Raw genomic sequence first — 144179 nt, forward strand, 5'->3', positions numbered from 1 at the left:
CTCTTCTTCTTTATCCTCAGAAATGACTGATGCTAAGATATGACCTTTTTTCCCTGAGGCTGGGGTTAAGAGACTTGCCCAGGGTCACACAGCTAGGAAGTGTTAAGTGTCTGAGACCAGACCAGAACTCTGGTCCTCCTGAATTCAAGGTTGGTGCCCTATCCACTGCGCCACCTAGCTGCCCCTAGGACATCACCTTCTTAATTGAGAAAGCATCAAGATATGATTTAAGGGACAAAGTTATTTGCTTACTTGAGTATTTTGGAATGTTAATCCCAAATTATATTTTAATATATATTTTCCTTATTCAAGATTTCTATAAATTTTCTCTAAAATTGTCAGGGAAAAAAGTTACATAAAAGGACATGAGAGATTATGCCAATTTTGACATCTCCAAGCTAGAAATTCTTTGATATTAGATTAATGTTCAATTAAGTAAAATTGTTCTTGGTAGATTTGTACTTAAAATATGGATACAGTGCAGTATTATTTTTTGAAATATCTATTTTATTAGTTTCTTCTGAGTAATACAATGGTCTAAGTCACTTCCAAAAGACTTATGGTAGAAAATGGTATTCACATCCAGAGAAAGAACTATGGAGTGTGAATGCAGATTGAAACACACTATTTTCACTTTTTTTTCCTCATGATTTTTTTCCTTTCGTTCTGATTCTTCTTTCACAATATGACTAAAATGGAAATATGTTTATGTGACTGCATCTGTATAACTTATATCAGATTGGTTGCTGTACCGGGGAGGGGGGAGGGAAGGGAGGGGGAAAAATTTGGAGCTCAAACTCTTATAAAAATGAACGATGAAAAGTATCTTTACATATATACACATGAGAATGCTGATTTTATTTGGTGTTTATGAAGTTCAGGATAAAAAGAAAATGTTCAAGTCCAGTTTGTTCAAGCATCCTCCAATGGATGGCCATTCATTTTGTTTCCAGTGTTTTCCTGCCACAAAAGGGCTTTATGGAAGATTTTGCTGTACATGGGGTCTTTCTAGCTTTGACTTCTTTGGTTTATGTACCTGACAGTGAAGTTGCTGGGTCAAAAAGTTTTGAACGCCTTAGTTACTTTTTTCACATTGTTCCAAATTATTTTCTAGAATTACTGTGCCAACTCAAAGGCCCCCCAGTGATGCATTGGTGATAAAGAAAAGAAAAAAAAGAAAAGGCCCTGAGCTGGGAGTCAGGAGACCCAGGCCCGCCATTCACTCGCTGTGTTCACACTGGCTAAATCAAGGAGCTTCTCAGGCCTCGGCCTACTCACCTGCAGCTCGGAGGTCCGAATTAACGGCTTCCCAGGAGCCTTTCCCGCCCCACAATTCCCGAGTTCTGGATTCTTCCAGGAGCAGCCGAGGCAAGTTCTTCCGGCGCCAGCAGGTGGCGCTCTGACTTTGCCCTTGGGGCGCCCGGCAGGCCTCAGCCCTCGAAAGTCCAAGAAAAGCAATGGCGTCGAGGCTGACGGGCTTCCGTGACGAAAGGGGAAAGGACAGAGTAGGGGAGGGGGAAGTAAAAGGCCTCTGGGAGGGGGCCTTGGCCCCTCAAACTGGCCCGAGTGGTTCGGGGGCGGGCTTGTTCCAGAGCACGTGGAAGAGGGAAGGAAAAGGCAGCTTCTTTCCTCGAGGGGGCGGAGCTGCACGAGAAATCCTAGGCTCTTCTCTGAGTGCCAGGCCAGCCACTCTGCTCTTGCTTTGTGATCTTGGCCGAATAATTTCCCTCTTGTGGGGTCTCAGTTTTCTCCTCTCTAAAGACGAAAGGACTAAACGAGGTAATCCCTAAAGTGTCCTCCATGGCTAGCCCCTATATGCAATAAGATCTCTTGCTCCCTCACCTTCTGCCCTCTCATTCTCTCTGCACCCTTCTCCCTCTTTCTCCCCTCCCCTTTCTGCCCCTATTGTCCCCCACCTTTTCGCTGCCCTCTCTTTCCCCTTCCTTCTTTTCCTTTCTCTTCACCCCTTTCTCCCTCTCCTTCTCCCCTTCTATTTCTTCTTCTTCCCCTTCTCCCCTTCCTTTTCCCTCTTCCCCCTCCTCCCCTTTCTCTTCCTTATTTTCCCTCTTCTTTCTTCCTCCTCCCTCTTTTTCCCCTTCTCCTTTTCCCTCTTCCATCTCCCCCTCCTTCCCCTTCTCTTCCCTTTTCTCTCCTTTCCCCAATCCTTCTCCCCCTTCTCCCCGCCCCTCCTTCCTTGGGTGGAAGAAGTGTTTCTGGGCAGTGCTGAGGGACAGTGAGAAAAAAGCTGGTGATATCTTAGAGAGCTACTAATAAAATCAGTGCCTTCCCAAGTGTTAGGCCTTAGTTTCTGACTTCCATCTGGGACTTTCTGTCACTTTTCAAACCTATAGATCTTGTTTGTGGTACTTAAAATAGCAGTTTGATTTGAATACCAATTTATCTAAACACTGAAATCAAGCTTCCAGGGGTGGTGATGGTGGTAATGATGGTGTATGACACAGAAATCTCTCTGCCCATTCAAGGTGTGCCTGGGATTTGGGTCCTGAGGAGGGTGAGGGACCACTCCCAAGGACCCCTTGCAGCACCTGATGGGGGCCATCCCCTAGGTGGAAGCAACCTAGACCTACACATTTCTGAGAGCATCAGGCGTTACAGTTGGGAACAACTTCAGAAATAAATCATCTTAATTCAGCTCCCTATATTTTTCAGGAAACAGAATTGAGGTCATATAGCCCGTAGGCAGCAAAGCTGGGATTTGAATTCAGATCTTCAGATTCTGATTTATGAATTCAATACTATACGATGCAGTAGGGGTTCTCTTGTTTAAAAAAAAATTAAAGTATATTGTTCAATTATCAAGCATTTTCACCCATCTCACTTTACCCACATTGAAAATGAAAAACAATACCCTTGTATCAGACATGCATTGTCAAGCAAAATAAATTTCCACCTTGGCATGTCTAAAAATCGATGTCACAATCTATGTCCTGGACCTCTAGAATCATAACAACAGTAATAATAATAATAGCTATGTACCAGGCACTGTACTACATGATTTTCAAATATTAAAGATTAATTGACTCCTCCTCTTGATTCCAGTGTTCTCTCCCCAGCACCATGTTCATTAAAATTCTCAAATCTTTGTCTTTACAAAGTTGTTACTGAATAAATTATTCCCCAGATTCTGCTCACTTAACTTTGCATCACTTCACAAAAATCTTCTCAAATTTCAAACTTTCCCTTTTCTTATTTCTTATGGTACAATATTATCCCATTATATTTATATATGATTTGTTCAGCCATTCCCAAAATGATGGGGATCCCCTCAGTTTCCAGTGCTTTGCTGTAACAAAAAAAAAAACTGCTGTAATTATTTTGAATCCCTTTCCTTTTTTTGGTTTTCTTTGTGTACTGTGTCAAAGAGTATATAAAACTTGATAATTGTTTGAGTATAGCTGCTTTCATGAATGATTGTACCAATTCAATTCCATCAACATTGAATCAGCATGCCTTTTCATTTAATATTTTCTTGACCCTCCCCTCTGTCAGACAGTTGGAGACTAAGGACTTAATATGAATCTTTGAGATATTCAATAAATGAAGTCTTATCCTCCATTACCTGCATTTATACATCTCTCTCTCCTTCTGTATTTCAGCACTTCGCTACGGGCCTTCAAAGAACAGCAAATTGTTTCCTGAAACTGCCGGAGAGGAACCATAGGCGCACACCATGTGAGTACAGTCACAGTTGGACATCCTAATCTCTGGCTGCTGCACAGAGTCTCTTGCTATAGAAGGCAGTGTTAAGGGAGCATGAGATTTGGAATTGGATGATCCGGCTTCAGTCCCAACTCTGGAATTTGCCAGATTTTGACCAAGCAAATCCCTTCTTGTCTTTGGACTTCAATTTCTTTTTCTCTAAAACAAAATAGTTGTATGAGGCGATGCTACCATTCTATGATTTTGTGAGGAATTTCTTCTGGAAGGAATGAAGGATAAAAACAAGCATTTAATAAGCATCTACTATGTGAGAAGCACTTTACAAATTTTTGTCCCATTTGATCCACACAACTACTCTGGTAAATAGGTGCTATTTTTTTATCTCCATTTTGTAATTGAGGAAATTGAGTTAGGCAGAGGTTAAATACACAGCTAGTAAGTATCTGAGTCAGGATTTGGACTCAGTTCTTGTAGACATCAGGCCCAGCATTCAAGCCACTTTGGCCATCCAGGTCTCAGTTTCCTCAATGATAAGATGACTGGGACTTTGATATTCTATTATCTTAAATCAATCCCCTTGTAATGATAACTACTGACATTCTCAAAGCTCTTTAAAGTTTAAAAAATGTTTTACACATATTATTCCATTGGATTCTCCTAATGATCTCATTTGTAAAAAGCAATTTACTTTGTCTCAAGCTCAGTTTGTGAAGGGCTGTGCGAGTGCATGTGTGTGTGTGTGTGTGTGTGTGTGTGTGTGTGTGTGTGTGTGTGCGTGTGTGGTGACAGTAAAGAGTTCTATCTCAGTTGTCCTGAAATCCCAGTTAGGATTATTTCCTAACATTTACGCAGAGGTTGCTTTCTCTGACTAACTTTACATTTATATCTCTCCCTTGTTAATGCCTGGTCTCTTGGCGGTTGAGGCAAAATTCAATTTACCACAAATGGTTGGATAATGTGACTGCATATTATAATGTCTTCAGATGAATGGGCGCCTGAGGAGGAAGTTGAGAAGAGAGCTGCACTTTTCTTGGGATTTTCCCCAGCCTGGCAGTTTTGCCTTTTTTAATCTTCCTTCTTCATAAGCCAGAAACAAATCTTTGCTTCTCCAAGGTTCCAGAAAGCCAGGTACTCTTGTTTCTGTAATTTCTCTCCTTTCTTGTCAATCCAAAGCTTTTATAGAGGACCCAGAGAGCATAAGGAAATTTCCCAGCCAGTCAGAATCATTGCCCATCATCCAAGGTTTCTAAAAACTTTTCACATTTAGTCTAAGGTCTTTTGATTGGTTGATTAATTAAGACATTTTTCACCTAGTTCACTAGAATCACAGGTAAGATGGAGTGTGGCTGGTTTCACTTCCCTTAGCTATGGGCCTCTATAGTTTCTCTCTTTTGTGATATAGTATGTCTCCCAGATTTATCATTTAGCTGAAACTGCTGTGTGCAAAGTTATTAAGAATCCTTGAATTGCTTAGTCCAACAGCCTTTTCTTGGTCCTCAGCTTTGTGACTTCTTGGCAGTCAGTGACACTGTTGATCACTTTTTCTTCCCAGGTTTTCAGGACACCTCTCTCTCCTGGTTGTCCTCCTACCCATCTGACTATTCCTTAGTCTGCTCTGCTGGATCTTCATGCAGGTTAAACCTGATAAGGGTAGATATCTCTTCAAGGTTCTCTCCTGCATCCTTTTCTTTTCTCCTCTATTCTATTTTACATCAACTCCCCATCAATTCAATTATTACCACCCTATTCCAGTCCATCCTTCACTGTCAAAGTGATCTTCTTAAACTCAGATCTGGCATCAAATCAATCTCCCTATCTATCTATTTGGCATCCAAAGCCCTTCATAAACTGCCTATTTCAATCCTCTTATATAAATGACTCTCTAATCCAATAACAATGGCTTCTTTTGCAGTTTCTTGAATATAAAACCCCATCTCTTGACTGTGGGCATTTTCACTGGCTGTCCCCCAAGCCTGGAATGCTCTCCCTCCTCATCTCTGCTCGCTGGCTTCTCTGCTTTCCTTCAAGTTCCAGCTAAAATCCTACCTTCTGCAGGAAGCCTTTCCGACCCCCTCAATCCCAGTAACTCTCTCTGATTGCTCCTGTTTATTTAGCTTGTTTATACACAGTTGTTTGTATGTTGATTCTCTCATTAGACTGGGAGTTCTGGGGCAGGGACTGTCATTTATCTTTCTTTATATGTTTAATGACTGGGACATAGTAGGGACTTAAGAAAGACTTACCAACTAAATGACAGACATAATGTTTACTTCCTGACACAGAGTGAGGGACCAAAGATGCAGATGCAGAATGAGCCACCTTTTTTTTTTTTTTGGACTTGGCAAAATGGATATTACCAAAGGTGGGAATTTGTTTAGCTTGATTAGGCATATTTGTTATCAGTGTTTTCTTTTTTCTTTTTTCCCCCTCTAATTGAAGAAGGGAAGTGGGATATAGAGAGAAAATAAATGCTCACAAATTGAAAGAGAGTTAAGTTTTTATGGAGAAAGATGTCCTCATTTGGAACTGGCAGAACCAGAAGGAATTAGCCTGGACACTAAAAAATGGACAGGACTGGTTGGGGATTAGGGCCCATAGTCACTTAGGTTCCAGAAAGGAAGGGAACCACACAGCCATCTGCCCCCCTCGAGTGCATGGCTATGCTTGTGCCAATGACCCCTACAGAACTCTTAGCCAATGGGTTCATTCATTGTCTTTGTATATCCCTGATGCCTAATACAGTACATGAAACAGTGTAGACACTTAATAAACACTTGTTAATTAAATGATTGATGTCCAGTAACTGCCAGCATATGTGGTGGATAGAATGGGGGACTCAGTCCTTTTGCTGTGCAACCTTGGACAAATCTCAGCCTCTCTGAACTTCAGTTTCTTTTTCTGTAAAATGGGACTTTGGTAGTGTTTAGATAAATGATGTATGTCAGATATTTTGGAAACCTTAAGGCACCATATGAGTGTCAGCTATTTATATTCTTAGCCCTCCTCAGGAGATGATTGGCTGCTTTCCCTAACAGGAGCTTTGCTCCTAAGCAGCAGATACCAAGCATCGATTGGGCAATCAGCAGACACTTGATAAATTCCCTCTGATTTGCCTTTGTATTCTAAATACAAATAGGAAATAGTCCCTGCCTTTCTAAGAGCTTACAACATTTTTATTATTTTTTAAATTGTCAGTAGTATTTTATTTTTGCAAATATATGTTAAGATAGTTTTCAACATTCATTTTTATAAAATTGTGTTCCAAAATTTTCTCTCTCCCTCCTTCACCTCCTCCCTACCCAAAAGAGCAAGCAATCTGATATAGGTTAAATATGTTCAGTTCTTTTCTATATTTGTCATGTTGTGCAAGAAAAATCAGACAAAAAAGGGGAAAAAAAACATGAGAAAGAAAAAGTGAATAAACAAGCAAGCAAACAAAAAAGGTGAAAATAGTATGGGGGACTACATTAAGTCCCCATAGGCCTCTCTCTGGATGGAGATGGTTCTCTCCATCACAAGTCTATTAGAATTGCTTTGAATCACCTCATTGTTGTCTATCACAGTTGATCATCACATCATCTTTGATGTGATTGGGTTCTCCCAGTGATGTCATTGCCTTGTACAATGTTCTGGTTCTACTCACTTCATTTAGCATCAGTTCATGTGAGTCTTTCCAGGATTTTCTGAAATCAACCTGGAGCTTCCATTCTAATTGTAAGGTAACATACACACACACATTACACACACACACACACACACACACATGTGTTTTTCTGTGTGTATGTTGTCGTTCAGATATTTCAGTTATGTCTGATTCTTTGTGACCTCATTTGGGGTTTTCCTGGCAAAGGCACTGGAGCAGTTTGCCGTGGACTTCTCCAACTCATTTTACAGAGGAGAAAACTGAGGCAAACAGGATAAAGTGACTCTCCCAGGGTCATACAGCTAGTGAGTATCCACGGCCAAATTTGAACTCATAAAGATGAGTCTTCCTGATTCCAGGTGGTATTCTATCCATTGTGCCACTTAACTGCCATAGATATGTATTTTAATATGTAATATATAAATATGATAAATTTATATTACCATAATATATTATATAATTATTATGAGATTATAATTATAACATTATAAAATATGTATACACCCAGAGAATAAGTATAAAAACAATAATCTACAAAGTTGTTTGGGAATTGGGGGGCATTAAGGAAGACTCCCCATGGTATCTATTATGTGCCAGGCATTCTGCTAAGTTTTGGGGCTGCTCAGAAAAACAGAGAGTTCCTACCCTCTAGAAGCTCACAGTCTAATGGGAAGACAATGTTTTAACAAGTATGTTCAAACAAAGTCTAGATAGGCTAAAATGGGGATAATCAACAGAAGAAAGACACTAATGCTAAGGGAGATATATGGGGAAAGGCTTCCTGTTGAAGAAAGAATTTTAGTTGAGACTTGAAGGAAGCCAGGAGGGAGAGAATTCCCGGTAGTTGGGGCAGCCTTTGCAACATCTAGAGGTAGGAGGTGAAATGTCATGTATGAAGAACAGAAAAAAAGTCTAGCCGGACTAGGATGTAGCATGAATAAAGGGGAGTAATGTGGTATCAGTCTAGAAAGAGAGACAAAGCCAGATTATGAAGGACTTTAAATGCCAAAGAGAAGAGTTTGTTGTTTATCCTGGAAGCAGCAGGGAACCACTATAGCTTCTTGAGTTGGTGAGTGACCCATACATATATATTCTCTCAGAATTTCAATTTGGTTGCTGTGGGAAGGATGTGGTAGAGAGGAAAGAGACTGAAGTCAGAGAGGTGATTTAAGAGGCTATTTCAATAATCTAGGTGAGAGATGATGAGGGCTACACATAGGACAATGACTATATGAATGGAGAGAAGATAGAAGTGGAGGTTTTCTTAGACTTCATTGTCTCCCCTCTCCCTTCCACAAAGGAATTCTTTCATCTTCCTCCTATCTTCTTCTCCTATCCTTATAGCTCTTATTCCACTTAAACCACTCTTTTCTTTTTAATAGTATTTTATTTTTCCAAATATATGCAAAGATAAATTTTCAACATTTATCCTTGCAAAACTTTGTGTTCCACATTTTTCTCCTATTCTTCTTCCTCCCTCCTCAATATAACAAGCAATCCGATATAGGTTAAACATTTGCAATTCTTCTATGCATATTTCCATATTCATCCTGCTGTGCAAGAAAAATCAAATCAAAAGAAAAAACATGAGAGAAAAAAATAAGCCAACAAACAACAACGACAAAAAAAATGCAAATACTAAATTCTGAAAGCCACCCTTTTCTAAAGCTACTACTATTGACCATGGCGGCAAGAGATCTGAGTTCTAGTCCTGACCCTAATATTAACTTGCAGTTAACTTGACCTTGGGACCTGGATCACCCTGAGTCGCAAGTATGAAGAGGCAGATTCCATCTCAGTAAAGGACATGACCTTTCCAAAGAAAAATCAAAGCTGTTCTTCTGGAAGTAGTGAGTCACCTGTGACTGGCAGTGTACAAGCCAAGACTGACCAGTCACCCTCCAGGGAGGAGACTAGGCTGGGTATCCTCTGAGGTCTCCTCTAGCAATGGGCAGCTCTTTCAGGTTCATTCCAGGTTTCTGGCTGCCCAGCTAACTCCGTCTTGGTGAGAGCTTCTGTGTGCAGTATAACTCATTATTTTGCTTGGATTTTTGAGCCCAATTTAAACATATGTCTATTTCCTAGGGTTTGGGAGTTAGAATTGCAAGGGACCTGGGAGGTTGTCTTGTCCAATCTTCTCATTTTATAGGTGAGGAAACTGAAGTTGAAGAAGGGGAAGAGACTTCCCAAGATGCCCTGGATTTTCTAGCTGAACAGTTATCACTCTTGGGACTTCAGAAAACTCTTGGGCTGAAGTTGGGAGGGGGGACCAAGGCTTGAAATGGAAGGAACTTCCATCCAGTGAAAAGTGGTTTTTGAGGCCTGACCCTCTCCCTAGCTTGGTTATGAGATGCCTGCCTCACCATGGTGGTTGCCTTGTCCTGGGGTCCAAGTTTAGGTGTACAAAACTTTGCACCTCAGGAGAGTGGGGAGGAGAAAGAGAGGAAGAGAGAGAAGAGAGAGACAGACACAGAGACACAGAGACACATACAGAGACTCATGAGTTCTTTTCCCTTTTGTATGATCTTATTGGGATAGGCCCAGTAGAGATTCTGCTGGATCAAAGGGTATGCACAGTTTGACTGTCTTTTGGGCATGGTTCCAAATTGTTCTCTAGAATAGTGGGATCCCTTCACAACTCCACCAGCAATATGTTAGTGCCCCAGTTTTTCCACATCCCCTTCAACATTCATCATTATCTTTTCCTGGTGTATAGTGGTACCTCAGTGTTGTCTTAATTTGCAATTCTCTGATGAATAGTGATTTAGAGCATTTTTTCACATGACTAGAAATAGTTTTAAATAAGTGCTACTAATTATTTTAGGGAAAACTTCATTTATTCCTATGCTTTTTAATGTTTTTAATAGGAATGGGTATTGAATTTTGTCAGATACTTTTTCTGCATCTATTGAAATAATCATATGATTTCTGTTAGTTTGGTTATTGATATAGTGAATGATGGTGATAGTTTTCCTAATATTAAACCAGCCCTGCATTCCTGGTATAAATCCTATTTGGTCATGTTGTATTATCATGGTGATAACTTTCTGTAATCTCTGCTAATATTTTATTTAAGATTTTTGGATCAATATTCATTAGGGAAATTAGTCTATAATTTTTTTCTCTATGTTGATCCTATCTGGTTTAGGTCTCAGCATCATATCTGTGTCATAAAAGGAATTTGGGATGACTCCTTTTTTCCCTATTTTTTCCAAATAGTTTGCATAATCTTAGTTTTTTATGTTTGGTAAATTTAACGTGTTTGATAATTTAAATGTTTAGTGAAATTCACATGTAAATCCATCTGGCCCTGCAGAGTTGATTACAGATTACATCTTAGAGTGGGTCTTAGATTTGATGAGATTTTTTTCCCCAATAAGAAGACACAGAATCCCTCTAGTTCTTTAAGTCCTTTTTCACAGGTGTTTACATAGTGGCTTTTCAAAAAGACTGGTTCAATTCACATCTCTACCACAGCACATTACTGTGCTTGTCTTCCCCATAGCTCCTCCAACATTTGTTATTTGTTTTTCTTATCTTTGCCAACTCATGGATATGAAGTGGAACTTTAGTTGCTTTAATTTGTATGTATCTATTAGAGATTTTGGAGCATTTTTTCATGATTGTTGATAGCTTAGAGAATTCTTATGAAAATTGCCTCTATATCTTTTGACCATTTAACTATTAGGGAATGGCTTTTATTCTCAACAATTTGAATAAATTAATTATATATCGTGGATAAGAAAGCATTGTCAGAGAAAGATGATGACTTTTCTACTTATTTGTTGCCCTTCTAATTAACTGCATTAGTTTTGTTTGTGCAGCATCTTTTAAATTTAATATGATAAAAATTATCCATGTTATTTTTTGTAATCTTCCCCTTTCTATAGAATTTAACTTCTACTTACTACTCTAATTTTCTTACGATGTCATATCCATTTGGAATTTATCTTGGTTTATTTATTTATTTTTTTGCTGAGGCAATTGGAGTTAAGTGTCTGAGGTCAAATTTAAACTCCGGTCCTCCTCATTTCAGGGCTGTTGTTCTATCCACTGCGCCACCTAGCTGCTCCTTAGTTGTTTATATTTATAGTAAGTTTTTTGTAGCCTGGAATTGGAGCTAAAAGGAGTGCCCATTAATTGGACTAAATAAAATACAGTATATGAATATAACAGAATACTATTGTGTTATAAGAAATGGCAAAATGGGTTCAGAGAAATTTGAAAGACTTGCATGAACCGATTCAGAGTGAAGTGTTCATTACAAAGACAAGAATTTATACAATAACTACAACTGTATAAAAATGAAAAATTTGGAAAAGCTTAATGAAATGACCATATGTGATTGAAGATAAAGAATGTTATCTGATGGAAAGGTGATAAACCTAAGATGCAGAATGGGCATGGCCAGTGTGGATATTTGATTTACTTGATTATGCATATTTATTACAAAGGTTTTCTTTTTTTTTCTGTCTCAGTGGGGGAGATTTAGGAGGAGTAATTTCAAGTGAAAAAAATTAAAAATGAATCCAGCTCTATATTCATAATAACCAAATTAGAAGGGAAATAGGTAATTAGGGGGAAATGACAGAAGGTTTCTCTGATAAAGATCTCAGATCTAAGCTTTAAATGAATGGATTCAAATTTATAAGAACAATAACCATTCTTTTTGTAGAAGCAAAGAACTGGAAACTAAGGAGATGACAAAACTTGAGGAATGACTGAACAAATTATGGAATATTGTGTTACCCTGGGCAAGTCACTTAACCCCAGCCTCAGGGAAAAAAAATCTAAAAAACCAAAAAAACAAAAAACAAATTTTGTGGAATATGGATGTAAGGGAATATTATTTTGTCATAAGAAATTATGGGAGGGATGGTTTCAGATTAACTCAAGATTAATATGAACTGACACAGAGCTAAGTGAACAGAACCAAAAGAACCATAACAACATTGTAAAGATAAACAACTTTTGAAGACTTAAGAACTCTGATCAATGAAATGACCATCTAATGTTCCAAAGGACTGATGACAAAGGATGCTTCCCACCTCTTGATTGAAGAGCAAGGGACTCCAGGTACAGAGTGAGATTTTTTGAACACAGCTAATATGGGAATTTATTTTACTTGACTATGCAGATTTATCATAAGGATTTGCTTTTCCAGGAGAGTGGAAGGTAGGATGGAGACAAAATAAATGCTTCTTTTTTTTATTTTCAGAGGCTCTTTATTTTTTTAATTAATTTTATAATTATAACTTTTTTTTTGACAACATTTTCCCTTGCACTTCCTTCTGTTCCGAATTTTCCCCTCCTTCCCTCCATCCCCTCCCCTAGATGGCAGGCATTCCCTTACATATTAAATATGTTATAGTATATCCTAGATACAATATATGTGTGCAGAACTGAATTTTTGTTGTTGTTGTTGCAAAGGAAGAATTGGATTCAGAAGGTAAAAATAACCTGGGAAGAAAAACAAAAATGCTGTCAGTTTACACTCATTTCCCAGTGTTCCTTCTCTGGGTGTAGCTGATTCTGTCCATCATTGATTAATTGGATCTGAGTTAAATCTTCTCTATGTTGAAGATAGCCACTTCCATCAGAATACATCCTCATACAGTATTGTTGTTGAAGTGTATAAAGATCTCCTGGTTCTGCTCATTTCACTCAGCATCACTTGATGTAAGTCTCTCCAAGCCTCTCTGTATTCCTCCTGTTAGTCATTTCTTACAGAACAATAATATTCCATAACATTTATACACCATAATTTACCCAACCATTCTCCAATTGATGGAAATCCACTCATTTTCCAGTTTCTAGCCTCTACAAAGAGGGCTGCCACAAACATTTTGGCACATACAGGTCCCTTTCCCTTCTTTAGTATTTCCTTAGGATATAAGCCCAGTAGTAAATGCTTCTTAAGTGAATAATAATAGCATTTATTTAGCACTTTATGTATATATATATATATATATATATATATATATATATATATATATATTGAGAGAGAGAGAGAGAGAGAAGAGAGAGAGAGAGAGAGAGAGAGAGAGAGAGAGAGAGAGAGAGAGAGAGAGAGAGATTATCTCATTTGATTCTTTCCCCCCCCCCCCAGGCTGGGGTTAAGTGACTTGCCCAGGGTCACACAGCTAGGAAGTGTTAAGTGTCTGAGAACAGATTTGAACTAGGGTCCTCCTGAATTCAGGATTGGTGCTCTATCCACTGCACCACCTAGCTGCCCCATCTCATTTGATTCTTAACTCTGTGCCTAGCACTCTCTTCATTATACTTCCTAGTCACCTTTAGAAAAAAAAATAAAACCAAAGTTACATTAAAAAACCCCAGGAAATATAGATGTGTTTGGGAATGGAAGAGGCCTTTCTAGGCCTGTGAAATCCCAAAATAATTACCTTTCCCACTGGACTGGGATGCTGGAGCGCTGAATGGACCTGACATGCAGGAAGGAAGGAAGAAGGGAAAGGTGAAAGAAAAAAAAAAAGAGAGTAAATGAAAAATAGTGAGGAAGGGGACAATGAAACACTAGCGTTTCCATTACTCTTCCTTAATTTTTACTAAATTAAAGAAGTGAGCATCAGTACTAGCAGCCCATCCTAAGGACAAGCACCATCATTCTTCTGAATTCAAGATGATTTGAAACCATTTATTGCACCAGCTCTGTGCACTGAATGGAGGAGAGGGGAAGGAGAAGATGGAAACAGCCTTCAATTAGAAGGTTGTTAACACTAGGGGTCCCTCTCAGTTCTGCTAACTCCCTATGAGACATTGGGCATATAACACAGATGAGCGTACTGAGTCTCATAGTGATTAAGTTATATGCCATTCAGTAGAGGCTGAGATGGGAGGTGGCATTGGGAAAGAGAAGCCTGAGTTCCTGGGCTCCTGGCACTAAGAAAGCAGCTCTAGTGAGAATAGAAAGGGGAAGAACTGTCTTATTCCTTCACTGTGGGAGCATTGAGGGTATAATATTATTTGGAGACTTACTTCTTTATTGAGTTTTGCTTTGTGACCATCATGCCTGGAATGCCATGGGCCAGGGAAGCCACAGAGTGCTTACTCAGTTGGAATTTGAAGCTTTAATCATAATTGCAGAAACATAGAAAGTAGGAACATCAAATCCAGGAATCAAATTCTGCAGATAGTCATTTTTCATCTCCTTTATTTGTTCAGAAAATGCCTGTAAATTGCAGGTTTAAGACAGTGAACCTGAGAGATAGTCAAAAGAGAAGCAATCACCTTCCTTCTCTTGCTTTGCCCTCTAATTCTCTCCCTCTTCATCTTGTCCCATCTATCTCATTCTCTTCCACCATTCTTCAATGACTCTCTCCATCCTTCCTTCTTTGATTTCCCTTCCTTTCCTCTCTACTTACCTTCATTTCTTCCTTTTTCTTATCCCTTCTCTTCACTCTGTCATCATTCATTACTTCCTTCCTATCTGTCTCTCCTTCTTTTTCAATCTTTGTACATTTGTCATTTCCTTCCTTTCTTTCTATTCCCCTTTCCCTTCTATGCTTCTTCTCTATTCTCCTTTCCTTCCTTTCTCCTGCTCATCTTTCCCCCATCTTCCTTCCTTCCTTCCTTCCTTCCTTCCTTCCTTCCTTCCTTCCTTCCTTCCTTCCTTCCTTCCTGCCTTCCTGCCTTCCTGCCTTCCTTCCTTCCTGCCTTCCTTCCATTTTCACCTCTTTCCCTATCCCTCACTTTTTCACTTTTGTGTGAATATATATTTTTATTTAACATGTTATAGATGGGTATTGATGGATGGGATCTGTGATTTAATTGGTATAGGGCAATCATAATGGACGAGGCTCCCTCTACTGATGCAAGTTGGTACTTTCTCTACAATGTACAGCCCTAAAGAGTTGCTTATAAATATAAAGTAATTTTGGGTGGGGAGACCTTAATAGAGGGTGGGAAGTAAACCCAAAAATCCTTCTGTAGGAGGTAATGCCTCAGCTGTGCTTTCAAAGGATAAGATAGCACCTTCTCTCATTTGGTCCTTATGATGCTCAAATAAGATGATGCAGTTAAAGGACATTACAAACCCTGAAGTACTATGGAAAGGATTGCTTGGGATGGTGATATAATCTTACAAGTAATGAAAACAGACTGTGGAGCTCAATGTCCTCTCTAATTTGGTGCTAATGACTCTAGAAGGTAAGAACTGCCCAACTCACTTACATATACCCCAGCCAAATAAATCACCATAACTGGACCAGGGCCCAAATTTGCACCATGTCTCAAGGCTGGAATTCTCCCTGGAATACTCTCTGACACTTGTTTCTGCCTGTCAGAAGCTGCCCTATTCTTTAAGGTCCAGTCCAAATGTATACTCTTTAAGAAGCTTTCTCCCTTCTCTGAACTCCTATAACTTTTTTTTTTATTATAGCTTTTTTATTTACAAGATCTATGCATGGGTAATTTTATAGCACTGCCAATTGTCAAGCCTTTTGTTCCAATTTTTCCCCTCCTTCCCCCCACCCACCTCCCCAGGATGGCAGGTTAACCAATACATGTTACATATGTTAAAGTATAAATTACATACAATATATGCATACATGTCCAAACAGTTATTTTGCTGTACAAAAAGAATCAGATTTTGAAATAGTGTACAATTAGCCTGTGAAGGAAATAAAAAATGCAGGCGGACAAAAATAGGGGGATTGGGAATTTTATGCAGTGTGAACTCCCATAACTTTCATCTCTTCTGGTAGATATCATACCCTGCACTTAAGTGGCACAAAGGATGGAGTGCTAGGCTTGGAGTTCCAATCAGACTCTTATACCTGCGTAACTTTTAGCAAGTCAGTTAACTACTTTTTCTTTCAGTTTCCCCAACTTTAGAATGGACATAATAATAGTACCTTGGGGCAGCTAGATGGCGAAATGGATAGAGTAGAATCAGGAGGACCTGAGTTCAGATATGACCTGATACACTTAATACTTACTGGCTGTGTCATCCTGGGCAAGTCTCTTAACTCCAATTGCCTCGTCAAGTCTCTCTCTCTCTCCAAAAAAGTACCTACCTTGCAGAGTTGTTGTTAGGATCAAATGAAATCGTATTTGTAAAGCATTTAGTGCCTGGCACATAATTAGTGTTTAGGAAATATTTGTTTCTTGCTTGCCTTATATTGTAGTTATTTGTGCATATATCTTATCCTTCTATTTAGATTGTAAGCTACTTGAAGGCAGGGATCTGTATCCTAGTTCTCTCTCTCTCTTCCAAAGATAGGAACATATTAGGAGTGGAAAGTGTGCTGATTTTAGAGTTAGCTGAATTTGAATTCTGGCTCTTCTACTTATTACCAATGTGAGTAAATCACATTTTAGAAAATCTGTGGTCCTCAGTTTCTTCATTTGAAAAATAGAGGAGCTGGACAAGATGGTCTCTAGAGGCCTCTAGTTCTATATCTAGGATCCTAGTGTGAGGGATTTAGAAGACCCTTACCCAAAATGACTACTCAGAGATCACTCAGTAGAAGGCAGAAAAGTTATTTATTGAAAAACCTCCGGAGGATGAGCCATCCCATCACGAGATAAGAAAGACAAAGCTTGTGGTAGGAGGGCTAAAGAAATAGTAAAGATACATAGCTTTTATACAAGAGATTATATCCCAAGGAAGAGAGCATTGAGAAGGGGAGGGGAAGGCATCTAATTGGTTGTTGCTATTTGGAAAGATTGGAATGGAATGTTTATGTTACAAAGGATTATATCTTAAGTTGGGGAGCATTGAGAATAGATGCCAAAAGCAAATTAGAACAGAACATTTTCAGTTTCCCTGATTCTGAGAGGAATCATCCATCAGACCTTCAAACTTCAGATTGCTGAGCTGACGGCTCAGATTTAATAATCTAAATATTGATAATATTGAACAAGGACAAACATCATCATCTCTGGTTGAGTAAATGTATCTAAAGTTTAAGTAAATGCTGGCTAGCACATACCATACGTATGTAGGTAACAGAGACATAGAAATAATAAAATACAGAAAAAGAATTTAAACATTCCTGTTAAGTTCTTCACTTTATCATAACTCCATTCCACATACTAGGGACTGGAAGGAGAAGGGAATGAGTATTTATATACTCATAAGATCCTAACCCTATGGTCCTATGAATGTGTAAGGTGGAGAAATTAAACCAGGCCCAATGACTATCGTTTTTGTATTTCCTATAGGTCAGTTCAAGGCCACTACTCTTGGCCTAAGAAACTCAGAGCTTAGACAACTCTAACTATTGTACTGGGTAGGCAGCTCTTCTAAAATCAGGTTTCCCTAGACAGTAAAAAAGGAGAGAATCATAATCCATTTAAGGTAGGCCTTTGTTGAGGACCCTGGGGAAACTGGATATTGGAACAGAGCAGCTGACTCGAGGCTAACCCAGAAGTTACCACCTCTAGACTAAGCATTTACCTTAGTGGTTGAGGATAGTGGTCTGTGTACATAGTACTGTTCTGCTCAACAATTTCATCAAAGAGTTACAAGAAAGCTTAGTTGGCATGCTTATTTAATTTGCAAATCATATGAATCTGGGAGGAATAGCTAACAAATTGGATGAAAGACTCAGGATCTCAAAAGATCTCAACAGGTCAATTCTAGTAAATTGAAATTGAATTGGGATACATATTAAGTCTTATATGAGGGTTAAAAAGTAACCATCTTAATACAGATTAGGAAAGATGTAGGCTCTTACACTTAGATCTAGAAGTGACCTTAGAGTTATGGCTAGGCAATAGCTTGTGTGATCCAGCTGTGGCAGTTTTAAGAGATTGCAAACATAATAGGAATACTACGTAGCAGCAAAAAAGTTAGCTTGTGTTGCATTAATAGTTATTAATAACTAATAGTTATTAATATTAATAATGCATTAATAATTATGTCCTATGTACTGATGAAATCACATCTGATGTGTCATGTTCAGTTCTGGGTTCCACATTTGCTTTGGAATACATCGTGTTGAGGAAAACAGGGCAGTTAACAAATCCAGGCCAAGGTGAACACTTTGCACACCATACAGTGGTGGCACAGGGGGCCTTTATCAGGGTGGCAACTCTTTTTTTGAGGATTTGATACTTTACTTTTTCCCAATTATATGTCAAAACAATTTTAACATTTGTTTTTTAAACTTTTTAAATTATTTTTTTCCTTTCTTCCCCCCTCATTGAGAAGGGAAGATATTTGATAGAGGTTATACACGTGTAGTCATGAAAAACATATTTTCATTTTAGTCATATTGTGAAAGAAAACATAGACCAAAAATTCAAGAAAAATATGATAAAAAGTGTTTTGATCTGTTTTCAGATTATTAGTTCTTTCCCTCGAGATGGATAATATTTTTTTTTCATCATGAGACTTAGAAATTGCTTTGGATCATTGTATTGGTGAGAATAGCTAACTCATTCAGTTAATCATTATACCATGTTGCTGTTACTGTGTATACTGTTCTCCTTTTTACTCACTTCACTTTGCATCAGTTCATATAAGTCTTTCCAGGTTTTTCTGAGAGTATCCTGTTTATTTCTTATAACACAATAGTATTCCATCCCAATCATATATTACAACTTGTTCAGCCATTCCCCAAATGATGGGCATCCCCTAAATTTCCTATTTTTTGAGAGTGGCAACTCTTTACCACGGCAGATAGGAGATTACAACCCATTTTTAACTCAGGGAGTTGCTTAACTCAAGGAGAGCCAAAACAAAATGCCACAGCTGCAGCGTCTCCTCAACTATAATGACTTTAGATCATATGCACTGTTCACCATGACTGCAATGTCCACTGTCTCTGGCCAGATATTTTTTGATACTGTGCTTTCTCTAGACCAAGCTTTCTCACTCCTAAATACTTTCTGGGCTCTGTCTCCATCACCATTAAGATCCCTTCCTACTCCCTGTCTCTTAAATGCTCCTAAAGAGAGGCTAACATAATCAACTGCTCCCTCAAGGGTAAGGTTACCCCCCTGCTCCCCAGTCTCTTGACATTGGGCAAATTGCTGTGCTGGAGCTGGGTTGAAGATAATAATGTGGTAGGACATATTTGGAACTGTGATTGAATAGAGTAGGGGCATAGTGTCAGGTTGGGGGAGTGTTCTCCATTGCTATTTTAGCACATCTCCATTTCCATGTAAATGAGCAATCTTATCTAACTGTTTTTATCTACTGTTTTCTTTTACCTTATTGCTTATCCAGGGACAATTGAAAGCCCCAAAGAGAGGCAATATGGCTAAACACTTGACTACCTCAGACACTTACTAGCTGTACAAGTCATTTAACTGCTCTCTGCCTTAATTTCCTTATCTGTAAAATATGAAGGATGAACTTGAAGTTTTCTAAGTTCTTTCTAGTTCTAAAATCTATGATCAATGATTGAGTTTCCCTGCCTCCACCCTTGGTGCTGACAGCAATTTAGCAGATTATAAAGCCTCTGCCTCTTCTTCTGATACAAAACTGCTCCCAAGGCCAATGACTGACTGCCTGTAAAGCTAAATAACTCTGTATTTCTTGTATACTCTATGTACCTGTGGGGAATGGCTCAAAAAAGCCTGCTTGCCCCATGAAGACACTTCCCTATAAGGTAGTTGATACTTTTCTCTGCCTTGACTTGTAACGATGGACCAGGGTAGTCTTTTATTGACTTCTGTTCTAAATTGGAAATAATGGGTTTTCTTTCATGACTATGATTTCATTGGAGAGCTATGGTGAAGTTTGCCAAAAGATCCTCTCTTCCATAGTCCTACCCCAGGACTGAAATTCTCACCATTTGGGCTCCTCATTTGGGTGATGGTGTTTTTGCCTCCATAGTTCCTGGCTAAAATGTAAATATGTTATACAAAAGGGATAAAACCAGCTATTCATCTGTGTCCACTAAACATGAGAACTGAGAATAGTTTTTCAGATTACCTATCTGTCACTCAGAAGAGAGTAATGGATGACAACTCTGAACTTTGCCTTGCTTAGGTAAAAAAGTAGCAGGTAGAGATCTATTAAAGGAGGTGGGTTGTAAGGGGCAAAAGTGAACATGGAAGAGAAGAGGTAAACCTTATAGACTGGTGGCCTAGTCTGGTGTGTGTGTGTGTGTGTGTGTGTGTGTGTGTGTGTGTGTGTGTGTGTGTGTATTTGTATTGCAACCAGGTTATGCATTAGCAAGACATGAATGGATTTTGTATGGAATCTTGTCCAATTGCATTCATATTCTAGGGGGGGCAGGGAGATGGAATGGACTGGGCTTAGATTTGACTCCCATGATGCCCAGAAAGCTATTGTGTGAAAGAGCTTCAAATCAAAGAAGGTTTGCCATTTTTTGAAGGGTAGAGGAGTGAAAGATTTCTACATTTTCACATTTCCACATACTCCTTATTTTTCTTTTTTCATTTCTTCACACTTTCCTGAAGTAGAATAAGAAATTAACACAAGAAGCTCAGAATGTTCTTCTGAGGACTGCAGTGACCAATAACAGAGACTACTAGTACCTGGAAGATCTCTTTTGCTGACCCATCTTTAGAAATGAGAATTCTCTAAGGAGGAGGAGGAGGAGGAGGAAAAGGAAGAGGAGGAGGAAAAGGAAGAGGAGGAGGAAAGGGGGTGTGTATCCTAAAAGAACAGGCTGACTTTTTGTGAATAGCACAGCACATGGATACCAAGACTAGATCCTGACTTTTCCCAGTGGAGGTCACTGAGCCAGGCAGATGCTTTTGGCCACATGGCAAGACTGCTCTGCCCTAGGGCTGTCCAGCTTGCCCAATCCCAGAGTCATCATCCATTTACATGCTAATGCTCAGGTGATCCATGCTACCATGGCTCCCAAACTTCCCTATAGAGGTACAATGGCCTATTGGTTTTGCAAAGAATTGTTGGGGAGACAAGCTCAGCACCTTGGACAGAGCACTTAGGTAGCTAATTGTTAGGACTTAGGAACCTTCCAGATCTCCTAATCTCAAAAATAAAGGTAGTCCTCTCCCCCTCTACCAAAAAAAGTCCCAAAACCAACACACACACACACACACACACACACACACACACACACACACACACACACACACACAAAAACACTCATAGTCTTTCTCCTGAACTTCAATCATGCATCTTTATTGATTTCTTAGGAACCGCCAGTTGGAAGTGCCATCTCAAACTCAACCTGCCCAAAAACAGAGTTCATGATCTTTCTCCCTAAATTTTCCTCTCCTCCTAGCTTTTTCATTATTATATAGAGCACTGCCCTTCTCACAGTTACAGCCCACTAGCTGTCATCCTGGACTTCTTATTCGTCCTTCTCTTATTACCTTCTCTTATTATCATCTCTTCTCTCACATATCTGGTGGAATCTTGTTTCTATCTCCTCAACATCTTTTGCATTTGTCCACTTCTCACCACTCACACACCCCCTACCTTAGTTCAGGCCCTCATTATTGCAAAGTGACTTTCCTAAAGCACAGGTCTGAAAACATCATTCTACTACTCAGTAAACCCCAGTGACTACCTATTATCTGCAGGATCCAATATAAAGCTCCCTGTTTGGCTTTTAAAGCCCTCCTTCTTTTATAATCTAAGGCATTCTTCCCTTCCTACACTCCACACTCCAGCTCAACTGAGGTTGTTGCTGTTTCTCACATAAGACACCCCATCTGGTCTCCATGTCTTTGCATTACTGTCTGACAGGTCTGCAATGTGCTTGTTCCTCACCTCTACTTCTTAGAATTCCTTATTTCCTTTAGATGATTGCTCGTGACACCTTCCATAGAAAGTCTTTGTTGATCCCCCAACTCTTATGCTCTCCCCACCAGAAATTTCTGTTTTTTTTTTTTTACTTCACATTACTTATCATGTATATGCTGTCTCCCAGATAGCATGCAAGCTTCTTGAAACAAGGGACTATTTTATTTCTGTCTTTTTATCCCCAACATGTAATATGGCGTTTGATACACATATGGCAAGCACCTAATAATTTATTGGTTGACAAGGCCACAGCTATATGAGTGATCAGAGGTTATCTGGTAGTTTGGCAACCATAGAAAGAGGGCTGCATTTGGATTTAGGGGACTTGGGTTTAAATCCTGATTCTGTCACTTACTGTGTAACCATGGACAAATCCCTCCTTTTTCCCCCATCCTAGACGTCAGATTCCTCATTTATGTTTGAAATATGCTGCAAAGCTAAAAAGGATTCAGAAATGTATGAAGTAAGTTGGTTCTTGAAAGAAACGGTGATCCATTCAGAGTCAGGTCCTGGGTGGATATGTGCTTATAGACAAGGGAATGAATCTTTTATTTCCCATCCTGAAGCACAAGGTTCCAATTGGCTGGGTATGATAAAACAGGCTTCTTGATCCTCCCATTGCATGTTCCTCCTCGATGTGTTCTCCTTTCCTCATCACATAAGCTATATTCAAAAATGGTGGAAAACTCCTTTGGGGAGAAGATGCTATTGTTAATTAACTCATTAAGCATGTTCACTCAGTGCTTGCAGTTATCTTTCATCCCCTTCTTGTTTTGGGGTGATTTTATCATTTTATCAGTTCAGTGACTCAATATCTTGTTTTGTACAACTAAGTTGGTCAGCGGATGTGACCTTATTCTTTTCTAAAATTCCAGTTGCCTCCTTAACTTCTTTATTGTTTATTTTGTGGTTCAATTTATCTACTTCTGAAAGATCGAGGTTGAGATCCCCCAATAGTATAGTTTTGCTGTCTATTTCTTTTTGCAACTCTCTTAACTTCTCCTCTAGGCATTTGGATGTTATACCATTTGATGTATATATGTTTAGTATTGATATTACTTCATTATCTATGATACCCTTTAGCAAGATGTGGTTTCCTTCCTTATCTCTTTTAATTAGGTCTGTTTTCATTTTTGCTTGATCTGAGATCAGTATTGCTATCCTTGCTCTTTTTTTTTTTTTTTTTTTTTTACTTTAGCTGAAGCATGATAGATTCTGCTCCAGTCTTTTACTTTTGCTCTGTACGTATCTCTCTGTTCCACATGCGTTTCTTGTAAACAATATATTGTAGGATTCTGGCTTTTAATCCGGTCTGCTATCCGCTTCTGTTTTATGGGAAAGTTTATCCCATTCCCATTCACAGTTAATATTTCTAACTCTGCATTTCCCACCATCCTATTTTCCCTAAGTTATACTTTTCTTTTTCCTTCCTCACCGGTGTTTTGCTTCTGACCACAACCTCCCTCAACCTGTTCTCCCTTTTTTTCAGCCCTTTCCCCTTTCTTATCCCTTTTTCCTTCTATATCTGTTCTCCTTTCTATTAGCTCCCCCTTTTCCTCTTTTCCTTCTCACCTCCCTATAGCGTGATACAAGTTTCTATTTCAAACTAAATATGCATGATATTCCCTCTTTGAGTCAAATCCAATGAGATTAAGGTTCAAATAATGATCATTCCCCTCCCTTTTTCCCCCTCAACTGTAATAGATATTTTTTGCTTTTTCATGTGATATAACTTACCCTATTTTACCTCCCTGTCCTTTTCTTCCAGCAGAAGCTGTCCCTTTTCTACACCTAGTTTCTTTTTTATATCATCACAAAGTCAAATTATACCTACACCCTTTAAGTATACCCCTAACAAAGATATAGTTGTCAAGAGTTACACATATCATCTTCCCATGTAGGGATATAAACATTTTAACTTTTAAAAAACATAACTTTTTTCTTCCCTTTTTACCTTCTTATGTTTCTCTTGATTTCTGCATGGTCTTTTCATGAAAAATAATTGAAAATCCCCTATTTCGCTAAATGTCCATCTCTTTCCCTGAAAAATAATGTTTAATTTTGCTAGGTAGTTGATTCTTGGCTGTAGTCCAAGTCCCTTTGCCCTCTGGAATATCATATTCTTGATTCTTTGCTTCTTTACAGTGGAAGCTCCTAGGTCCTGGATTAATTCTGACTGTGGCTCCTCACTATTTAAATTGTTGCTTTATGGCTTCCTGCAGTATTTTCTCTTTGATCTGATAATTCTGGAAATTAGATACAATATTCCTTGGAGTTTTCATTTTGGGGCCTCTTTTAGGAAGTAATCAGTGAATTTTTTCAATGGCTATTTTACCCTCTGGTTCTAGGATATCTAGGGCAATTTTCCTTTATGATTTCTTTCTTTCTTTTTTTTTTTTTTGAGAGGGAATTGAAGTTGAGTGACTTTCCCAGGGTCACACAGCTAGTAGTAAGTGTTACATATATGAGGTCAGATTTGAACTCAGATCTTCCTGACTCCAAGGCTGGTACTCTATTCACTGCACAATCTAGCTGCCCCTCCTTGATGATTTCTTGAAAGATGTTGTCTAAGTTCTGTTTTTTCATCATGGTTTTCAGGTAATCCAATAATTCTTAGATTATCTCACTTAGATCTATTTTCCAGGTCAGTTGTTTATCCAGTGGTATTTTACATTTTTTTTTGGTTTTGTTTGACTGATTCTTGATGTCTCATTGAGTTGTTCACTTCTGTTTGTTTAATTCTAATTTTTAGTGAATTATTTTTTTTGGTTAGCTTTTTACCTCCTTTTACATTTGGCCAACTGAACTTTTAAATGAGTTGTTTAGTTTGTTGGATTTTTTTTTCTATTTTGCCAAATCTATTTTTAAGGAGTGTTTTTCTTCAGATGATTTCTGTTTTCTTCTCCAAAGCTCTCATTTCCTTTCCCCATTTTCCTTCCAACTCTCTTTTAATATCCTTTTTGAATTATTCCAAGATAACATTTTAAATTGGAGACCAATTCATACCACCCTTTAAAGCTTCACCTGGAAGTGTTTTGCCTTTAGCATTCTCAGGGTTTCAGATCTGTTCTTTCCTATCTCCATAATTGCTATCTATGGTCAGAACTCTTTTTGCTTTTTTGCTCATTTTTAAAGGTTGATGTTTGCTCTTAGGGCAAAGGAGATATGGTCCTGAGCCTCCTCTACAGACTGTTCATGCTGCTCTGGAGCTGGTGCTGGTTCCCTTCATGCTGGGTGGGTGTGACGAAATCCCACCTGTTATGCTGGGGTTCAGGGACTCACTATTTGCCTTCTGTAGTTGCATTGGAGGTTTCACAGCTAGTCTGTTGATTCATTGGCTTAAGAGCCAAGACAGAGTAGCTAACACTGCTGTATTTTGGCTAAGAGCCTCCTATTAGATTTCCAGTGAGAATTCCCTGTGCTGGGCCAGGTCTTCCCCTGTCTAATTGAGACAGACCTTTCCTGAAGTTCTTTCAAAATATTTTCTTCTAGAACTTTGTTATACTCCAAATATTTGTGGGTTCTGTCACTTCAAAACCCATTCAGAAGCTTGATCTGGTGTTGATTCTGAGGAAAGCCAGGAAAACTCAAAGACCTATCTACTCTTTGCCATCTTGGTTCCACTCCCTGATATGACCTTTCTCTAAGTCTTTGTTCCTCTATGGAAATACAACTCTATAGGTTGCTCACATTTTTGAAATTAGAGGGCTGGACCTGATGGCCCTTAAAATCTCTTTCAGCTCCAGATGCTGGTCTGACCCCTTCATCCCTGGCACAGTAGAAGAGCTTGGAACTTGGAACTGGGGCAGACATATGTTATGAACTGCCCTCTGACACTGACTAGCTGTATATCCAAAAGAAATTCATTGCTCTGAGCCTTTCAGGATCATGAGGAGCCGAAAAGAGGTTTACTAAGTGCTTTGCCATCTTTAAAGTGATTTATAAATATCAACTATTATTTTCATACAGAAGGAGGAAAGTGAGATCCACACAGGTCATATAAGTTAAAGGAAGATCCAAGGTTAGAACTCAGGTCTGTGGTATAATCTGTCATACTATTCTCTAAAACCATCCCCTCTTCAGACTCTTTTCCACCCCCTAAGCTTTTGCCACTCTGTAAGCCTTAATGCTGTGTCACCATCACTTATCTCAGGAAAATGAATCCTTTGATTAAATACTTTAGAGGAAAAACCATGTTTGACCAGGTAATACATTTCCCAGAGGCTTTGTTGCTAGCATGAGCAAACTGAATCAATTACCTTGGCTAGCTACCCATTCATCTCCATTAGAAGCCGGCAGCAGCCTAATGGACTGTTGGGGATCCCAGTCACTGAGAGTCACTGAGGCTTTCTCAACTGGAAGCCTAGTTCTTTCACTGGAGTCCCCAAAGGGCCTTATCTAGCCTCTAATGAGGCCATTGAATTTGGCCAACACCCAATGGAAAGCTCAGATTAGCCTGAAAATTCCTGTCACTGGCCTGGCTGGCTGAGTCGCTCCCATGCTGCTTCTGTTTCCTCAAAGTCTTCTTGGTCAGTCAGTGTTCATGGGATAGCATATGCTCTTGGGTGGGACTCTCAAGGTGCCTGGGGGCTATAGGCTGTTACTCCTTCCTTTCCTCTACTCTCCACTAGTCCAAGTTGCAGAATGGACTCTGAGTTGAATTGAGGGAGAAAAGAATATGGTGAACTTACATCCTGTAGGAGCATAGGAGCTAGAGTTGAAAGGAACTTCTCATTTTACAGATAGGATAACTGAGGCCCAAGGTACTAGATAGGAGAACTGGGATTTGTGCTTTGGGATGTTCAGTCCCCCATACTGCTGTCAAACTGAGATGCCCCAAACACATGGCATGGCACTCCCCTGCTTCAGAAACTTCAGTAATTTCCTGTTGTCCCTAGGAGAAAAAAACACACAGATTCAACCTTCAAAGCCTTTCACAGTCTGAATCCAACCAATCTTTCAGGCTGATTATCCATTTATCTCCCTCATATAGTCTACATTTTTACCGAAGTGCCTCATGTGCTATTACCTGTACATTCCACATATTGCCACCTTGCCCTTGCAGAGGGAGTCACCCATGCCTGGAATGCTGTCTCATTATCTCTGCTCCTGGGAATGCCTAGCTCCTTGAAAGACTCACTTTGTGTGCCACTTCCTAAGAGCACTTTCTAGAGATTGTCTGGGGGCTAGTCAGGGCTGTGTTGGAACCAACTTATATAGATTTTCCAGATCTTAACATTTTCAGGGTAAGTATTTTATTTACCCTGGCAAATCAGCAAATGCTACAGATGAGGGCTTGATTTATTGCTCTCTTAGTTGCCTAGGCTTAACAACGTGATGGAGAAAATGTTAATAATGCAAGTTAAATTGAAAAGTATGTCCAGCATAGATTTCCTCCCTCCTTCCTTCCTTCCTTCCTTCCTTCCTTCCTTCCTTCTTCCTTCCTTCCTTCCTTCCTTCCTTCCTTCCTTCCTTCCTTCCTTCCTTCCTTCCTTCCTTCCTTCCTTCCTTCCTTCCTTCCTTCCTTCCTTCCTTCCTTCCTTCCTTCCTTCCTTCCTTCCTTCCTTCCTTCCTTCCTTCCTTCCTTCCTTCCTTCCTTCCTTCCTTTCCCCCTTCCCCCCCTCTCCTCCTCTTTCTGTCTCAGTCTCTTTCTGTCTCTCTGAATCTATTTCTCTCTCTGTCTCTGTCTCTCCCCCCTCCTGTCCATGCCCCAGTTCATTACTCCCCCACCTTCACCCCTCAGAAAATGACTTTGTATACATTTTAGCTAGATGTATATGTCCCTCTTTCCCCCAAAGTAAACTATCCAAAGGCAGGAACTCTTTCATTTTTGCCTTAATCTCACAGTTTCTAGCCTAATGCTTGCTGCTTAAGGGGCACTGAATTCATTTATTCAGTTGCATTGAATCCATTTCTCTCATTCTGCCTGAGGGAGGTCGCTGGGGCTGGTGCAGGATCAAATCAGGGAAGGTAGGAAGGGATACCGAGGGACTATGGAGATGGGAGGGATATAAAAGGAAATGTAGGATATGTAAAATGAAAAAGTATCAATAAAAATCTCTTTAAAAAAATAAATGACCCTAAGAAAGATAGCAACAGAAAGATGGGTTCCCTTACTCCAAACTACTCAATTGGCTTTATTTTTAAGTTTAATTTATTTTGCGATTAATAAGCATTTACTTTCTCTCCCTTCCACCTTTTCTCTCAATTTAAAAGGAAAATGAAGAAAACCCTTGTAATGGATATGTGTGGCTGAGCAAAACAAATTCCCACATTGGTCATGCCCCCAAGTGGCTGTCTCACTAATCGCATCTCTGCCCAGAAATGCCAAGCTGTTTCCTTGTGAATTCTCTGGCGTTTTGGTTGCTCACTGCTTTAGTCAGTTGTCAAGTCTTACCAAATTTTTTGTCAATGTTACAGTGTCATCGGGTCAGTTTTTCTCCCGGTTCTCACTTCACTTCATTCTGTATCAGGTCGCCTGAGTCTTTTTTGCTCCAGGTTAGAAAAAGATCTTTGGTTTAGAATCAGGTAATCTGGGTTCCAGGCCCAAGACTCTGGTCACCTATGACTTCAGGCAAATCATTTCCCTTCACTGGGCCTCACTTTTCTCTTCTGAAAAAGGAGAGGACAGCCTCCACCCTTGTGGTCCTCCCAGGGATTTTCTCCGTGGGTAAATAGTTCAAGGCTTTGAAAAGTAGATTGGGGAAAGGAATTCTTTTCATTTGACAGTCAAAAGCAAGGCTTTCGGATTTTCCGTTAAAAAAATTAATTTGAAAAAACAACAGCTGGTATGTTTTGGCTTCATTGATCTAGACCAAAGACCTTGGGCCTGCCTTCTCCTTTCCCAGCACCTACCATTATCTCTTCTTTCCTTGGCCTTTCCCTCTGTCTTTCACTAGGCACTCAGAGCCTAGAGACTAATCTCCTTCCATAGGGGGTGGGAGGGAGGGTGGTACTCCTAGGGGCTCTCCCCTTTCTCCCAGGAGACTTGCTAAGCTTCCCTTCCCCAGCATTTCTCAGCTCCCTCCCCTCCTCCCCACTGTGGGCCTTCGGTCCAGGGCCAGAGAGGGACACACAGGTTAATTTGGGAAACTAGGCTGGGACTTAGCACATGGCAGCTGGTGCTGTTGGCATCAACTCTGAGGGAGAAAAAGTGCTGATGGTTCCAGCTATCTGGGTGATTTATGAGTGTTCAGGGAGAGTCCAAGGCTGGAGCCAAGGAGAAGGCTTGGGGAAAAGGGCTTCTCCTCAGTCAGTTAATTAGTAGACATTGATTAAGCACCTACTGTGTGCCAGGCACTGTATTAAAGACTGGAGAAACAAAAATGGGCAAAATAACAATTCCTGTTCTCAAGCAGACTGGAGTTTAATGGGGGAGAGAACATAAATACAAATAAATGATATATAGGACAAATGGTAAATAATCCACAGAGGGAAGGCCCATGGACGTTGGGGCCACAGCGGCCTTGGTCTTTGGACATTTTCCCATAGGAATTGAGGACACAAATGAATTGTGTCACCACTCTGTGTTCCCCACACATACCTGGCCTCCAGCCTTCCCTGAATGAACCTCAACTCTTTCATTTTCTATTGTGGCAGCCCCTTTAGCAGCTTTCCTCTGTGCTGGATCCGCAAGCCCCATTGTGCCTCAAATGTTGACCCCCTTGCCTGGGGATGAACTCCTGGGTAGGATGATGGGGAACAAGTTTCTTCCTGGCACCTTCAAACCTAGAGCAGTCTTTTAGAACTCAATGTCAAAACCACTTGTTAGGACTCACCGAAGAAGACTTTTATGGAGCTAATGGTTAATAATGAATTAAAATGGTAGAATTTGCATGTATCTGAGACCTTTAACGTCTTTAGCTAAAGAAATTAATTTCGAATGATTTAAGTTTTAGGTGCTATTGCCAAGTTAGTCAAAGCCATATTTTGTAACTGGTGTGAAGGGCTCTTTGGGCAGTTAATATTTATCCTCAAAGCACATAATCATAGAAAATAGAATATCAAAACTAGAAGGTCCTTTCAGATCATCCACAGCTTCTTCATTTAACAAAGGAGGGAAACTGAGGCCTACAATCTAGTGGCAGATCATCTCAACAAAGGTAAACAGCTGAGCAAAGTACTAGGGCTCTATTTTAATAACATCCTTTTTTTTTCTTCTTATGATCTGAAAAATCCACAGATATGAACATTTCAATATACAAAGAACAGAAACCTTGACTGTATTTGAAATCATGAACTCTCACTTGCTATTGTATTTAATATGAATTTAGAAAGTGGTAATAGAATTGCCTTGCTGGTCTGTGTCCCCTTCTGAACTTCCCTCTATTCTTTTTAAAATTTTTAATAGATAATTTTTCTTTTCTTTTTCTATAACACCATCATTGCTTAATCTTTCTCCTCCTCCCCCAGTAAAAGCCTTATAAACTGACAAATATAATTAAACACATTGGCACCTCTGGCTGGCTATCTCCCAATAGGTATGTTTCATTTTCATTCTTCTAAAATCTTCGAAGACCAGTGACTGGTGAATGCACTTCTCAGCATTCTCAAGTCTCTCAAAGCTGTTCTCCCTTACATCACTGTGGTCATGTCTCTTCAGTTGCGTCTGGTTCTGTTGTCTTCACTTTGCATCAGTCAAGATAAGTTTTCCCTGTTTCTCTGTGCTATAGTGCATCTCTTGGAGCTCTTCAGTTTACCCACTTCTTTTAATCTGGCGTTCACATACCAGGTCAGGAGAGCTGGTGGCATCAGTACTCAGTCTGCCAATGAGCATTTATGAAGTGCCTTTTATGTGCCAGATACTGTGCTAAGTTCTGAGAATACAAAGAAAGGCAATAAGCCCATATTATCCCCATGATGTCCCGAGGGGTGGGGAAAAGCCAGAGAAGGATAATCTAAGTTTTTTCTCTTCCCTTTTTTAGAGGAAGAAACTGAGCCCCCAAGAGGGGATCTAAGAATTGGAACTCAGGGAGTTATTGGTTGGAACCCAGGTGTCTTTTCTCCCAGACTGGGGCTCTTTCTATGACTCTTCTCTATTTCCCTCCACAGTTTCCCCGAATCTTGAGTCTGATCCTCTCTTTGGTGGCTTGGGGGAGCATAAGAACCTTGAAGAGAGGGGACTTCAGCATTTGGGGCAATGTCATCCAGGCCGACCTTGGCTAGACTTATCCATCAAGGACACAGGCAGAGTCACCTGAAAAAGCTGTTCCTTGATCTTGGAAGAGCTCCCCAAATCCCGCCAAGGAGACCATTGGCCACAATCCAAACCATCATTTTGTTGATCAGGGCTTGATAATGATGATGGTGGTATTAATTTGAATTTTTTCAGCTGCTTGGCTATGGAGGCAGCAGGGGAGGGGAGGAGTTAAATACTACGTGGAGGAGCTGGTGATAGAACTCGTCAAGGGTTAGCCTGTGTACCTGGGACATAGCCTGAATGAAGGCTTCCTTATGATAGACTGAAAAATAGCTACGTGATAGGATAGCATGATGTAGTGAACTGACTGGGATGAGTCCTGACTGCTACTAATTTGTGGTGTGATTGAGACTTGCTTCTATGAGTCATGGTTTTCTCATTGGTCAAATGAGGGTTCTCTCTATCTTGGCCACCCTTGCTCCCCAGTATTGTAATGAAGATCATATAAGTAAATATGGGAATGGATTCCTTCCCTCATCCCTTATTCCTGAGACCCGAGCCCAGCTGATCATAGAGGATCATGGTGCAGGAGGCAGAGCTGTCACTAGATAGGACCAGTGAGCCTGTGCTCCAGGGCCTGAGGCTTTCCACTCCCCTGTGTCTCATCACCATCATCTATAAAATGAGGATAATGATATTTATACAAGGAACCTACCACAATCATCAAGAGAAAAGTGCTTTGTAAAACCTTAAAGCACATTAGTGAATTACTTTTACAGACTCTCCCAGCTGACACTTTGCTTTGGCTTCATAGGATATCAGGAAAGGCAGGGAGATGGGCAAGCAATTAAGAGAGTGCAGCTCTTCTGTGTTTCTGGGGACTGTGGCAATTGGGGTTGGGGTGAAATAGTAGATAGTACTTGAGTACTTGAGTTGAAATGTTGCCTCACAATGACCCTGAGCAAGTCACTTTACCCTATGTACCTCAGTTTCCTCATCTGTAAAATGAGCCAGATAAGGGAATGGCAAACCAGTCTTCACGAAGGAAACCCAAAATGGGATCACAGAGAGTCAAACAGGACTGAGATGAATCAACAACAATAACAAAAAAATAAGAGTGAGTTGTGCTCAGTGACATCCAAGGTCCCTTCTAGTTCTCAATCTGTGATCTCTTCCTCCAGCAAGGCTTGGCTTTTGAGGACATGGATGGTAGAATCTGCAGCTTGAAAGTGGCGGTTAGGTGGTATAGTGGATAGAGGACTAGAGTTGAAGTGAGTTCAAATGCTTACTTAGGTATTTATTAGTTCTGTTCCTCTGGGTAAGTGACCCCTTTGCTTCCATTTCCTCATCTGTATAACAGAATTGGGAAGATCAAATAAGAAAACATATAGAAAGAGGTATAATTTCACAAGCCTTCTCTTTCCCCGCCTCTTTTTAAAATTTTTCTTTTCTTGAGAGATAAGAATGGCTGGGGGGCTGGCTTTAGAGCCAGAAACTCTTGACCCCTATGGATTGTGCTTTCATAGTCTCCAGGCAGCTCTTTAAAACTGTAAGTGCCACTCTCATTTCTCAGAAGGAGTTTTGATAATATAATAAATCCAATAAAAATTCACCCAAATTTTTTATTATATTTAGAGTCCAGGGGAAACTGGCACTCTCATCCTTTCTCCTTGCCATTCATCTGTACTGAAGTTAAACATCCCTTTCTTCTGTAGGGGAGTTCTTTGCATTTCAGTTGGATATATATATATATATATATATATATATATATATATATATATATATATATATATATACATTTGTACATTTGTTTGTCCTACACACACACACACACACACACACACACACATATATATATATATTTGTTTGTCCTTTGTTCAGGATGATGACATCAGGGAGGCAATGTTGTGGCTAACAAGTGATGGATTGAAGTGAGGGAGGGCTGGGCAAGGCCATCTGCCTCATTTTCCCCTCCAGAGTCATCTGAGTCCAGTGACCATGATGAGGTCATGAATGGTGAATGGATCAAGAGAAACTAAAGAATTGATTCCTGAGGAAGGCAGGCAGCAGGCTCTGACAGAGATCAGTTTAGTTCCATGGTCCCACCCTCAGAGATAATACAGTCTGAAATCCAAGTTATGTCAAACCCTTGAGACCCACCCTCGGTAGAGGTCTAGAGCAGTCTCACCTTGCCAGATGCTGTCAAAAATCCCAGTCATGTCCCTGAGGTCAAATTTTCCCTATAAAATCTACTTATGGCTCATCCCATGGCTGCTACCTTCCTTTGGGTCAATTCACCGCAGCACTCTCTCATAGTGTCTTTCTCTAACTCCACTTTACTTCCCAATACCACTTCTCTTTCTTACAGCTAACTAACTCTTTGAGTGCTAAATTCCTTTCAGTATTTAGCCTGCCAGCTAAGGGGACACCCCAATCTCATGGAGTGTCTCCTTTCTACTGGATAACTGTGAATTCTACCAAGGAACTTGTCTTTCATATACTCTCCCATTCTATTTAATATTTACCATTTCTTGCCACTGTGAATTCTTCACACAAACAAACACCAACTTGTGGTGTTGCCATTATCTGCTGTCTACATAACCACATCACTTTGATCCTCGAATCACATCAGCCAGATATATATATCAGGATGACTGGAGATGGCTCTGATGGGGAAACCATGGCCTTTTTAAGCTAAGATCTTCAACAAGTCTCAGTTTGACAGAGGCCGCATCCATTCAGTGATTAAGGTTAGGTAGCATCTGAGGCAAAGAATCTCCTCTTTCACCTACTCCAAAAAGAAATAAATGAATGAATAAAAAAAGAAATGAATGAATCTGGGAGGGGAAGACCCTCAGGGTTTCTCAGAAAGCAGAAATGACAACTCAATCTCAATGGGATTGGCCTGGGACCTAAATGCTGACTATCAAAACTGATATAATAAAGGGTTTTTCCCTATGGAGAGCTGTGAGCAGAGGAAGCCCCAGTCATCTCTGAGTGTCAGATACTTCTAGAAAAGGGAAGGTTCCCAGACAAGACAAAGGAGGAAGGAAAGAGGTGGGCAGGGAGATCAGGTACCATGAGGACCACATGTCCAGGATTGAAATGGAAGCTGCCATTTTGGTTAGGATTCCAAAAATTGAAAACAGATGTTAGAATCCAGGAACTAAAAGATTCTGGGTTTTTTTTTTGATAATTCTTGTTGGATACATGTATAACTTTCTTATATTAAAGAGTTCTGTAAAAATTACCAGCTTTGGGGGAAGAGGAAGTGCTCCTTCAACTCTGGTTGTAAAATGAGGGGAACTTATCCCCTGCTGGCTAATTTCAAGTTGTGGCAGTACTGATAGCAAGGTAGAAATCAGGAGAAGAAGGTTGCAGTATAGGGTCTTGGGCCTTCTGTGCTCAGTTTAGTCATGGGAAGTGGGGCCAGTGGATCTGTGAAGGCCAGTCATGGCACATGAGAATCTATTTTGCCTGTACAGGAGGAATGTGCACATGCATGCGTGTGTGTGTGTGTGTGTGTGTGTGTGTGTGTGTGTGTGTGTATGTGTGTGTAATTGGGGGCGAAATCCTATTGATCCAGTTTTCTGCAACTTAACAAACTGGAATCGGATCACACAGTTCTCCTTTCAAGGGCATTGTTTTTAAAATATTTCCAATTTGGATAAGAAAAAGAATATCACCAAGAATACACCAAGAAAGACTCATGACCAATCAATAATTTGCAACATTCACATACATTTATAGCCATATAACATACAAGTTGCTTAAAACAATAACATGATTTTTTTTTCTATTTTTATACCCCCATTTTTTTTTCCAAAAAAAAATAAATAAAAAGAAAGAAAGAAAAAGAAAAGAAAGAAACATAAAAGTTACATTATTTTGGTATGTTTGCTTTTTAAAATTTTTTTTAGAAAAAAACCTTTCTGTTTTATTTTGTACAAAACTGTAAACTTTTTCAAGTTTAATGTTGCTAGTCCCTCCTTCCCTAACTAAAGGGTGGCTTTGACCTTGGCCCCTTTCTCCCCCCCCCCCCACGCAGGGCGGTCAATTGAAAGGCAGCAAGGCAAGCGTGAGCATCAAGTAGGCTGGCGAGCAGCTATATCCTTCCAAGTGGAGGATTCTTAAGGCCAAGAGTGGCCAGGGCCAAGCTGGGGCCCGCTGCAACTTTGAAGCCAATCTCCTTTTCCCTCCCTAGTACCCACCCTAACCCCCCACCCTCTGAATTCCCTCCCTCCCCAAACCCCCCCACCCCCACCCAATAGGAGATGGCGGCCAGCTGCTCAAGGAGAGTAAACAAAATGGCTCCAAAGGCCACTTGTGAGCTTTCTGAATTTTTTTTTTTTGTCATTTTTTCTTTTCTTTTTTTTTTTTTTTTTTAACAAAATGATATATATGTTGGATCACTTTGCTAGAAATGTTAAGTGTCTCGTCTTATCTTTTACATGTTAAGCTCATGAAAAAGATAAGCAAGGTCTTATTTCATGCAAAGATGCAAACTAAAGATAAGGTTTTATGAATTAAAAAAAAAAAAAGAAAAGAAGGCTGTGTTGGTTCCTTGTTGCTGTAGATGTCTTTTGGTAACACTGAACACAATGCAGTGCAGCCTCTTCTGTCACTTGGCTGGGGGTAGACCAAGTGATTCCTTTCTCTGGTCTCCACACCTTAGGGTGGCAACACCCTTCCTTGCTGTCCCAGGCTGCTTTGCTCCTTTGAACATCAGAGTAGTCAAACCGGGTCTGGACTATGTCCAAGTGGGATGGCATGCCATGGCATTGCAACTTATACCACTCATTCCCTCTTGATTGTCTTTACAGTTTGCTTAGGCAAGATACAACACATAGTACATCCCCTCTAGAGCCATTTGAGGCCCAAACAGCCCCAAGGCAGGCCGCTTGGCAGATGTTTCATAGTTCCTTCGAGGATGGGTCATCGATAGTGACCCGGCCCATGTGTTGTGCATGTGGCATCCTCAGGTTTGAACTCATCAGTACGACATACGTTACTTTCCTCCAGTCCCAGCGGATGATTCTGCTCTCAGAGGCATGCCATTTGAAAGCAGCCCATAGGGCATGTCACCCATTTTCAAAAGGCAACTGCCATTTCCACTGCCAGGTTACCAGTGTGGGTGGGTAACTCCAAGACAGCTTGTCTTGAGTACCCCAGCACATCACTTCTTTTCTGCACACAAGGAAATATCATTGGAAAAGGCCGTTCTCTCAGCAACATTCAGTTTGGAATATGCAGAGGCAACATTGCTTTGTGATTAGCAAGAGGACTGAATAGATTTTTATAGTTACATCTGATGGGTTCAATTCAAACCTAACAGATCAGCTGCTTCCACATCTGGGGGTGGGGAGAAGCGGGTATTGATGTGTGTTGGGAAAGCTGGAGCCCCAGCCACACTAGAGAAAGGGGGCATGGGAGAGAGATACAAGAAAGGCAAGAGGAGAAGGAGGAACAGGAAGAGGAGGAAGAGGAAGAAGTAAAAAAAATTCCTCTTTGACTGCTTTTCAATCCCATGTACTGTGTTTTTGCATGCCAATTAGTCCAAGAGTTGTTAAGACCAATTTCCTTTGCCAGGGATAGCCTAGATTTGCCCTGAACTCTGGGTGTCTGGCTGTGGTTACTAAGCAGGGAAGTAGGTCTAGCCTGGCTTTGGGACCAGCACAGCTGTGGAGGTCCAGAAGACAACTCCATAATGGCACAGAGTGGACAAGGTGGGTTGCTAGCCAGCTTAATGGTGTGTAGAGTCCATTCAGGTGAACAGCAGTGAGACTGCATTTGGGGTTCAGTAAGTTTTGCAAAGACCACCTTGGCTACATGAAAGGAAGGGGAGATTTGGTCCTTCTCACATTCCTTTGATCTGCCTGACTTTGAGCTTAGGACACAATCATATGCTCCAGGGAGGTCTGTCTATGCAGTCAATGCCAAATGTCCCTTTCTTTTGGGTACGGTGGCTCAGTGTGTCTATATGATACATTTAGGGCAGGAAACTTCTTGATCGCCACATCATGCTATCGTCTAAAGTGATCTGTCATCTCCCCATTCGTTTTATAGTCCACCATTCAAGTAATTTTCTTAAAATATCACTTTGATCCCATTTCTGATCTGCTTCTTTTTCTTTCAAAGTTCCTTAAAACCCTGGTGTATGCCAGAGTCATGGGCCACTGATCTTGGTTGGTATGCCCTGGGTGTGGAATGCTTTTTGCATGTGTGACTACCTTAGGTCGCCTACTGGAATGGGAGCTTCTCTAATGGTGGAGTTGAAGTCTTTTTTAGCTGCATTTCTCCCTGGCACAGCATGAGTGCTCAAGAAAAGATGCATTTGGCTTAGGAAATTTTCCTGTCTTGAATTTCTTGACTTTGAGGTTAAAAAGTGCTATGCTCCATCTTGCTCACATCATTAGGCCCTACTTAGGGCCAGCATATTAATGAACATGTGCTCATAAATAAAAGTTCACTACAATTAAATGGGCACTAGGTACAAGACCTGAATATTCAACCTCCTAAAAAACAAAAGGGAAAAAACCCTGAGGCTCCTTTTTGCTTCCATCTTAAGCCCTATTCCCCAACCTCAGGAAGATGGGGTGAGGGACTCAGCAACCAGCGGGCAGGGGCACTGTCTCTGTCTCTAAGGTTCCAAAGAACCATCCTTTCTCACCTCCCCCCCCCCCCCAGCCCAGTGGTGACCAGATTTAGGATCTCAGGAGTGGCCAAAATGGCAAATCTGTTTTGCTCTTAAAGGTGACTGAGCAGCCAGTCCCGGGGCTCTTGCCCTGTCCACATCCTTATGGGATGGGACAAAGCAGATTTTCCTTTGATGCTTTTTGAATGTTTTATAGATTTTAGCTACCTTAGATTGGTTTGAGGCTAGGTCTTGAAAATGAAGGGGCGTCTACTGCACTATACATGCGCTATACACTATACACTATATACTATACACTATACACTATACACTATACACTATACAATGAGTAGGCAAGCAAGAAAATGTCTGTGTGTACCCGCGCAGATTTTTTTGGGGGAGGGATTATGATAGACTAAGAGAGTGACAGAGACAGAGACAGAAACAGAGAACGAGCGTTTCATGAGTTAGCCAGTTTCCTGGTGCACTTGAACGGCTGCTTACCTCTGTTTCTGTCCTTGGCCCTTTAGCCAATGTCCCCACAGGAGTAAAGGTGTACATACAGCACGAAGGTCAAAAAAAAAAAAGCTGACCAAAAGGCCATCAGGCCTAGCAGGTGAAAGCACGGCCCCAAAATGCCATTCTGTGCCACTCTGTCCTCGTCTCCTGTTAGGGGAGACAAAGATCATTCATGGCTGAGTCAGCAGACTCAGGGTGCCTTTTCTCTTAGTGCATTACTCAGTATGGGGCTGCTCCACCAACCTCAGCACACAACCACACGTTTATTTGGCTTACAACAAGAAAACAAAAATTAGAGACTTATTTAAGGGGACTATATACACAACCCCTTCTCTAGGGCTTTGCCTACCTCCTCTCCATTCTCTTTGTTATGTCTTTTCAATGTAACTTCAAGGTTCTCTCCCCTTCTGACTTTTATTTCTCTAAATATCTTCTGACCACCCAATCTAGTCACTTGCTTCCATCTCTGGCTTTCATGCCTTTTAGTCCTCTGAGCTCTCCATCTGGGACTCGGCAAGACCCATGTGATCGTCCTCATTTAGAGTCCTGTGCGTCTGTCTTCTAGACTGGTGGCTTCCATTTGGGTACAGAAAAGTATATCTGTCTTAAGCCATCTGTGAGCAGGGAGATTGAGGCCACACACCTCAGCAGAGGGTGTGAGTCTCTGACCCCCAAACCTATCCTATCTATAGACCATAGACTTCCTGTTCAGCATTGTGACCGGAGTCTTAGTAACTTGTGACGACAACATGTCCTTATTCTCCATGGCTTAACTGAAATCCCAGTTTTGCCTTCCACATGCTTTATTGAGCCATCAACGAACTCCACTCCCATTTGGGACATATCCCGAGTTCTAACCCTCTTCCCCCTCCTCATTTTGACTTCCTGCCTCTCTCAGTCAGAGAGCACAGACTCAATCCTGAGAACCTCGGTCAGTACCCAAAGTGCAGCCTGTTTTGCCAAAGAGAGAGGCCTGGGTTATTGGAAATGGTCCCACTATTGGCCCTAGGGATGCCTTCTGCGGGGACGAGATGGGAGTCAATCTAGGATGAAAGAGGATCAAGCAGTAGCAAGAGGCCCTGCTTACTTGAAAGACTGGAGCTATTGGTGCTGTCATCTCTGCTGTCCATATACATGCACACATAGCAAGGAAGCTAGATACCACCTACAGTGGGACTTGGCTCTCTTTGACCCAGATTAGAAACCTCTAAGTGTGAGACAATCTGAAAATAGTGCCTGCTTCTCCTGGCCAGTCTACTCAGCCACAACCTTGTCAGTCTGTCGGGAACCCCAATGGCAGCCGTGCCTGTTCCTGGTTGGATGCCGGGAGACCGAAAGCCCATTGGTTCGAGTCATCAGTGCCTCAATCAAATCTCTTCCTCATGTTCTTTCTCAGTCCCATCCTTACAAAGACCAATCCCTTTTATGCCCTGGGCAGCTGGGGGTTTCTGCACTGGCTTCTCAAGCCAGATGAAGACCTGGCCTTAAATCTTGAACTAGGCTTCCACTGAGCACATGCAGGGTGAGGAACTTCAGCCACACCCTCTTCAACAGACAGCTACTGCACCAGAAAAGATTTCTACAAAAAAGGGACAGAGATTTCTGTTGGTTTGGGAGAATACATGTGTGGTCCCTAGTTCAAGAAGTGCTGATTACAGACACATGATCTCAGTCACACATCCACAGACAGCAGACACATACCGGTACATGGACTGAATGGTGCGATCCCAGATGGATCACGTCATTCCAAAGTGGATGCATACACTCCTTCTTACATCCCACACCTGGCACTCCCGCACAGACACACACGCGCATACACACACACCTTTCTTACTTAAAAGATCTGGGTATATGACAGAGACTCTGTTTGATCATCTGGTATACTTCTCTGTCTTTGAGAGAAACACAGCCCGACACACACACACACACACACACACACACACACACACACACATATACACATATGCACACTCTCTCTCTCTCTCTCTCTCTCTCTCTCACACACACACACACACGCACACATACTCTCTCTCTCTCTCTCACACACACACATACACATACGCAACACACTCTTTCTCTCTCTCTCACACACACACAAACTTTCACACACACACACTTTCAAACATTCTCACACATGTACACACTCACACATACACACAGACTTTCTCTTACAAACTCACACACATAAAATTGCATGGTAGACAGACACACATTTTCTCTCTATCATACGTATACATACACACAGAGATAAAGGTGCATGGCAGATATAGACACACGCACTATCACACACAAATGTGCGTGGCGAATAGACAGTCTCACATACATAGATACTGACTCAAGGACATAGGCACACACTGCACAAGCACACAAGTACAGTCAGTCACCTTGACACTAGTGATACACACACACACAGACATACATGGCAGAGAAGTGGGGGTGAATTCAAATCCACTCAATGAGAAGGTCAAGTAGATCTTTACATACAGCTGCACATGTAAAAAAAGGGAACCAACCCTGGAGGGTAGGGGGAGATCTGGAGGCTAAAGCAGGGGTAGAGGAGGGGGTTGTTGGTTAGATAGCTGAATATATACAGCATGGTAAGGGGGAGCCTCGTGAATGCTAAACAGATAGGGAGATGGGAGCAAATGGTTTGGGGCCAAGAAGATTGGGGAGCCAGGAGGGTTGATAAGGCCTCCAGTGCCGTGTTGCCATTTTGAATAGCATATTCACTTTTGCCCCTGAAGTCAAGAAGTTCAGTTTTAGTCTAGCTTGAAGGGAAAATCTTGCCAAATGCTCTTAGGTGGAGCTTCATTTGTAGATCCCGTCATTTTGTTATAATTGTGGCTAATCCACGTCAAGATTCCTGCCATTGTCATTGGTCTGAATGCCCAGATGTTGCTTGTACAATTGGTTTTTTGAACCCCTACCATTTCTATCCTACCACCCTCAGATTCCTGCTGACTTTGAGCTCACCTGGCACCCCCCAGAGCTCACCTCTACCTCTGATACCAGCTCACCCCACTCAAGGGTCCCTAGGGGCCAAGTCACAGGTGTCCTGCAGGTCCTGCTGCTGCTGCTGCTCAGTGGGGGCAGCAGAGATGATGGAATCAGCTCTAGGCTGAGAGTTACAAAGTCTAACTGGGTTCTGCTGTTGCCTCTGCCTCCCACTTCCTGTGAGACTTTGGTTTTCCTGTCTGGCCTCAAAATGTTGTAATCTTTAAAATGTGTATTATGATCAAAAGGTTGATTAAATACAATCAGGCATATAAAAAACACTTCGACAAGTAGAAAGCACGATACACAGTGGGGAAGGGATTCTTCTCTCCTCTTAAGGGTTTGGTCCCTGCCTCAGGGGTAGAGGCCCACGCAGGGTTTATCACCTCTGCTTAAAAATAGAAATAAGGGGGCCACAGAGAAGAGCACACGGATGATCCACCCCCAAAAGAGTGCTGGAATACAAAAAGAAACCCCTATATATAATGCACTCAACTTGAGAACGGGGTGGAAGGAGCACCTTATAATGCCTTATGCCGAGATGACCATTTGGCCGGGGGGGGGGGGAGGCCTTGGTTCTAATCTCAGCTCCTATAGGGCAGCAGTTTCCTACCACCCTTAGGATGCTCCTTAGCAAAGCCCCGATCCATTGTGCGGGGAAGGAGCTGGCATTTTTTAAATCGTCTCTTCTGGTGTGGCAGAGGGACCAGAGGGAGTAAAATATTGATAGAAGAAGAGGAGAGAGGGAAAAGCAAAATGCAGAGGCCATCTCGAAGTACGAGCGGTCGCCACCTGGCTTATGGCCTTTGCCAGGCAGGGCTTAGAACATATGATAATGGTTACTCTCAAAAATGGTACTTGCTTAAGGAATTCTGCTTTAAAATATCAGTGCTTCGGGAAAGTTCTCGTAGGAGTCAACTAGAATTTGACAGGTGAAAGCCACATTAAATACTATGTATCGGGCAGAGACATCCGCCTCTGAGTTATAGGGTTTTTTTTTCAAATTGCATTTGGGATGGTCATGAAGATGCCTTTTTAGTTTTGCCAGGGCACTGGGAAACAGAACGTGTGGTAATGCTGAAAAGGTTGTTAGAATCTTTCACTTTTTTCCAAGTCATTATTCATGAGATCTATTTTGGAGTGTGGGATGTGGACTCTCGGATGCTGGGGATAAGAAAACTGGCTGATTAACTATCCCACAGCAGACAGGAAGAGAATACAAAGCTAGCCTTATCTCAAAGAAATAGATGAGCTTTTGTCTGCTTTTATTCCCCTTGGTCCTCTCATTTTGGTTCCTACTAGGCTGAGTGAGGATCAGCTAGGTGGCTGTCATAGCTTCCCTCTTAACTCAAACCTTCTGCCAAATTTGCTGCCTGCAGAGGAGGCCCACGCCACTCTGGGAGCTGACCGGGGCAGGCTAGGGGCCCTTGTCTACTCTCATTGTGACTTGGGTTGTGGGGCAGTAGGAAGAGGGGACAACACCATTGGTCACTCCAGTAAATTCTAACATCAGACCTCTTTCCAGCCTTACAACTACCCCTCCCTTCTCCAAACTCAAGTCTGCTCCCTACAAACCTTTAGGTCAAATCTCCAGCTAATTCTTATGCCGGTGGATGTTGTCCCCACTTCCTGACTGTTTAGGAGACAGATGCTCACCAATTTCCCTGCCGAAAAATCAGAGAGTCCAGCCGGGGAACTCTATAGGTGTCCCACTCAGGAACTAGATGAAGAAAAGATGGAAGAAGTGAAAAACAAATTTTTCTTAACTTGAATGTTCTGGAAAAGTCAGAGCTTCCCTCACCCTGGTCCTCAGAGTTGATCTTTAACAAGTGCCTACTACATGGAAAGTACCACAGCAGGGATCAGCTCGGCAAAGGCCAGTAAGAGAAACCTAGAACCAAACTAATGAAGCAAATAACGGAAGAAGGAAGAAGGGAAGAAAATGGAATCAAAAGGAAAAAGCAAAGTGAAAAAGACCACAGTGCCCGGGCCCTACTGCCTAATTGACATAGTATAGCCAGTAAAAGAGGTTGAAGAAGGCAAAGGTGACAGGAAAGACAAGTCGAGACCACTTATCGACCACGCTGACATCATTCAGGGTGGGCATTCTGAGCTTCAGCTTGGAGGAACGGCGGCGGAGGCGGCCACCACGGTGGCGGCACCCAGAGCTGCGGTGGCGGCGGCGACCTCCAAGAGGGCTGATGGCTGGCTCCATTGGCTGGTTAAGGGCAGAATGAGAAATCGCCCCCCTGCACAGCTGAAGCCCAGAGACATCAATGGATGCTCCAGAAATGCCAGTTACGGATTCCTCCATCTCATTGGTAATTTCCAGAACACTCAAGGCAATGTTGCCATGGGCATCCACCTGGGAGGGGGACAAAAGCAGCAACAAGGTTGTTATCCTCAGAGAGGAAACTTGAGTAGGGATATTGAGTGACTTCTTGGCAGGTGACCAATGAGTGACAGTGTAGAAGTTCAGATCAGGAGTTGTCCCAATAAAGTCTGGGAAAAGACCTGGAGCAGTGGCTCCTTATATTTGATGGTCTTTGGGGAGGACACAGAGGCCCGAGTCTCTTTCGGCTGTTTTAGAGCTTCCCTGGACTCAGTCCAGAGGTGCTGTCATCCCCAGATGATTTCTAGAGTTTGAGTAGACCCTGCAATCCTGACTCCAAAGGAAATCGTGGGGTTACTTCTCATCCCTAGACTAGGACACCCTGTCAGGCTCAGTCTGGGGAAGCTCTAGAACTTTGAAAACCCTAGGAGATGTGGAAGAGGGTGACCAACCTGAGGTCCTCTGCGCCCTTTGCCTTGCTTTCCCTGAGACTGGAAGCGTTTGCCGGCCTGGGCCTGTCTGCTCTGCTCACTGGGACCACGTCCAAAGAAGATGTAATTAACAAAGGCATATTCGAGAAGAGCCAGGAACACAAAGACAAAGCATCCCATGAGATAGATGTCGATTGCCTTGACGTATGGGATCTTGGGAAGGGTCTCCCTCAGGTGAGTGTTGATGGTGGTCATGGTGAGCACCGTAGTTACACCTGCAAACGATATAGCACCAAACCTGTCAGAGGGCTTGGAGCTGGAGAGGACTCGGGTGTTGGGGGTCCCTTTGTCACTAAGGCTGCAGGCTGCCGCATCTGTAGCAAATTAGAATCAAGTAGATGATGCAGGAGAAGCAGGGGAGGCCTAGCCGCACAGTGCACTGGCTTGGTGCCTTTGCTTAACTGAGGTGTTTTGTTTTGTTTTTTAGTTAAAGAGAGAGATGGATTTCAAGGGGAGGGACTTTGACGTTGGAACAGCTAGGTGGCATGGGAAATAGAGGCCTGGCTTTGGAATCGAGAGGACCCGAGTACAAATGTGACCTCAGACATTTACTAGCTGACTTTGATGTCAAAATAAATGGCATTCCTAAAACTTACTCCTACTCATTTCCAACTTTTTAAACTGCATGGGCAATAGGATACTGGTGAGGATGGAGGACCTTATTCATGTATGTGGGTCTGGGACTTGAGGAGAATCCCTCAACTGGGAGGACTCAGTTGACTTTTAGTCTTACTGCAAAGGAGAACAAGCTTGTCTTTAGTATCCCTCCATCTCCAGCCTCTTCCTGAGCATGTCTCCCAGGTCTGCTTTGGCTCAGATTAAAAGGCCTTTCAGAAGGCTCCATGGCTTATTCTTTGCAGGAGGTTGTTTTATTTTGATGAGAACTTTTGGAGCATAGCATCATAGGCCTAAAGCTGGAGGAACCTTGAGAGCTCAGCACCTGGACTAATCCCCTCATTTTACAAAACAGGAGACTGAGGACCAGAATGGGGGAGGGATTTGGCAAAGGTTATCCATACAAGTAAAGAACAGAGCTAGGATTTGAAAACATGTACTCCAATTCCAGGCCCAGGATTCTTGACTCTCCACCCCACTGAATGGCATGGGATGATTAGAGCCTGTTGTCTTTGTGAGCTCTCTCCACACTGCCCGCATCGGTTCCACATAGCCCAGTGCTCTGAAGATCCCAGTCCTGCCTATAAGTTCAGACTAGCCCCTCACAGGCTGTGCCAGGGCAAGTGTTTAGAGATCTTTTCTTTGGGGAAAGGTGTGGGGAGGGTGGCATCTCAGAGGCCATCTCTCCTTTTCTGTATCCTTGAAAAATGGCTGTAATCCAGGGCGATTACTCCAGAAGCAGAGACTTACCTAGAGCCACCCTGGCAGCAGAAGCATCATAATTGATCCAGAAGGAGACCCAGGACAGGATGGTGATGAGAACAGAGGGCATGTAAGTCTGCAGGATGAAGTAGCCGATGTTTCTCTTGATCCGGAAACTCAGTGACAAACGCAGGTATGAACCTAAGGAGGAGACACCCCAGCCGGCCATTCCTGTTATCTGGCAGTTGACGCCAATGCTACTAAGATAATGGGAATGGGGAGCACTCCAGTGATGCCCTGCTGCATCTAGGCCCAAATACGGATATCTTTTTGGAATTTAAAGCTCATCAAAATTGTTTCCAATCTATCTTCCCAGTCTTGTTAACTGTATTACTCTCCTTCACACACTCTGTGTTTCCCCGTGGGATTCTTTCTCTTGCCCCTAGGCTCTTTCATATGCTGTCCTTTATGCCATCCAACCTTTGCCTCTTGTAACTCCCATCTTCCCTTAAGGGTCCCTTAAGTGCCCCCTCCTACATGAGACCTGCCCTGATCTCCCCAGTTGTGCCCTGCCAATTTTTGTGGTGATTGACTTATTTGTGTATATGCCATTGCCCCTCCCCCCAGTGGAATGTAAGTTCCTTGATGGCAGGGGCTCTTTCATTTTCGATTTTGTATACTTATCATCTAGCATAGTCCCTGGCACACAGTGGGCCCTTTAATAAATGCTTGTTAAATCGGATTGTTGAACGGAATCTGTAGGGAGGAGTATAAAGAGGGAGGCACACAAGAGAATGATTGTGAGTGTCAACGTCTTGAAAGGATGTTCTCCACCCAGCTGTCAATTTATCAGCAAACCAGTGCTTGCTGGAGGCACTGACAATGCCAAGCCACTAGCCCTTGGCCAATCTGCACTCAGCTCACTAGAATCTGATGGCTACTACATGGGCTATACATTGGTGTTAGCAAGCCAGGTCCCCGGTAGGCAGGAACTCAATTGTCTCCGTCGTACCGGTTCATAATGGACTGAACTGTGGGTATGATGAGTAGCCCGTTAGGCTCCTTCCAACAGAAGGAAGGGAAGGGCAACATGAGAGGCATGTGACTGGCCTTTGGCAGAAGAGAGGTCACCATGATAATAAAGATCCCTTTTTAACAATAACTCATGTTTTTGGAGAATGTTAAGGTTTATAGAGTGATTTCTTCATGACAATCCTGGGTGGTAGGATTATTTCCCCCTCCTTTACAGGAAGTGAAACCGAGGTTCTGGTGGGGGAGGGGGGAGGAGAGAGAGGGAATTGTCTAAGGCCATACAGTTAGGAATTGACCGAGCTGGAATTTGAGGCCTGCTGTCTTTCTGTCACTTTTTGAGCTGTAAAGGCCAAGTTGGCCCCTAGATCTCTCTATCTTTTAGATTTTCCCTAAATATTCCTAAGGTCAAAACATAGGGGAGAGATCATTTCACCAAACCTGATGAAGAGCATGGTCATTTCTAAAGCCTCTAGTGAGAAATCATTTTTTCTGCTTGGGCTTGGTTCTGGCAGATAGCTGGACTTGGGAAAACTTTTGTCTTATTCTTTGACCCATTGGTTTGAAGGTGACATTGGCTAGAACTCCCAGAAACCCAGACCCTTTCAAATGGTAGCCACTAGCGCCTCTAAGCAGCTAGCTTGTTTCTTAGGAGCAAATACGAACTAACTTAGGAAATGCTGTGATGAAAGGCAAAAACTACCTAGCATATTCCTAGAAAAACAGTGGAGAGCCCAATGGAAGTCTAAGCTATTGGGCACAGGGGCAGCTGCTTCCAGGATGGGGGCGCTGATGAGAAAGGGGACTCCATGTGACTGAAATGAGCTTCACAGGTAGGTACCAACTGAGGGAGCCCTGCATTCTGGGGCTTATGACTAAATAGAGGATTCTGAGCTGGAAGGGTTCCAGGGCCATCATGTCTAACCCTCTTAGTCAACATATGAGAAACTGAGGCCTATAGAGAGGTTCCACAGGTATACTTCTTGGTACTCTGAATTGGGCACAAGGAAGCTTTTCCATGGTCTGTATGTTAACCTAGTCAGGGGCTATAACCCAAGAAGAGAGGGGCTGGACTACATGACCACTAAGGTAGAGAACCTTTGATTCTGGCAGCCCTGGGTGTGGAGCTGTCACTTCAGTCCCCAGTTCCCTACTCAGGAGGCTGTCTGGTTTGTCTTGTTTTTCTTGCTTGACTTCTGAGGACCATCTGAAGGTGAAGATCCTTCAGTCAGGACATGGGAGGGTTCAGTTGCCCCATGAGCCCCTGTTATAGAGCAGAGGATGCCAGGTAGACAGGTGAGGTGTGGTTCTTTGAAGAGCAGCTGACCTCTCTGGGCTGAGCTCCCTCTGAGGCCCTGGCACAGATTCATTCTGTGAGGTAGGGGTGAGGGTGCAAAGAGGGGAGGGAGAGAAGGCTCCTCCCTGAGACCACCCTCCCAGGAGCACTTGAGCTAGGGCAGGGGAAAGAGAAAATCAAGAGACGCACAGACAAGGGAGACAGAGGAAAAGGGCAGGAGAGAAATGGAGCCTGTTCTGACTGAATGAATATGCGTTTATTAAGCGCTCATGATGTATCAAGCACTGTGCTAAGCACTAGGGATACAGAGGAAAAAAGCAAAGGCGGTCCAGAGCAGGTAAGGGGATGGGGAGAGGGGAAAAGAGAGGGAGGAGGAAGGAGTGATAAAGAAGTAGAAAGAGAGTGGAATAGGGAGAGGTTGAGTCAGAGTGAGACACACACAGACAGAGAGGGACAGGGAGACAGAGAAGGAGAAAGAGAGAGAAAAGGAGATGGAGAGGATGAGAGAGAAAGAGATAGAGATAGTGGCACAGAGACAGATATAGAGGCAGAGAGCAAGGCAGAAAGAGACAGGGAAAGTCATAGACATAGAGAGAGAGAGGCAGAGACAGAAACAGAGGCAGAGGTAAGAAAGGGTAGGAGAAGGGTAGTTAGTGGTTTGGCATGTGGGTTTCCGGGGCCCACCTGTGGTAAACACCACTTCTCGGGTAACCAGTCTTTGTTCCATGATGGTAAACTGAGGTAGCTCCAGTGTATCCATCCCGGTCACAGCCGAGTCATTCCCTTGCCAGTAGAACACAATGTCATCAACGGTGTAGCCATCTGGAAGGAGGAGGTGGAAGAAGAGAGGCAGGGAGATGGGTCAGTTTCGGAATACACCCACAAGGGTCCTGGCAAGTATTTCCTGGGGGGGTACTCAGGAGAATGGGAAAAGCTTTCCTCTAGGTCTTCAGCAGGGACCCCATAGTAGGACAGAGGGTCACCAGGGGGGGGACTTGCTATGAGGCCATGTGGACAAAGGGCCAATTTGAGAGTTTCTGAGCTAAGAGGCTAACTACCCTTCTCCCACCCTTTCTTACCTCTGCCTCTCTCTCTGCCTCTACATCTGTCTCTGTGCCACTATCTCTATCTCTTTCTCTCTCATCCTCTCCATCTCCTTTTCTCTCTCTTTCTCCTTCTCTGTCTCTTTGTCTCTGTGTGTGTGTCACTCTGACTCTCCTGTCACATGATTTGTGGGTGCCTTGGATTTCATTTCTCAATGACTTTTCAAGTGACCATATAAGTCTTCCCACTGTCCCAGTGGCCAATGCAATTCTTGACCCTAATTCTTCCCTTCAACCTAACCCTTGGTGCTTCCTAGTGAGGCAAGCCCCATGTTATGCACAAAGGGGGAAGCATTGGTGTACAAGCTAATATGTTGTCAGCTGTCTGCCCCTGAGTCTTTGGCTAATATTTGTACCCAGGATGAATGAAAAAGCATGGAAAAGGATGAAGTCTTTATTCTTAAGCTCCTAAGGGTCACTGGCCTTCCCTCCCTCAGTTGACTTCTGTCAATAGCGACCCTCCCAGAGAAACAGAAGCCAACTCAAAAGACTAGAATTAGTTTCAAATTGTTCAAGTGGCAAGACAAAATGTTAAGGATAGAATCTTGTTTCCCACATTCTGAGTAAGGCTTCCGAGTAATGATAAACAAAAATAAAAACTGGTTTTAACAGTAGCAAATTTCCCACAAGTGTCTCAAAACAAAATCACAGTGTAGGGAATTGTGTACAATTCCCAACCCACTATTTTCTTGGTCATAAACTATTCTCCAAATACCAAGAACTCCCAAGTATGACATCAATCATTAGTGCCTTCAGGATCTCATTTACATTCTGTGACCAATCAGGCTGAGTGCACCAATTTGCTGTTTACCCTAACCTTTCAAGAACATAACTAGTACTTTATCAGATGAACATTCACAAAGAGAGCATCAAGTTTTTGGATAATGCCGTGTTAGAATTCATTGTCTTATGTTCATTTGGATGGGAAGCAAAAAAGGTAATAGATTTGGGGAGTGGTTGGAATTAAAAAAAAGTTTTTGATTGAATTTCATCAGTCAACAAGAAGAAAGAAGCAAGGGTCTCTCTGGCTGCTGGAAACTCCAATTCAACTGGCACGCATCTAGAGGCAGGGGCTCAGGAAAAAAAGCAAAGTGGAAGCACAAGCTGCCTCTGAGCCCCGCTCCCTAATCCCTGCCATTGCTCCTTCCTTCTTCTGACCCACAGAAGCTAGAGCACAGGGAAGAGAAGGGACCAAGGAGAAATACGTACAGCTTTCAATTTCAAGAGTGCAGTTCTGCTGGTCCAGAGGGTATCTTCGCAGATCCATCATGCAGGCGGCAGTGGTGGTGATTCTGGGCAGAGGAAAGAACATGAAAGAAGACATGAGAGCTAAATGGCAGGAGGGGCTGCTGTTTCAATGGCAGCTGAGGAGATCTGGTGAGGGGGCTGCCAGGAGGGGAAGGATAGGCATTGCATCCTCCATGACATACAGCTCCAATATTGTGAGACATTTCAGTCTGGCTGAGTTTATTCATGGACTTGTTGATTTCCCAGGATAGAAGAGGTAGAAGAAACCTTTTGAGATCATTTAGTCTTCTACTTTCATTTTACAGAGGGGGAAACTGAGGCTGGTCTGGGAAGATGCCAAATGAAACACCCAAGTTACACAGTTAGTAAATGGAACCCAGAGAACAGGAACCCATGACCTTTCATCTCAAATGTGGCACTTCTTCCTCTGCACCAGAGGATTTCAAAGTCTAAAAGATGTTAGACTCATTCTAATCTCTCCTCCCCATTTTGATTATTTTTTTTTTGCTTAATATGCTTATTTTTATGATTTGTACCAGTTTGCTCAGATAGTGTATACAATGATTTGGTTAAGAGTTTAAAGGATCATAGGATTTAGAGCTGAAAGGACCATTTGGTCTACTTTACTCACTTTAAATGGAAAAACTGAGGCCCCTATAGGGGAAATTAGGTATGAGGTATTTTAAGGTTTTAAACTTAGTAACAGCAAGAACTTGCACCCAAGTCTTGTGACTTCAAGTCCAGAGCCTTTGCTACTAAGCTACTACCTCTCTCCCTCCCTCCCCCCACCCTCTTCTTCAGTCTCTATACCCATATAATGAAAAGATTAAAAAGCTTAAGTTTGGAGGGGAAGGAAAGTATTATGTGTGCCACAAAGGAATCTAGAAATCTGACAAGATTACAAATGGAAAAACTGAGTCCCTGGAAATGGCTGAGATATTTATCTTTGGAAAGATAGGAACGAAATGATCAGAGCCAAGGTGCCTGCTGCCAATTCCTAGGCAGAGCTGGTGAGAACCTAGGAGGTCAGAGCATCCCAAGGTCATACAGCCATGAGTAGCAGAGATAGGTTCTGAAGCTCTTGTGGCCTATAAGTACAGCATACTTTGCCCTGTGCCATGCACCTGCCAGTATCTGAGGTCATGAGAATGGAGGTGACTTTCGGTGTCCTGGTGGATAGATAGGCCTGTATGATTACATATAGATATCTGGGGAGCTTAGGGAACATACATGTGCATTAGAGAGAGAGGGTGAAGGTTTATGCATAGGTGGATGTGAAGGGCAGATGGGCCAGAGTGGCTCATGGGAAATTCTAGACTATGGCTTAAGTGAAGAGTGTATGTGACTTAGATGGAGGTTTTAGGAAGAAAAGAGGATTGGGGGATAGAGGTATGGAATGGATGGAGTAAAAAACCCAAACCCTTCATGTCTTATGTAATCATTCCCATAAGCCTCCTCTGTCAGTTTACACTGTCCTCTTAACCCATTCCCTTTCAAAGCTCCATTTTCTCTTTCCAGTCTTACTGAGTTCAATTTCCATTTCATACAGTGTGTTCACATGTGTATGTGTGTATGTGTCTGTTCACCTCCCCCCTTTAATTAGCAATTCCCAAAGCATTCATCAACTGGCATACTTGTTCATGGAGCGGGGGAAAGCAGTGAACTGTTCACTGGGAGCTGAGCAGAGCCCCATGGTCTGAGAGATGAGCCCTGGATGAAACAGGAGGGGATAGGGAACAAAAGGACAAAGAGGGAAGACCTGAGAAGAGAAAGGGAAGCCGAGAGAAGCCCCAGAGAGAGGGTGGCCCAAGGTGGGGAGGAGGGGCAGGCAGTGACCTAAAGGAAGACACAGGAGGAAGGGCAGAGAAAGCTGCAATGGCTGCTTCACTGTCTCTTTAAGAAATCTTATGTGCTAAATTTATCTCTCGCCTGTCTGGGAAGACTGTTTGTGGGAGATGAAGCCTTGAGGAGACTCTTTGCCATTGCCTGCTGTGCTATAAATAGATCTGGAGAGACTAAGGGAGTATACAGATGCACACCCCCCCCCACACACACACGTGCACATTCACACACATATACACACACCCCTACATCCTCCCTGCCTTTGACTCGAACATCCAAACCACCCTTTAAGGGGGAGGGGAAGGAGAGGGGCTTCCATTGGAGCTTGGCTGATGAGAGGAGGAGTGGAGAGGGGAACCAAGTCACCCATGATAAAATTGTGATTAATGGAGTCCATATAGTTTGATTTCTCAGGCAGAGCCAGGGAAAGAGATCAGGCAGTAGACATTGCTTCTGAAGTAATGCCAGACAGGGAGAATGGGGGAGACATTGTGCCATAGGACCCACCTTCTCTTCTTGATTAGCCAGGGCAGAGGTTCCTCATGGTCTCCACCTGCCTATGAGAAAGAGCATTTCTAGAAGGGGCTTCCCTTCCTTTCTCTCAACATGTGAGTTGAATAAAGGAAGGAAACAAATGTTATTCTAGGCAACTTGCTAGCGCTTGTGGGCTGGAAGCAGCCACCAGCATTCTTCTCAGGGAATGGTCTTGCCTTCCAGCTTCTCAGAGAAATGTTTCAGGAACTCCCCTAAGGTTCTCTAGGGAGCAATCTTAGTGCCTGTGCCTTGTCTTCTTGTCTTGCTGGTACAGTGGTGCTATCATTCCAGGTGTTTGCCCAGATTTGGAGGGTATTAATATTGACATTTGGCTATAATGTAGTAATAGTTCGGTCATTTCGATTGTGTTCATCTCTTTGTGACCCCATGTAGGGTTTTCTTTGCAAAGATTCTGGGGCGGTTTGCCATTTTCTTCTCTAGCTCATTTTTACAGATGAGGAAAAGTGAGGCAAGCAAGGTGAAGCCACTTGCCCAGGTTCACACAGCTAGGAAGTGGCTGAGGCTGGATTTGAGAAGAGGAGTCTTTCGGACTCCAGTCCCAGCGCTCTGTCCAGTGCAGCGCCACCGAGCTGCCCTGCTATGGTGCACTCAGCTCTTTATTTGAGGTTTCAGAGGTCTGGGGGTTAAGCCAGGTATGCTCAAAGTGAGATGATAACAGAAAAAAAGGACTTTGACTAATTAGTAAGGAATGCATCTCCACTCCTTATGGGGACTGGGGCCCAGAGGGAGAATTCAGACCATTGAATACAAGAAAGGGGTACCATTGCTCTCTCTTCCCCTCAGGGTTTTGGGAGCCAAAAGTCTTTATCAGGACACTTGGATGACATGGTGCTAAATGAGAAGGGCATAGAATGTGGAGAGAATGATGGTGATAACCCATTTCTTCCAGACCTGGGACAGCAATACCCTGTCATCTTTAGGAGAATCCAGGAGAGCCACAAAGCAGGAGAGAAGTTCTAGCAGCCCCTATGCCAGGGATCTTAGACTGGCTCTGGTATCACTGGAGAGGTTTGAAATTTACTGGCAGCCTCCCCCACATCTCATAGGGTCCACTGCTCTCCAAATCTCATAGCTTTCTTTGCAAGAAGGAATTTTCTTTTTTTGGGGGGGTCAAAGCCTGTTCTCTGTGGTGAAAACTACCACTCATTGAGATTAAAGGCTCTTCCAGTAGCAAGGAAGAACCTTGCTCTTCAATCTTGGTGAACAGCTGGACAAAATGGTGGGCTGAATATTTACAGTACCTCTTTTCATTGTGGCAAACAACTGGAAAGCAAGAGGTTGCCCACCAGCTGAAGAATGGCTGAACAATCGATGGTACATGAAGGTGATGGAATACTATTATGCTATGAGAAATAATTAAGGAGATGGCTTCAGAACATCTGAAAACACTCATATGAACTGATGCAAAGTGAAGTAACAGAACCAGGAGAATAATTTTATATAGAGGCAACAAAAGTGAGAAGTAAAACAACCTCTCTGTGTTCAACACAATGATGAACCACGGATCCAAAGGACTCAGGAAGAAGCATGCTACCCACTTCTAGAGAGCAAGCTAATAGACTCAGAGTAGAGTGAAGCATAATTTCCTTCCTTTTTTGTTTGGTTGGGGGATATGACAACTGTAGCGATTTGTTTTGCTTGAATGTGTATACATTTGTAACAGGTTTAGTTTGTCTTGCCTTCTCAATGGGTCTAGGATGGGAAAGTGGGAAGGAGACAATTTGGAAGTGAAAATAAAATAAAACTGAAGAAAAAACAAAATAGCAGCCTGAGGCGCCCATCCTTCCCTATTGCCATTGTGTATCCAGTTAACTGGCTCAGGATGCTATCCAAAGAGAGGCATTAGGCCATCCTGCTGGCTTGACACCATAACACTGTGGTTTCCAGCTTGGGATGTCAGTCCAGGCCAATCCAATGGAGACTTCCCTATTCAAGTCATGTTTCTTCTCTTACAATACAGCTTCCACAACTCTTTTAAACAACATTTCTCATGGCAGCTCCAAGGGAGATGTTCTCCATTTTCCTAATGGGAATTTGCCAGAGTTAAAGTTGAGGGATACCCAAAGGGTTTGGTTTTCATGAGAAGGCTGCCAGATATCACCAGTGAAGAATTGTTCAAGAGAAGCTGCATCAAGGATTTCATCAGAGAGGTCTATGCAGGATGAGAAGGGTTGGATAGGTTGTGATTTGTAAGTATTTAGCAAGAGTCTGATGTCCCCAAAGAGAAGCTCAGATTGAGTCCTCACTCGGGAAGGCTCTGCCATGTTCCATTTTGATATTAGAGTTTAATGCCTTGGGTGAAGCTTTGGTGCTAATGTTCCCTTTCCGAGAATGTTCTTTGTTCTCTCTGATGGTGACGGGCCGATGAGGGGACAGAGGGAAGTTGGAAGCTCAATTCACCTGCTTGTGTCTCCAGTGACTATTGTGGGTCTACAAGAGATTCAAGCACCCCTGAAGACCAGGCCTTGGCTAGAAAGATGGAAACCAAATTCTGTTGAGAGTTCTTAAGGGTTCTTCACTAGAGGGAGCTTGCATCCTCATACAAGGAAGACATCTTTCTAGTGGAAAGAGAGGCTGAGAGCCAGCCAGAGCAGGCCAAGAAAAGTCTGTCCAATCCTTGGCTAGCTAGCTTTACGTCTGGAAGGATGGGGGGATTCCTCCCAAGTTTCATATGGCCACAGTGAGGATCAGAGGAACTTGTCCATCTCTATGATGAGGGCCCTCTTGAAAAAAGAGAAAGGGTTTGGTTTGACTGGCCTCCAGACTCTACTTTGCTCTAGCAATTCCAATGTAGCAGATTCCAAAGCTTGCTTGCCATCTTGGGAAACCTTTGGGCTCATGGTGTTGTTGCTGCTTTGTTACAGGGAAGAATCTTCCTGGTAGATAGCTCGGGGACTTCCACCTTATTTTCTTCAGAGCCATGTCTGGGTACCCAGGAAGATGCCAACCCTAGGCCTGCTGAATACACAGATCCTAGGTGACACTTGTTTGGGTACCAAAGTCTTCCTTTCTTATGGCTTCTGAGGGCAACAACTACTTTGGCAGAAGAGCCAAATGACCTTAAGTCCTCCTTCCTTTAGGCCCTTCTTTACTCGGGAATGGTTGAAGCGAGGGGTCGAAATGGGCTATAGGTGTAAAGCGACTCAGGACTCAGGGTACAGCCAGAGGGAGCCAGCTTGACCTTTCAGAGGCCCATCTGCTACAGAGCAAGTTTGTCTAGCAGCAGAGGCTGTGACTTGAGGGACATTGAGAAAGATTCTCTTGTACAGCTGATCTGAAGTTGGGGAGAGATTCACATCGGCAAGCTCTGTTAGCTTGGGGACAGACATATTCATAAGCATCATCATGGATTTGAAGTGAGGAGGGACAACTCCCCGTCTTTGAACAGAAGGAGAAACCTGGGGCCTAGACAGATGAAGTGATTTGTCCAAGACCATAAATTTGCAGAAGTGTGAGATTTGAACTTGAGTCCTTGGGCCCCAAAGCCAACATTCTCTCCATGGTACTACATGGCTACTAATGACATGACAGCTTAGTTTTCCAAGTGCTTTATGTCCATTTTCACAATTCAGGCTCCCAAGTGCTCAGTGAGGTGGGTACTCTTGTCTCTTTTACCCTTGGGGAAACTGAGGCTAGAGAGGAAGTAGCTCACCCAGTTAGTCACACAGTTAGTAGGTGCCAAAGACAGGGTAGGAATTTAGATTTTCTTGAGTCCAAGTGCAGCACTTTGAACCCTGGGTTTCCAGATTGATTGTTTGTCCCCTGGCAGAGAGCAGGGTTTGAAACGGACCCGATCAGGAAATTCCGCCTGGGAAGGGCTAAGACCATAGGGTGAGAGTGCTGCTGCTGAAGGTAGTGGGGCAGGATCAAGTGAGGGTACAAGAAGCACCACAAAGATTCTGAGCCCCTAAAGTGGGGCACATGCCAAACTGCATTTTGATGGCAGCTGCTCTCCTCCAGGAAGGACTCTGGAAATGTAGGCAGGGAGGATCTGGAGCCAGAAGAGGGTCAAGGATTCCAGGCTCAGACAGGCAGACTCCAAATTCCCTCTGCTTCCTCACCTCCCCCTGCTTCATGTCTCTCCTTCCCTGCAGCTTGGCTTCCTTGCCTGCCAATTTCACAGCAAAGCCGTAATCCCATGCTTGTGACAGCATTGTGGGAATGATAGAGATGTCACCAGGGAAGCAGCTAGACAGACTGATCACGGGGCAGGGGAAGAGGAGGAGGCCCTGAGGTAGAGGAAGCCTGGCTCTCCCCACCCCATCCTGGTGAATGTGAGAAAAGGCTCAGACTTCAGTAGGAGGTAGGAAGTACAGTGCAAACCTGATTTTTTTTTTAAATGAAAAGATCATATTCTAAGGATTTGGGCTGACTGAATGTTTTACTTTTTTGGGGGGGGGGTATCTGAGGAGCAGGAATCAGAGGAAAGACCAGGCAACAGTGGAGGTCTCTAAATCCCAAGTACATTCCCCATGTGAGTGTACACATGCGCACCCATAAATACATGCAGGCTGCAGGTCACCAATCCTTTGGGGGAGAGAAGTGGGGCAAGACAGTTGTGGCTGTGACTATGCTATGGATACAGCACTCGTTTTTGCGGTGACCTGTGGCCTAGGTTCAGCAGAGAGCTGCATGTGTGATTGTGCTGACTGAGCCCACTCCCATGATTGGACACCAAGAGAGAACACCTTAATCAGTCTCTGTGTCTCTGACTCTTGTCTTTCTCTGCATCTCTCTCTGTCTTTTTCTTTCTCTGTCTCTGTCTCTGTTTCCGTCTTTTTCTCTGTGTGTGTCTATCTTTGTCTCTGTGTATTTTTGTCTCTGTCTCTGTCTGCGTGTCTGTCTGTCTGTCTCTTGCTATTTGTGTTCTTCAGTAACTTTATGGTTTTTTTCCTCTTATTAGATGAGAAGCTTCCTGAGGACAGCAACTCTATCTGCTTCTCTGTCTTACAACTCTCCCCCGCCCCCCCCTAGATAATGGGCCCTTGAAAAAAGTGTACACGTGGTGGGTGTTGCTGAATGCCAATGCCATTTATTCTTGCAGTGGCCACTGAGTGTGATGATGTGGGTTCTTTGCCTAATTGAGTGTGAGTTCTAGTCTCCTAGAGGGAATTACCTGAGGCCATAAAGGACCGTTCCATCAGGGTGGAGACGGATCATGCGGTTCTTCACAGTCACTCCATGCAGGAAGGATTTCTTGTCATTCAGAAAGTAGGTGTCAGGAAGCCACAGCTGATCAGCCACACGGTTGTCCAAAGTCAGGTTGAAATCAAAATCGCTGTATGCCAGGCGCTTGTCCCTCCAGCTCTGCTGGAAATACATGGTGATGGTGTAGTCCTATGAAAATATAAAGAAAAGCAAATATGTTGAAGGTAGTGTGTGTGTGTGTGTGTGTGTGTGTCATTCCAAGTGGTTCATCAAGTCTTCCTCCACTTGCAAAGCCAAAGAAGTGGAGGAAGCTGACACAGACCAGGGACTGAGAGAACTACTGTCCTGGTCTTCTGGGGAGGCAGAGATTTAACCACACTGTAGCCAGTGTCCAAGAGGTCAAAGTCTCTTACCTCCCCCGGAGCCATGTGCCTTCCTCTGTCAGTTCTCAGAAAGAAAAGTTCCTGTTAGATGAAAGAGGCCTTGGTGGGATACAGTCTTACAGCTACCTGGGTCAGTACTCTGGAGAGGGTAGTCGAGGAACACAGCATGGCTGACAGGACAGAGAGGGAGACTCAAGACCTTTCTTGGTTGTATTGCACCAGCTTGGTGCAATGGAAAGAATATGGGTCTGGGAGGCAAGAGACCTGGGTTCCACTCCTAACTTGGTCAGGGGCAGAAATGGGGACCTGTGATTTGATTAGCATAGGGAATTCCCAGGTGGAGAAACTGCCTCCGCCAACCCAGGTAAGAACTTTCTCTGCAACTTCCAGTCTTAAGACAGTCACAGGTTTAAGTGGCTGGCCCAGGGTCATATAGATTTGCAGTCATACGATGTCCAAAGTAGGATTTGAATCCAGGGCTTGCTGGTTGGGTACCAGCTGTGTAAACTTGGGCAACCCCCTTTTAGCCCTCTGAGGACTAGTCTTCTCCCCTGAAAAAATGGGCATACAAATTCCTGTCTGGCCTTTCTCTTTGGGCTGCTGAGATTAAGCTAATGTTCTGATACTTCCATACCTAAGTGTGACACGGGGATCATCCTGACAGGAGGCATTTCAGGAGAAGTTTTACCCATGGTTTCCAGCTTAGGCTCTGTCTAAGAGGGGAAACTCCCATGGAATGTGCACATTTCCCTGGCGCCTAAGCCAAATCAGCCTCTGCATAAGTGGCTCCTTTCATTTCCCTCCCAGCCCAAGTACTGGACACTCACTGGAAGGGGGTGGAACTGAGCAAGATACAAAGAGGGATTCAGTCCACTTGTGGTGTTTGTAGTACAAATAGAGATCCCACCTGAAACTTCCATTCCCCTGTGGGGACAGCAATGAGGAAGGCACCGTCCTTTTTCATAAACTATCTCCATTGAGCTGCAATGGGTGTTTTTCACAGTTACACATCACAAATCACAATCTTCCCTATGCATTTCAGCATTATCAATAAGTGAGTTAGCAAGGGGACCCATTATTAGTGTAGCTCATTCCCTGAGCTTCTTAGTTGATCTCTCCAAGGTCCTTACACCATTAGTTGCATTTCCTTTCTTCCCCCCCCCCCACAAAAAAAAGGGTGAGTATAGACCAGAAGCCTAGTGATTGCTGGACACTGAAGCCTTTCCCAATTAACCCTCCCTCCCTCCCTCCCTCCCCACAAACATGCATACACACAGTGCCGTGGCTCAGCCTTCCAGCTGTTTTTCAGCTTTGGGTCATGCAGAGTTAAGGGAGCAATGCAAGAGCATAGCTGAGCAGGATGTGTTAGTTGCTTGGAAGCCAGGTAGCTGAGCAAGGACAAAGAGATCTAGTTTAATAAAGAATCTCACAGTTACAAGGAAATGTGCAGGGTTAGAGCCAAAGAATTATCTTTCTACTAATCTTTGGAATATAGTAGGCAAGAGGAGTCAATGGCTGTAGCTGCTCCAATAGCTGCCTAAGGGCTTTTGCTGCCAATGTTTTAAGCTTGGATTGATGTAGGGTTCCTGCTTAATGTTCTCTCCCCGCCAGTATCTGACCAGTTCCTAAGTCCTCTAGGCAGTCAGATTCCTTTCTGGTATCCTTCACCTATCCAGAAGATATGAACTACAAGAAGATATTAATAATGAAGAGCATCAGAATCTCAGACTTGGAAGGGACCGAACTGGCCGTCTAGTTCAACTCATACATGAACAAGGATCTCCTCTCTAATATTTCTATGAAACATTTAAGGAGTCTCTGCTTGAGGACCTTAAATGAAGAGGGCTGACCACTTAGTAGGGTCAGTTTCTCCTTAAGGGGCACAGCAGGCTGCTATACTAGGGCACTGGGCCTAGAGGTGGTAGAAAGAACACTGCACGTGGATCTAGGATAATTGGATTCCTGCTCTGAGTCTGTGGGCAAGAACTTTGATCTATCTGAGCCTTAGCTTCCTGACCCATGAAATGGGGACACTTTGAGGGGTTGTTGGGAGAAAAGCACTTTATAATCCCAGAAGATTTGAGCCACTCTAGTTATTCCCTGGCTTGGACTATGTCAGTGTCTGTATCTGCCCAGGGCTGCTTAGAACTCTTCAGAAGAAAGGGGATCTGCAGAATGGTGACATCACAGCTAATCCACATGATTAAAAAAATGAAGATTTTTTTTTCCCCCATTAAGAAAGAAGCACTGTAGTTTAGGCTGCTACCCTCACTGCTAGCTACCAGCTGTCTAGAGGAAGTCCTTTGCTTCTTGCCACTGGACTTCTCCTTTTTTATGAGGAGAGATCTTAGCAGACAGTTACTATGTGAGGTGGACACTGTGCCTAGAGAGTCCTTGGGCCCATGTAGATCCACTGAAGGCTCCAGCTGCTCTCCCACTTATCAGCATCCGGAACTTTCTACCTTCCATTCATGGCCTAGGATTTCAATTGTCTGCTCAATATCCACTGGGGTATTCTGCCCAGATCTTGAACCCAACACATCCACAGTGTGATTCCAATGGAATCCTTATGCTCAAATCACAAGGTCTAAAGCTGAAGTCGTTTTTGATTTTTCTTTCTCCTTCACTTTCTGCCCTCTCCATCCAATTTGTTCTTACCAAGTCTTAGTGATTGATTCTTCCTCTATCTCAGATCCATTCTGCATCATTATCTTGGGGTTAGACTATTACAGTAGCCATCTAAATAGTTGGTTTGCTTCCATCTCTAATCTATATTTCCTATTGTTGCCAGCATGTTCTTCTTAACATACAACTCTGATCATGTCACTCCTCTACTCAAAAAGTAAGTGCTGCAGTGGCTCCCTAGTGCTTAGTCACCAACTCCTCATTTTGGCATTCAGGACTTTTTAATTTGGCTCCAACTCACATTTCCAGCCTGACTTTACACTTCACAAATTTTCTAAGCAAATCCATGAAGTCTCCCTTGATGTCACCAGCTAGACATGACTTATCTTTCCTCAGTTTTTTCATGTTTCTCTCTTTATCTCTCTCTTGCAATTATTGTGTTCTAAATGGCATGATGCAGAATACTCCCCCTAATGGCATTCATTGGTTCTGTGGAAATACAACTCTAGGTGAAACATACTTATGGGGGGCAGTTGGTTCCATAGCAACAAGAGTTATAAATGGAAGAACTGTTCTTGGGCAGCCTAAATCTAGACAAAAAAAGCTTCAGTGTCTTTAGAGAGACCTGCAATTATAACGGGGCTAAGCTGGGCAGGCTGCTTGGATATGCAGGAAGACTCAAGGTGTACAGATAAAAAACCCTAAATCTTTGCTTGGATCCTTGGGGAAGAATGGTGGGGGTGGGTAGGAAAGGGATGAGAAGATAACTGGCTTAAGGATAAGCAGTCAAAATGCCACATATTTATCTAGGTGGAGAATGGAAATCCTCTCATGTGTAATTTAAGATCTCATTAAAGATAACTATTCTCAAAAGAGTCTGGGTATTGTTTCTCAGAAAACAATCTTTTGCTCACAGCTTGGAAAGAGACAATTCATCACCCCTAGAGGCAAAAGGCATTCATAAAAGCATACTGAGTTCTAGCAAAGACTGCAAAAAGCTGTGTTGAGGGTTGGGAAAGGGGTCACGCTTCTTCAAATAATTCGAGGAAATCCAGTCACCAGTGGGGCAGTGACTTTGACCTTGCAGAGATTAGGCTAAATGTCTGAAAAATTTCAGGCTTAATTGATTTTTTGGGTTCTCTTTCCCTTTGTCTTACAGAAGCAACTAGGTGAAACCATTCAATACCGCTTTGTTATGAATGGGGCTGTTGCTTACTGCTAAGACAAACTCTATCAAGTGTTTAACATGCTTACTTAGTTATCTCACATTTCTATAGCTTTCGGAGGCACAAAACACTTACCTCCCAACAACTCCAGGAGATAAGGAGAACAAGTGATTATATTAAGGGAGGAATAAGGAAGCAGGCACTCATTTTTGGGTGGGGATTGACTACAATGGATTAGCAATCTAATTGTGAAATGATGTTGAATGAGGAACTCTTTAAGTGTGTGTGTGTGTGTGTGTGTGTGTGTGTGTGTGTGTGTGTGTCCACATCTTCCCTTCCTCACTCTAGGGTCTTTGAGGGAAGGACTATGTCTAGCTTCACAGATTCACAGCACATCAGTTAGAAGGGTCTTCAGGGGATAGCTAGTCAATACCATAACAGGTATCTCCTCAAAAATAAGACAGTCCATTCCACTTTGGGAGAGCTCTCATTGTTAGTAAATTTTTCTTTCCATTGAGTCTTTTTTTTTTTTTCCCTGAGGCTGGGGGTTAAGTGACTTGCCCAGGGTCACATAGCTAGGAAGTGTTAAGTGTCTGAGACCAGATTTGAACTCAGGTCCTCCTGCGCCACCTAGCTGCCCCCCCCCCCCATTGAGTCTTAATTGGTCTCCGTAGCATCTTTCTATGCCCAGTGCCTGGGATAATTCTCTGTACACATTGTCAACACATTAATAGCATGGCTACATAAAAAACATTATAAGTGAGGGTTCTGCTTCCATTCAGATGGATAGCAACCTATTTAGATGATTCTCTTGGAGCAGTTGCCAAAAACTCAGGGAAGTAAAATAAGTAAGGTCTCATGGGTAGTAAGGGCAGAACCAAGATTTGACCTGAGGTTCCCCTAATTCTACACTAGTTCTTTCTACCTCCTCATATAGACAAAAGAGTTTGGGACTTGGGAGAAGTAAAGTGTCTAGATTATGGTTTTGGAACCCATCTGCATGATCTTGGCAGTTCCTTCAAAGCTGCCAACTGGCCATTCTATTATTACTGGTTGGGGGCTGATTACATTGCTGTCAAAATCCAGAAACAGGTTTTTAAAAATAACTTACCATTTTGGTAACTGACAATAACTCTTACTAAATTTCAGATAGTCAAACCAGGTTGAATAGGAATACTGAACTTTGAGCTATTGCTATTTCATCAACAGCAGGATTGAAGAGGAGAGCATTTTTGAAGACCTCAAGATTTTCTGTTTGTTCTACAATCAAGTCCTGAGAACCTTGAACTAATCTAAAAAAGGTGAGTGACATATTCACCTATCTCAGTTGACTTGACTATAGATGAGATGCAGAGAACAGAGGTCCGAGTGACATATCTTTCTCAGAACCATGGAATCCTAGAGCTGGGAGGGATCTCCGAAAGTGTCTGATTGAAGTCTTTCACTTTTACACATGGGTCATCTCTCAATCCTCCATCAGCTTTTGCTGTTGTTTTGATGTTGCCAAATGAATGCAATAGGCAGGATGACACAATGTTTCACCCAGTTCTGAGATTTTGTGATTAGGAGAATATAACCTTCTCTATCTCCCTTTTCCTGCACATCCTTCCTCTCTCCCTTTGTGATGAGCGAAGCCAACATCTGTGCTTCATCATGGAAAGAAGCTTTTGGAATGGAAACTGGGGAGAAAATGACTTTTGTCCGGTCAAACCCCACATAGGCAGAAAAGCCTACCCTGAGAAAACCAGGAGGCGACATCCCTGAATTTCCTGGTTCAGTTTCGGGAATACCAGGAGGAAGGCTGACTTTTTTCTGTCTGCATTCTCTTACCCTATGACTAACAGATATATCTGTAAAAAAGCCTGGGACTTTTCAAAAGGCACTATAGGAGTACTGCTACAGAAGGTATGAGAGTCACTAGAGACACCCACCAGAAGCCTTAAGCATAGCTGGCATCTTTAGGAGAGAGAATGCCAGTGAGAACTCTGGGTTTGGGTGATTTGTGTCCTCCAGGTTAGAAAGCATGAAGGGAGAACTCCCCCAAATGTCTCCTGATGAGATGGAGTCCAAGCAAAAAATGGCAAGAGCTCCTGCGTTGTTGATAAAGACTAGTATGAGGTTTCTCTCTAGGTACCTACATTTTTGAGCTGATGGAAAAGAAAGGGAGGCACGACATAGAAGGATAAATATTTAAGGCAAATGATTGGGAAGAAGAAAAGAGAGTGATACTGGGATGTCGGAAGTCAGTGACATCCTTTGGATTATTTGGAAAAGGTTCTGTGAAACCCATTTGAGGGCTAAGAGTTAACCCAGAACTCATGAAGAGGATAGTCAAACCAGGTTGACTAGGAACTTTGGGCTATTGCCATTTCATCAACAGCAATACGGAAGAGGAGAGCTCTTTGGAAGATTTAGGTCACATCTCAGGGTTTTCTGCTTCTACAATCCAGGACTTGGTTTCTCATGTAGGTCTAGAACCTGAACTTGTCAGGTTCACACAAATGAAATTCACATGACTGATGTAAAATTTCAAGAGCCAATTTCTCATTTAGGGAGAACTTCCATAATGTGAACTAGAGAATAGTCACATTCAGGACTGAATGCTTAGACACAAGAAATAGTCAGTAACGAATGGCTCAGCTTGGAAAGAGTCTGACATTTAGTTGCTCAAGGGATTTATGCTTGGTCTTTTGTTATTTAATATTTTTATCGATGACTTGCATAGAGGCATACATGATGTGCTTATCATATTTGCAAATGACACAAAGCTAGTAGGATTAGTTTACATTTTCTATAACTGATTCAGACTCAAAAAGATCTGGATAGGTTACAATACTGAACTGAATCTAATCAAATGACATTCAGTGGGAATAAGTGAAACTTTATAGTCTTATACTTGGGCACAAGAAATCAACTTCACAAGTATAAAATGGGAGAGGTTTGACTCGATAGCTAGCCACTCATCTGAAAATTGGGCGTTTTAATGAATTGTAAGCTCAGTGTGAGTGAACAGTGTGAAGTGACTGACAAAAATGCTAATGAAGTCGTAGGCTCCAGGAAGAAAGCTACAGTATTTAGGAGTTGGGAGAGGAGAGTCCTACTGTACCCTAGTCACATCAGATCTGCAGTGGTAAGTTCAGTTTTGGGGCAGGCAGTTTAGGAAAGACAGTGATTACCTAGAGAAAATCCAGAGGAGGGAGAGCAGATTGGCGAAGGGTAGTTTTTCACAGAAGGGAAATCATGGGTTGAGCCCCTTTAATTGCTGGACAAAGGAAATGAGATCCAATTGTACCCGACAATTATGCTCGATTACGTCCACTGTAGCACACTTTGCTCTTGGTGGGCGTTAGTCCTGGTTATCCTAAGGCAATATGTTTCTCTCAGTACTATATTCTCCAGTACTATATCGATCACATTGTTCACACTAGTCAATCTTTATCTTCATTTGTGAAGCCCATTCTCATATTTCCTAAGTCTTCTTCAGTGGATTACTCTGGAGAGCCCTAAATCACTTTCTATACCCACTTAGGCATAGATAACCAATGTATTTCATCAGGATACCTCTCAAAGGTTAAGAACTCATGGTCCGACGGGAGAACCAAAAAAGGTATATCTGTCATCATCACAAACATATGCATGTTAGTACATGTTACCATCTACATGAGGAACCCAGCTGTTACTAGTTGGAGCTGAGAGGCCACTCCTCTGCCTAACATGCTGAGAAACATTAAGAACCATTTTCAACCCAATGAGATGGGGGCAGATTTGAAAAAAAAAATAATTGAGATACAGAAGAAGAGTTATCTTTCCTTGGGATAAGCATAGCGAACAACAACAACAAAAAGAAACCTACTAGAAGAAATTTGTGAGCCATTCAGGCACTGATAAATTAGAAAGATTTAGATAGCCAGCAGAACCAGATTTCATTCAAAAAGAATGTCCTTCATCTTTTATCTGCACTGTGCATGGTTGGCTGCCCAACAAATGGTTCTTGGAAGAATGAATGAAAGTCAAAGGTAAAAGTCCTATAAGGTGAGAATGGCCTATCCACATTTAGGCCAGTTTTCAGGTGTGATGCAGAATAGTTATAAGGGATGAAACAGACATAAATAAAGACATCTTTACTTGATGGGGGAAGAAGAAATTTATGAATTTGCCATGGCTGGTGAGGGTTTTCTGGGAGAATGCAGACAGAAAAAAGTCAGCCTTCATCCTGATAATTCCAGAAACTGAACCAGGAAATCCAGGGATGTCGTCTCCAGAAGGAAGGGAGAGATATAATTCAAGGGATTTTTGATGGGAGGAGCAAAGTTGCATCTTTACAGATGGCCTGGGTCCCTACACAGAGCAAAAATGGAGAGATATGGGCTAAACAATAATAAAATTAGGTGGATTTGAAATTGGCTGGAAGGCAGGTTCAATTTCAACTTGGAAGGAGGATATTATTGAAGTTTTCCTGTGATTCAGGCTTGCCTTATGCTATTTAGCATTTTTATTAATGATTTGGATAAAGGCTTAGATGACAAGCTTATTGAATTTGCAGATGACATGAAGATAGGAGGGTTAGATAACATGCTGTATGAGAGTCAGGATTAAAAAAAACTAGAAAAGTGATAGACGAGGTCAAAACTAATAAAATGATATTTAATGGGGACTCAGATGTAAAGTGTTACACATTGGGGTCAAAAAATCAACAAGTAAAAGATGAGGGGGAGTTGTAGCTAGACAGCAATTTGTCTGAAAAACGATCAGGGGGTTTTCAGTCACTGAAAGCTCAATATGAGCCATTCATGAAAGTTAAAGCAAATGCAGGCTTCATCAAAAGAGGCTCACTGTGTAGGGCTATGCAGATGATCACATCTGGGATATTCCATTCTATCTTTAAGAAAGACATTAACAAACTGGAGCGTATCCAGAGAAGGGCAATGAGGTAGTGGTGAGAGTATTGGAAATTACATCCTACAAGAATCAGTTGAAGGAGCTGAATTGTTCAGCCTGGAGAAGAAGAAACTTAGGGCAGAATCTCAAATATCTCTTCTTATTTTGAAAAGACTATCCGGGCCCTTGGGGGAAGAACTAGGAAGGATGGGTAGAAATTGTACAGATTTCTGCTCAATATAAGAGACCCCTTTTTAAACTATCACAGCTGTCTAAAGGTAGAATGAGCTCACAGCAATTGGGGTAGTTAGGATGTGTCTGAGGCTAGAGTTGAAGTTAGGGCTTCCTGAGCCAGTCCACTGCAGCAACCCCTAGCAGCTCCACAATGACCCGTTTTGGGAGACAGTGGACTCCCCTTCACTGGAAGGCTTCAGACTGGAGGACCACCTGTCATGGACTTTGTACCAGGGATTCCTATTTGGATATGGGTTGAACTAAATGGCCTCTGAGGTCCCTTCCAACTCTCAGATTATGTGATAGGTTTTTAAAGATAAGAAATGTCTCTTCCCTTTAGTTACCTAGCCAGAAATGTACTGGGACTAGTTAGCTCCTGATTTTCCAGGCTCCCACCAATCAGCTAACACCCTCTTCTTATTCCTAGCTGGGCAGTACAAATGACAATTGGTAAGGGGCCACAGCTTTGCTTCAACTCCTCAAGGAGCTGAAGCAATTTCCAAAGTAATTAGATTGGAAAAACAAAACCAGACATAATTATGGTCAGTAGCCAGCAGTCATGAAGGATGCAACCACAGAATGTTTAAGATGGAAAGGATCTTGGGTGGAAAGGATGGAAAGAGTCATTTAGGTTACCAGCCTCCCCCTCCCTCCCCCTACTTTACAGAATGGGGAAGAGAATCCGTGAGGTCACATAGCCAGCAAATGGCAGGGCAAGACTAGAATCCAGGTCCCCTGGCTCCCAGAGCTCATAGTTTCTCCTTCCTTCCTTCCTTCCTTCCTTCCTTCCTTCCTTCCTTCCTTCCTTCCTTCCTTCCTTCCTTCCTTCCTTCCTTCCTTCCTTCCTTCCTTCCTTCCTTCCTTCCTTCCTTCCTTCCTTCCTTCCTTCCTTCCTTCCTTCCTTCCTTCCTTTTCTCTTTCTTTATTCTTCCCTCCCTTTCTTTTTCTTCCTTCCTTTCTTTTCTTTTCTCTCTCTTTTTTCCTTCCTTCCTTCCTTCCTTCTTATGAAGAATGAAGTATTTGTGTATGTTGTACAGGACAGGGAAGTTTAGAGGGCTCTTCCATGGGGGGCTATCAAAGGGCTAAGGGACATGTAGCCTGCTGGGAGGTATAGTCATCCATGATTTGGGGGGGCAGAGGGGAGGGGAATGTTTAGGGTGGGAGGTTGTTCGAGCCTCATGGCTCTGTTACATCACATTGCCTTGGGAAAACTGGCTTGAAATTGGTGTCAGCTAAAACCAACAGAGAAGAGTGGGGATCATCACATTCTTCCTCTTCCTCTGTTCTGCAGAGATAGCAGAGAGGAACAAGAAGCTGAGGGCTCCTGGAGGAGTGGGCTTCAGGGAGTCAAGCCTTTCTGCTTACAAAAGGGCTTAGACCCAAGACCCCATAACTTCTCAGACTCAGGTTCTACTTTGGTGGAATTTATGACTGGCCATATGGACAGGGTTCTTGGCAACTTTTCTCTCCCACAAATGGTAGAAATCTCTCCTTCTCTAATGACAGTCAACTGAGCTCACTATATATTTTGGGACTGCTGAATGGAATAAATGAACATTTACCCTTGAACTGAGATGCCAAAGGGCTGGGACTGGCCATTGAATCTTTCTGCCCTCAGTTCTACTAGAAGTTATTTGTGGACATCCAACCAAAGGAATGTTATTTGGGAGCACAGCTCTGCTGTGGCATGGTTCACCATTCCCAACACCACAGAAAACCGAAGCTGGGCCTTCAGGGAGCTGCTCACTGAGCCCCTTCAGAGCCTACAGTGGGACTTCCTATTTATATTGTAATCATATCTATTTTATATTTATTTATCTCTGCATGTAGTCTCCCTCATTAGAAGGGAATTTCCTCGAGGGCAGGGATGGTTTCATTTTTTGTAATGCTGGTTCCTAGCAATTTGTAAATGCTTTGTAAGATGCTTGTTGAAGGAGTAAAATGAGTGAAATTAATGAACCAAAGTCCCACTGGGAGTTTGTGACACAGGCCCAGAACTGAGGCTCTCCAGTCTTTAAAATCAGAGTTCTTTGTACTACAACTTGGCTGCTCTGACCTCTGTTACAGACATTCACTTATCTTCCTTGCCACCAATCCATCACTCTCTAGGTTGAAGGGCAGAACCAGAGAATACTTGCTTCTAGGCCTATACAGCCATTCTCTTTGAAGGCCAGAAGCTGAGCTAGTGTGCAAGCAATAAAAGGTCAAAGGTGAAGAGCAGCTGATCTCTTCTTATCTCTAGCTAATACTGTCTCTGGCTACCTCTTCTTGTGGGTGACAGGCCAACCAATCTCCCATCATTTCTATCATCTACAGGGAGGAAATTGGAACTCTGTACTTAAGAGAAAGTTTGAGAGCCATACAGTATGGAAGATTGTCCATACAATGGTGTGATTAGCTTCACAGATTCATGCAAAATTAGGTTTGGCATTTTAAAACCATATAAAATGTGGTAAGTTTTGAGTATGAGTTCTCTCTGGCCATTGGCCATGACATCTGAGCCCAGGGTCCTTTGTTAGTTGAGCGCCTCCTGTATTTGCTAACATGCCAAATGCTACACTGGAGGGTTATCTGTTACTAAAAAGTTGGCTTCCCTCGCGTTTGTGTTATTCTTTGCAGAATAGTATGTCCAGCTGCCCAGGATTACAAGATGCTATCAAAGTGCCCGGCTTTATTTTCTGAAAGCTTATCTCATTGGATAAACTTGGGGCCCAGAGATGTGGCCCCACATTTCTGCCTACCTCCTGTTACTGTCTCGGATCACTGTCTCCAGCTTGCACCAAAGGAGGTGAAGCAAATATGGAACAGGACGAGATGAGGGAGGAGTGCCCTCTACTTGTCACTACTCCTGCTTACTTCTTATACAAAGCTTAGCTTAGTTTCTCCCCCAACCAGGTTGCTAATGCCTTCCCTGTAAAATGAATATTTACCTGGTATATGCTTTTTCATTACTTAAATGTATAAACAGAACGGAAGCTTCTTGAGGTCAGGGATTGATTTATTTTTATCTTTGCAGTCCTTGCACCTAGCACAGGGCCCAGAACATTAAACAGTCATTCAACAAGCATTTGTCAAGCATGTACTATGGAGATTAGAGATTCTTAGCCTGGGATCTGTAAACTTGTTGTGAAAAATATATTTTGATAACTGTATTTCACTAGAATTAGTTTTCTTTATAATACTATGTTTTATATTACGCATTAAACAAGATTATTCTGAGGAGTCCATAGACATCATCAAACTTCTATAAAATGATTAAGATACCCTGTTCTAGAGGTTTCATACTCCCCCAATGGTTCTCCATCCTTCCTTTCTCCTTGGATCCTTAAGTCAGTGTCCTATGGTAAAATGTGCACTGGACTTGGAATCAGGAGACCTGCATACAAATCCTAACAGATACTTATTGACTGGGTAATCATAGGGTTAGTCCCATTACCTCTGAGTCTCAGTTTCCTCAACTGTAAGATGGGGGGACAGTAATGCTTCCACCTGTTTCATGGAATTATTATGAGGGAAGCATTTTACAGACCTTAGAGTGTAATAGACACCCGACTTACTCTTGCCATTACTATCTTCTTGCTCTGAGTTGAGAGAGAAGGTGAGCCAGAGGATGTAGTCACTTTTCCACTGCTATCAATTCGTTTTCTTAGCTATGTGACCAAAGGACTTTGCTTTTCGATGAGACAGACTACAACATCAGAACAGCCATTGTCCCTCCTACCTCGTGGAGGGGAAGGCCAATGGACATGAGCTTCATTGCCATGCAGGAACACAGGCTTTCTCTACTGGGGACAGACACCAAAGAGGAGCTGGGCTTCCATTGGAACGAGCAGGATAGAGGCTAGGCAAAAGGAAGAAAGAGCTGAAATGGGCCACCAAAGAATGTGTCTATGAAGCATTACAGTATCTCAGGGCTGGACAGGACCTCTGAGACTTTCTCATTCAACCTGTACTTGAACAGGAATCCCTTCTGTAACATCTTCAACAAACCTTCACTTGAAGACTTTAGGAGAGGGAAAAACTGCCACCTTTCAAGGCAGCCCATTCCATTTTGGGTAAGCTTGAGTGACCAGGAAGGTTTTCCAGACAATATCTGCTTCTCTGTAACTTTCACTGGTCTTCACTCTTTGCCTCCGGACATTCATTCATTGAATGAACAAAACTCTTCTGAGCACCTATCCTTGAAGTAGGCTGGGCTAGGGGTCCAGGAGGATCAAGAAGGTAGAGTCTCTGTCTTCTGTCTTAGAAATCTTTGGCTCTTTGGAAGACATAACTATAACCCAAGACAGAATGTGAGAGGGCAAAAAGCAAGGGTTAACATGTTCAAAACACAGATTTCTGGTGATTTGGCCTGGAGGCAGGGGGTGGACTAGATTAACTCCTAGTTCTTCCTAATCTAGTGCTTTTGTGACTAAGATCAGCAGAACTGCCCTTGATTCTGCACAAGGACATGGAACAGCGCACTTTCTAGCACAAGTATAAAGGAAGGACTGATAGTTGCAAGAAAGATTCTGAAAGGATAGAGAACCAAGTGTGTCTTCATTATATCAACAGAATTTTCTTTTTTAGTGACTGACGTTTCTCTTGAGTTCACTTCATTAACTTCCATGGACTCAAAGATGGCTTTTTTTCACTTTCTTTCAAAGTTCCCATTTCACCAACCATTCCTTCCTTGTTGCTCAGAATTAGGTACAGAGTACCACTGCCTTTATTGCTTACTCCTCTTCCTGAGAAGAAATGATCAGGAAGGTACCTGAAATCGTAAGCCAGAAGACTCCCTCCCCCTGATGTTGAGAATGACAGGGCACCTCCTTCAAGCTTGCTGTTTTTGATGACAGCGTGGTTAATTTTGGAAGCATCTGGCTTTGCGGTTTTATCTGAGCACATTTTCCTTTTCTCCTTAGATTTCATCTCCATGCCCTCTTGATCAGGTCAGCAAGTCTTCTGCCAAATACATTCATCCCAATTCCCATAAGTTGGGCTCCATTCTTTGCCCGTCATTCTGATATCTTGAGTCATGATCAGGAAATCAAATCTTATTCTTAGATAGCATCCCTTGGCTACCTGTTGGCTTTCTATCTCCTCTCTTCTCTTTCAAAGTAATACATACCTTTCAAATAGAAAAAGTGATGAAAACACCATGTATGAGTGTGTGTGTGTGTGTGTGTGTGTGTGTGTGTGTCCCCACCTCCCCCAAGCCCTTCAGTTTCCTACTGTGAACTTCCCTAGAGATCCTTCCCAGGTTTCTTCTGGTGGTATCATTCTCCCCCATGTGAATCAGCAGAAGTAGGCAGGAGACTTGGCAGCTTCTCCGGCTCATCTTGGCTCTGCATCCCAGGAAGGCAGCACACCTCCCACATGGCCACAGATGGCCTCCTTTCTGCCCTCAGCAGAGAGGATTTAGCCATAACTACCCATTTCTTCTTCCTGAGACTGGTAACAACATTCCTTATATCCTTGAATTCTCCTTTTATTGTTCTGTGAAGCACGGGGTCATGCTTCTTCCACCGAAAATTGTTGTCTAGTTCCAGTGAGGATAGTCCCTTCTTCTCTTCCACCCCTTGGCTATATTCTTCCACTTAGCAACCTCTCGCCATCTCTTTGAAAATAACTCTTAAACCCGTGTCCCTTCCCAACCTGTCACTCAAGCTCAATATCCACATTGTCAATAACCTACTGGGTAGCTCATAGAACTATAACACATCTAGAGCTGGAAGAAAAGACCTCATTCTACAAAATGGGGAAAGTGAGGCCCAGGGTAATCAGGTGACTTGGTTAGGGTTGAGGCAGCAAATAATAAGTCTAGGACTTCTGACTCCAAATTTAACGCTATTCCTCATGCAGATATCTGGTTAGTTTCCCTACCTCAAGTCTCTTCTTCAATTTATTCTCTGCCTCGTTGCTAAATTGCTATTTCTGAAGAACAGGTCTGATCATGTCCCTTGCCTGCTCAAGAAGCTTCAGGGGCTCCATATTTTCTCATGGACAAAAGACAGGCTTTTCTGTTTGGCATTTAAAGCCCTCCAAGCTATCTTTAAAGACTGATCTCATATTACTTATATATTCTGGCTTTCTTGCTGTTCACTGGAAGATTCTAGCTCCTGTTTCCCCTCTTCTCTCCATCCTTTGCACAGGCAATCCCCCATGCTTGGAATACCCTGCCTGTTCACATCTGTTTTGTGGAATCCATAACTTTGCTCATACCACAGCTCGGGAGCCACTTCTATGGAAGGGCTCTCCTAATCTCCTCATAAAAATTCCCTGGTATTTATTCTGTATGCATTTTATGTTTATTTGATCCCTAAACTTTCCTCACCAGCCTCAGCTCATCCTGACACTATTCTCGCGTGATGATGCCATGCTCTTGGAGCCATTCTCTGTTCTCTATCCTTCCTCCCATCTTCTACACGTGGCTTTAAAAGTAGAGGTTGTTTGGTGAGTTCCCTGTGCATTCACACCAGTCTTTTCATATGATTCCTGTTCTTCCTTCCTTTTCAGGTCTGTGTCCCTTTTGTGTCTTCAGGATTCTATGCTTAAGAGTTTCCCATCCTTCTTGTGTTTATCTCTCCTGAAAAATTTTAGTTCCTAGGACACTCCTTATCCTTCCTCTGAACACCTTGGAATTTCCTCTCCTAAAATCTAGAGTGCATGTCCGAATAGACCCAGATTTCCTTTCCTTTTCCTTTCAACCCCAGTCTCACTCTAATTAAAGATAATTTCATTCTTCAAGGATGGAAGGACCAACAAGAACAAATTCCATTTGGAATCTAATTCTAAGTTAAGAAATTATTAGCTGCTCTGCATTTTGTAAATAGCTGAAATGCTTACATCACTACTATATCATGTCTCTGTATTAGACTTGTGATCTGTTTCCTGAACTCACTTATATCTTCTTTCTGTCCAGATGGTCTGCTGTCTACTCTGATGACAAACCGCTTCTATTTCTCCCTATTCTCCTTCATCTTTCAAGCCATTATTTACACCACTGCCAAATTAGTCTTTCTAAAATGTCTAAAATGTTTTCTTCCTCACAGTTACTTGTAAATGCTTCCCTATCATCTCCAGTATAAGGTCTACACTTACTTAACATTCAAGGTCCTCCACAATCTGGTCTGACATACCTTATCTTTCACTGCTCATTTCCATGAAAAACAAATTCATTCTGGACTGATCTCTTCACTGTAGTTCTGGTCATTCCAAAACAACACGCTCATTTCTATCTTGACCCCTTAATTCCACCGTACCTTTGACTGTTTGAAATACTGGTTCTTCTTCCTTCCCCCCTACTTCAATCCTCCCATCCTTCAAGATCCACCTGAGGTACCATCTGCTCCAGGATGTCTTTTCTGATAAGGCCAGCCTCAAATGGCCTGTAGCTCTTGGAATTCTCTACACAAATTTGTGCAATGTGCACCTTGTTATATCATTTCCCTCTAATGTATCTCCTGCTCAGTTTAGCACCCAAAATCCACCAGGATATAAAACACAGATCTGCTTCCATCATCCACTACTTATGCAGCACTTTAAAGGTTTGCAAGGTGTTTTGCCGACATTATCTAATTTGATCTTAAAACAACTCTATAAGGGAGATATGTTGTAGGTTATTATTGTTCCCATTTTAGAGATCATGAAGTTGAGGCTCAGTGCAATGAAGTATCCAAAGTGGGGTTTGAACTTAGGTTTCTCTCCACTCCAAATTATGTGCCGTATCCATTACACTAACTCCTTCGCTTTATAGGTGAAAAAACTGAAGTTCCGAAGAGAATTGTGAGGGAAGCAAAGGAGTGATCATCCTTTATTAAGGCTCTCTCACCCCGTTGGGTGACTCTGGACAACTCTAATCATCCCCACAATTTGGAAACCATACCAGCTGGATTCAGCTGTGATCTGAGAGGAGACTGTAAGATTTTGCTGGGTACCGAGAGATGCTAAACTATTTCCATGGAAAGCCAGCTCTGCTTAGGCACTTTTCATTGCTTTATTCTCTGGCCTCTTCCTATTCCTTCCACCCCACCCCACCCACCCCACTGAGAAATAGTACCTTCCTCACCCTTGTGGCCATGAACTTGGATTGAGGGCAAGCCTCAAGCTACCAGTAGCAATAATTCCCATTGTTAGTACCGTTTTCAGTCACCAATAGCATGCACTAATACATCTACCTTGACAAACCTTTCTTCAAGGAGCGCATGGTGGGCCGGTGTTTGCTTTCCATTCTCCTGGCATACAGTTGCAGGCAAGGTTCAAAGGAAGCACCTACCTTTGTTTTTCCATCTTGCCTAGTTTTCTTTAATTTGGTGCTCAGAAGGATAGCACCAAGCAGACCTTTTCAGTATTTCCGACCCCAGTGTCTCTCAGTGGAGACAGCCCTCTCTCTCCCCCCACCCCATCTGGCCAAAGTGTGGCCATCAACCCAAAGGCTCCAGACTGGTGAGTCTGCTGGGTGCCTGGCCAATTTATGTTGGCCCAGGGACATCCAACCTGAAAAGGTAGCTGTGTAAAGAAATGACTTCTCCCTGGTGGGAGGTTTTATAGGAACATAATTTTGGAGCTTGAGAAAACATTAGAGACCATTCAGCGCTAACTCCATATTTTTACAGATGGGAGGCCTGAGGCTGAGAAGTAAAGTCATTTGCCCAGGCTCCCACATCTAATAAGTGTTGGAGGTAGAATTTATCTCAAGTTTTCCTGACTTCAAGCCCAGTGTCCTATCCACTATACTGTACTGCCTCTCACCATGTTTTTCCTCCTATTTCCTTGGTCCTGTTCCCCACCCCAAAGGCTCACCTTAAAGCCTGCTTTGACATAGCTTAAGAGGAAGAGGAGAAAAGACATTGTAAGATCTTAAGTCCAACAGGGTTTTGGAAGTGACTCACTCTAGCCTCTCTTCTCTCCCTCCCTTATTTCTTTGGGAGGGAGCAGGAGCATATTCAGAAAGGTCAGGTAGGGAATTAGACAGAGTGAGACAGGCTTTTACTTGAGCAAGTGAACTTTCACTCTGCTTTCCACTAGTATTTCCTTCCCTGGTCATTTCTTAGTAAAGCTGTGCTTTGCTTCAACCCTGTTGCTCCTTATGTTGAGAGGACTTACTTTTTGCCATGGTTAGGAGACCTGGGAGCCTTTAGGGAGTTCAGAGGTCAGGAAGGAGCCCGTAGACATGAAAAGAAAGGTGATACCCTTACAGTTGATTCAAAAAAAGGAAATCTTTTACAGAGGGCTGGAGCTCAACTGTAAGTGCTGTCCCCCTTCCCACCAGAGGTGTTTCTTTACACAGCTCACTTTCCTCTACAGTGTTTTGGAACAGAAAGGTGACCCTCCATTCTCTTTATAGGAATGAGATCTCCCAATGCATAGTGGGACTTAGGAATCAGACTTTGCCCACTCTTTCTCAGCCACCACCCTGACCCCCACACTCTCATGATGGTCCCTAGCCTGCCGAAGACCCCACCTCAGGAAAGCACCCAGCCAATGGCTTCACATGACCAAATTCTGTTGGTTAAGAACAGACAGAAATTTTGCTTTCCTGGTGAATTGGTTTTCAAACATAATCAAATCTCCTTCCCCCTCCCCCAGATAAATGGACATTATGTAGGGCTTGGCCAGAGTGTCTTTTGTCATGGACTCACCATGTTGACTTCCGAAATCTGGTCAATGCTGGAGATGTGGATGCTCATGCCCACGGTGACAGGGTTTCCTGTGACACAGAGGGATGGGTTAGGACAGCAAACATGGGTAGTTACTGAATCCCCGATATAAAGAAGAGAGTTTCCTGATTAACATGGTGAGGTGGAATAGGCATAGGACTGGGGCAGAAGAGAGCTCAGATGTGCTTAGAAATGAGACACACAATCTATATGGGTTCCTGTTCTCGAAAATGGGGACCAAGAATCCCGATCTTTGTGTGTCAGGATACATAGACTTGGATGGGTACAAGTACCAAGTATATCACTTCTCAGATGTTTCCCTGTTCCTTAATGTAACATCCTGTTTCCTAATTCCATATTCTTGTCTGAAATGCAATCCCATCTTTTAGAATATCTTTGAATCTGGAGTTTTTTCAAGGTTCAGCTTGAGCATTGCCATGTCTTTTGACCTATCCCTACCTCTTAAAATGCTTCCTGACCCCCTGAAATACATTTTATATTTCCTTTTCTGCCTATGTGTTTTAGAGGAAAAGAGAAATCAGGGAATCTGGGTTCAAATGACTGTCAGTATGATCTTGGGCACAGAACAGCTCTGGGCCTCAATTTTTTATCTACAAAATCAGGACATTTGGACTAGATGACTTTCAACGTTTCCTTCTAGCTGTAAATCTGTGACTGAATTAGCTCATGTTGTCCCTCTTGCCTGCAGAATGACTAGTCTATTTTCATTTTTGTTTTTGTAGTTTTAGCAACTAACATATAGTAGGTGCTTCATGAATGCTTAAAAAATTAAACTCCAATCATTTATACTCTCAGTTTCCATTCCTTTTCTCTGAAATGAAAGGATTGGTCTAGATCATTTCTGAAATCCTTTGAGCTCTGCTATTTTATGAATTTACTTTCCAACAGGATATTGTGATCAAGGGAGATAAAATATGAAAGTTGCCCTGACAATTGGGGAATTAAAAAGCCTGAAAGAATTCTAAGGGAGGGTTAGATGCCAGACTTGAATTAAAAGATAAGAGAAAAAGGTATGGTGGCAGTAGCTCCATCTGGAGTGTCATTCTCATCCCTTCATAGGGGCTACTTCCTTCTATGGAATCTTTCATCCACATCCCATCTCAGTCATGCCCACAATGTGTTGAGGCCTAAAATTTCATAATATGATTTTAAAAGGGGTTTGAGAGACCATTTTTGAACCCTCTCAATTTATAGTCCCAGAGAGAGGAAAGTACTTTACAATGGTCACATAGATAGCAAATGAGAGCCAGGATTTGAATCTAGGACTCCTTTCTATAAAGAACCTCTTGTTACTAGTCTTTCAAGTCTTTATGAAGAAGCTATCACTGCTAAAATGGCTAAAGGGAAGAGAGAGTTAGTTCCCTCTTTCATAGTATGGGTCACTGGAGGGATGGATATCGCCTCTGGACTTAGGGCCTCAAGGACCACCAAATTTAACCTCATTGTTCCCTTTTCTGCTCTCAAATACATGGAAACCCATTTTTTTCCCCGCTGGGACATTCCTATGTGGACATTTCACTTGTGGCCCTTAACCCTGAATGAGAGATTGTTTTGCCAGTGGGATTGAGGTCATTGGTTCAGTTCTTCCCTTTTCCTGGCAGGGGGCCATGTTCTACGCCCACTCCTCCCCTCACCCTGTCTAGATATCTCCCAAAAAGGAGCACTGCTTGTCATGGGAAGAAGTTAAAAGAATATGGGACTTAGTGCCAACTCAGCTCCAAGTGTGCTGCAGTCTGTCCCTGGGAACACGACTCATGCCTTGGCGATGCAACAAATAGAGCGATCATAATTGGACAGTAATTAATACAATCAATAAAGAAGAAAAGCACTGTAGCTCCTGTCTCCTTTAGCTGAGCACAACCCAGAACTGAGAAACTCTAGTCTTTCTTTGGGAGGCTAACTGGAAAAGTTGGATTGGGGATGATTTTTCAGGACCCTGGAGAGAACCTAGCTCCTCTCAGTAGCCTTTGTGGTGGAAAATGGAGGAAATGGATAAAGACTCAAAGACCCCCCCCCCTTTTCTGCCCATTCTCCCAGACCATCCCCCTCCTAACTTCCTCTTTTTAAATCATTATTCTGCCCCATCTTGTAGATGCTCCAACTCACTCAGAGCCCCTTGGGAGGACTGAGCAAAATGATCCAAGAGGAGGGGGAAAAAAGCAAGCCAGAACCTGAAAATGAAATGTCTACAAAGCTCTTGCTCACACCTCTTTGGAAGAGATAGTGGAAATATCACCATTTCCATGTTATACATGAGGAAATCTGAGCTCAGATTCGAATGCAACCTCAAAAGCGTCCTAACTGTGTGATCTTGGCAAAGTCACTTAACATTGAAATTTCTGCTTCTCCATTTGTAGAAGGGAGATGACAACCCTTAGAGGAGATACCTCCGATTGGTGTTGTGAGCATATACCAAGGGGCTCTGCACTCAGATCTTACAGTTGTGTTTATTTCTATGTGCTAGGCCTCCCCCACCTCCTTCTGCCAATCTGGGTCTCTCCTTTGTTCTTTCAAACTTCTCCTCTTCCCTTTTCTGCCCCCTTTCCCCACCCCCCATCCACCCCCTGCATGATTGTGCATGAGCCCAGGTCCCATGTGCACTCATGTTCTGTCTTTTCCCATACATTCTCAGCTTGATGGCATTTCTTCTCCCTCCCACTTATCTTGTCACACTAGGTAAGATGAAAGAGAAAATGGAAATTGCAAGTGCCTGATGTCGATCTGGATACCTGCAGTATTGATCTCACAGCCCGTAGGAAGGGAGTGACTCATTTCTAGGGAGCGACTCTTGAGAATTAGTTGAATTTTGGTTGGGGGTGAGGAAGGAATAATGGAAGCAATGGAGGACCAGTAGGGGAGTGGAAAATATCATGGGTTGGGAGTAAGGGGCCAGTCCTAACTCTGCTAGTAACTTGCTGTGTGATCTGGCACCAGGGTCCCCATATGTGCTGGGTGCTGCTGCTGAAGTCAAGGATGTCTGTAGGCCCTTTCATCTCTGATGCTCTAAGATCTTTCTAGCTTCCCCTAACTCTGGGTAGCATGAGAGCAAGAGAGTCATTCAGAGCAGCCAAATAGCATCTATTTCCAGCTAGAAGAGACCTTAGAGGCCATTGAGTCTGCCCCTTCATTTTTACATATGGGGAAATTGGGGCTGAGAAAACTGAAAGTCAAAGCAGACAAGGCTTGGCAGTCCCAAGCCTCTGATTCTCATCTTAATTCTGCATCTAACTTAATTTGTGGTGCTTCCACTGTCATCTCATCACCATGAGCCTTGGTTTCCCCATGTATAAGATAGAAATAACAATAATGCTTGTCCCAGACTTGGGTTTGATCCTGGGCTTGTCCATATACTACTGTGTACAAGTGGCTAGCTAGGTGGTGCAGTGGATAGGACCTGAGTTCCAATCTGGCCTCAGACACTTAACACTTCCTAGCTGTGTGACCCTGGGCAAGTCACTTAAGCCTAACTGCCTCAGCAAAAAAAAAAAAAAAAAAAAAAAAAAAGGAGGAATATTACTGTATATTCCTGAGCAATCAAGCAAGCATATATTAAGCACCTAATGTATGTTACTATGCTAGGCATTATGAATAAGAATACAAAGAATGAAAGCAACCCAGTTTTCAATGGTCCTTAAAAACTGGGTTGCTTTCTTTCATTCTTTGTATTCTAGTGCTGGAAGTAACAAAGATTTTTATCTAAGTATAAACACCGAGTAAATAGAAAAGAGAATAGATACAAATATTCACAAGGTACTCATTACCCTGGACCTCTCTTTCTTCTGCTGTAAATTGAAGGCATTAGCAAGCCAATCAAAAAGCAGTTACTAGACATTAACTGTATGCTTGGCATGGTGCTAAGGTGAAACTGGCCCTACCCTCAAGGAGCCTAAATTCTAAAGAGGGAGACAAGGCGTAGACAAGTAGGTACATATGAGTTCCAAGCAGATGGAAGATTGGATTAAAATGAACTCACAGACTCCTTTCAGCTCTAAAGTCACATTCCTGGCTTATTGTTTAGAAAATGTTTTCCATTGTAACACATGTAAAATGTATGGGATTGCCTGTCATGGGGGGGAGGGGGAATGGAGGGAGGGGGGGATAATTTGGAAAAATGAATACAAGGGATAATATTATAAAAAAAATTACTCATGCATATATACTGTGGGAAAAAATTCTAAATTAAAAAAAAAAAAAAGAAAATGCTTTCCGATCTGGGAAGCTGGGAAGTGCTAGAGGGATGTGGGGGGGGGTTGGGGTTGGTTAGCACCTCTGCCTGTATCTGAACGGACGGTCTTTTCATTCCTTTAGGGACTTGGCTGCTTCTTCCTTCTAGAATTTGGTAGCTGACTATTGTCCATGCTCCTGCCAAGGACAATACAGATCGACAACTGCCGTGCAAGCAGGGAGAAGAATATGTTGGCCTGTCAGCTTAGATGGTGCTCACCTCTTTGGAAGGTGAGAGATGGGAGAAGAGGAACAGCACATGAAAAACCTGTATGGTTTAGGGGGGGATTAGTCAAAGCCCTTAGAGTTTGACTTTCAGGTTTCCTAGCCTCCCAAAGCACTTAGCAAGTCTGCAACAGCTGGTAGGTGTGAGGATTCAAGGAGATGATGACTGGTCATGTTGCTTTGGAAGCTGGGAGTCGTCATCCTCTTAGGAGAGGGAGCTTATGTTTGGCACCATATCAGGAGAATTTGGTGGGAGCTGAGAAAAATGCCCTAGGTGCCCGAGTTCTATGAGAGGAAAAAGGCATTCCTCTTGGCACCACTGGGAGTGACAACAAATACCTTGGTGTCTCCTGGACTGATCTAAGTAGCAGCCAGCTTACTTGCTCAGGCTATTAGAGAAAAGAGGGCAGCTGGGCACTTATCCTAGAAAGGAGGAAGCTGCTGGTAATAATAGGGAGGACTGGAGAGATACTGATGAAGCCTTAGCCATTGGTCTGGAGGGACATAGCTCTCCTTAGGAACCTAGGAAGTGAGCTGAGGTGAGCTGTCAAGCACAAACTTCCAGAGGTGACATGGGAGAAATCTTGTGGTGATGGGATAAATAGAACAGCCCCATTGTTAGATGGGTCCTCATCACTGTCGAGCATTTTGGGTCTTCACAGAGTTCTCGGACTATTAAGTAGTTGGTGCTCTGGCTGCTTCTGGTGGACTACCTGTATTCATTTTCTAAGGCCACAGTAACCACCTTGAACATGTCTGGCAATGGCCAATTTACTCTGGGGCCCATGGCTCCCTTCCCTTCTCCAGATGCACCATAGCTCTCCTTCTTCTAGTTATTTACCCTTAGATGCTACCAGGGCTGTCTGTCAGCCCTGGGCATCTTCTAAAAGGGAACTATCCCAATATGATTGATAGACTGTGAGAAACAGATACAGATAACATTGAGGGAAAGACAGCAGTGAGCTGGGCACTAAGAGGTTAAACCACTTCTCACGACTACCGCCATCTTTCTGATTACCTTTGGCAGGCCAGTTTAGCTTCTTAGTACCCCCATGCCACAGTTGATCACTACATCGATCGGAGTTTTGAAGCCTTTTCAATGTTTGTCTTTAGGTTTTGTGGGTTATCATGCCATTCTGTTCATTTCATTGTGTATCAGTTCATATATATCTTCCTATGTTTCTCTAAACCCTTCACAAGTATCTTTTCCTATGACACAATCCTGCTCCTTCAATCATAGGAGGAATTTAGGCAAAAGCAGGTTTGTGTGTCTGACTTATTTGGATAATTGTGTCTGGGTAGATCTGGTCTCAACAACCCCATTTCTGAAATGAAATAGCAAAGCCTGTCTTCTAAAGCATTTTGAGAGCCAGTGATGAGAGACATTCTGTCAAGCAGAGCCTCATTATTTCATTACCAAATAATAAAAGTATTTTCAGTCCAGGAAATCTGTGGCCTTTCCAAACTCATCAGCCACACAATGGAGAGATAGGTTTCATGCTCCCCCTCCCCAATTCAGACAGAATAAATCACACTTCTTTACTCATCATTCCCCTAATAAACAAAAACACTCAAGTGCTAATTTCTAAATGTTGTCTTGATAGAAATCCAGCAAAAATTGAGCCCAGAAAGAATGGCGCATTTGGAGACTTTGTGAAAAGGCCTATTTTCCTCCAAATATATAAATAGAGTCGCCAATAATGGTCTCGTCTCAATGGGTTCCAGATCTGTCCTGCTATATGCATTCCTGCAAGCCTGCATGTGCATCTAACACAGCCATGCTTCCTTCAGTCTCCATGCTCTTCTCCTACTATGGAGATGCTCGGATGGTCACTTCAGCTTCCTGTCTGGACCCAGTTCAGTCTAGATTTATTCATGTATAGTTTCAATCTTCCTTGTTTTGGCAGCAGTACCACAACTAGGGGCAGGTGACATCTCAAATTATCACCCTTTATAGCTCAGAAGGATTGATTTGATGATAAATTAGGTGGGATGTGTGTCAAGGTAGTGTTAAAACCTTGGATGGACACACAGGGGACCAGTTTTTAGAACCTATCTGGGGTGCAGCTCTCTTTATAAAATTTGCTGCCTTTTCCCTGCATTAGGTAATGATTTTCTCAGTGAGCTTCAACATGGCCTTGGGAGGAACCCTTTGCCATTACATATGGGATGTGGCAGAAGTTTTGACTTTCTCAAGTTTATAGGTCAGTTTATCTAGTTCTGTATCACTACATCCCAAGGCTGAGCCAGACTCATCTGATGAGAACTCTGTTCATTCTGGTTAGCTCTAGAGAAATGTGCCTATGCCCTGGCACAAGAGTTATTTCTCTATTTCCCAGTATGAGAGCAAGAGAGTCATCTAGAGTAGCCAAATAGCATTGATTTCCAGCTAGAAGAAACATTAGAGGTCATTGAGTCTGAGAAAGCTGAAGTGATTTACCCAGAGTCACACAACGAGTAAGACACAATTGGAACCCAGAGCTTCCTGACTCTAGGAGTTGATAGAACCCAAAGGGAATTTTTTTTTATGAGAATAACTTTCATTTCTGTAGCGCTTTAATTATCCCCCAAGATGAAGAGAATGTGTCATTAGCACCTCCATTTTATGGATGAGGAAAGAGACTCAGAAAGATGAAATGATGTTCAGCTCTAACTCTGTGACTCTGTGCTTCCTTCCTGCTCTAAGAATCTCTGAGCTGGTGGTGGCTGAGGAGGGAGATCAGTGGGAGATAAGGATGTCACGTCCCTAACTGCAGCCTAGTGATTTTGGTGAATACACATATTTGATCCACCAAGGGCTCCCCTTTTGCCTCAATGCACATAGACATCTGGTCTCATCTGGCCACCGGTGGAGCCGGTGTCATGACTAATAGCTGCCCGAAAAAGAGAAGAGCATTGCATCATTGTCAATTCAGTGAATCGGGCCATAGGCCAGAAGGGACGATGTCTTCCACTTCTCCCTTGCTGCTTCTCTAGGGAGGTTACAGGAAGATTGGAGCTTCTTGGAAATGCCAGGCCTTGACTCTTCTCTGCTTTCTTGACCATGGGAATGGTCTATGGACCACAAACTCCAGGAGCAGAAACTCAGGTAAGTGCCTCTGGGAGTACTTCTTCAGCAGCTAAATGTTGATCCCACTCATTTCTGTAAGCAAGTCTGAATTCTTTGCTCATTTTATCACACAGCTACTATGGAGATGGACAGATGTGATACCACAAATTCAGGGGGATTCCCTTCTACTTCTAGGGGGTTTGTGGAAGGAACTGGACAGCATGGAGGAGATGTATTGTTTCAACACACAAACCTTAGCAAGGAAAGCAAAATTGAAAAGAAGTGCTCAGGAAGGAGATGAAAAGTAAATTGGGTTTCTAGAATATCTTAGTTGCAAGTGATTGTGAAGGTGTCTCTTCATTGTGCTATATAGTCCCAACAGACCCCATAAAATGGCTTTCTTTTGCTGCCCTTCCAGGCATCCTTTGTGCCTTCGGCTGAGAAAGACAGACTCCATGTTTGATTTGAGATCTATTGGCAAGGAGCCGTAGGCAGAACAGGACAAAGAAGATAGAAGAACTGGGCACATTGGCATAGGAATCAGCCGAATATTCCAGCATTTGGTAGAGTCTAGGATTATCCAGGTAGCGGTAAGTAGGGCAGAGTTAAGGTAAGGCAGGCTTATATTATTATGGGTAGCAAGAAAGTTAGCCTATCTCATGGTAATAGAGAAGGCTAAGTGAGTTCAAGGTCAGGGAGATGGAGATCCAAGGCATCACTGGTAGACTGGAAGAACTTCAAGAGTGATGGCGAGAGACTTTTGTCCTGGTTGGTTTGGCCCTATTTGGCCAGCCCCAAATGCCAGGTTCTAGCCAGGAGCTCTTAGTCTCCGCTGGGGAAGAATATTCTCTGGCCAGACTTGGAGTTCTTTTGAGCTGTCCATGATCTTATCATGGGTCAAGAAGCAGAAAAGGAAGTCCACATTTATCATAGGGGTCCTCTTCCCCACTGGGACAGAGGTTCTGATACAAGACACCCTTGAAGATATTAATGCCCTGAGCCAGTTTATTGCAAAAAGCACACGAATGAATAAAAAGGCATTTATTAAATATATGTGTCAAGCACATACATGTAAAGGCAAAGACAGTTTTTGTTCTCAATGGGCTTACATTCTAATAGGCGGAACAATACATTTGGGGGAATGGAGGCCAGGGAGGTACACTTTGGACTGGAAAGTTTCAAGGATGATGAGAGGGGCCACAGAATAGTACTCTGACAAATCCCATCCAGAAACAATGACAGTGCTGATATAATCATGGTTATATTTCCAGAGGTGGAGGTGGCTGAAGAGGAGGGAGTGACTGAAGAATGGCTGAAGTTTTCCTGAAATGGTGATGTGGGAGGCAATCACCAATAAAGAGAACATGGTCCCAGAGTGGAACTTATTTCAGGACATGATCTATTGCTATAGAAGATCACATTTCCTGGAGGTGGCCTCATGATGAATCTTTAGAAGCATAACCAATGGTTAGAATGGTGCCATCAATGTTCCCTGTTGTCCCCTGAATGTAGTTTCAGTTCAGGCTCCTTGGGGTTGAGCCCTCACTATCAACAGTTCAAAAAGCTTATTTTGACTGATAAACTGATCAAGCTCGTCCATGAATCATTGAAGGCCATATTGTTACTACAATCTACGAGCAGGGCAAAGTGAGCCATGGGATTAAGAGGACAGGAGCTGCTATCAAGAGCCTTAAGGAGGACACTGACTTCTCTTCCACTCTGAGATTGACTGTATCTATCAAAGCTGTTTCTGAGCTAGCTCTCCCTCTTTGACTACAGAGCAACCTACGTTGACCAAAGGGAGAGTCAAGTATCCTGTGGTGTAGAACAATAGTGCAGGTATGGCCGCCTATGTGGCTTTTTCTTTTATTCTTCCCTTATGTTGTGTCCCTAAGGAAAGCTGTGTGTTGGGCTGTGCCGCAAGCTGCTTGAGGTCTTAGGCCCAGAGAACATCGAAAGTTTGGGAGTGATGACTCAGTTTCAAAAGATGAATGAATGAATGACAACTGCGCTCAATCTCCTCTGAGTTTCTCCTATTCTCTTGGCTGGGCCTTGGTTAGAGGTCCCAGGGCCCTAGCAGGCAAGGATCAGGGCACTATGGATGGCAGCAAGCTGCCCTTATGATCAGGCAGCTTTCTAACCATACCACAGGTCTGGTCACCTCCAGCCTGAATTTATGACCTCTGGACAAAAAATTTGAACCAGCTCCAAATATAGCATGTGAGAAATCAGCCATTTTCTAACCAGAGTTCTCACATCTGTCCACAGCCAATGGAAAAAAGCATGGGCCAAAGTAAAGGAAGCAGCAAGAAGAAACAGCCATGACAACTGCATTCAGAGACCCTTGGGCTCCCTCTCTTCATGAAAAAACCCACTAGGAAGCATCAGGACAGCCTTGGAGATTGCAAACAGTAAGTAACCTCTTTCCCCAGAGCTCTAACTTTGACACCAGGCTGATGAAGCCATGGACTTGTCTGTACTCCTGATTCCCTCTGCTGCCTCTCCACAGCTGAGGGTCCAGGGGTTCTACCTGTGTTTGAAAAGAGTGTACTTTCTGGGGCAGGAGTGCTGCTTTCTAACTTCTAGGGCAAGTAGAATCACCAGGTTTCCATCTTGAGTGACTGACTTTTCTTCCAGCATCAGTAAAGTCTGTGAATTCTATAAAATATCTTCCTATATCCTAGGTAAGTTCAAGTATCAAAGTAAACATCGCTCTAGCCATTTTACAGATTGAAAAAGGGAAGCAATAACAGAACAGCAAATGCTGATTTGTGCCAGGTAGTACTCTGAGTGAGTGGCAGTGCTTTGAGCTAGGGTCACAATTCTGATCTCTCATTTCCCAAGATTACTGTTCAATTTATTTTATGTTATTGTTTTTTCTTTTTCTGATGCAGTTGGGATTAAGTGACTTGTACAGGGTCACACACTAGTAAGTTTTAAGTGTCAGATCCAATTTGAACTCAGGTCCTCTTGACTCCAGAGCTGGTGCTCTATCCATTGTGCCATGTAGCTGCTCCATTACTTTTTTTAAATTTTATTTTTAAAAAAAATTTTTACTGCGACCTTTTGTTTTTAACAGCCTCGTAATTTATAGATATGCCTCTGCTTCTCCCCTCCAGTGTGTCTTCCTTTGTAGTAAAGAAAAAGTTAAACAAAACTACTACAGTGTCTGAGTATGAGTATAATATTCTACTCCATAGCTCCTTCAATCCCTCCTTCCCCCCATCCCCAGCCTCCCAGGAAACCAGAAACCACCACTTCTCCAATGAAATAAGGGTGATATATTCTCCTATGACCCAGTCACCCAGAAGACTAGATACCATGTTTACCACATTTTATAGTTTGCAAATTGAGTTTCTGTGCATTTTCTTTCTCGCTTTTTTAATAATAGCTTTTTAGTTTTCAAAATACATGCAAATATAGTTTTCACCATGGACCCTTGGAAGATCTTGTGTTCCATATTTTTCCCTCTCCCTCCCTACCTTTCTCCCCTAGACAGCAACTAATCCAATATTGCTTAAATATGTACAATTCTTCTGAATATATTTCTACTTTATCATGTGCATTCTCTTTGTAAGCCTCACAGCAACACTGTGAGAATGTCATTTCTATTATACAGATGAGAAAAGTGAGGTTGAGAAAGGTGAACTGATTTGCCTGGGGTCACACAATGTAGTAAATATTTGAGGCTAGATTTAAATCCAAGGCTTTTTGATTCCCAACTCTAGAACTTTATCCTTTCTTCTTAACCTGGGGTGTGTGAACTTGATTTTTTCAATATTTTGATAATTATATTTTATAATTAGTTTCCTTTCCCTAATTTTCTTCTTAGTTTCCTGTGTAATTCTGTATATTCTTTATTTTTCAATTCTATATGTTTTATTCATTTACAAGTATTGGTTAATAAGGGATTCATAGATTTCACCGAAGTGTTTGCACGTGGGGGGTCAATAACGTAAGAAAGATTAAGACTCCCTGATCAGAATCGAGAAAGAGCTATCAATCTGTCAATCCTTTCCGTGTCTGGGCCCGGTGAGGTTTCCCTTGCTGCTTCTGGAAAGAGAGTGAGCTCCCCATTAATGATGCTATTTAATTGGATTAGCACTGCAAAAGGCCGGAGTGGGGTAAAGGGCATTCCACTTAACAGTATGAGCAAAGATGGGGGAGTGGAAATTGGTGGGACACATCTGGGAATGGTGGGCAATAAGGGTCTTTTTAGAAGGCCTAGTATAATTTTAACCCATGTAAACTCCTCAAAGCCTTAAGTTTTTGATTATACTTAAAGAAATCATTCCTTCTATTTCTGTTGCTGTCTCTCCAGAACCTAGCTCATGACCTGGCACACAGTAAGGGCCAAAAATGCTTATTGAATTGAATTGATCTGAAAAGTCTCTTGCCTTGTGTCCATGAAACTGACTCTCTACCTAACTTGAACCAAGCTCCAGCCAGGGAAGTTGTCCAGCTCTTGGGGAGAATCTAGGGGACAGAAGGCAGCTATAGAATGGCTGCCCCTTTCTTACTACTGGCTATATGGAGATAATGGGGGACCCTCTGGTTGGAAGGAAAAGGATGGGAGGATTCTTCTGGCACTGGGCTGCTCTACTGCATCTGGCTGCTCTACTGGTACTAAGGCTCCTTTTCTCAGGAGCAAACAACTCCTATTTTCCCTTCATCTTTTTCAAAAAAGGAAAACCAGAGTAATGAGTGTGGATTCTGGGAGCCCAATTGGGAGGTTGTGGGGCAGAAGTCTGAGGCAGCAGCCTGTGTGGCTGACTTCCTCCAGAGCTTGCCCATGAAGGGCTGGGGTAATCCTTGCATCCTGAAACCTGGCCCAGTCTCCTATATCAGACTCTCTGGGTAAGGGTATCACCCCTCTCAAGAGCAACTAATCTTGTATTCTAGGTGATCTCCCCAGGAAGGCTCCATGGCGCTTGGACCCTTGCTTTCATGGGCAGGAGGAAGTAAAGGGAGAAGATGGTTCTGGAGAATAGCTTGATCTCAGCATAGCTGAGTCATTGATGCACTTTTGATTGATTTAAAGTGTGGTTTATGTTACAGTAAAGGTAAAAAATGGAATCTTTATCAATTGGCAGGGATCTGGGGGCGCATTAATTGTTTTCCTGCCAAACCTACAGGTTCCTTCATCCTCTTTGTGTTTTTCCCCTCTTACCCTTTTCTTTCTTATCGCTTTGCTTTATACCCTATTCTTCATCCAGTTTTCTCTTTCATCCTTTTCTTCTCTTTTCCAAATTCTTCCTTCTTCCTTCTGCATCCCTTTCCTCCTTCTTTATTGCTAGCCTCCATCTGTACTTCTTCTTCCAATCCCTGCATTAAATCTCCTGAGGTCTAGGTGATCTTCCAGCAAGGTCCCTTGACAATAGCCTACTGAGCTGCAGAGCTGCACAGCGCTTGGCCTCCTCTTGCTTAACAAACCATTCCTTGACCCTATGAATCCCTCTAGCAATTACCTACCCTAGGACAGCTATGTGGTGCTGTGGTGGATTAGAGTCAAGAAGACCCAAGTTCAGATCTGGTTTCAGACACTGTGTGACCCTGGGCAAGTCACTTCACCCTGTTTGCCTCAGTTTCCTCATCTATAAAATGACTTAAAGGACATGACAAACTAGTCCAGTACCTTTGCCAATAAATCCCAAGTGGGATCACAAAGAGTCAGATGTGATTGAAAAATGACTGAAGAGCAACAAAAGATTACTCTTGCTGTCTCACCATTCCACCATCAATTATTGAATTAAAGTGGTCTGAGAAGTCTGACCTATGCCAATGAAATTGACCTTTCATCTAACTTGAACAAGCCCCAGCTTGGGAAGCCCTTCAAAGGAGTCATCTGTCCTAACTGCCCAAATAATCTTTGGCTCCCAGTTAATTCCTTCATTCCTTGCAAATTAGCTTCTAACCTCAGAATTTCACAAGTTGTTCTTCTGAAAATCATCAGTGATCAGGAGAGCCAACTCCAGTGGTCTCTTTTCTCAGTCTTCATTTTTCCGAACTTCTAGGCAGAAGCTGCTACTGTCTAATACCTCTGCTTCTTTAGTTCTCTTCCTTTGACTTCTGCTATGCTATCTACTTGCTTCCCCTTCATTCATTATTCTCCCCACCCTCTAAATGTGGATTGCCCCTAAGGCTCCAGTCTGTGCTTCCCTACTTTTTTTCTCTCATTTCTCCTCTCATTTCATTCCCACATGGACATCTTGCCCAGAAATAGACCATCCCAGATCTCCAGCTTTAACTCTGGATTCTTTCCTAAGCTCTAGCCCCAAATCACAGATCTGAAATTGGAAGGGACATCAGAGGCATCTAGTCTCACCTCCTGACTTTTACAGATGAAAGAAGTAAAACTCAGCCAGTTAAATGTCTAGTGCTGAATTTGCAACTGCTCAATTTACAGTTTGCTAGACTTGGGGCTTTGTGAGGGCAAGGACTATGTATTTGCTAAACTTTGTGTCTCTCCCAGTCACCAGAACACTGCTTTGCATACAGCAGGCATTTAATAGATATTTAAATGGAACTGAGGAGAGACATCCAGGGGAACTTTCACCTCCAAGGCATGGTCTCCAGTTCCTCATTATCCCACTTGGCTTCCTCTGGACTTTCTCCAGTTTGTCAGTATCCTAAAAATGGCTCCCAGACCTGATTTTGGTCAGGACAGACTTCTCTTGTTCTGAACACTCTCAAAGAGCATTCTTTCTCTGTCCACTGCCTAATACCCACCATGCTCTGAGTCTAGTGCTTTCTAATCTACTCTGGAGAGGGTGAGGATCGGGCAGACCCAGAGCCTGAGAAGGAGAATGGTCCTTCAGTGTTGGCTAAAGCAAAAGAAAGGGTTCTGGGAAAGACTCTTTGGACTTTTGAGCTCCCCTTCCTCCACTCTCTGACCCAAATCTGAAACTCTTTGGATGTTGTGAACCATAGTTAACTATTTTCTTCTTGTTGTTTGTAACGTTTGGGAATCTGGGGCAAGATGGTATTATCTCAGAGGCAGAAAGGGACCTTAGAGATCATTTTGACACCCCAAACCCTTCTGTCCACTGTCAGAATTTCCTTTACAGCATCTCTGAGAAGAAGATATTTGTCTGCTAGGAAACCATCAGTGATTGGGAGCTCACCTACTTAAAAGGGAGCCTATTGTACTACTGAGTTTATGATTGTTTGGAAGTTTGTCCTTTCATTAAACTGCATCTGTGGTCACACCAATATGGATGTTTCCTCCTGATGACGCAGATTACAACTTATCCACATGGGTCTCTCTCATGTGATTCTTGTTTATGCCCTCCTCTGAGGAGGCTCCCAACAAACTGGAGGCTTTGCACACTTTGTCCTGTTTACTGTCATCCCTTACTCTTGACTCCTGATTCCTGTTTCCACTTGAGACTCTGTGTTGAGTCTCTTCCATCACAGTGGTGAACACCTTTAGAGAATGTACACCTCTCGGTTTTGTACCTTACCCGAATCTCAAGTTAACCACATTAATTGTCCGCAAAAGTGTTTTGTGGTTCTTTTGACCTGCTTATTTTGATAAATGATTTGTACTCTAAAATAAAAATGATTTGTGCTCTACTCAAACTTCTGTATAAATTATAATGTGCCTCAGTGCCATTTTTTTCTGTCTATTATCTATTTTTCTTTATCAATCACTTGTTTGAGTAGATAGTAGGTCAGGACTATGTTTCAATTGAATTCCATATATTTTTCTAATTGTCATTCTTTCTTCTAGCTTTTTACTAACTCAAATCTTTGATCTGCTAATGTCGGTGACCTGATTCCATACAGACAGCTGATGCAGGGATGACTCCCACATCAATAATCATCCTTATCTTGATCCCATATTGCTTTGTAACATTTCTGCCTTACTCATAGTTGGGACCAATAACAAAACAATCCAAATCTCTGCTTCATAGGATACAGTATCTACTATTTAAAGGCAGTCATCTTGTCCCCTCTGAGCCTTCTCTCTTTTGGGCTAGGATCCTCCTTTTCTTCCACAGCTCACTAAACGGCATCGGGGTTCTTTATTGTCCTGATTGCTCTCTCATAATCTACCTCCAGCTTCTTAATTTCTTTCTTAAATGCGACTCCCTCCCTGAAAACACTACTTCTGGGCAGATCATACATGGCAGGACTGCCCTCTCCCTCATTCTAGACACCTTTTTTGGGCAGAGCTCTCTTCTGTTTAAGTGCTAAACAGGTGGCCCTGGTGATTCCCCTTCTGAGAAATTTTTACTTCTCCTCTCATTCGCGCCTCAGATCCTCCCACTGAAACCCAATTGCCCCAGGTCTCCATCTTGGGATCCCTTCCAAATCTCCCAGCCTCTCCAAGCCTGATGTAACTGCCAAATATCGGCTTCCCTAGTTTTACCTTTACCAATCAGATTTTCACCAGTTTCCATCAGTGTCCAAACTGTTCTATCATATCTAAAGTATTTTTATATACTGCCAGATCATTAGAGCATCTCAATAGATCTGTGACATAGAGGTGAGGCTAGCATCAATCTACCCATTTCATAGAGGAGAAAAATCAGGCCCAGAGAAGAGATGCTTTGTATAGGGTCACATGGTAATTAAATATGGAGACAGAATTCGAAACCAGATTTCTTATCACCCACTGGAGTGCACAGCCTAGATTTTGAGACTGACTTGCAGTTCTAGCTATGCTTCTGGACACTGGCTCCATGTTTTTACCCTTTCATCCATCCTCTGATTTCTTCCTAAACTCCCTAAAACTGTCCTCTTCCTAAGTAAAAACTCCAATCAGAACAGCAAGTTCTACCTTTGAGATGTACATGGAGGTCAGGACAGGGCCACCAAGGGGCAGTGGGGGAAGGGGGAGGTTTGCTGTCCAGCAACTGTGTCACCTTGACTTCAGTTTCTTCCTGTGTATAAAGAGGAGGCTGGGCTAAATAACCTCCAATGGTGCCTTCCAACCTAAGTTTGTCAGCATTATCTAAGGCTCATTCTCCCTTTTTATCAGAATGCCAACCCTGGCAGAAGCTTTTTTGAGAATTATATATTTTTCTAATTATCAAGTAATTTTTTCCTTCTCATCTCTCTCTCCTCTAATGAAAAGAAAAAAAAAACCCTTGTAAGAAAGGCTTTGCATAGTCAAGCAAAACAAATCCCTAGACCAGCCATGTCTTAAGATACCAGGCATTTTCATTTGACCCAGACTGGGAGTCAGGAGACCTGGGCTGCAATCCTGCCCCTGAGGCCATGGACTAAGTCTCTACCCCTCCCAGCAGTCCAGTTTCCCCATCTGGGAAACAAAGGGGTTGCATCTAGGGTCCCCCTCTGGATCCAATATTGCCTTCATGCCCAAGTTAAAAAGTTATTGGACATGGACTGTCAGTCTACTGAGAGATCTGCCCTATCACTCGTGCCTCAGGGAGCAGGTAGACCCCAGAGATCAGGCAAGAAAGCAGGAAGCCTTGGTTATTTGATAAGCTGGGCTAGATGAGAGTGCTGGAGCTACCTGGGAAATTCCATTGACTGGTACCTAGAGGGAAGGAGGGGTTAAAGCGGGGACCCTGGAGGGAGGGGGGGGAGGAAAGGGGTTCTACCTTGGCCTGTTCCTGCTGAGCTCAGGGTGAAGCTAAGGAGGCCTTTTAAAATGTAAAACTAAAGCACAATCCCCAGTGGGCATGTCCTCCTTCTGGCATCAGATAGATTGTGTTCTATTTCTGAAAGGCTCACACCAGGGAGACAGAGGCTGGAAGGGTCCAGCTCAGCAAGGCTGGGGAAATCCCCAGGGCCGGGTAGCATGGGCGCAATGACCCTTGCGGGGGGCGGGAGGGAGGTGGACATCAGGCACAAAGATTTGCAGCACCAGGCTGCCAACTCTCTAAGAGAGCAGTGCTGCCTGGGAGCCTGGCTGTCAGTTACCATTGCTTGGGCTCAGATTCTGGGGCAAACCTGTCCCAGGGCCCTCTCTTTCTCTACCTTCATAGTTCACCTATCTTCCCTGCCTCAGTTTCTCCATAGTATGAAAGGAACAGCCAAGAAAAGGGAAGTGAGGTATGTGTGTCAGAATACCAGACATGGGTGCTTGCTAAGAATGGGCACCTGAGCAGAAGCTGGATACAGTGGCCCTGCCAGGATTGGGTGGAGGAGAAGCTAGCTCTTTCCTGACCATCCAAAAGAGGTGAAGTGAAAGTGCTGGATTATGGAGTCAGGAAGATGGCTTTCAATTCCATTCTCACACTTCCTAAAGGTGTCCTCAGGCAAATGGTTATACCTCAGTTTCCTCCAGTGTAAAATGGGATCAGTAACACCTACCTTAGATTCAGATATCAAAGAAAATGAGCTAAGGTGCTTTGTATACCTTAAGGTGCCATAGTAACACTAGCTAGCATCATTGGGAGAAATAGATTTCTCTGTCTAGAGACAGAGAAAGGAAACATCTCTAAGATCATTTCTCCCCTATAGACTTGATTGAAAAATCCATACCCTCGACTCTTTTCTCATCTGTAGCTTTCTTTCTCTTTTGTCAGATAGATTAAGTGGAGGCTCAAGGAAAAGGCAGACTAGAGAGAACAAGGATCAGGGAGCAAGCCTGGGAGGCCAACTAGACAAATCTTGGGACCCATGGGTGAAAGAAGGGAGCACTACTTCAGACCCTCAGAGGAGGAGAAGGATAAGGAAGAGACAGAATGGAGACCTGCGTAATGAGCCTTTTGGAAACGTATTACAAACCCAGGACTTGGAGGGGCTGCCAAAAGAGCAGTGGGTCCCCTCTGCCTTTAGATGCAAATAAAAAAATGCTGTAGACATGGAGTTAGCCCATTTGCACAGGGGAAAGGTGAAGAGTAAATGGGCTTTCAACAGAATTCACTCAAGCACACATCAAGCATCTTATCTGAATGAAGGATGGCCTGAAAATGGGAGCTGGTACCTTCCTCTAAGGAAGCCCAGGATCTTTACAGAGAAAGAGTCCCCCTTCTTCTAGTTCTGAGGGCTGGGGTAGAGAGAGGGGGTTCCTATGAGAAGAGGGAGCAGGTATAAGGATGGTAGGACACTGAAGCATGGATCGTACTTGGGCCCTTCCAAGATGGGACTTTGGGCAGTCATTCCACACTCTATGCCAGACATAGCTCTGTTTGGAATTCCTTCTTTTATTTAGCTCCAAAATTTCTCTCTCCCCTACCCCTAAGATGTGTAGATGCCCACATCTGACTGAGCTCTTCCTCCAAGGAATAGGCTCTTCAGAGGCCACTTTATTACACAAATATTCTATTTTCATTTATTCCAGGGGCCCTTCCCACTGAAGCACACTATCCTTTGTCTTAGCATTATTCATTTGGCCAGGCTCAGAGAGCTGAATCCTGAGGAGACAGGACAAAGATGGGCAAACTTTGACTGGGGAGAAGCAGGGAAGAACCCTAGAGCCAGGGACCTGGTCCCAAGAAGTTGGGGCACTCTTTTGCTGGGGGCCAGTGATGAAAGAGTAGTTGGCAGAGGAAGGGGGAGACACCTTCCCTCTCTGGGAGGATCTCCTGCAGTGCCTAAGGCTGGGCTCTGCATACAGAGGGCACACAATCAATGCCTTTATTATTATTTATTATATATTATTAGAATGGAAGTTCATTATCAATAGCGATCTCTTCATTCTTGATGCTTATGTTCTCAGTCCCTGGCAGAGTTTCATCAGGCCCACTAGGTGTTGAATAAAGAATTGATTGCTTGATTTTATGATTGTAGGAGTCTAGATCTAGAGATGGAAAGGACCTCAGAGGCTATCTAGTCAAATCTCCTCCTTTAACAGAAGAGGAAACTGAGGCCCAATGATTTTAAGTCTTTGGGTCTAGAGCTCAAAGAGATCTCAGAGACCATTTAGTCTAAACTTTTTTTTAAAGAAAAGGAAAGTGAGGTCTAGAGATCTTGAGTGATTAGGTTTAGAGCTAAAAAGAATCTGAGAGGCCATTTAGTCCAAAATTTCTTTTCTTTACAGAAAAGGAGCGTGAGGTTCATGAATCTTAAATGGCTAGATCTCATGAATATTAAATGGCAAAGAGCTCTCAGAGGTCATCTAGTCCAACCTCCTTTTTTTTACAGAGGAGGAAACTGAGGCCCAAGGATTTTAGATGGCTAGGTCTAGAGCTCAAAATGACCTCAGAGACCATCTAGTCCAACATATTTTTACAGAATAGTAAACTGAGGCCCATGGATCTTAAGTGACTAGGTCTAGAGCCCAAAGAGATCTCAGAGAGCATTTGGTATAAACTTTTTTTTTTTTTTTTTTTTTTTGCAGAGGAGAAAACTGAGGTCTAGGAATTTTAAGTGGCTAGGCCTATAGCTGAAAGAAACCATTAAGTCTAAGCTTTTTTTTAATGGAGGAAGAAACTGAGGTCTAGGGATTTTAAGGGGCTAGGTCTAGGGCTAAAAAGGATCTGAGAGCCCATGTAGTTCAATCTTTCTCTTTTTTACAGAAAAGGAAACTGAGGCCCATGGATTTTAGATGGCTAGGTTTAGAGCTCAAAGAGATCTCTGAGATCATTTAGTCTAAACTTTTTTTATTTTTATTTTTACAAAGGAGAAAAATGAGGTCTAGGGACCTTAAGTGGCTAGGTCTAGAGCTAAAAAGAATCTGAGAGGCCATTTAGTCCAAAATTTCTTTTTTTATAGAAAAGAAAACTAAGGCTCATGGATCTTAAATGGCTAGATCTAGAGTTCAAAGAGCTATCAGAGACCATCTAGTCCAACCTCCTTTTTTGACAAAGAAGGAAACTGAGGCCCAAGGATTTTAGCTGGCTTAGTCTAGAGCTAAAAGGGACTTCAGAGACCATCTAGTCCAACCTTCTTTTTTTGACAGAAAAGTAAACTGAGGCCCATGGATCTTAAGTCACTAGGTTTAGAGCCCAAGCATTTAATCTGAGCTTTTTTTTTTTTTAATTTTTTTTTTTTTTTTGCAGAGGAGAAAACTGAGGTCTAGGGATCTTAAGTGGCTAGGTCTAGAGCTAAAAAGGATCTGAGAGGCCATTTAGTCCAAAATTTCTTTTCTTTACAGAAAAGGAAGCTGAGGCTCATAAATCTTAAATGGCTAGGTCTAGAGCTCAAAGTGATCTCAGAAGCCATCTAGTCCAACCTCCCTTTTTTTTACAGAGGAGGAAACTGAGGCATAAAGATTTTAGATGGCTCAAAGGGACCTCGGAGATCATCTAGTCCAACACTTTTTTTACAGAAAGGGAAACTAAGCCATTTTAGGTGACTATATCTAGAGCTCCAAAGGGACCTTAGAGACTGTTTAGTCCAACCTTTCTTTCCTTTTTTTTTTTTTCAGAAAAGATCAAAGAAATCTCAGAGAGCATTTAGTCTAAACTTTTTTTTTTTTTTTTTTTTTTTTTTTTACAAAGGAGAAAACTAAGGTCTAGGGATTTTAAGCAACTAGGTCTAGAGCTAAAAAGCATTTGAGAGGCCATTTAGTCCAAACTTTCTTTGCAGAAAAGGAAACTGAGGCTCATTCATCTTAAATGGCTAGGTCTAGAGCTCAAAGACATCTCAGAAGCCATCTAGTCCAACTTGCTTTTGTTTTTCTTTTTTACAGAGGAGGAAACTGAGGCCCAAGGATTTTAGATGGCAAGGTCTAGAGCTCAAAGGGACCTAAGAGACCATATAGTCCAACCTTTCTTTTCTATACAGAAAAGGAAACTGAGGCACATGGATCTTAAATGGCTAGGTCTAGAACTCAGAAAGATTTCAGAGGCCATCTAGTCCAAGCTCTTTTTTTGTTTTACAGAGGAGGAAAATGAGGGCCAAAGATTTTAGATGGCTAGGTTTAGAGCTCAAAGAGATCTCAGAGACCATTTCATCTAAACTTTTTTTTTACAAAAAGGGAAACTGAGGCCCAAGGAGTTTAAGTAACTAGATCTAGTGCTCAAAGGGACCTTAGAGTCCAACCTTTTTCTTTTTCACAGAAAAGATCAAAGAAATCTCAAAGAACATTTAGTCTAAACTAATTTTTTTTTACAAAGGAGGAAACTGAGGACTAGGGATCTTAAGTGACTAGGTCTAGAGCTAAAAAGAATTTGAGAGCCCATTTAGTCCAAACTTTGTTTTCTTTGCAGAAAAGGAAACTGAGGCTCCTGCATCTTAAATAGCTAGAGCTCAAAGAGCTCTCAGAAGCCAACTAGTCCAACCTCCTTTTTTTTTTTTTTACACAGGAGGAAACTGAGGTCCAAGGATTTTAGATGGCTAAGTCTAGAGCTAAATGGACGTCAGAAACCATCTAGTCCAACCTTTTTTACAGAAAAGGAAACTTAGGCTCATGGATCTTAAGTGACTAGGTCTAAAGCTCATAGAGATCTCGGAAAGCATTTATCCTAGAGCTGAAAGAAATGTCAGAGAACATTTTGTCTAAGCCTTTTTTTTTTTTTTTTTTTTTTTACAGAGGAGGAAACTGAGGTCTAGGGATTTTAAGTGGTTAGGTATAGAGCTAAAAAGGATCTGAGAGGCCATTTAGTTCAACCTTTTTTTTTTTTTTTTTTTACAGAAAAGGAAACTGAGGCCCATGGCTCTTAAATGGCTAGGTCTAGAGTTCAGAGATCTCAGGGGCCATCCAATACCAACCTCCTTTTTTTTTTTTTTTTTTTTTTTTTTTTTTAACAGAAGAGGAAAATGATAACCATGGATTTTAGATGGCTAGATTTAGAGCTCAAAGAGATCTTAGAGTACATTTAGTCTAAACTTTTTTTTTTTTTTTAACAAAGGAGGCAACTGAGGACTAGGGATCTTAAGTGACTAGGTCTAGAACTAAAAAGAATTTGAGAGGCCATTTAGTCCAAACTTTGTTTTCTTTGCAAAAAAGGAAACTGAGGCTCATGAATCTTAAATAGCTACATCTAGAGCTCAGAGAGCTCTCAGAAGCCATCTAGTCCAAACTCCCTTTTTTTTTTTTAACAGAAAAGAAAATGAGGCCCATGAATCTTAAGTGGCTAGGTCTAGAGCTTAAAGAGATCTCAGAGATCATTTAGTCTAAACCTTTTTTACAGAGAAATAAACTGAGACCCAAGGATTTTAGATGACTAGGTCTAAAGTTAAAAGGAACCTCAGAGACCATCTAGTCCAACCTTCTTTTTCATTTTTTTTTTACAAAAAAGGAAACTGAGGCCCATGGATCTTAAGTGACTAGGTTAGAGCTCAAAGATATCTCAGAGACCATTAGTCTAAACTTTTTTTATGGAGGAGGAAACTGAGGTCTAGGGATGTTAAGTAGCTAGGTCTAGAGCTAAAAAGGGATTTCAGAGGCTATCTAGTTCAACCTTTTTTTTTTTTTTTTTTTTTTTTTTTTTTTAACAGAAGAGGAAACAGAGTCTCAAGGATTTTAGATGGCTAGCTAGGTCTAGAGCTCAAGGGATCTCAGAGACCATTTAGTCCAACCTTTTTTTTTTCTTACAGAAAAAGAAACTGAGGTCCATGGATCTTCAGTGATTAGGTCTAGAGCTCAAAGAGATTTCAGAAACCATTTAGCCTAAACTTTTTTTGTGGATAAGGAAACTGAGGTCTAGGGATGTTAAGTGGCTAGGTCTAGAGCTAAAAAGGGATTTCAGAAACCATCTAGTCCAACCTCCTTTTTTTTTTTTGTTTTTTTTTTGTTACAGAGGAGGAAACTGAGCCCAGAGGATTTTAGGTGACTAAATCTCGAGCTCAAAGGGAGCTTAGAGACCATTTAGTCCAATTTTTTTTTAATAGAGGAAGAAACTGAGGCCATGAATCTTAAGTGACTAGATCTAGAGCTCAAAGAGATCTCAGAGACCATTTAATCTACACTTTTTTTATGGAGGAGGAACCTGAGGACTAGGGATATTAAGTGGCTAAGTCTAGAGCTAAAAAGTGATTTTAGAGACCATCTAGTTCAAACCTTCCCTTTATTTGTACAGAAGAGAAAGCTGAAGTCTAGGGATTTTAAATAGTTAGATCTAGAGCTAAAAATAGATTTCAGAGGCCAATCTTCTCTTTTACAGAGGAGGAAACTGAAGCCCAAGGATTTTAGAAAGATGGGTCTAGAGCTCAGTGGGATCTCAGAGACCATTTAGTCTAAACTTTTTTTATACAGAAAAGGAAACTGAGGCTTATTGATCTTAAGTGGTTAGATTTAGAGTTCAAAAGGACATCAGAGACCATCTAGTCCAGACTCCCTTTTTTTTAAACAAAAGAAGAAACTGAGACCCAAGGATTTTAGATGGTTAGGTCTAGAGCTCAAAAGGACCTCAGAGACCTTCTAGTCCAAACTTTTTTTTTTTAACAGAAGATGAAACTGAGGCCTGAGATTTTTAGATGGCTAAGTCTAGAGCTCAAAGGGAATTCAGAGGGCATATAATCCAACCTTTTTTTGTTTTTAAAGAAAAGGAAACTGAGGCCCCTGGATCTTAAGTGACTAGGTCTAGAGCTCAAAAAGATCTCAGAAACCTAAACTTTTTTATGGAAGAGGAAACTGAGGTCTAGGGACTTTCAGTGGCTAGGTCTAGAGCTAAAAAAGAATTTCAGCAACCATCCAGTCCAATCTCTCTCTCTCTCTCTCTCTCTCTCTCTCTCTCTCTCTCTCTCTCTCTCTCTCTCTCTCTCTCTCTCTCTCTCTCTCGCTTTCTCTCTCTCTCTCTTTTTTTTTTTTTTTACAAAGGAGGAAACTGAGGCCCAAGGATTTTAGATGGCTAGGTCTAGAGTTCAAAGGGATCTCAGAGACTATTTAGTCCAACCTCCCTTTTTTACCGAGGAAGAAATTGAGGTCCAAGGATTTTAGATGGTTAGCTAGGTCTAGAGCTCAAGAGATCTCAGAGACCATTTAGTACAACCTTCTCTCTCTCTCTCTCTCTCTCTCTCTCTCTCTTTTTACAAAGGAGGAAACTGAGGCCCAAGGATTTTAGATGGCTAGCTTTAGAGCTCAAATAGACTTCAGAGACCATTTAGTCTAAACTTTTTTTTTTTTTCTTTTTTTTACAGTGGAGGAAACTGAGGTCTCTGGATATGGAGTGAGTAGATCTAGAGTTCAAAGAGACCTCAGAGGCTATCTAAAAAACTTCTTTTATTTTACAGAGGAGGAAACTGAGGCCCAAAGATTTTAGATGGCAAAGTCTAGAGCTTAAAGAACCTCAGAGACCATTTAGTCTAAACTTTTTTTCTTTTACAAAGGAGGAAACTGAGGCCCAAGGATTTCAGATGGCTAGGCCTAGAGCTCAAAGAGATCGCAGAAGCCATTTAGTCCAAACTCCTTTTTTTTTTTTTTTTTTTTCAGAAGAGGAAACTGAGGGCCAAGGATTTTAAGTACTTGGACCTAGAGCTCAAAGGAACCTCAGAGACCATTTATTCTAAAGTTTTGGGGTTTTGTTTGTTTGTTTGTTTGTTTGTTTTACCAACAAGGAAACTGAGGTCAAAGGATCTTAAATGGCTAGGTCTAGAGCTAAAAAAAATCTGAGAGGCCATTTAGTCCAAACTTTCTTTTCTTTACAGAAAAGTAAACTGAGACATATGGATCTCCTAAATGGCTAGGTCTAAAGCTCAAAGAGATCTCAGAGGCCATCTAGTTTAACCTTTTTTTTTTTTTTTTAACATAGGCTAAAACTGAAGTCCAGGAATCTTAGGTGATCTAAAGCTAAAACAATTCTCAGAGGCCATGTACTCCAACATTTTTTTTTATCAGAAGAGAAAACTGAGGCCTATGGATTTTAGGTGGCTTGCCTAAAGACACACTTAGAATTCTAGATCTATATCTGGAAGGGATCTCAGAGGCCATATTTTCCAACATTCTTCCTTTAAAGAAGAGGCCATATAGTCCAGCCCCATCCTGTCAGTTTAGGATAGAGAGATTCAGAATTTTTTTATTCACATATCCTTTCTGCCCTTCCTGAGTGGAGCTCTCTCTCTTTCCTACCAACCAACGTTATCTTCTTTTTTTGTTCTTCTTCCTTCTTGTTCCCACCCCTCTCAGTTCTTTTCATTTGCCCATTACCTTTATTCTCATTTTCTGTCCTCATCTTACTTCCTTGATTCCTTTTCTTACCACTCTCACCATTTGCCTTCAAAGCCCCTTTTCAGTGCTTCTTGGTTAAGTGTATTACTTCTTTTTGTGTTCTTAAGTCTTCTCCCCCCTTTATCCTAAACCATTGGCCTGTGACTTATGGTATGAGTAAAAGTCTACTGGATTGAGAAGCAAAGGATGGGGCTCTGTAACTCATTACTTACCTGTGTGACCTTAATCAAGTTACTTTATCTCTGTTTGCCTTTTTCCTCAATGGCAAGCTGTGCTTCATAATCACCTACCTCTCAAGCTGGTGGTAAATATATATAAAGGACTTTGCAAACCATTAAATGTTATAGGCAGGCAGGAATTATTACTTGAAAAAATATCTCTGAGCAGGTGCACAGATATTAGAAGTGATTGTGAAATTGTGTCATTCTCCATGTCTTGTTTTTATTTTTCTTACCTTTGCTATGCGTTGTCCAGGAGGCCTTCAATTCCGGCTGAGGTGATCCCTACTGGTATCTTTTTACATGTCCTGTTCTTCCCCTCCCATCCTCCCTGTCTCCATAGTTCCACCAAGTGAAATATATGTAAGGACTAGTTTTTATTTTGTGACTAAGTGTTTGATATGCTTTGCATACCCCTCTTCTCCAATGCTATATAAATGAAAGGTGTGTGAAGAGATTGAGCTAGAAACATTAATTATGGCCTTGCAGAGCTGGAGGTGAGCTGTGTAGGCTCTTGCTCCCTTAAGGATGTTGCCTATATCGCCAGGCTGTGTAAGCTTTCTGTGGAGACAATAGCAAACCCCTCTTTGTACAAATACAGAAACTATATTTTCATGTTCCCATCTGAAGGGGAACCACTGAGGTGAAAATCGTATTCTCCAAATGTAAAGTAGCATTTGCTAAGAAAGGGAAGTGACTAATTGTACTTATCTCTTTACTTCCCCACAAACTTCCAAATGGGGACTTGAACCCAACCCTGGAAGAAATGTCTGAAGAAGACAGTCCCAGTTCCCCCTGGACTCTTGGGATGAGGGATTTCCTCCATTCCCGAGTGCCTAGAAGAGGACTTTGGAAAACTTGTTCCCACCTCCTTCCATCAGCATATATTCAATTATTTGTGTTTATGTAATATACAGAGCTGTGCCCATGGTCACCACAAAATAAGTTCTTTTTTCATTCATTCATGGATTCATTCCTATGTCTCTCCCCCCCCCCCCCCGCCCCCCACCAGGAGGATGCAAGGTACCAGATTTTTGTCCCAGGATCCTCAGTGCCTAGTATCATGCCTTGTGTACAGTAGGCATTTTGTCAGAGTAGGTGGATTGCTAGATTGCATTAGGGTAGCTTCAAGCTTCCTCTCTGCCATAACAGAAGGGTGGACAAGGAAGAAGGGGGGAAAAGAGCGTGCTGAGGTTGTGGGGGACATCTATGTGTTAAAAGTACCCCCCCATGCAGCCACTTTTGCAGAGCCCTGGGCCCTGGTTATATTCATTGTATCCACACCCATTCCTCTGCAGGGGAGGGGGCAAGTCTGGCTAGGAGATGGGCACAAGGAGGGGATGGGAGAGGGAAAGGAAAGGGGTTGAGCCATGTAATGAGGCACATAACCACACACGATAGTGGTATTTAAATGCAAGCGCTTAAGATTACGCTTGTTATGGGAGGCAGAACCAGGTAAGGAGACGAGGGAAGGCAACCTGGCAGAGATGATGAAGCCGGGGGCGGGGGTCTTTGAAGAGAGTGGGATGGGAGGCAAATGAGAAAAAAAAGCCCAATCTGAAGTAAAGGAAAACGGGGGTCCACAGCCCGGGAAAGTGGCAGGAGCCAGCTGTGGCTGGCGTGTGTCTCGCGGAGCCCCCCGGCTTGGGCAGAAAGGAGTGCAGCGGGACTTACCTCCAAAGTCAGGGCGGAGGCGGACATCATAGCCCTTCAGCAGGCGGTCCACGATCTCTTTGACCTGAGTCATGTTCGCAGAAGTTTCACTGCAAAAAGAAGTTGATGTTAGGGGCAGAAACCCGAGGGAGCTTGCTCCTCTAAAGGGATGCTGCAGCCCCCCACCTGCCTGTCCGAGTGAGGGCCACTCCCACCTGCCCCGCCCTGCGCTCACTCACCCCCTTCCCCGGCGCGGCGCCCAGCAGCAGCAGCTTCCTCCTCCTTCCCCCTCCTCTCTCCGCCACTTCTGACGTCATCCCCTCCCCATTCCCGCTTAGCCCAACCCAGCCTTTTGAAGGGGGGGGGTGTCTTTTGCGACACTCCGCACTGGGGAACCAGAAGGGAGCCTGGGTGATCTCCCGAAGTTCCGCTCTAGCCTAGGGTTTCAGGGTCATCTGCCCCAGCTCCGTCTTTGTGGGTGGTTTCCCCCTCCGCCCCCCCCCCCCCCATTTTTATTAAGCCCCGGAGAAACAAGCCGCTTTCTATATGTGAGAGAGTGTGTGCACGGCTGCGTGTGTGGTTAACGCTGCGAGCGGCTTCCGGCGGGCGCCCCTCTGGGCGCACCTTGCTTCTCCCGCTCCGTAGTTACTGCTCTTCTCTCCAGGCAGACATTGGGACAGCGTTCACGTGGCTTGGTTCTGATTATTTCCTCCCGCCTGTTTTTGCTTTTCTCCGTATACCCCATCTCAACTTCCCCTCCCCTCTTTCTCCTGCTCTGCTCATATAGATTTATTTCCTTTTCTGCTTTGTGTTCCTCAGAGTTCTGGAGAGAAGTTTTCCCCAATGTCTCTAGCATCTTGTGGCACAGCTTGGGCCGTGATAATTGCCCGGCTAATAATTAGCCGTTCTCCCCTATTAGCAGAGCCATCCCGGCTAGTCCTTTTTGTGGTCCCGAGACTGGGATGGAAGGTGTGCGCGCGCACTTGTGTTTGCGCTAGTGTGCGCGCTTATGTGTGAACTTCCCACTGCCTTGGATTTCTGAGTCCTTAAGATCTTTTGAGGGCCGAGGATGGGCTATGGGGCAGCTAATTAATTGCAGGGAAACAAAACAGGAGCTGGAGTACTGGAGATGGTGGAGAGAAAAGCAAGTCCCCCCACCCCCAATCCCAGGAGTAATTATTGCATCCTTTTGGGCCTTACCAAAAAATACAGCTGCTCTTTTCCCAGGAACCTTGGTCCTCACACCCTAGATCCTGCTTTCCCCCTCCCCTCCAAGCTGGAGAACAGTCTTCCAACCCCTGAGCCACATCTTTCAAAATGAATTTCTTTTCCCAGGCTGGGTCCTCTAAAGCTGCAATGCTATGTTCCTATTGCCAGCCGTGACATCAGAATAGGGTTGAGGATTTTGGTTGCAGATCCATATGTCCTGGTTGCCATCGTGACACATATATTGTTGTATGAATCTGTGACAACTGTGTGTTGATAAATGTCTAATGGCAAGTCCACAGCTGAGAGGATCCTGTATGTATTCATCCAACCATGCCACATCCCACTCTGTCTAAGGATCCACACTTTCTTTCTTTTTGGGAGGAATAGCAGCATTTATGTTTGAAAATTAAAGCCAGTGTGGTAGAAAGTAGCAACTGGGGATCTTGACACTCACTGTTTGCATGTCTGGATGTGTGTGTGTGTGTGTGTGTGTGTGTGTGTGTGTGTGTGTGTGATGTGTATGAGAGATTGACAGTGACTATGTCTGGATCTAGGGGGAGTGTGTGTGTGTGTAAGAGAGATTGATATTGACTGTATGTTTGGATTTAGAGATATGTGTGATGTATGTGAGAGATTGACATTGTATGTCTGGATCTAGGGGGAGTGTGTGTGTGTGTGTGTGAAAGAGAGGGAGGGAGGGAGGGAGGGAGGGAGGGAGGGAGGGAGAGAGAGAGAGAGAGAGAGAGAGAGAGAGAGAGGTTGACACTATATCTGGATCTAGGGGTGTGTGTGTGTGTGTGTGTGTGTGTGTGTGTGTGTGTGTGTGTGTGCATTCATGTAGTTAGGGCTAGGGTTAGGGTTAGGGTTAGGGTTAGGGTTTCTTGCAGAATAATGCTTTGAGCTCAGGATATATCTTCTTTTTATGTAAGTGACAACTGAATCTTCCCTGGGCATCTTAGCGTCATCAGTTGATAATGAAAATTTATCTGATTTCCATTCCCTGTATGTGGATTCTAAGTGTGTGAGGTTGCAGACAGAGGCTCTGCCTGTTCCATGTCCGTAGCCTGTTATTTCTTTTCTTTTCATTACCTTTTGGTATATACTTACGGCTGGATTTGATCAATTATTCAACGTTGTCATGCAGAAAAATGCCCTTTGGAGTACTCCCACAGTCGCCATTAATTGTTCATAAATGAACAAGGGCCCCCCCCCCCCCCCCCCCCCCCCGTGTTTCCAAGATTCCTCATTTCACTAGTGTGGGTCTATTTGACCCGCTCCTATGTATTGGTCCTGGGATGCCCAGAGATACATACGTATGTATAGATCACCTTTGCCCTTGGGTAGTCCGAGCAGTGGGAATGTCCTTTCTAAAGCCTTACTCGGGCTGGCTCCATGTGCACCTTCAGGGCCTGCGGCCCTGCACAAGGCAGGTCTGCATTGGGAAGCGGGCTCCTGATTTTGGTGCGGTGGAGGAGGCGGGGCAGTCTACAAGGAGCAAGGATGCGACGGGAGCCCCGCCCCTCGAGGACCGCCAGGACCATTCGTCAGAGCCCAGGTTGTCAAGTGCCAAGGAGTCGGTGCCGTGAGAGCGCTGACTGCTCCCCTCCCCATCCCCCCCCCCCCCCCCAGGATCTGTGCTGCAGCTTAGCTCCGCGTAGGGAAGCGCTTCTATGTCGTGTTTATTAAGCAGCGTTTGCCGAGAATCCGCCTCCACTCTCAGTCACACACGTGCAATCTGCCCCGTGTGGTCGCCACCACCTGTTCATTAGTGCTGGGGCCGCAGACCCTTTTGGGGCACAGCTCGGGCTTTTGGACAGTACCAATTACCCATGATCGATTTCGGGAGACGAGGGGTGTCTATAGACACGCACCTGTGTGTGCGGCTCTATGGTCTAGCGTATGCGCACGGGCGAATGTGGGTGGGTCAAAGGCTCGCCTGAGTGTACGCGCTGTGTGCGTTTGCGCATATTTTCGGGCACTGCAGTAACAGGTTCAAATGGTTGAATTTACACTCCCCCCTCCCCTGGCCCTCCTCCTCCTCCCCCTCCCTCAGGCTAGTGGGCACACCCCAGTCCTCCCTCCCTTTCTGCGTCTGTGGGCGCCACCCGTGTGTGTGTGTGTGTGTGTGTGTGTGTGAGTGTGTGTTGGGGGGGTGGTCTCTGCGCTTGTGTGCAGGGGCTGCAGAGATGCTGCAAACGCTCTGGGGGGGGCTTTTTGGGGGTAACGAGCGTGTTAATGGGTATAATGCTAATCCTCGGGACCCCGTTTTTTTCTGGAACTGGATGTCGCGGCTATTCCGCTCTCTGGCCCCTTTTCCTCTCTCCCCCGCCCTCCTAGGACCCTAGCCGGGGTTTGGGGGCTAGCTGGCTGGCGGGACCTTATTTCCCCGGTCCGCGCCCCCTGCCCTCCCCTCCCCGCCCCGGGGTCCCACTCCCGGCCGGTGGGCCACCTTACCTTTGCGCGCCGCCGGCGAGACAAAGCAGCGCCAGCGCAGCCACGATTCCGATCCACCTGTGCGCCAACATCGTGCCGCCCGAACCGTCCAGACACGAGGACCTGCGGCGGCGGCGGCGGCGGCGGCGAGGAGAGCGCTTCGGGCTGTCTCGAGCGGGAGATCCCTAGCTTGCCACTGAGTGGGCGAGGAGAGGGGGAAGGGACGCGGGTTAGGTGGGGAGAACCCTCCCCCGGAGCGGGGAGGACCCGAAAGGGGACCGATCCCTCGCCCTCACTAGCTCTGTCTGTCTGTCTGGGAAGGAGCGCTGGGGTTAGCGACGCTTTGGGTTGGAGGCGAAGGGAGAAATTCCCGGGGAGAAGAGGAGGAGGAGGAGAAGGAGGAGGAGGAGAAAGAGGAAAAGGAGGAGGAGGAGGAGGAAGAGCAGAAGAGCAGCCTCTCCCGAGGGGCTCAGCACGGGCTCGGGGAAAGGGTTGCGGATGTAGCGAGGGACAGGGAAAAGGGTTGGAAGCCCTGCCCTGTCCCCCTGCCTTCCGTTACCCCTGCCTCCCAGTCTGCTTCCTAGCCTTCTGGTGTCTGCTCCCGCTCGCCTGCCTGCGCCCTCCGCTCTAAGAGCTCTCTGCCTCTTGCCTGCAATTTTGCTACCCGGGCTCTGCAGATGCAGTGTGGCTGGGGCTGCCCACCTTCTGAGACGACGATGCACACAGCCAGGGGAGGGGACTAAAAAGAGGCAGGCGGGCGGAGATGGGAGGGGGAGCAGGAGGAGGAGCAGGGTGAGTTAGCTGGCGACACAGTTTGCTTCCAGATTCTCAGCCCCCCCTTCCCCTCCTCTTTGTCTCGCCTCTCCCCCCTCCCTTTGGGGTCTGGCTTTGGGTGCTAGGATGGCGCCTCTGCTGTTACTGCGGCTCTTGCAGCTGCGCCAGGGCCGGGGGAATGGGTGCTCGCACCCCAGACCAGCGACCCCCGTCCCCTTCTCGCTCCCTCCCAGACGAGGGGCAAAACCACGGCCGCAGAAAGGATGGCTGCGAAAGACAAAATTGCTTTTCTCTTGTTGCCGCGGCAGCAAAGTGTGGGGGGTGTAGACGAAGGAGATGAAGAGAGGAGTTTGCAGCTTACCAAAAAAAATGTGTCTGGGCAATTGGGATCCTCGCGTCATAACTGACACCACTAAGCACCGCTAGAGCTCAGAAGGGCTTTGGGCAGGAGGGGAGGGTTGATTGGGAAATTTGGGAGCATTTGGAGCTCTTGGGGTGCCATTTGGGAAGCCAGGGAAAGAAGTTGGAGCCGCAGCCCAGACAGCCAGCCTAGTGCACTCCCGACTTCTCCATGCCCTTTTCAGAGCTCTCAGCCCCAGTTTGCCTCTAGAAGGTTCTGAGGGACCCCGCCCCGCTCCCCAAAGGCTCTCCTGGCACGAGGGGAGGCAGGGCGCAGCAGTCTGCCTCCTGCCAGAACTGGTACCTGAGTTGTTGGCCCAGGGCATGACTGGTAGGGCCCCTCAATTCTTTGAGTGATGGCAGCCACAAGTGTAAACTTATGGCCAGCCAAGTGCTAGGCAGTCTGGCCAGCCACTGGGAGGGCAGTTTGAGCAGCAGACACCAGATGGAAACCTCAGGCAGAGGCTCACCTGCTGTCCGCCCAAGGACCCCTCCAAACTCCAGGCAAAGACTGAAGGCCGGGTTCAGCCCCAGCCTCTGGGAACCCTAGGACCAGTCTGGCAGCCAGTGAAGCACAGCTGACACGGGGACAGATATTCATGCTCGCTCATCACCCATAGAAGCTTCCTTGGTAAGGATTTAAGGGGCCTCCTGTCCCCTTGCTCTCTTCTCCCCCGTTAGCCCCAGACTCACACGGTGGGCTGGAAATGACACAATGTCACAGCGGAAAGATAACTTGGAGGTGATCAAGTCTAGCCTCTCCCCTTTTACCAAGAAGGTAACTGAGGCGCGGTGTTGTGAGTGACTCCTGGGAGGTTCCACGGTTTGTCAGTGGCAGAGCTGGCACTCATGGCCGGGTCTCCTGACTCCCATCATGCCAGGCTCTTCTCTTAGGGTGAAATCTCCCTCATTCCACCAGACATTTGTGCCTTGCTAGTTTCTGTGCAGCCGGCTGCTTACTCGATTGGTCACCAGGGGGCGCCGTACAAAGGGACTGGAATGCTACAGGCTGCAGATAGCTTGTGTGTATGTGTGTGTGGTGGTGCTAGGCAGGGGCCACTACAGCCCTGCCCAATTTTTGCCGCAGATTCTAAGTGAGCAGCCTCTAACTGCTAGAGAGGTGGGAGGGGCAGCAAAGTGAAGGATGCTCCTTGCTCCTAGCATCTCTCTCCATAGAAAGGAATTTTCTCTTTTCTGTTTTTTTTTTGGGGGGGCTATATAGTAAAACCTCCATTTAGCAGAACCCACAATTGGATTTTAAAAACACGTTCAAGCACTTCACTTTAGGAGAAAGGAGCAAAATGATATTAGATCAAGCTCATATTGAAGATTTTAGTAAAAAAAAAAAAAAGAGAGGACCAATGACCAGTAAGTGTGTGTGTGTGTGTGTGTGTGTGTGTGTGTGTGGTGTGTGTATGCATTAGGTCAGGATAGTCAGAGGCACATTCACCCCAACCTTCTGCACATTTTTCTGCTTCTATATGGGGTCCTGGCCTCTTTGGATTTCTGTTTGGAGAGAGGGATCATTCCCCCCTCCCTCCTCTAAGAGGGGAATAATAATAAATTTTTTAAAAAGGTCAGCTATGTTCACTAGACTAGCCTGTGTTTACTGAGACCAGAACATGACTAATACATTTTAAAAGGGTGAAGGCAAAAGGGATTTCAGATTCACCTACAGCTGGCCAGAAAATTCAATTAGCTAGAACTTCAACCCCTGTCTACTCCCTCCCCCCCCCAATCCTGGGGGTATTTTGGGGAAATGAGGTTTGATTGCATATTTTTGCCTGTCATAGTAGTCAGGTTAGGGCTGCTTCAGGGACCAAGTCATCCTGGAAATCTGAGCTTTGCTATATAGCTGAAGAATTAAGGACTAAGGTTCATATATATATTAACCATTCTGGGTGGAGAACTAAAATATATAATATGCTTCCCTCTCCTCCTCCCTCAGTGGAGGACTGAATACAACCCTTAGGGGACTCCCTTAGAGCATTATTCAATTCTTCTCTCTTTATTTCCACTATCTTCCTTTGCAAATGTGATGCATTTCAGGACCCCAACTTCTCCGGACTTCCCCTTCTCTTTTTTTCTCTCACAGATTCATAGCATCTCCAAATTGGAAAGGCCCTTCGCTGACACAGTCACCTGCTCAGGTCATCATCAAGTACGCTCTGCAAATAACTAGTCTAACTTGTACCCAAGCACGATTCCAGTCTACACTGTCCCTCTCCCCAAAGACCTTCAGTGAAGAGGAACCTACTGCTCCCAAGGTAACCCATTCTCCTTTCAGATAGCCCTCATTATTAGAAAGTGTTTTTCTTAGGTGGAACTGAAATTTGTACTTGTCCTTTGTCTCTTAGAGAAAAGGCAGAACTATTCCACTTAATTTGGCTTTTTGGGGGAGGTTATTAGTTTTCACTAAGGAGAATAATTTTCTGACTGGGGAATGCTCAAATAACATTGATTTACCTTGTTACCCACCAGAAGTGCAAGTCAGTAGACCCTCATGAACTAAATTTTAGGAAATGGAAAGAATCACTGTGTGATTTCTGAGACACTGAGAGTGGCCTTTCAAAAATGGAGATCCAGACAGGTGCTACAGTGGTAAAGACAGACAAATGTTCCCCAGTAGGAAAGAGGATGTGGATGTCAATTTCCTCTGAAATTTGACAATCGAAGGAGTTGAAGTCGAGAATCTCTGGGTACCCCTCCAGCTCAGACACCTTATTACCTCTGTTTCTAAGGTCCCTTTGAGCATCTCATCTAGTTTGCAGGAAGAAGATTTTGATGGAGGAAACAACCACATATCACATCTAGGGGCTTATTGCTCATCTTTGCGGAACTTCTCTAGGACCCAGAATTCTGTCATTATGTCTGTTTCCTGCCTAAGATTCAGGGGAGCTAATGGCACGTCGTTCTCACAATTCTGCCACCCCCTCCCAATTATTATCTGTATGAAGAGGCCGCTGAATCATCAGCTAAGTGGATAGAGAAGCAATAAGGGCCAAAATGACCCTGGAATTTAGACTGGTTATTATTTCTCTCTTTATCAGAATGTCTGGATGGAACATATTTTAACTCAAAACTTCCTGGAAAATTGCGTGGTATACAAAGAACTTGAAACTTGGAGTCACCGTGATCTCTCTCTGTGTTGTTCCATAGAATTGAGCTTTCTTGCTTTCTTTTTTAATGATTAAAAATACATTTATTGTGTGTAGCTACCCCCCACCCCAACTTTCAATGTGGCTTAATATACAGAGGGAAGGAGGAGGGGAAAAGGGCAAGGGGAAAGGACTGTTACCTATCCTTTGAGGTTGCCTGACATAGAAGAAAGGGCTGGACCTAGTGTCAGAACACCTGGGTTCTAATTCCGCCTCTGCTATTTGCTAAATACTCCTTAGAAGTCCCTGTTCTCTGAGCCTTAGGCTCGCTGAGCCTTAGACTCTCTTCTCATGAAATGGAGAAACTAAAGGCTGGTCTATATTCTCTCCCCTGGTTGAGTTGAGCCAAAATTCTTACAAATAAATGAATGAAAAGGTATTATTAAGCATGCAGTGTGTGCCAAGCATTGTGCTAAGCATTTGGGAGTTAAAATAAATCAAGATGGTCTGATTAAAACCCTACAGAAATGGAAGATGTTTTTTAATCTTTGACTGAGAGGAATGAGTTTCACTAGACAGTTTCTGCAGGCCCTTGAAGGGGAAGGAGGAGAAAGAAAAGGGATGGTGTTTCAATTTAAGGGGACATCTTCCCTGTTATTACTACTCAAGGGACTGCTGCTTGATAATCTGAGCCTTCTCTGTACTAGAGTAAAATTAATTTTCCTTTAAGAGCTACACATGGCATCTACCATATCAGGCCTGAGATGGTGCCTGAGTCTGAAATTCGGAAGGGGGAAATAAGCTTCTGTGTTTTTCCTGATAGAAAGCCAGTTAAAGAAGGACTTTTGCTGCTTTGCTCTACCCAACTCTGGGCACGTCACATGTAGATATTAGCAGCAAAATACAGAGGGGTTCCTTGGAAAACCCTGTTGTTACTGTTTGGGGGCAAAACCACTTATGGAGTTTGACTTCCTTGGCTTCCCCAGGAATAAAATACTTACCGTCTATTGATTGCAGTTCAGATCCCTGTAGTTTTTTCTCTCCTTTTGACCTCAGGTTCATTCCTCCTTTATCCATTGAAGGACCTAGATTAGCTGACCTCCAAGGCCTTTTCCAGCTGTAATGATATGGGATTCTCTGGGTCCCACGTTCCAGTGAATTTGGGGATTCAACTGGCCAGTTTAATACTCTCATTCATTCTTCTGCCGTTTCCTTGTGAAAGACTCCCAGTTCTTCAATTTGAGGGAAGGGGAGGTACATACAGGGATTCATTAGAGAAAGAAGGATGGCTGAAGAAAGTAGAAATTGGGAGGCCAGGGATGGCACTGATAGAAAACTAAGGTGGAGAGATGACTACAAAAAGGGGACATGGGAATAAGTAAAGCAGTGAGAAGAAATGAAGGAGAGGAGAGACACATTTGGGCTTACTGAGATCTGGGGGAGCCCTGCTATTCAGGGCTGCCTGAAGCCACAGTAGGCTGGTAGAGGAGATGGGAAGGAGGGGGATTCTGGGCTACATGAAGACAGAGGTTGGGATGGTGCTTGATGATATTCTATTGAAGAACAGGAGTTTATCCTCCTTTCAGGCACTATCATGGCCGGCTGGGATGAACTTTTTTCTCAAAAGTTTCTCCAGATGATTTCCATGCTTGAGGATGACTGTATAAGGAAGTGCTCTCATTCCGTGAGCTACTCAGCTCATCTTTCTCTTGGAGTATATGAATACCTCCTTCCTCAATTGGCATAGTCTTCAGTGTATCCTGAAATCTGAATACCAGGCTCCAGGGTGACCTGGTGTTAACTTTAATTATCTCCCGATTCTCTGTACCATGTGCCACCTCCTTTCAAGATTCTACTAAATCATGGAGTTACATATTGTATCCACCCTTTTCCCCAATAGAATTGGAGACTCTTAAAGAGAGGGCTTATTCTTGGTTTTGTCTTTATAGCCCTGGTATTCGGCACAGTTGTACAAAAATGTCCTTTCCTTTCTCAAATACTCCTTGAGAACTTGGTCTCAGTCTCACCTTTGCCCTCATCATGCTTTCCTCCCTTGTACTTTGGATTATATTTAGTTCATGTTATATCCCTTCCTCCAAAGAAAGTGAGCTCTTTGTTGGAGACTATTTCCTTTTTTGTCTTTGTACATAATAAACACTTAATAAATGTAGTGGATTAAATTAAAATAGAATTGAGATGTCTTCATTAGTCCAGGGCAAAGAATGAAAAGGAATCAGAGGCGTAGGGATATCAGAGTGGAATATTGTGGAATATAGGGGAGGGGTAGAGAAGGAAAGGTGGGCGTGAGCAGAACCACTAACAGAGCTAACAGGCAACGTTCGAGGCACAGATCCAGAGTCAGATTTTGTACAGATTTTTCTGGGTACATGTTTCCCGCCAGTAGAATGTAAACTCCTTGAGAGTAAGGACTATTGTATTTTTATCTTTGTACATGTGGCAGTTTGTTGGACTATTGAATTAGAATTAACCTTGTCTAAAATTCCAACCATCAGTGCCTTGTTGGGGGTGGGATACTGTTACACCTTGGGGGAAGGAGGCCTTCTACAAAATATGCCTGTCTTAAGAAATGGAAGCCAGCAAATCGCTAGATGGTGGAGCTTCCAGCCATTCAGTGCTTTTTTGGGCTTTGTCCCACATCTCTATGGGCAGAATTGGTTTCTTTGCCACATAAAACCTCATTGCCTGAATCCACATTCGATAGATTTTTCTCAATCTTCCTGTCACTCCTTCCATCATCTCCTATTTTATTCTCGAGTACTCCCTCCATTAAAACAAAACAAAACCCTGTTTCTCAGTCAGCTTTTCCCCATTTCTGCAATCTGGACTCCATGTTATATAAACACAAATCTATGGAATGCTACACTAGGCAGGTACCTTGGAGAGCGACAACAGTTTTCTCATTTTATGGATGGGGAAATTGTGGCCCAGACAGCGAAAGCTACTTGCTTAGGGTTACAGAAAAACTTTACAGCAGAAGGTAAGTCTCTTCTGCCTCACAGCCCCATGCTCTTTTTATTGCAGCCCCACTGACCCAAGGGAGGCTGTGGTAAGGAGAACATCTCACACATGAGATTTGAAAAACAATAATTGAGTCCCATTGTGACTGGCAACAAGGAGAATGAAAATCTGGCAAGCCAGAGAGGAAATTCTCTGTTGTACTAAATGATGCCTAAGTGGCTAGAATTCATCCAGCTAAGTAGGGAAAGGAATGGATCAGACTGGAAGGATCTGGCTCTCAGTGGCAGCCTGTCACTATTCTTTCAGCATGATGTATTTTTCAGATCCCTGTCTTATAAGGAAGAGCTGCAGCAGAGGTGGGGCAACAGGGCTGATAAGTATAAGATTAAGACTACTATGGGTCATGCATGTTTTAAGAAGAAGGTGCATGATGCAATCCACACCAGATGACAGAGCTGACAGTCGCTCGCCTGGTTTATCAGAGAAAAAGGGATTATGTTTTCTTTCTTTTCAATCACAGACTGATGCTTTATTTAAATATTTTGCTTTTTCTAATTACACATAAAAACAATTTTTAACATTTATTATTATTTTTTTTTAATTTTGAATTCCAGATTCTTTCCCTCTTCCCCTACCTCTCATTGAGAAGACAGGATATTTGATATAGGTTATACATACATGTGAAGTTATGAAAAACATTTTCATATCAGTCACACTATACAAGAAAACACAGACCCAAAAAACACCACAAGCTGATCATCATACAATAGTGCTGTTACATTGTATACTGTTCTCCTGGTTCTTCTCACTTACTTCACTTTGCATCCTTGCAGGTAAGTTCCTTTAGGTTTCTCTGAAAGCATTCCACTTGTTATTTCTTATAGAATATTAGTATTCTATCACAATAATATGATCCACCTTTTCAGCCATTCCCTAGTTGAAGAGCATCCACTGTATTTTCCAATTCTTTACCAGATCAAGAAGAGTTTCTATACATATTTTGTACATACATGTCCTTTTCTTGTTTTTTGAACTCTTAGGGATATAAACCTAATATTGGTATAGCTGGGTCAAAAGATATATGTGGTTTTGTAGTCCTTTGGAGTGGCTTTTCCATTGTGACCTGGCTTGGACTCTGCTCCATTCTTATCCCGGTGAGACAGACCTTTCTTGCTGACCTCATAAATTGTCTTAGGCTAGAAAACTGTTTCACCCTGTCCTGTTCTTAGTTCTGTTGCTCCAGAATTATTTGAGGCTTTATTTTAAAGTTGTTTGGAGGGAAATTTGGGAAAGCTCAGGCAAGTTCTTGTCTCTATCCCACCATATCGGAGCTGTTTTCTTAAGTTAGATATGGCTTCACTATACTGCCTAAGTTCTAGCAGCTGAAGCCAGTACTCCTGTTCTCAGGGATTACAAGCATTTTTCATAATGGAAGTAGTCTCTATTTTGGACTTCAGCTTATGGGTCTACTCTGATTCCTGAATCTGACGAGGAAATAGGCAGCACAAAATGGAGTTCAGATGAATAGAAACATCAGAATGTCTTTGGGCAGCACCAATTACTATATAATAAAATAAGCTGGAGAGGCAATGTGGAATAGTGGATAGGGGGCCAACAGTGGAGTCAGGAAAACTAGAGTTTTAGTCCTGTCTCTGACACATACTGACTTTTCAATTTTCATTATGGGAATTAAAATCTCAGTTCCCCAGGTATTTCTCTAAGGTATTAAGTTACAGAGGAGTTATTGAGCTACATCAGTAGAAGAAGTTTATACATGATGATGTTTTCAATCTAGAAAAGCTTATCCTGGGCCTCTGCCTAGCTCCAAGATTTCTACTGAGTGGAATCATATAACCATATGCTGGAAAGGAGCTCAGAGATCATCTGTCTATTGGTCAGGGGATTCTTACTTTGAAATCAATGGACTCTCATCCCCCTAAGATGCATGGATAGATTTAACAAGGTCCTTAAACTTGCATGGGGAAAATTCCTTATTTGTTTTTACTATTTTTTGGTTTCCTTTTTAATCTTATATGTTTTAGTTTGTGCATTTAAAAATAATTCTGAAAAGGTATCCATAGGCTTTACCAGGCTTCTAAAAGGGTTCAGTATGCAAAAAGTTGAAGAAAACCTGAGATAGTCCAACTTTCACATTTTACCAAGGGGAAAACTGAGGCTTAGAGCGGGGAAGAGGTTGGCTGGTGGTTACAGAGATAGGAAGTGGCAAAGTCTGGGTTTGAACCCAGTGAATTCTAAATCTAGCATCTCTCATTCTAGTAGCCTTGATCATCTAGGTCTTTAACTCTACCCATTGCTCTTTATTTCAGAGGAGAATTCCACTGATTAAAGATGGAGCATGAAGGTACAACCACAGACTAGAGGAAGACTTGTCTTTGTTCCTACTTTGAGTTCTGGGAAAGGGCATGAAACTGGGGGATGGAGGATTGTGAGAGCTCTAGTCAAATGTATATTCACATCACATGAGACATACTTAGTTAATACTTGCTGATTGAATATATTTACAAATATAAATATAAATCAGACACCCATTGAAATCCAGAGGATGAACAGGATGGTGCCATGGGAAAGTTTAATCCACAGAAAGAAAGAATTTGAGGGAGGGGATAACAGCTGTTTTTAGGTGAAAGAGGGATTAACTTTGTTCAGCCTGTCTCCAGAGGGTATAACTATGAGCAAAGGGTGAAAGGTACAAAAGAGAAGATAGAGATTCCATATAGGGGAATATTCTCAACAACTGAGAGCTATCCCAGAGTACAATGGGCTTCATTTGGAGCTAGTTAGTTCTCCATAACTAGAGGGGTTTAGACAGAGGCTGGATGATTTCTTGGGGGTGGTGGGGCTTGAAGGGCTTTTTAATTCAACCCACTCTAGGCCACTGAGATTCTTTCTGATACCAAGATTTCATGATGCTGTTATTCTATTTTGAAGCTAGCAAGTCAATGTCATTTTTTTGCTGTGACCTAGGAGGCACTACTTAGCCATGAGCTTTCCAGATGAAGTCAAAGTGACCCTCTTTATACTCTATTAAATAGAAACAAGTCAAGAGAGGCTCTGTCCAATGAAATGCTTTAGTCTGACGCTCTGTTGTCAGAGAGCTTCATTTTGATCTTATTAAAATAAATGGAAATTTTTGTTCAAATTTACGGACTCTGTCCTGGCTTTAGTTGATAAAAGAACTAGTTATCCCCTTTCCCTTGAAAAAAAATCACCATATTCATCATCAGCTAGCTTGGGAAAGGCAGTGTAGGCAGCTCCAGGGAACTTCTCTGGGCTGAATCCTGAGGTTATACTAGAGGAGGGAAGACTGAAAGGGAGAAGGAGGAAAGAGGACTGGAGGTGTAGTCCAGTAGGGTATTCTTCTTAGCTTTGCTTGTTACTCAAATCTCAATTTCCTGAATGCAGAGAACACTGAATCCTCATCTGATAGAGAGCCTGAGTTTGAATTCTAGCTCTGGGTGGGCTGTATTCCTCTCCTGGGCCTTAGCTTCCTTATTCATAAAATGAAGGGACTGGACTCAACAAACCCTAAAGTTCTGTCCAGAAAAGCTATTTAGAACACCCAATTATGTACCTAATGATAAACCCAGCTCATTAATTTAAAAATAACCTTTAACCCTCAGCTTAGTTTGATTATGATAATTCACAAAGTTCAGAACAAGTCTTCATAGATTGTTTATGGGAACCTGGAACTCAACCTCTCCTGTCTAAAGATTTTTTCCCCCAGAAACTTAGTTATCCAGTTTTGGAGTGTCTTAAACTCAAATAGTTCTTGTCTTCTCTTAAAGTTTCAAATAATTAGCCAGAGTTGGCTTTTCATGTTGCACACTTTCTAAAGCTTCCATCAATTTCTGTTAAAGCTATTGGTCCAAGTGGAACTAATATATCGTCTCTCCTCTCCAGTCACACTCTCAATGCAGTTTCTATAGCAGCCAGGCTTTGGCCATTTATACCTTCCTATCAACAGTCTGATCTTAGCTATTGCTGTGGATGCAGGAACATGAGGTTTGAGATCTGTCACTGATTCATGATGGTGGGCACAAGACAAAACATTGGCTTTCTTCATGTATCTCATTTGCCTACCGTGAGTAGGAATGGCAATTCTATATTGACTTGCTCCTGACCTACTCCCAAGGCTCTAGGAGAAATGGACTGCTTATAAAGAACTTTCATCTCCCTAGAAACCAAGGCTTCTAGAAATAAAGTCTAATACATTCTTCCTCTCTCTTTGTCACGTTTCCTACAGCCAGGACCCCTTCCCCTTAATGAGGATGAAGCCAAAGACCCTGTCTTTAAACTCCTAAGTGGTACAGAACTCTCGGTAAGTTTTTAAGTCTGTCTCAAGGATATGGTAGCTTTAATCATTGACAAAATGAGGGAGCCTGGCAAGATGGTAGCAAGGGCCCTCTAAGTCCAAGAGTCCTTACCTAATAAAGTAGGGGTGGGCAAATGGTCCAGAAATGCCAAAGCCTAAAAAGAGTTGAAGCCCTTGGACAGTTTTTATTTTATTTCTTTTTCTTTTTTTTTAATCATTATTTTTAATTAAAGCTTTTTATTTTCAAAACATAGGCATAGATAATTTTCAACATTCACCCTTGCAAAACCTTGTGTTCCAAAATTTTTCCCTCTCTCCCTCCCTCCTTCCCCACTCCCCTGGAAAGCAAGTAATCCCATATATGTTAAACATGTGCAATTCTTCCACACATATCTCCACATTTATCATGCTGCACAAGAAAAATCAGATCAAAAAGGGAAAAAAATAACAGAAAAAAGTAAGCAAGCAAACAACAACAAAAGTGAAAATACTCTGTTGTGATCCACACTCAGTCCCCACGCTCCCCTCTCTGGATGTAGATGGCTTTCTTTATCACGCATTCATTGGAATTGGCCTGAATCACCTCAAAGCTTAAAAGAGCCACATCCATCAGAATTGATCACCATGTAAGCTTGCTGTTGTTATGTACAATATTCTCTTGGTCCTACTCACTTTACTCAGCATCAGTTGATATAAGTCTCTCAGGCCTCTTTGAATTCATCCTGCTGATCATTTCTTATAGAACAATAATATTCCATAACATTCATATACCTTAACTTATTCAGCCATTCTCCAACTGATGGGCATCCACTCAGTTTCCAGTTCCCTGACTCAGGCAGTTTTTAGAGCAACTATTGCTAAGGGCCTTCCCTGGATGCTATGTCCACAAGTTTCTTCTATTCCCACTCTTAGGTCACAATTCCAAGCTGTCTAGAAAAGAGAATCTTAAGGTTTGTGTTAGGAACTGGTGCAGGAACACAATTAGGTTCCTATATCAGCTTTCATCTGTCCTGCATTAGAGAAGGTAGAGAGTATTTATGTACGTTACAAAATGGCAATGGTATACAGATGTCACATTTGTCAGTCTTTGGTGTTATTCGCTGTATAATATGTGGGCATGTGGAGTGATCATCCAGGCAAGATCTGGAAGAGTGATATAGAGGGTCAGTTGTGTTGATTTGTGGCTCCTTTACATTTTTCACCGTGTTTGGTTGGAGGTAGCAGGGTATGCATCTAGCTACTGGCCCTATGGTTAATGTCTCTGCACAAGTGCTAGAGTCTTCTCTTCTCCCTCTCTACCTTGTGTTTAACTTACTTATATGTATTTAGATTTATTTTCTATATACTTATATATTTTTATAATGCTTTAGCATTTGCTGAACACTGGCCATAGTATTCACTACTTGTTCCTCGCAACTGCCTTGCAAAGCAGGTCCTATTATTATTTCCACTTTTTACATGAAGAATCTGAGGACGGTTAAGTGAACTTGCCTGGGTTCACTCAGCTAATGAACATTGAAGTTAGGGTTTGAACTCAGCTCTTCCTGTGAAATTGCTTGACCTGTCTCTAGTCTTGGATCTGTCACTCTGAGGGCAAGTCAGAAACCCTCTCTGAACCTTTACTTCCCCATCTGTAAAACAGGAATATTACCAGCTTCGCTCATCTCACATGCTTATTGAGGGGATCAAATGAGATAATGGACGTGAAATTGATTTGTGACCTATCATGTTATCTATGAGAGCTTACAATGACAACAACATGTGGTTTGTGTTTGATTCACAATTAAGGCAGTTGTGAAGAACAAAACAATTCTGAAAAGAAGGTGCTGAACTAAGGGAAAAAGGCTTTTCCTTTTCCTTGGAGAACTAGCCCTTTTTTGGTCTTTTGTCCTTAATAACCTCAGTCACTGTCACTATAACTCAGTGGACTAGGTCAGAGTTCTTTAGACAGCTAGTCTTGGAGATGTTTGATAAGGAATGTTTTGTCCCTTATTCAAGCAAAATTAGGTCAGGGTCTGCTTAAGATTCTATATTTGGTTTGCCACAGCACAGAGATCCATTCCTAGGAATCACCAAGCTCCCTAAAAGAGTCTTGTCAAGAGAAATATGTAACCTCAGTGAGTTGGAGCAGGACTCCTGAGTTCTGACCTCCCCAGTGCTCAGAGAGCTGGTAGTAGGGCCCTGGGGTGACTGAGAACTCAAGGCTGCTTACAGTGGGAGATAGAGTGGAGGCCTGTGCTTGTCCCCAGAAAGGCTGGGAGTTGTGTAATATGGTAAGTGGAAGGAGCCCTGCTTGGGAGACAAGCCTTGGGATCTAGCCCTTGGTTCTTCTGCTAACTTGCCATGTGATCTTGAATAAGGTCCACCTTCTCCTGGACCTCACTTCTGCCTTGGCTCTTACCACTGTGAAGTGAGAGAATTGGACTAAATTATCTCTAAGGAATCTTTTAGTTAAGATATTTTATGATCCTTTGGGGTAGGTTAGTAGGTTATGGAGAAGAAGTCTCACAGAATAGGCATGCATGCATGGATTGTGCTTTTGCATCTTGAGAGGGTAAGCTTCTTGAGGACAGGGATAATTTTCACTTTTGTCCCTGTAAATTGAATGTCTACACTGCCTGGCACATGGTTGGTGCTTAATGAATTATTGACTTGAATGGGATTAAATGCTCTCAAAGTCACAGATCCATGAGAAGATGACATGCCAGTGTTGAATGTGAATAAAATGGGTTACTTTCCCAGCCTCTGGACAAGTAGAGAGTAGTTACTGAGGACCCTCCAGATAAACATGGAGACTCAGAGATTGACTCCGGTGTGAATAAAAGTTCTAGAGTTAAGGGGGAAAAGACAGAAAGACCTTGTCCCTGCTTGCCTCTCCATCTTTGGCAGACCACGTGCCCGCTGTCCAGGAACCCCTTGTTCTCGTTCATCTTTGTCACTGAAGTTTACATTTATATAGAGCCTTCTAGCCATCACATGCTTTCCATATCTCTTCTCATGTGGTCCCTTGGTAATGGTATATAAGGGAATGACCACTGACTACTCAATTGTGGTGGGAAGGGGAAGAGATGGTGGAAGGTGCAGCAGGCTGTAAGAGGATAGCAGTAGAGACCTCCTGGGAGCAAGCTGAGCATTATATATCTGGCCATGGAGTGAGGGATGTTAATCAAAAACAATATTACAAGTCCACGAGATATTGTGTTGCAACTAAGATTATTACAGGAGAAATGAACATGCGCATGGATCCCAAAACAAGTGCAGAGTTGACAATGCCAACGTAAGCTTGCGTATTTTTGAGAACCCAAAAAAGAGATAGGGAGTACAGTGAGTGGCGGCGTGCCTGGAAAAGTCAAAATCCTTCATCCTTTGGCCGTGACAAAAGAGAATCTACATAGAAATGCTCATTGTGGGACTTCAGGCTACTGTGATTCTTCTGATTGTTAAGTTGTTGTAGCTCTTTTTTAGAACGGAAACTCCTTGAGAGTAAGTGTTTTTACTTTTAGATTTATGTCCTTAATGCCTAGCACATAGTATGTGCTTAATCAGTGGTTTTTAAAATCATTTCCTTTGTTCAACTAGTGCTTTGAGCCTATTGGGTTTTATCCTTCTTTGAATAAGACATCCTTCCCTCCCATTAAAGCCATGGGCTTGCAAATGGAGAAGTGGCACCAGCCAACTGAACTCTCCACTGGAAAGGTTTTCCCAGGTTTCCGGATGGCCCAGTAGAACCGCAACGCCAGCCAAGAGTAACTGAGACATCCCACACATAAGCATTTCAAATACCTTGTGAACAAGCCTTGCAAATGTATCATTAGGAGATACTCACCAAGACCAGGAACCACGGTTGTGCTGCTAAGCAGGCAGTCTGCATTGCTCACTCCCAGTAGACTTTTGACTGTTAAAAGTAAATTCAGGACACCGTGTGAGATGACTAACCCTTGCAATGGGCATTCTCAGCCAGTAAAATAATAGCTCTTTTAGCGGCTTATGAACAAAGGGGCATAAACTTGGGTTTCCACAATGGGTAATATCAAGTTGAGTGCTTCTCAGAAAGCTTCTCTCTTGCTCACTATGAGGGATGCTCACTCACCCCTCACTATGAGGGGTTCTTGTCCTCAGATGTATTCTTGCTGAATGCCTAGGAAGGTTGCTTGTTTTCTTTGAATTGTTTTGATTCAAATGGGGAGATTGTAGGGAAGGTAGAGTGGCTGAGACCAAATCCAACTTTTGCTCCCCTTCTTTGGGTTTCAATCGTCCCATCCCTTATTTCCTCGGAGAACAGCACAACGCATCAGACTTCTTAAACTTTTGGTACTCGGGACCCCTTTTTGCCTGTGAAGATTTTATGTAACCCCAGATATATTGGTATAAAAATAGGTATACAAATAAAACATTGACTAATAACAAATCATAATTTCATGACCCTATATGAGGCTGCAGCCCATAGTTTTAGAAGCTAGGTATTACATTGCCACCTGTTGAAAGCCTATTCATCTTTCTAGGAGGGTTCATTGCCTCTATTATGTCTTCTCAGATCATTGCAGCCAGAAGTGACTTCTTCTATTTTCCCTCTATGATACTTTCTGTCCCCATTTGGCAATCCTACTCTCCTTTATTGTTTAAGTTTGTAGCTGTGTTCTATCTCCTAGGCCATAAGCTCTGGGATGGAAGGGGATCATATCTTTTCCACCTTTTTCTCCCTATGTATGGCTCAGTGAAGAACCCTACACACACACACACACACACACACACACACACACACACACACACACACACACACACTATTCAGAAAATGTTTGATGAATGAATGACTTTCTATATATCTAACCTTGCCAGATAGGCTTAATTTTCTCCTGAGGAAAAAATGGTGCTTCAAAAGTGGAACTTTTTTCTCCTATTTTCATTTCTTGCATCTGGATTTTCTGACCTAGAGATGGAAGAAGAGAGAGAGGGGCCTGAGTTCTAGAGCAGGAAGCAGCTTGGCACAAAGAGGGGAATGGGTAATGATTTAAAATGGAATGGATGTGGTTAGTTGTTTTCCTTGACTCTGTTGAGAAGAGTTATTTGTATTTGCAAGGCCCCTTTCTTTTCAGAAGTTCCAAAGTCCCTAAATGTCGAGTTACCATTGACATTGGAGCCCCAGAGATAGACCGTGGGTCTAGCAACCCCACTTAAGACAGGTGAGCAAAACCATGAGACATGGCTTTTTATATGTTTCAGATGTAATTAAAATCATGATGTAACATTTTCTTCTCTTATGAATGTTTTTCCATAAAGAGTATTTATGTGGTATTGCAATAAAAACAATAAAGGAGACGGATGTTAAGATCAATAGCCCCAGAGGACCTAGATAGGTAAGGTAGATGGATAGAGGACCTCATCTGTTCGAACTTAAAAGGTACTCCAAAAGTGGAATGGATTGCTTCAGTAGATGCTTAGTTGACCCTCATTGGAGATCTTTGAGCAGAGGCTTGGGTAGGTTAACAGCAGGATTACTTTTGGATGTTATTTGGATCCAACGACTGCTAAGGTCCCTTCAAAATCCAAAATTTTGTGATTCATCAGAAGAAGCCCTTAAACATTTGTTGGAGCAACTATTACCACAGCCCTCCTCCCTACCCTTCCTACTTCAAAGAACTTGGCTGAATTAACCCTTACATTTCAGTGCTTGTCACTGCTTTATAAACTTCCTGGAAGCCACCTGGCATTTTTGGATTAAAGACCAAGCCTCTTTGCCCTGGATCAGCTAATTGGTTGCCTAGGTTTATCAACTCAGCTTGTCTAACCTATAGTTGCCTATAGTGCTTAAGCCCTTGTGACTTGATGGCTTTGTCTCTAGCTGGCTTAGGTATAACTAAAGTGGTTGTTACAACCTACAAAAATGATAGAAAAAGAGATATTGACCATTTAAGTGGGCACAGAGTAAAAAGTCAGTGGGCAATGGGGGAAAAATTCTTGTGGCCATCTGTTAGATTTGGGCAGTTCTGACCCTCAATAGTGTGGTTTGGGGGTATATTATGAGACAAAGAGCTAAGACTGAGAAACGGAAATCACCCCAGAAAGGTGTCAATTTCAGGAGCATCTTCTTTTAAACACAAAACAGAAATTAGATGTGGAAATAGTGTGAAAATCAGCCAGATTTGTGTGTGATACAGGAAATATCATTATACTATCGGCAGCCAATTAGAAAGTCTCTTGCACGTCTTGCTTCAGGGCCAATGTAGGATTTTCTCTCCAAATGCAAGTATCTGGCCTAACCTTGTGGGCCAGAAGCAACAACTATATAGGAAATTTTAGAAAGGGCATTGATAAGCTGGAGAGTATCCAGAGGAGCCCAACCAGGATGAAGAAGGGCACTAAGTTCATATATGTGAGGTTCAGCTGAAGGAACTGGGCGTGTTGATCTGGGAGATCAATTATTCAGTAGAATAGGATGGTTTTCTTCAAGCATGTGAAGTGCTGTCAGATGGGAGAGAGATTGAACTGGTTTTACTTGGTCCCAGAAGGGGCTACGGATAGATGCTTTACAGCGAGGGATGGATTTCAGCTTGATGTTAGAGCAAACTCTCTAACAATTCAGGCTATACAACAATGGAATGGACTGCTTCTGGTGCTAGGGCATTCTTCCTTATTAAGTAGATTCTGGATGGCTACTTGCTGGCGATTTTAGAAAGGAATTTCTTGTTCAAGTTCAGGTTGTACTAGATAGTTTCTGAGGTCCCTTCAAACTCCAATATTTCTGTTTTCCATGTCTATGACTCTGAATCTGACCTGGTCCTAGGAGCTGGTATCACAGGTTTGTCTCCCTAAAAAAGGACTTTCCTCAAGGGGCTGGTTTCCAAGATCTATGTGGACACTACCGTGGATAGGAGAGAAGGTGTAATATATATACACACACACACACACACACACACACACACACATACACTCCTCTAATGGGAAAGCCTTCATTATTTTTTTATAGAAATGGCAGGCATGGGCAAATCTCAGTCTTGCCTCAGCTGAGAGACCGTTTACCCTCCCTTGGCACCCATATTCCAGAGAAAGAAGGTAGTTTCTATCCTTGGATCAGTGGTTGCATCTCATTTTGCAGGTGCTGACTGTACTTACCTTCTTGTTTCTTTCTTCCTGGCCTTGTTCATCTTTCAATATCAGGGTCCCATGACCTCTGACTGGTAGGTTCCTCAAACCCCTAGATTCATTTCAATTCAGTTCAAATGCTATTTAAGAAACAAACATTTGTGAAGCACTTACAACATTATGGGACTGTGCTAGATGTTAAAAACAAAACATATTCCTTTCTCAAGGATCTCAGTTATGGAAGGAGACAACATGCTGGTGGGTTCCAAGTCACAGTGATGACTGATTTTTACTTTGCTGCCCAATAAATTTCCCAGGTCGTTCCACAAAGACATATCATTGATTTTTTTTAAATTAAGTGTAAGGATTTACATGTATCATTACATTTATAAAATTATTCATTAAATATCATTGAATCATTATATTCACTTAATTTCATCTCATTAAATTTTTGGATTCTCACACTGTGGGTAAATATGTTACCTATTCTTTCTAACTCTATAACTTGAACATTGTTAATTCACTGTATACAAATAGTATGAAGCATCCTATGTGCAAACTATGATTTTTGATTCAAGTCACAGAGGTGAGTTTTGAAACGCAAAGGGCCACCAATAGATCCCTGAGGCATTTCATTAGAGACATTACTCCATATTGATACCAATCCATCAGTTAATAAGTTTATTAAATGTGTCAAGCACGTTGTGCTAAGTGCTAATGGCTTACAAAGAAAAGCAAAACACAGTTCCTGCCCTCAAGGAGCTCACGATTTAATAGGGGAGATAGGGGAGATAACATGCAAACGACTATGTACAAACACAATATAGACCAAATAAATTAGAGAGAATAAACAGAGGGAAGGCACTAGCATTAAGGGGAATTGGGAAAGCTTTCTTAAAGAAAAGGTCCAGAGTCCAGAGATGGAGCATATCATTTGAGGAAGAGCAAGGATTTCCAGTGTCACTCAATTGTAGAATGAAGGTGAGAGAGAAGTCAAGGGTGACACCATTTTTCACTCCTTGGGACAGTCCAAGTTCACCTCTTTTTATCCACAAGAATAGCATGAGAGACTTTGTCCAAAGATTTTTCCCAAAATTTAGACAGTATAGAGATATGGGATTCTCCTGATATATCCATATAATACCATTAGATTGGGAGCTCTTTGAGGACAGAAATCTCCTTTGTCTTCTTTTGTATCTTAGCGCTTAGCACAGTGCCTGGCACACAGTGGGTGCTTAATAAATATTGACTGATTAATAGCACCTTAAGGATTTGTGTTTTCATTGGTGTGGGTATGTCTTATACTGATACAGATCGTAGCCCCTCTATAACACGGTAGGGTAGCTAGAATGCTGAATCACAAGATACACCTAAATTTGAACCTCATATCAGAAACTTACTGTGTGACTCTGGACAAGTCGTTGACCTTCTTTTGGGCTATTTTCCCCACAGAAGATCCTATGATTGTAGTTTTAGACTTAAAATGAACCTTAAAGTTCAGAGTCCAAACCTTTCATTTCATAGATGAGGAAATTGAGGCACTGATCTCTCACAGGGTTGTTGCAAGCAATAAACAAGTTAAAGTATACAAAATGCACTTTGCAAATCTTAAAGTGCCTTATAAACATTAGATATTATTCAAACCCAATTGTCTTCAGAAGTCTGTACAGCTAAAAATATATCACTCTGTGTCTAATTTTCATGATGAGCCCCTTTGAGCTTACTAGCTTGGTTCTCTGACAGCAGATAAAAAGTCTATTACTAAGCCCATACTTGAAGCCTTTCCAGTTTATTCAAACATGCCAGAGGGTACCCTACATTAGCATGAGCTTGGAGAACCCAGAGTTATGCATATAATATGATGTGGTATTTGAGGAAGACTCAGTAGTACCGATTCCATCAGAAAAGGAAATGGGTTTAGTATAGCAAGAAGTATTCATAATGAACAGAAGAAGCTGTGCTGGCCTTCTTGACTACTACTTCCCTTTTTAAATGCTTACAAAACACTCCCATATTATATTTTAGAATTTTAAAAATCAAAATCAATCAACTTCACTAGCTTTAGATTCTTCTTTTTCTTCCTCCGTTTCTGTCTCCCTTCCTCCCTCCCTTCTTCCTTCCCTCCCTCTTTCTCTCTCTCTCTCTCTCTCTCTCTCTCTCTCTCTCTCTCTCTCTCTCTCTCTCTCTCTCTCTCTCTCTCTTCTCTCTCTCTCTCTCTCTCTCTCTCTCTCTCTCTCTCTCTCTCTCTCTCTCTCTCTCTCTCTTCCTCCTCCTCCTCCTCCTCCTTCTCCTCCTCCTCCTCCTCCAGCTCTCACTCTCTTCTTTCTTTCTGAAAATCAGGCCATTTGGTTCTTTCTAATCTTGGGATCTTTATGCTATACTCCATGGCCTTTCAAAAATCACTTCTAGCAATTCAAGAACCACATCTACCCAGTTGATTCAGTAACCTGGGATGTAGTTGGTCCTGGTCTGATGACTCAATTTGGAAGGCAGCCATCATCTCCAACTTGGCTTGTGTTTCAGTTCCATGATAATTTTCACTGTATCCTTCCAAGTCCAGTGATTCTCTTTGTAGAGGAATCAGAAGCCAAGTAAGACCTGAATAGCTCTGAATTTCCTTTGTCATCTATTAGTCTTGTCTTATCCACCCTGATCTTTGCTCATTCCCTGTCCTCCAAAGAGCCAAACACATCCTTTATGTTGTTTTTAATCTTAATGAAACAGCTTCACTTGGGTCAGATTCATTGCTTCTGATCCTAATCACATAAGCCGTACAAGGCTTTATTATTTATCTTTCTGCTACATATTATTAGCTTCCCATAGTCTGTATATGTTTTAAAACAATTTTACTCTGGCCAATGAGTTCTCTGTACATTAGGCAGTTCCCACTTCTTTCTTTCATCTGATCTGTTTGTGTCTAGAATATCATTCTTGAGAACTTCCCTTCCCTCCCTATGCACACATCCCTTGTAGAATTTTGGGACATTTTGGAATTGTTTTTTCCATGTGAACTCTTTGAACTCCAAGTTCCTCAGTTCTGGGGTGAATATTTGGCTTTTCTCTCCTTTATCATTAATTCTAAAATGGATTTGTCACTTCTCTTCCAGGTTCTGTTTCATCCATTCATCTATTAGCCCCTTCTTATTGGTCAGCATTGGGTCCAGAATGAAAGTTTCCTTCATCAGTTTCTCTAGTTTTTATACATTTAAATTGCGATTAAGAGAGGTTAATAATTTATAAGCTATTCCATTTCTTGCTGAATAAGAGCTCTAGCAGGTGTTTAAAATACCAAAGTCATTAACTCACCTCTGGGCCTTGTTTTTTATTTTATTTTTTCTATTAAATATACATTGCTTTATGAATCATCCTGGGAGAGAAACATAAAAGCAAAAGGGAAAAATCATGGGAGAGATTGAAAAAACAGAAAAAAAGAAGTGAACATAGCATTTATTGATTTACATTCAATCTACTTAGTTCTTTTTCTGGCTGAAGATGACATTTTCTATTGGGATTGCTTTGGATCACTGAACCACTGAGAAGAACCAAGTCTTTCATAGTTGATCATAGTGCACTATTGCTATTATTGTATAGAATGTATTCATGGTTCTGCTTGTTTTACTCAGCATCAGTTCATGTAAATCTTTCCAGTTGTTTCTAAAATTAGCTTGGTCATCTTTTAAAAAATAAAACAATAATATTCCATTATCTTCATATATAACAACTTGTTCGGCCATTCCCCAATTGATGGGCATCTACTCATTTTCCAATTCTTTGCTACCACAAAATGCTACAAACATTTTTGCACATGTGGATCCTTTTCCCTCCTTTAGGATTTCCTTGAGATACAGACCTAGTAATAGCACTGCTGAATCAAAGAGTATTCAGTTTTATAGCCCTTTGGACATAGTTCCAAATTGCTCTCCAGAATGGTTGGATCATTTCACAACTTCACCAACATGTGTTAGTGTCCTAGTTTTGCCACATCTCCTCCAAAATTTATCATCTTTTCCTGTCATCTTAGACAATCTGAGAGGTGTGAGGTGGTACCTCAGAGTTGTTTTAATTTGTATTTCTCTAATCAATAAAGATTTAGAGCATTTTTTCCCACATAATTATAGATGGCTTTTTGTCACCTGAAAAACTGTCTGTTCATATCCTTTTACCATTTATCAATTGGGGAATGACTTGTATTCTTATAAATTTGACATAGTTCTTTATATATTTTAGAAATGAGAACTGTAGGGGCAGTTAGATGGCACAATGGATAGAGTACCAGCCCTGAAGTCAGGAGGACCTGAGTTCAAATGTGGCCTCAGACACTTAATACTTCCTGGCTTTGTGACCCTGGGCAAGTCACTTAATCCCAATTGCCTCAGCAAAAAAGAAAGAAAGAAAGAAAGGAAGGAAGGAAGGAAGGAAGGAAGGAAGGAAGGAAGGAAGGAAGGAAGGAAGGAAGGAAGGAAAGAAGGAAAGAAAGGAGACCTTTATCAGAAATACTAGCTATAAAGATTTTTCCCCAGCTTCATACTTCCTTTTTAATCTTGTTTCTCTTGGTTTTGTTTGTGCAAAAACATTTTAATTTAATGTAATCAAAGTTGTCCATTTAGTTTTTCATAATGTTCTTGGTTCTTCTTTTGTCATAAATTCCCCGCTTCTCCAAAGATCTGATAGGTAAATTATCCCTTGTTCTACTATTTTGTTTATTGTTTTGTGCCATGTTTGTGATCCACTTCATAAATACATTTATTTCTTCTTTTCGTCTCTGTGATCTGTAATACGCTGTCAATACAGTATCTATTGGAATATTTCCTCCTTTGATCCTCATTTATGTTCTCTACCATGTTTTCCCTCTTCTCTGATTCCTTGGTTTTCTTACGAGTAGATCTTCTTAATATACATTGTTAGTCTACTGCCCTTTTCCTTTTGAATAAGATATAACTTTCCAGAGTCATCTCCTAGTCATGGGTGCCATACCCTTAAGTCTTAATGAAACTATGAAACTGAATTTCTCTCCTTAAATTAGAATGTATAGTTCAACCTTCTAAGAATTAACCCAAGTTTTTAAGCATATATATATATATATAGACAGTTTAAGCCATGCTAGTCCTAGATTATCACTAGCTCTCCGGATCTTATCTCCTTAGAATCTTTGAAGTCTTTTCTATTGGTATTCTTATTTCCTCTATTGTACCTTCTTTTTTTGTTATCTAACTTGGTAGATATATGTGGGCAATTTTTTCTCTCTCTCCCATTTCAGTTTAAAACTTTCTTGATCAGATTTGCAAAACTCTAGGTCTTCATTAGTGTGCTGAACTAGTAGTCAAGAGCCCATTATTTCTATATTTTAATACTTGATACAGAAATTCAATGTTCTTAGGCACCACCTAATAACTTCTCAAATGAGCTCTTCTCTTACAGGGATGAAAACATCTCTGATGTCTCCACAGTCTCCATTTCATTGGATTTCATAATTCTTAACAATACCTTCTTGAAGTCTTCCGGTGGTATCATCTGTCCCCAGCTGAATGACAAAGGGTGGGTAGAAGTTGTCTGGTTTGACAGGTTTCTATTATGTTGTAGGCACATGCTTTGAGAAAATAGAGACATGGCTATCCTGGTAACCCTGAACAAGGGATTCCCAACAACAACTACACAAGTCTTCTTTCTTTGGCCTCCACTGGATGGCATGAGCTAATAACCTCTATTATTCCATCTATTCAGCAGATAGTGGACCTTGTGGCAAATCCAGTATATCTAACCTATTATTAGCCTGCCTCATTCCTCCATTTTCATCATGAAAAAAGGAGGAAGAAAATATATATATATAGTATACTGAATTTTGTTGTAGACAAAGAACCTGGGATTGAATCATGGCTCTGTAACCCGAAGGACCTAAGGGCCTTAGTTTTCTCATTTGGAAAATGAAGAGATTGGGCTAGATGACCTTTAATATTCCTTTCAGGACTAAGTAGGTAATTCTATGACCCTATGAAAGCATTTGTAGATCCAGGTCATCCTTTCTCCCTAGAGGATTTGCCCTCTTTTCTCCCATAGAGGAAGGCCCTGTTATGTACTTCTCTTCCTTTTCTTTCACCTTCATCCTATCCCTCTCTCAATGCAGATTGAAACTCCTATCAGATGCTTTCCTTCTTTGTTTCCAGTGAGTGAACTGGTGAACTAAGATGCAAAAATGTTTAAGGGACATTCTTAGTTATAACAAAATAATAAGTATCTCCCTACTAGAAAGCATGGAAGTTGAGGGAAATTTTGTAGGAACCCAGCAGAGGATACACAATGTTTTTCATTGATGCCAAATAGCAGCCTTCTCAAACTCAAGTACCATATCTAAAATTGAGCTCATCTTTCACTCTCTAAACCTATTACTCTTTTATGTTATTATTTTATTTTATTTTTTATAATAGCTTTTTAAAAATACATGCAAAGATAGTTTTTAACATTCACTGTTGCAAAACTTTGTGTTCCAAGTTTTTATCCCTCCTTTCCCATCTCCCCCTTCCCTAGATATTAAGTATACCAGTATAGGTTAAACATGTGCACTTCTTCTAAATATATTTCAGATCAAAAAGAGAAAAATGAGTGAAAAAAAACAGGCAAGCAAACAACAACAACAACAAAAAGGTGAAAATACTGTGTTGTCATCCACACTTAGTCTCCATAGTTCTCTCTAGATGTGTATGGCTCTTTCTATCACAAGTCAATTGGAATTGGCCTGAATCTTTGGGATACAGACCCAGTAGTGAGACTGCTGGATCAAAGTGTATGCAGTTTGATAGCCTTTTAGGCATAGTTCCAAATTGTTCTCCAGAATGGTTGCATCAGTTCACAATTCTATCAACAGTGAATTAGTGTCTCAGTTTTCCCACATCCTCTCCAACATTTATCATTATCTTTTCTTATCATCTTAGTCAATCTGAGAGGTGTGTAGTGGAACCTCAAAGTTGTCTTAATTTGCATTTCTCTAATTTTTTCATATGATTAGAAATGGCTTTAATTTCTTTGCCTGAAAATTGTCTGTTCATATCCTTTGACTATTTGTCAATTGGAGAATGGCTTGTATTCTTATACATTTTAGTCAATTCTCTATATATTTTATAAATGAGACCTTTATCAGAACCCTAGGATGTAAAGATTTTTCCCCCAATTTTCTGCTTCCCTTCTAATCATGGCTATGTTGGCTTTGTTTGTACAAATTTTTAAAGATTTAATATAATAAAAATTACCCATTTTGCATTTCATAATATTCTTTAGTTCTTCTTTGGCCATAAATTCCTTCTTTCTCCACAGATCTGAGAGGTAGATTATCCCTTGATTTCCTCATTTGCTTATAATATCACCTTTTATATGTAAACCATGAACCCATTTTGACCTTATCTTGATATAGGGTGTTGTGTATTGGTCAATGCCTAGTTGCTGCCATACTAATTTCTCGTTTTCCCAGCAATTTTTGCCAAATAGTGAGTTCTTATCCCAGAAACTGGGGTCTTTGGGCTTATCAAACACTAGATTGCTATAGTCATTGACTATTGTGTCTTGTGAACCTAACCTATTCCACTGATTGACTACTCTATTTCTTAGCCAGAACCAAATGATTTTGCTGACTGCTGCTTTATAATATAGCATTATGTCTAATACAGCTAGGCCACCTTCATTGGCATTTTCTTCATTAATTCCCTTGAAATTCTTGACCTTTTGTTCTTCCAGATTAATTTTATTATTATTTTTTCTAGTTCTGTAAAGTACTTTTTTGGCAATTTGATTGGTATGGCATTGAATAAATAGATTAATTTGGGAAGAATTGTCATTTCTATTATATTAACTTGGCCTACTCATGAACACTTGATATTCTTCCAATTGTTTAGATTTATTTGTGTGAAAAATTAAATCTACTCCTCTTGGGAATGTATTATGTCATCCTTCTGTCACTCAAATTTACATCCTCAACATCACCCTTAAAACCTCAATCTCCTCCAGTGCATATATCCATTCATTTGCCTAATCTTGTATTTTCTACCTCTATGAAATCTCTTAAATATGTTCCCTTTTCTCCATTGCCACAACTCCAGAGTAGGTCACAACTCACCTGGGTTATTGAAATAGCTTCCTAATTGATCTTGCCTCAAGTCTCTTCTCTCTTCAATCCATTCTTCACACCACTTTCAAACTCATTTTCCTAAAGTGCAAATATTACTACTTAATTCTGGTTCCCTATAGATTCAGGATCTCACACCAATCAACAAGTATTTATTAAGTGTGTGCCATGTGTCAAACCCTAAGCTGAGTACAGAGTAGACAAAAAGAGCAAAACCAGTCCCTACCCTCAAGGAACTCACATTCTAATGAGAATACATCTATCTATCTATCTATCTAGAGATCTCAGAACATAGAAGATAAATACTACAGAGTAGAATGGATGATGTGACTTGAGCTTGGAAAACAGGAATTCTCAAAGTTGGAGTTTGGGAGGGCAAGAGGAATCATGGATGTGGAAGACAAAGTGCTATGTGTAGGAAACAGAAAGCAGGCCAGTGTGGCTGGATTTTAGCGTGTGGGATGGGGAGTAAACTGTAAGAAGATTGGAAAGGTAGGAAGGAAATAAATTATGAAGTGCTTTAAATGCTAAACAGATGGCTCATATTTAATTCTGCAGGTAATAGAGAGTCACCGGAGTTTCTTGAGTAGGTGGTGATATGGCCAGATATATGTTTTAGGAAAATGTCTTTGACAGCTAAGTGGAAACTAGATTGGAGTGGGGAAGAGATTTGAGGCAAGGAGACCAATTAGGTTATTGTAACTGTCTAGGAGTGATGAAATTCTGACCTAGAGTAGTGGCTATGTGAACAAACAGAAGGGAATATATGTGAGAGATGTTGTAGAGAAATAAACAATAAGATGGCAAATGATTAGACATACGGGATAAGTAAAAGAAAGGAGTCAAGGATGACAGTGAGATTGTGAACTTGGGTGACCAAATGGCAGTTGGTGATGTAGTCCTGGAGAGAGGCTAAGGCTGGATGAATGATTCTGGGAAAACTGAAACCCACAAGAACTCATGAGATCTCCACGTGAGAGGATATATAGAGAAAAGAGGAAAAGGTCCCATAGAGAATCTTGAAGGATACCTACTGTTGGGGACCATGACCTGGTTTTAGTTGAATGCTACTGATCATTTTAAGGAAAAGTCCTTTTATTTCTATACTCTAGTGTTTTTAATAGGAATGAGTGTTGGATTTTATAAAATACTTTTTCTGCATATATGGTGGCCATGACTTGGGTGAATAGTGAGCAAAGGAGACTGAGAAGGAGTAGATAAACGTGGAGGAGGAAAATCAAGAGGAATCTCTGTCTTCAAATCCTAGAGGGCGGAGTAGCCAGAAAGGGAAGTTGGCCAACAGTGTCAAATGTTGTGCAGATCGAGAAAGTTGAAGGTTGAAAAGAGGCCATTAGATATGGCTATTAAGAGACCATTGGTAACTTTGGAAATAAGAGAACTCCCACCTTTGGCATTTAAAACTCTTCATAATCTGGCTTCAACCTACACTCCCATTCTTACTAGACATGACTTCAGTCCATGCACATTATGGACCAGCTAAGTTGGTGTGCTATCTTTCCTGCCTTGTTTTTACTCTGGCTGTCTCCCATCCTTCATGCCGGAAACATACTCTTTCATCATCTACATCTCATTTCCTTCAAGGCTCAGTTCAAGCACCACCAACCATTTCTGTTTTCCCAACTGTCAGTCTTTTCTCCCAAAATGATCTTGTGTATTTTTCATATATACCTACACACATCTGTACAGATTGTCTCCTGTGTCTCCTGTCTTTACTAGATTTGAGTTCCTTGAAGGTAGGGACTGTTTTACTTTGTCTTTGTATCTCCAGTGCCCAGCACAGTGGCTGTCACATAGTAGGACTTTAATAAATACTTTATAATTGATTGATAATTTGTGTGGTCAACTGTTCTGATAAGATGTTGAGTCCCTTCCAGAATGCCAAGTTTCTATTTGGCCATTGTTGGTTTTCTTTAAACCATTGTTTCCCTCAAGTTATCTCAGGTAGAATTTTCCCAGCCTGATTCCAGATTTTAGAAGGTCCTTCCTTGAATATACATCTTTTATATACATCTGCAGGTGATTATTTGTTACTAGTTAGCTACATTCTGAGGCGAACTGATAAGAGGTGAATCTTGGGATAACAGCAGTGTTTAGTGCTTGAAGAGTTCACATGTCTCATCTAGCCCCTCTATCAGTAATGCTTTCTGCCTTGGCACATCCATTACTACCCCACATCTCATCCCAGGTCTTGCCATTACTACTTGGGGGCAAATACCTGTGCAGGACCCATATTAATTCTATTCAGAAAGTAACTCAAAGGTACAAACAAGTAGGCTTAAAGGAGTAGGCAGCCACCTTATCTTCCTCCAACAATGAGCAAGACCTATTTTTGATTGACTGTAAAGGTTATAGCCTAGATGACAATTTGGGATCTCATAGAAAAGAGCTACAACCTTGAAACACCAAAGATCTTTCACTGTAGCAATTTCAACAAATCTGGAACCCAGAGAATGGGCTTTCTGGTAGGAGATACATACATCTCTGTCACTATTTCATTTAGGGTAGGTTTATTGGTACGCTGCCGACTTCTTTATAGCTAAGATTTTTAATACCCAGGGGCTTAGGATGTCCACAACCAACAGAGAGTATAAAGTATGGCAGAGAACAACCTTTGGCCCAGTATTAAAATTCAATACTTCTCATGAATATTGAGAACCCTGAACCCTTCTGCTTGGCTGCTTTGACATCCTGTGTCTACTATTCTCCACCTTAGATAATCTACCTGCACTTGAAACTCTGTCTTAGTGGACCTTCAAGATCTGCCAAACTCCTTCGCTCTGGTGGACTTCTGTAACTAGTACTTCCTGATTGGACCTGATTCATTGACATACATTCATTCATTCTTTTTTTTTTCCAATCAAGGTTAAGTGACTTGTCTAGGGTCACACAGCTAGGAAGTATCAAGTATCTGTGGGTGGATTTGAACTTAGATCCTCCTGATTCCTGACCAGTGTTCTATTTACTGCAGTACCACCTAGCTGCTACACCATTCGTTCTTCAAAATGCTACTGAAAACAATAAAAGAATTCCAGACCTAGTGCCAGACCTACTTGTCTTTCTACTACCCCATTCTGCCCCCTCAAGGAGACCCTGGCTCCTTTTTCCTCTTGGAACTGCTGAATTCTGGAAATGGAGGCTGATTCACAGCCTCTCTGAAGGAGAAGCAGACAAAAAAATTGGTAATCTCCATGTGATGCTGTGTTGCCTAGCAACAAGCTAGGAGGCATTGCAGTACTGCTCCTTTCCAAGGCTCTGAGCAGAGGGAACATTTAAAGATGTGATGATCAGAGTGTGTATGTGTGTATGTGTGTGTGTGTGGCAAGGAGAAAGAGAAACAGAGAAAGAGGCAGAGACAGAGAGACAGAGAGAGAGAAGACAAGAAAGAGAGAAACATAGAGACAGAGAGACAAAGACAGACAGAGACAAAACAGAGAGACAGAGAGAGAGATAGAGACAGAGAGAGGAGAAGGGAGAGAGAAAGAATAGAATGCCCAGGGGCAGGCAGCAGAGAGAAAACAAAGCCCATAAAAGAACAAACATATCCTATAAGAAGGAGGGCAAATTAAAGAAAAAGAACAGGGGAAAGAGCTTAAGGCAGCAGATAGTAAGACAAAGACCCATGGAGAAAGAAGGAAAAAGAGGGGTAGAGAAAAACAGAGATTGACAAAAAGGAACAGGGCCAGGGGAGAACAAGGAATTCTGGGGACTGAGCCAGCCTTAAGGAGCCCATCAGGAGGGGCTGGAGCCTGTGCCCTTATCATTAGAACTGGGAAGTTCCACTTTTCCACTTTTCCTTTTCTTTTTCTTGTGTGTGTATTCATATATACATACATATATATATATATATGTATGTATTTATATACACACATATGTATATATACACACATACATGCATACATACACATCCATTGGGGCTTTATCATTGGATACCAGAAATTGAACCTTTGTATACAATGGTGCTTAAGAAATGTTTGCTGAATATCTGAATATCATAGCAGTCTTGAGCAAATGTATTTATTCTAATTGTGATATTCCAAGGCTGGAAGGAAACACTGAGTTTGGCTTACTCCTCCCCCTCCCAAATCCTTCTCTGTAGGAATCCCATGTAGAGCCTTGATAGCTGGTCCTCAAGCCTCAGATCATGCCAGGATAGGATAGCTATGATTATTCCAAAGTTCTGCCTTATAGTGAAACAGCAAATCTTCCCTTCCTGCAACACTCTCCACCCATCGCTTCTAGTTTTGCTCCTTGGGTCAAGCAGAAGAGGTCTCATTCCATCTCATTCAGCAAACATTTAAGAGTCTACTTTGTGCTAGAAGATAGAGATATAAGGATGAAAATGAAAATAGTGCCTGCTTTCAAGAAGATTGCATTCTGTTGGAGAGAAACAACATGTACCCAGATAAATAAATACAAAATACATTTCACACAATTGGTAGTTATCATGCCAAAGAAATACAAAATAATTTGGGGGGAAGGAGAACACTAACAATTGGGAAAAATGAGAAAGTGTAACATGCCCTCCTGGTAGTTACAATTACTAGTCTGTCCTAGGCCCAACAGAGTACCTTTGACCACTGACCTTTGCAGTGTCAACTCTACCCGGCTCGCCTCCTCTGAGGCCTTCAAAGGTCTCTGGCCACGATCTCTTGAATCTATAGTTTAATAACCAATAGCACGCTCAAGAACAGCCACGTGTAATCTTAAAAGCCTTTATTATACCTACTCACATAATGCCCTGACCTGATGCCCTGACTTGTCAGCTCCCTAGTGAACACCTGGTCAGAAGACCCACATGTTCTCTACCAAACTCCATACCTCTCCGCTATCCATCCACTTGGCTTGGCTTGGTTAACCCAGGTTAGGGAGCCAGGTTAAAGAGCGCCAGGTTAAAGAGAGCCACTGCTGTCTGCAGTGGGCTTAAAAAGGGCCTGTGAGGTCTCACACACACAGCCAATCAGCGAGAGAGCTGTCACCCATTACTCATCTCAACATGGACAGGATCCCACCCACAGGGCAGTCCTAATATCCACAGAGATTACTTCCAGGCCGCTCAATCTCCTTTTGCGCTGTGGCGCCGCCCATTTAAAGGGCCCTTACAATCCCCTTTTCTTGTTTTGCGGGAACCTCATCCTTACAAGAAAGGGCTTCTTGGACAATAGGAGGTGGTCCTTTGTTTAGGCTTTTAAGTTCAGGGTTCCAAGAGACATAGATGGAGAACATTCTAGAGTATGCCCCTATACAGAGTCTAGAGCTGGAATATTGTTTTGGGGACTTTCAGATTGACCAATTTGTTTGGAACACAAAGTACATGAAGAATAACGTAATCAGACATGTTGGAACCACACTATGAGAGGCTTTAAAAGCTAAAAAAGAAGTTTTCATTTTATCTAAGAAGAAATGTGAAGCCACTGAACTTTCTTGAGCAGGAAAGTAACATGGTCAGTTCTTGAAGTGCTTGAAAACATCTCTTGTATTTCTGGCTAGACCTTTTCTTTTGCAGGCTAAACACACCCACTTTCACTAAACAGTCCTCATATGCCATGGAATACATTTCCTTCCCCATCTTGGTTAGTGTTCTTTGGGAACTCTTCAGCTTATTATTGTCCTTCCTTAAAAGTGTTGCCCAGAACTGAACCTAAATTCTCTGAGAGGTGATCTGAGGCAGGCAAATGATTGCAAGAAAGGTTCTAGTATTGTGGGAAGCTACCAAGGATTTTTTCTACGATCACTTGGTTTCCTGTGAGTTTATTAAACAGAGATGCAGTTTACAGCATATTCTCACATCTGCCCTGCTTTGTGTTTTTAGATCTCATTGTCTTAGTTATTTCATCTTTGAGACATCTACTTGCTCTAACTGGTGGAGTAATCTTGGTGAAGTCCCTTTCCCTTTTCAGTTCCTTCTCTGTAGAATTATGGCATTTTTTATGTCACAGCTTGATGCATCTCTGATCCCCTGACTCCTGACCTTGCACAAACCACAGGCCCCTCACTTCCCCAAAACCTTAGGCTGAAAGATGGCTTTATTTATTTATATCTGTATTTATTGATATGGCTTTTTTGATGATGAAATCTGCTGCCTTCCTATCACCACATTTTGGGGATGGGGGAGAAAAAGAAGGCACTGATTAGAACTTCCCTTCCCCTCACCTGTCACAGATAGCATCTTCTTCCTGCCTCCCATGAAATTGACCTGCTGGGCAGGCTAGTGAGCTAGCTCACCATTGGTAGCCTCTGGGATTCACCAGCCAGGCATGGCTCACTACTTGAGGATCCTTGAAATGGCCTAGGGAAAGGGCTTGTTCTCCACAACTGAAATAGATAGAACCTGTTTATCCAATTCTGGAAAACCTCTTTGGCGAGCCAAGAGGTAACCCCAATCCTTGAAATCTATGTTCTAGTCCTGTAATATGCTTATTGGTCCTCCTGTGACACAAGAACCCCCAAGGGGCTGTTTCTTTGGCTCATTTCCCCCAAGAGTTCTCCCAGGCTAGGGTGGGAGTAGGATAGAGATTTTTATAAAGATGTAGAGCTAGAAGGAGACTTTGAAGTCACCTAATATACATTCTGCCTACCTCCCTCTCTTCCCTCCATTTTTGCAGGTTAGGGAAGTTTTGAAATAGGAAGTAGATTACTACACAAGATAGACAAGTGGTAATGTCAAAGTTTGAAATGCTGCCCAAGAGTATATTGAGCATGTTGCCCTCAAAACAGTGCAGAACTTGGAATCAAAAACACCTGGGTTCAAATCCTAACTTTTATCCTTCCTACCTGGGAGACCCCGGACAATTCCCTCAGTTCTTTAAGTCTGATTTTCCTCATCTATTAAATAAGGATGATAATAGCTAACCAGGTGCCTTTGAAATGTGAGTTATTACTATAGTTAGTAGGGTCTCAAGTAAGGTATAAGGAACAATGAAAAGAAAGCACATTGAACTTGGAATAAAGAGAATTGGGTTTTAAGAAATCCAGCTCTGCCACAGTGGCTGAGTCAAGAAATCTCTCTTTGCCTGAGTTGCTCCCCTTGCTGTCCTCTCTTCTCATTCTTTCATTCTCTTTCCCCAACTCCCTACTGGAAACTCAATCCTTTTCCACTATAAGTGTGGGACATTGCTTGTTCTGGATTCCAGATGAATTGGGTTCTGGAGAAAGTCATAAATTGAGCATGCTGGGAAAAAGATGGTGGAGAGGTGAAACAATCTCACTGGGCAAAAGACCGATGTAAAAATGTTCCAGAAATAGAAAAGAAGTTGCAATGGAGAAGCAAATGCAGATGGTATCTGTGGGAGGAAGGAAAAGGGGGACTGTATGCTTCCAGGTGTACTTTGGGGAGCAGGACTAATCAGTGGCTCGTGCAGAGGATAATTTGTATTTATAGATCGTCTTTTCTGTTTCTTCTGATGAGAATGATGAGGCAATGTTTGTTGAGCACCCACAGTATGAGAGGTCTTTTGAAGCATCATTGGACTTAATGAAATGTTTCTCATTAAGCCTCTCCACAGCTTCTTTTAGGGGAGCCAAAAAGTACTGTCTTGCTAGTTATTCCCATTCCATGGAGGATAAAGATGAAGCACAGAGAGGGGAGAGTTGTTGTAATGATGCTGCTGGGAATCTAGGTTCCAGTCTTCATTCTATGCCTCAGTTTCTCTATCTGTAACGTGAAGAGAAAAATTAGATAATCTCCAAGATTTTTAGTTTTGACATTCATTGACAAACTTTTCAGTTTTGGCATTCTCTTAGTTTCTAGTGTGCTGCGGTGAAATGAGTGGGGCGTTTGCAATTAGAACACCCCAAGTCCCAATTCTTCTATTTCCTACATCATCTCCTTCTACTCTCTGGGTTTCATTTTCCTCCACTGTAGAATGAAGGGATAGGATTATATGACTTCTAGAGTCCTTTCCATTTCCTAGGTCTGTGAATTTCTTTATGGGCGTTTCCTGAAATTTAGGGGCAGTAGAATGTATGAGAAGTACTTTGAACCAAGAACTAGAAGGTCTGGCTTCCAAAACCCAGTGGTACCCTTCAGTTGTCTGGAGGACAGTCACTTTTCTGTGGATCTCAGTTTTCTCATTTGTCAAATAAGGGACTTAGATCTTTGAGATCTCGTTCATTTATTTAAAAAATGTATTGAATATGTACTACGTATAAGGCTTTCTGTGTTTACCTTGCAACTTTGGCAGAACCATGGCGTGGTGTACTTCTCCCTCCTCTCCATTGTAAATGGAAATGCCTTCCAAACTTTCTTATCCTATGTGATCTTCATCTATTTTCCTTCCTGAAGCCTCAGTAGAGAACTTTCCTAACACACAAGTCTGCTTTCTTTGCAGTATGCATATACTTTAGTGTATCTTAGCTATGAATCTACAGGTGGGGCTACAAAGTCAGTTTCTGCCCTCATGGGACTTATAGCATACAATTCTATGGAGCAATAATTTTATAGTGTTAGGTTGAGTTTTTGGCTCTTGGGGGCATTTTTCCATCATCCAAATGATTGTCATCCTCAAAATAGATCAAAGGTATTTCCTTCTCCTTTGTTTTTAGCCCATTTGGGTTTTGGGGTATAGAGACTTGTAAAGGGCTGAAACTCTTGAGTCAATGCACTGAGGTTGGACAATCGAGCACTTGAGGCTAATTACCAATTGGACAATATAAAGAATATGCTTGGAAAATGGCCCTTCCCACTATCCTGTGCTGGCTCAATCGTTTGGTGTATACAGAGAATTGTGGGAGGGACTAGGAGGTGCAGTGAGACTAGCCAGGGTCACTTCTGAGCAGGAGACAAAGAGGTGAGGTGGCAGAGATTCTGCGTCCATCCCCTTGACTTCTACTGCTAAAGACCAAGAATAAAGACTTTTGCTTATTCTAACTATGGCTGATTCTAAGGTATCCAGGGTGCTAACACGGTCACCACAGAGACTGGTATTTTTGACTCCTGTGATACTTCTTTACTACAAGTCTTTTTCCACATTCATTTACAATTTTTTTGAGTTCCGAATTCTTTTTCTCCTTCCAGCGCCTCCCTGATCTATTGAGAAGGCAAGCAATATGATATCATTGTACACGTGACATCATACAAAACACATTTCCATGTTAGCCATGTTATTAACAGGTTCTTGATGAGCACCCCTTCTTGACATCTTTTCATACTTTGTTCCGCTTCTATGAAAGAATAAAAAAATTGTCTCTGGGAAAGGGTAAGAAACCTCTTATTTATGGCCCTTGGAAGGGAAATCCAGGTCACCAAGTCTCCTTTGTTCTAGGAGCAGAGGGACAACCACAGAAAAAGGTAAACAACAGAGGTGGGGCTTGTTGGTTGCACCTGTCAGGGATTATTCTAACAACCCTAAAGTTAGAGATGAAGAGGCACTGTTATTCTAAGCCCCTTATTTTCAGGTGCTTATGACTTCAAGGAATATAAATGAGTACAATTTTTAGAAGCCTAGCAGGACAGAATTCCCAGAAAATGGAGTTTTGTTGAACTCTTTACACGTCAGTGTCATGCTGTGCATCTGTGAGTGGCTTGTTAACTACGTCATGGTCTAGGTTCACTTTTACCCTGTGACCTTCAGCTTTTTCAGGATTCCAAAGGAGTAGATTCTGCAGCTTATGAAGATCAATGGGAATCTATACAGGTGACCAAGATCAGCCAAGGACATTTTGCAGAAATGATCTGCAATCACCTTTAGACATCATTCTATAGTTTGCAAGGGAATCCCCAATAGTTGCCACTCACTGGAGATCATCTAGTTTAATCCCTTCACGGA

At 42.5% G+C, this 144179-nt stretch overlaps 1 protein-coding gene across 2 annotated transcripts; it reads right to left on the reverse strand.

The window, feature by feature from the left end:
• Positions 1–35464: 35464 nt before the first annotated feature.
• Positions 35465–108317, reverse strand: GABRQ (gamma-aminobutyric acid type A receptor subunit theta). Of its 2 annotated transcripts, XM_074277511.1 has the most exons (10): positions 107643–108317; positions 104001–104089; positions 76601–76668; positions 70699–70818; positions 57660–57880; positions 50108–50190; positions 48480–48617; positions 45518–45670; positions 44114–44367; positions 35465–43694 (listed from the first exon to the last, which is right to left on the reverse strand). In XM_074277511.1, exons 1-10 carry the CDS (start codon positions 107711–107713, stop codon positions 43329–43331), a joined length of 1563 nt encoding a protein of 520 aa, XP_074133612.1. In that variant the 5' UTR covers positions 107714–108317; the 3' UTR covers positions 35465–43328. The 2 variants fall into 2 exon arrangements, with proteins under 2 accessions (XP_074133612.1, XP_074133613.1); XM_074277512.1 differs by lacking the exon at positions 70699–70818.
• Between the last annotated feature and the right edge of the window lie 35862 nt (positions 108318–144179).

This window comes from Sminthopsis crassicaudata, chromosome X (assembly GCF_048593235.1).
Source record: "Sminthopsis crassicaudata isolate SCR6 chromosome X, ASM4859323v1, whole genome shotgun sequence".
Classification (NCBI taxonomy): domain Eukaryota; kingdom Metazoa; phylum Chordata; class Mammalia; order Dasyuromorphia; family Dasyuridae; genus Sminthopsis; species Sminthopsis crassicaudata.

Bases quoted from the DNA above. Each gene is read 5' to 3' on its own strand.
- GABRQ (XM_074277511.1), bottom strand. From the start codon at position 107,713: ATGTTGGCGCACAGGTGGATCGGAATCGTGGCTGCGCTGGCGCTGCTT. The intron at 104,090-107,642 runs GTAAGGTGGCCC...TTCTTTTTGCAG, and splicing joins CTCGCCGGCGGCGCGCAAAG to TGAAACTTCTGCGAACATGA. The intron at 48,618-50,107 runs GTACGTATTTCT...TCCTCCTTCCAG, and splicing joins CACTCTTGAAATTGAAAGCT to ATGGCTACACCGTTGATGAC.